Raw genomic sequence first — 144,179 nt, forward strand, 5'->3', positions numbered from 1 at the left:
CTGAAAATAAGGCATCCCCCAGAAAATAAGACCTCCCCGATAATAAGACATCCCCCGAAAATAAGGCATCCCCGATAATAAAACATCCCCCGAAAATAAGGACTCCTCTTTAATAAAGCCACCCCAGAATATAAGGCCCTTGAAGCTACGGTACCGTAAAGCGTCTGACTCCTCTGGACCCTACAGGCGCCGCCACACAGCTCACTGATTGGCCGCAGCGCAGGCGGTGCGAGGTCTCTTTAAATCAGAGAGACCGTGCTGCCACCAGGACAAGCTGCCGCCTTCTTCCGCCCGCTGGTCGCTCTGTCCTGACGGAGTCTGGCTGACTCACAACTTGGCTGGCACGGACACACAGGGGTGACAGGTGGGAGGGGGGGAAATATATGATGGAAGGTGGGGGATGTCTGGTGAAGGTGGGCGGGGGGGAGAGACTAAATACAGTAATCCACTGTCCACTGGCACAGGGGAGGGGGATCATTTAAAATGACATAGGGGGATCAGAGGGGGGAATCAAAATGACACAGTAGGATCAGAAGGGGGTACTAAAATGGTACTGTAATCCCCCCCTCTGATTCTCCTGTGCCATTTTGATTCCCCCTTCAGAACCCCCTGTGTCATTTTAAGTGACCCCCCTCCCCACCCTGATACCCCTGTGCCATTCTTCTTCATGGAAAAATAAGACATCCCTGAAAATAAGACCTAGCAAATCTTTGGGATCAAAAATTAATATAAGACACTGTCTTATTTTCAGGGAAACAGGGTATATGCACTAAGCTAATGAGTTTCTCCATCCACTATGGTCCTCTGTGTTGGCCAGTGCCCCCTTCTAACATTAAACAATGGATATGTATTTGCAAATGGAGCAGCCATTTTTTCCACTACTATTGACCAGGTTGTGACACTCAAATTGACAGTATGTGAATTTGTGAATATATGGCGGCATTATTATCATTGGTGTTAATGTTAACATTACGATGATTATCATTAAGGGTATAAATTATTATACTTATGGTATTGTTTATATTATGATGAACATCAATATTAGTATATATCATTATACTCATGGTATTTTAGTCTACTTTATATTACCAATAGTGGTTCGAATTTTATATGTTATTTTATGTGTGGTCATGTATGTATACATCATGTGTATATGTGCTATTATGTATTCTCTCATATACACATGTATATATTTATACTATTATTTAATTTCCGTCCTCATTTATGATTTATGATATATCTCTATACATGCGTAGACAATATTAATCTCTCCCAACCACGTATTTTTTGACTTTTGTGTGTGCACAGATTTTTATGTATACATTTATCTTTAATATAATAACTATGTGTGTATACATTCTATTTACTTCTGTACAAAAAAAAACCCCTCCAAATTTGTGATTTTTTTTAGACTTGAAAAAGGAGTGTACTGACTCCGAAACGCGTTGTCACTCATCAATAAAGACCCTTTATTTATCTACTGAGGTCGTATCTTTGCGCCAGAAGGTATCATTTGGTGTACTATTTTAGTGCACAAAACTTTTCCCATTGAATTTTTTTTACTATGCAATGTAAAAAAGTCACCCATTCTTAATCTGTTTTCATGCACCACTTGTGATAAACACTTCTGAGCAAGCTGCGCTAAATAGCTTGCAATTGTTTGGCCGCTGCAGATCTCATGTCTAACATGTGCGCAGCCTAAAAATATCTGTGACATACAGTGTACTTTTTCCATAGACGATGTCTGCTGCGGACAGTTACATTACCTGTGCTACATCTCCTTTATAACTTTTGCCCATCCTAAATATAAGTGACATTAATTCAGTGTAATTTTTTATTAGGGGGTGGTGACAGCGACATTACTTACGCTATACCTCCCGTTTATCGTGTGCACATCCTAAAAATATGTGACATTCTGTGTACTTTATTTGCGCATACACTTACAAAACCTGCGCTACTGTACATATGACATACTTGCAAGCATATATACCATTTAATATGTGGAAGGCAGTAAGGGACGGGAAAAGTGTCCGTGTTGCTGATGGTGCACGCAGAGGCCGTGGTCCTGGGCACTGTGAAACTGTGCCTGCTGCCAGAGCACAAGAAACACACTCATCCACGATACCTAGCTTCATGTCCCAGTTTTCAGGCGGTGCAGGACACCACCCTCGAAGTCAGATCAGTGCGACCAAGTGGTCGATTGGATTGCAGCAGATAATGCTTCCAGTCGGTTAAGCACCACTCTGTCTTCCACAAAGTCCAGTCTCAGTAGCCAAGAGTCTGGTCAACAGAATCCTCACCCTGATACTCCTTCCACCCGCCATGAAGAGTATTGGCAAACAAGTGATCCCACACTCGGATATACCAAGGAGCTCTTTTCATCGCCATTCCTTAATTTGGGCCTCTTGCCAAGCCCGCTTGTAGAGGGACATGAGACTATCTTGTGCCCTGATTCCCAAACTCTGGAGCATCCACAGTCAGAAGAAGATGACGGTGGGGAACGGCAATTAGTGTTTCACAAGGTGGATGATGGTGATGAGACACAGTTGCCAGTAAGTCAACCGCAATTACAGGGAGTGCAGAATTATTAGGCAAATGAGTATTTTGACCACATCATCCTCTTTATGCATGTTGTCTTACTCCAAGCTGTATAGGCTCGAAAGCCTACTACCAATTAAGCATATTAGGTGATGTGCATCTCTGTAATGAGAAGGGGTGTGGTCTAATGACATCAACACCCTATATCAGGTGTGCATAATTATTAGGCAACTTCCTTTCCTTTGGCAAAATGGGTCAAAAGAAGGACTTGACAGGCTCAGAAAAGTCAAAAATAGTGACATATCTTGCAGAGGGATGCAGCACTCTTAAAATTGCAAAGCTTCTGAAGCGTGATCATCGAACAATCAAGCGTTTTATTCAAAATAGTCAACAGGGTCGCAAGAAGCGTGTGGAAAAACCAAGGTGCAAAATAACTGCCCATGAACTGAGAAAAGTCAAGCGTGCAGCTGCCAAGATGCCACTTGCCACCAGTTTGGCCATATTTTAGAGCTGCAACATCACTGGAGTGCCCAAAAGCACAAGGTGTGCAATACTCAGAGACATGGCCAAGGTAAGAAAGGCTGAAAGACGACCACCACTGAACAAGACACACAAGCTGAAACGTCAAGACTGGGCCAAGAAAAATCTCAAGACTGATTTTTCTAAGGTTTTATGGACTGATGAAATGAGAGTGAGTCTTGATGGGCCAGATGGATGGGCCCGTGGCTGGATTGGTAAAGGGCAGAGAGCTCCAGTCCGACTCAGACGCCAGCAAGGTGGAGGTGGAGTACTGGTTTGGGCTGGTATCATCAAAGATGAGCTTGTGGGGCCTTTTCGGGTTGAGGATGGAGTCAAGCTCAACTCCTAGTCCTACTGCCAGTTTCTGGAAGACACCTTCTTCAAGCAGTGGTACAGGAAGAAGTCTGCATCCTTCAAGAAAAACATGATTTTCATGCAGGACAATGCTCCATCACACGCGTCCAAGTACTCCACAGCGTGGCTGGCAAGAAAGGATATAAAAGAAGAAAATCTAATGACATTGCCTCCTTGTTCACCTGATCTGAACCCCATTGAGAACCTGTGGTCCATCATCAAATGTGAGATTTACAAGGAGGGAAAACAGTACACCTCTCTGAACAGTGTCTGGGAGGCTGTGGTTGCTGCTGCACGCAATGTTGATGGTGAACAGATCAAAACACTGACAGAATCCATGGATGGCAGGCTTTTGAGTGTCCTTGCAATGAAAGGTGGCTATATTGGTCACTGATTTGTTTTTGTTTTGTTTTTGAATGTCAGAAATGTATATTTGTGAATGTTGAGATGTTATATTGGTTTCACTGGTAAAAATAAATAATTGAAATGGGTATATATTTGTTTTTTGTTAAGTTGCCTAATAATTATGCACAGTAATAGTCACCTGCACACACAGATATCCCCCTAAAATAGCTTAAACTAAAAACAAACTTAAAACTACTTCCAAAAATATTCAGCTTTGATATTAATGAGTTTTTTGGGTTCATTGAGAACATGGTTGTTGTTCAATAATAAAATTAATCCTCAAAAATACAACTTGCCTAATAATTCTGCACTCCCTGTAGTGTCTCAAGAGGTTCATGATGAGGATGAGACACAGTTGTCAATAACTGAGGTTGTTGTTAGGTCAACAATTCAGGAGGATGACCAGAGTGAGGAAGTGGAAGAGGAGGTGCTGGCCGATGAAGTCACTGACCCAACCTGGGAAGGTGGCAAGCCAAGCGAGGACAGCAGTACAGTGGGGGAGGGATCTACAGCACCGCAACAGGCTGGAAGAGGCAGTCGGGTGGCAAAAGGGAGAAGGTGGGCCACACCAAACAGGCCTGCAACTGTTCCCCAGAGTACCCCCTTGCGGCAATCTCCCATTCCAAGGGGTAGGTGTTCTGCAGTCTGGCACTTTTTTTGAGGAAAGTGCGGACGATAAAAGAATTGTCATTTGCAATCTGTGCAGTACCAAAAGGAGCAGGGGCGTGAACACTAGCAACCTCACCACCACTAGCATGATCCGCCACATGGCATAAAAGCACCCTAATAGGTGGGCCGAAATGCCTGGGTGCACAACCAGTGTCTACGAGTCACACCACTGCCTCATCTTCCCCTGAGTTACGTGCTGGCCAATCCCCCGTACAAGACGCAGGCCTGGATGCCTCCTGCCATGCACCTAGACCTTGGCAGGCACCATCAGCTAGCACATCCACTTCTGTATCCCAGGGCAGCCTACAGATGTCTATATCCCAGGCCTTTGAACGAATGCGCAAATACCCAGACACCCACCCACCCACAGACCATAGCAATAAATGCGAACCTTTCAAAATTGCTGGACCTGGAAATTTTGCCATTTAGGCTTGTGGACACTGAGGCTTTCTGCAGCCTGATGGTACTCTGTCCATAGCTGCCAATATTTTTCACAGTGTGCAGTCCCAGCCTAACACCAGCATGTGCCCGTAACATCACCCGTGCCCTGACCAACGCAGTTATTGGGAAGGTCCACTTAATGACTGATAGATGGACAATCGCTTTTGGCCATGGACCCTACATTTCCCTGACAGCACACTGGGTGAACGTTGAGGAGGCAGGGAGCGAGTCGTACACTGTGATGGCACAGGTGCAACTGACACCAAGGATTGCGAACTATACTTCCATACGGGTTTCCGCCACCACCTACGTTAGTGGCTGCAATTTCCCCTTCTCCTCCTCCACCACTTCCACCTCTGAATTATCATCTTGCAGCACCAGTCAGCTATCAGTCAGTAGCTGGAAGCAGTGTTGCACGGCAGTGGGGAAGTGGCAACAGGATGTGCTTAAACTGATATGCTTAGGTGACAAACAGCACACCACCGCAGAGCTGTGGCAGGGGATAAGGGACCATACTGAGCTAGGGTTCTTGCCACTCAACCTACCACCAGGCATGGTTGTGTCTGATAATGGCCGTAACTTGGTGGCGGCTTTGGCGCTCGGCAAGCTCACACACATACCATGCCTAGCCCACGTGTTCAACTTAGTGGTTCAGCGGTTTCTCAAAACCTACCCCTATTTTCCTGAGCTACTGGTCAAGGTGTGCCGCTTGTGTGCCAATTTCCGTAATTCATCGACAGGAGTCATCCTCCTGATGAGGACAGCGAAGTCTTGTCTGTTGGAACTCTGGCACACATGGCTGACTTTATGTTAGGCTGCCTTTCCCGTGAGCCTTGCGTTATACGCATTTTGGCCAACACCAATTATTGGTTGTTCACCCTTCTTGACCCCCACAACAAAGAGAACTTCTCATCTCTCATTTCTGTGGTGAAGAGGACGAGCAAAATGGTGCAATACCATAAGGTCCTTGTGGAAAAATTGTTCCAAAAATTTACAGCTTACAACGCTGGCTGCAGAGTACGTAGAGTAGTTCCTTGACCAACCCAGGATGGGAGACAAGGGGAACATACAGCAGTTCCAACAGAGGCAGGGCAACACTCTCCAAGGCCTGTAACAGTTTTATGACACCCCGCCAGCACTTCAACCTGATGCGCGGCCTAGTGTCACAAGGAGAGAAAGATTTTCGAAGATGGTGAAGGAGTACATAGCAGACCGTGTCAGCGTCCTCAGTGATCCCTGTGTGCCTTACAACTATTGGGTGTTCAAGCTGGACATGTGGCACGAACTGTCGCTCTACGCCTTGGAGGTGCTGGCCTGCCCCGCTGCCAGCGTTTTGTCAGAGCGTGTATTTTGCGCTGCTGGGGGCATAATAACTGATAAGCGCATCCGCCTGTCAACTGAAAATGCTGACAGGTTGACTCTTATCAAAATGAACAAGGCCTGGATTGATAATGACTTCTCTACTCCACCAGAGGAAGGCGGCTGAACATAAAGGCACTCTAAATGTGGCTTTTATGGTGTATTGAATACACTGTATTCCCATGCACCCCTTCCACCACAAAAAAGGGTAAATGGTTCAATCTTCCTTTTCTTGTTCCCCTCCTCCTCCATCATATCAACATGCTTTTTAGGCTGCCCTCACTTCTAATGTTTTAGAGGGTCACCCGCAGGCCCTTAACCTTAATGTTTTAGATGGTCAGCTCGGCAGCAGGCCCTCGCCCACAAAATATTTTAGATGGTCAGCTCGGCAGCAGGCCCTCGCCCACAACATTTTTTAGATGGTCAGCTCAGCAGCAAGCCCTCGCCCATAATTTTTTCCATGGTAAGATCAGCCGCAGGCCCTCGCCCCTAATGTTTTAGATGGTCAGCTCAGCAGCAGGCCCTCGCCCCTAATGTTTTAAATGGTCAGCTTAGCAGCAGGCCCTCGCCCCTAATGTTTTAGATGGTCAGCTCAGCAGCAGGCCCTCTCCCATAATGTTTTAGATGGCCAGCTCAGCAGCAGGCCCTCACCCATAATGTTTTATATGGTCAGCTCAGCAGCAGGCACTCTCCCCTAATGTTTTAGAGGGTCAGCTCAGGAGCAGGCCCTCACCCCTAATGTTTTAGATGGTCAGACCAGCAGCAAGCCCTCGCCCCTAATGTGTTAGAGGGTCACCAGCAGGCCCTTGCTCCTCATGTTTTTGAGGGTCACCAGCAGGCCCTTGCTCCTAATGTTTTTGAGGGTCACCAGCAGGCCATCAATCATAATTTTTCAAGGGTGTGTATGATGCCCTCTTTTATTTGTAATAAAGGGTGTATTGGAGTGCTGGTTCCTTGTAATTTTTGACAGCCCTTTCCCTTTGTGCATAGGCTTTATGAGTGTAGGAGTCCCAATACCTGAACAATTTTACCACAATGTGAATGAGGCCCTCCTTTATGTGATTTACAGGTTGTATCAGATTGCCTCTTTCTTGTAATTTTTGGCAGCACTTGCACTTTATATACAAGTAAATATACAGGAAAGAATGTTTCCTAAAATTTTTTTAGCTTCGGTTTGGTGTGTATTATTGTCAGTATGTAAAAGTGGCGTACTACTCGGACAACATCTTTCCCAGCAGCGACCTGGGAGTCCAAGATGCATCCAGACATCCTGCTGTTCCCGAACCATTTCAGTGGTGCTTCCATCAATTTCTGACCTTTTACTATGAACCAGGCACCCTCCCCTCTTCAGAGCAGGGGGTGCCTGGTTTAATGCTCGGGTTCTCCCATTGACTTGTATTGTGCTCGGGTGCTCGGTAGGGAACCCAAGCATCCCGAGGTGTTCTACTCGAGCACCAGAGCACTTTGGTGCTTGACCAACACTAGTGCAGAATCAATAGCAAAAATGGAAATATTTTTCTCTAATGCACTCGGTAACGGACGAACTGAGTATCAATCAGGTTCACCTCTGCCCCGCTGTCGATAAACACCTCAATCACCACAGTTTTTTACTTTAGTGCCACCTCAGCAGTCAGGAAAAATCAGGTACTACCAGTCAAAGATAAATGCACATTTTCTGACTCTCCTCTCACCCCTCCAAGAGTCAGATGGGAATTAAATGTCCCCTTTTTTTTACGCTGAATGTATGGAAATACTCCGATAAAATTTCCCTCCTGTCTGCAGAAAAAACATACTCCCTTCTTACGACCAGTACGTCTAAAAGTGGATCCAGGAGTAGCTCCCCCTAACTGCATGGGTTCATCCTTAAACTCAGAAGTATCTTCACCCAAAGTGTCAGAGGAGGACAATACATCAAGTGATATATGTACTGAGAGTGGGGGCCCCTAGATCTCTCTCTAGGGTGTCTATCAATATGTATGTCAAGAGATATAGCAGCCTCCAGTGACACAGGAGATTCATGAAAGGCCAAAGCGTCCTTCAGCCTCCCTGATAACCCCTGACAAAACTGGCTACAGAGAGCTGGATCATTCCACTCAGTATTCGTAGCCCACCTACTAAACTCAGAGCAATAAATCTCAGCAGAACGATCTCCCTGATGAAGGCAACACAGCTTGGTTTCGGCCAGGGATGTCTAATCTGGATTGTCATAACTAAGACCTAAAGCTTCGAAAAATTAATCCACCGACCGGATCTCAGTTTCTCTGGTCGGTGGATTAATTTTTCGAAGCTTTGGGTCTAATCTATGACGATCGGGATCGGACATCCATGGCCTAAACCAAGCTGTGTTGCCTTCGTCAGGGAATTCGTTCAGCAGAGAAAAAGCCCATGAATGCGCATCCCCTTAAACAATGAAATAACCACACCAACTCACTGTTTCTCATCCCCGGATGAGTGTGGACATAGCCTAAAATACAGTTTACATGCCTCCCTAAACAAAATTAAATTATCATGTCCCCCAGAGAATCTGTTCGGGAGGGCTCCAGATAGGCCTGGTCACCACCACCACCACCACCAGGACCCACAGCCTGTGGTCTCTGAATCTGTGAGATGGTCGTGCGGATGTCAGCTACTTCCAAAGACAGCCCTTGCTACTGTCCTTCCAGTACAGCAATTGGATCCATCGTTGCACTTAAACAAACAAAATAAAATACCGGTTTTGGTGGTTTATAATGTCACACTCTACCGTGGGAGGGAAACCCCACACCGAACATAGGAGGGAAAGAGGAAAGGAAATAAGGCCTGGAAACTAGGGAAGGAAGATGGACACCTCCTAGGGAAAACCCTAATCAAAGCCCTTACTGACTACTAGTATGAACAGACCCCAGAGGTAGGTGAGTTCATTCACAGGAATACCTAAAGTCCTATCTAGCCCTAAAGGACTCTGGTACAAATAACAGGAATGAGACAACCTGTTCCTCCAAAAGGAAGGATGAACAAGAGTGTCCCTGAGGCCTAATACAAAACAACAAGAAAATACAACACACAGAAAAGCCAAAATACAAAGGGAAAGGTAACTGTAACGGTCACGTACACACACACACACACACGGGGGGAGGATAGTGACCACTGCGCTCCACCCTCACCCCTGGCCCTGCCTACTTGCCTCACGAGTCCTGATGACATGGGACAACTGGACGGCAGTCCCTAACTTAGGATACGTGCGGGAAGGACAGACAAGACAAATAACAGATAGTGAATGGACCGGGTCAAAACCAGTACAGAGGGATAAGCAAAGAAAGGTCAGGAGAAGCCGGGGTCATAAATACCAGGAGAGTCGAGAAGTACCAAAGGAGTCCGCAAAGAATAGTCAGGTGGAAGCCGAGGTCAATATACCAGGAAGGATGCGCAGTACAGGAGGAGCAGGCAAGGATCGTCAGGGAACAGGATCAGGTAAGTACACAGGTATCCAACAACTGCCAGGAACCTAAATTAACAGGCAACCTGTGGCCAGCAGGCTGCCTGTATTTATAGTGGGGAGTGAGGGTCATGTGACGTGGCCAGCGTCACATGACCGACAGACCAACCAGTCGAGCACCGAGTGATCAGCTCGGCGCTCAAGGCAGACCTAGGAGCAGGGAGCCTCCCAGCTAGCAAAGCCGCCCTGGGAATGACGTCAAACACAGATCCTCGCTCCCGAAGCTAAGCAGCAGGTCTGCGGCTGATGGGAGACCGAGTGCACCTTCGGCACCCCGTTACAGTACCCCCCCTTTTACGAGGGGCCACCGGACCCAAGACTTCAGGCGATGGCCTTTCAGGGTGTTCTAAATAAAATTTTCGAACAAGTCTAGGAGCATGAACCTCCCTGGCAGGTACCCAAGATCACTCTTCAGGTCCATACCCCTTCCAGTGAATCAGGTACTGTTAGGAATTACGCACCTTCATGACATCCACTATTTTAGACACCACATACTCGACAGCATCATTAACAAGAACCGGCAGAGGCGAGGCTTTCGATGGTACTACCGGTTCAAAATATTTTTTACGTTGAGATTTATGGAACACATTATGAATGTGGAATGACTCGGGCAGCTCCAACCTAAATGATTCCGGGTTAATCACCTCCGTGATCTTATATGGTCCAATAAAACGAGGAGCAAACTTTTTAGAATCTACCTTAAGAGAGAGATTCTTGGAGGACAACCATACCTTATCCCCAACCTGAAAATTCACCCCCCTTGAACGTCTCCCATCGGCCTTGAGTTTCTGAGAACTTTGAGCATTTTCTAAGTTCGATTGAACCCGCCCCCAAACTGTGCACAGTTCAGAGGAGAGCCTAATCGCCTCAGGGTTAGAGGAGGAGACGGGTGACCCAGAATGAAAACGGGGATGGAAACCATGGTTACAAAAGAAAGGTGAAACCCCAGCAGAAGAATTGACACGGTTATTCAAAGCAAATTCAGCCAATGGAAGAAATTTCACCCATAATTGCTGGTCATCAGCAACATACAACCTCAAGAATTGTTCCACAGACTGATTAAGGCGTTCAGTCTGCCCATTACTCTCAGGGTGGTAGGCAAAGGAAAAAGACAATGAAATTTGAAATTTTTGACAGAAGGCCCTCCAGAATTTGGACACAAACTGCACACCCCTGTCAGAAACAATATTTTCTGGGATACCATGCAATCGAACAATTTCTTTCACAAAAATAGATGCCAGAGTTTTGGCATTCGGGAGTTTAGACAGGGGAATGAAATGGACCATCTTGCTATCGACCACTACCCAAACTACAGTCTTACCCTCCGCCGGCGGTAGCTCAGTTATAAAGTCCATCGAGATATGGGACCAGGGTCTACTGGGAATGGGTAGGGGTCGTAGGTTACCAGCAGGGCGAGTCCTAGGTGTCCTCAGGTTAGTGAGGCTAGCAGGACCTTGTGAAAGGACTGCTCCTGCGCCATCCTCAAACGCATCCACCTCCACAATAAAAGGTCTCTCCTGATCAGGCTGGATCAGAATGGGAGCGCTACTGAATGCCTTTTTTAATTTTTCAAATGAAGAAATGGCCTCAGTAGACCAATTCTCCAAATCCGCCCCTTTCTTTGTAAGGTCGGTCAACGGTTTAGCAATTACGGAAAAATTCATAATAAATTTACGATAGTAATTGGCGAAACCTAAGAACCGTTGCAAGGCCTTTAAGGATGAAGGTCCTACCCATTCCTTAATTGCTAGTACCTTACCAGGATCCATCTTGAAGGCGTGAGGAGTCAGAACATGCCCTAGAAACAGAATCTCCTGTACACCAAAGACACATTTCTCTTGCTTAGCGGATAGCTGATTCTCCCTTAACACCTCTAATACTTGTTTAACATGAGACACATGGGATTCGAAGTCAGGAGAGAATATCAAAATGTCGTCAAGATAGACAATAACAAATTTACCTAAGAACTCCCTAAGAATGTCATTCATGAAGTTTTGGAACACAGCTGGGGCATTGCTGAGTCCAAAAGGCATCACCTGATATTCAAAGTGTCCTGCCGGAGTATTGAACGCCGTCTTCCATTCGTCTCCCTCCTTGATTCGGATGAGATTGTATGCCCCTTTCAGGTCAATCTTGGAAAACCAGGTTGCCCTCAGAACCTGGTTAAATAAATCCGGAATCAATGGGAGGGAATATCTATTCTGGACAGTGATTTTATTTAATCTCCGGTAATCGATACATGGCCTAAGACCACCATCTTTTTTTTTAACGAAGAAAAAACCCGCCCCCATAGGAGAGACAGAAGGTCTAATATGCCCTTTACCAAGGCTCTCCTTAATATAATCTTCCATGGCCTTGCGTTCGGGCTTAGAAAGATTATAAATTCGCTCCTTAGGAAACTTGGCCCCCTCTACTAGCTCTATAGTAAGTACAATCATAAGGTCTATGGGGGGTAGAACCTCCGGGGTTAGTGATGAGAATACATCAGAATATTCCCTAACAACAGTGGGTAAAGGATCAGACTTTACTGAGACCCCAGCCTGTACCACGGACAAGCACGAGTCACACTTAGGCCCCTATCTCACCAACTCCCCCTTGGACCAATCTATAGTGGGGTTATGTAGTCAAAGCCAAGGCAACCCTAGTACCACCTCAGCCGGTAGGTTCTCCAGGACTAAAAGGGAACATCTCTCTGAGTGGCACACACCCACTGTTAGAGAAATCTCTGAGGTACATAAGCTCACCGTACCACCAATAAGAGGAGTAGCATCAATAGTCATGACATGGATAGGAGTTGGTAAGGCAAACATAGGAATACCCAATCTTACAGCGTACTCAGAGTCAATAAAGCTGGCCGCTGAGCCAGAATCAATAAAGGCCTTACCCGGCCATTTATCTACCCCCAGAAAAATCGTAATGGGTACCAAAAGCTTACATTTAGAAAAATCAGGGTGTACCTGGTCTTTAGGTTGCCTTGCCTTAGGAGACTTAACAGAGAGGACCTTCTTAGGACACTGGTTGATCCAATGGTCAGGATCTCCACAGTAAAAGCATTCTCCACGTGTGCGGCGAAGATTCCCTCGGGTCATGCCAACCTGCATGGGTTCCTCGGTGGAGACCTCAGCATTGTCTCTGGGATAGGCCTCGGTCTGGACCACCATCTGGGAAGAGAACTGTTGTTCCTGTCGTCTCTCTCTAACCCGTCGATCAAGTCGGACAACAAGGGTCATCATCTCCTCTAAGGTCTCTGGAAGTTGATAACTGACCAGAAGATCCTTTAACCACCTCCGGACCGCCTAACGCAGATTCGCGTTCCGGAGGTGGCAGCTCTGCGCAGAGTCATGCATATACGCGTCATCTCGCGAGACCCGAGATTTCGCTCCAAGTCGGCCCGCGCATGCGCATCGCGGGCCGGCAAAAGTTAAAGAACAAGTTCGTCACCAGCCTGCCAGCAACGATCATTGGCTGGCAGGCTGGCGATTTTCAAAAAATCCAATCACAAGTCATATAACAGATCATATTAGTAAATATGATCTGTTATATGGCTTCTCTGCTCCTCTGCTCGTCCTTTTCGTCGGTTGGATCCAGCAGAGGAGCAGACTGAACTGTGAGTACACCAAACACTTCACTGTAGCCCCAGATCACCCCCCTGCACCCCAATTAACCCTTTGATCACCCCTTTGATCGCCCCTGTCAATCACTAGTGAAAGGAAAAAAAGTGATCAGTGTAAACTGTCACTTTTTTTTTTCACTAGTATTGGCTGTTAGGTTTTAGGGATAGTTTAGGCCCCTTGGTTAGGTAGTTTAGCGTGAGTTAGCGCCCAGCCCACCGCACCGCAGTCACTTATTCGCTGTTTAGCGTATCGCTAATCAGCATTTGTACTTTTATAGTATCTGTAAGTGATCAAAACTGATCACGGTCAGATCTATAATAGTATTAGTGTCACCTTAGCTCGCCCTCCACCCAAAACGCAGTGTTTGCCCGATCAGGCCTGATCGGTCGCCCACACGTGCGTTCACCCACGCCCACCCCACCGCAGTGACAAAAAATATATATTTTGATATTTTTTATCAACCGCAGCGGCCTCCGGTACTTCGCTAGCCTCCCCTTTGTTAGACAGGCTTGCTTTTTTTCTTGGGTAGTCTCAGGGAATACCCCTAAATTTAGTAGTCCAAAATGTCAAACAGGGGGTATTCTTCTGAAGAGGCCTACAGGATTCTGACCCAGTCGGATGAGGAGTGGGAACCCTCACCTGACGAATCTAGCGGGTCAGAATATGAACCTGTGGAAAGCAGTGGCTCTCTGACCCAAAGTTCGGACGAGGAGGTTGAGGTCCCTGGCAGCACCAGGAGTACCCGGCCCCGTGTCGCTAGACCCAAGGTTACGCAGGATCCGCTTCAAGAGCAGCAGAGTGGGGCTGTCGCTGCCGGATCACGTGGTGAGGCATACACCAGCAGCGCAGCCCTTCCTGGACCTAGTACCAGCACTGCCGTACAACATGGTGACGTGGCGAGCACCAGAAGGGCAGTTGAAGCTGATATGGTGGCACGTGCACTAGTTACCCCGTCGCAGCCACCGCACAGACAGGCCCGTAGAGCCCCTAGAGTCCCTGAGGTGCTGGCAAACCCTGATTGGCAGTCACCAACTTCAGCCGCACCATTAGTTCCCCCTTTCACCGCCCAGTCTGGAGTTCGGGTTGAGACGGCTCAAATCGGTTCGGCCCTGGGATTTTTTGAGCTGTTCTTGACTGCGGAGCTCTTGGACTTAGTCGTGGCGGAGACAAACCGGTATGCCACACAATTTATATCCTCCAACCCGGGAAGCTATTATGCCCAGCCTTTCCGGTGGAAACCAGTCCAAGTTTCCGAACTTAAATTTTTTTTGGGCCTTCTCAACATGGGTCTAACTAAAAAGCATGAATTGCGGTCATATTGGTCCACGAACCCGATTCATCACATGCCCATGTTCTCTGCTGCTATGTCCAGGGCACGTTTTGAGACCATCCTGCGTTTCCTGCATTTTAGCGACAACACCACCTCCCGTCCCAGAGGCCACCCAGCTTTTGACCGGCTCCACAAAATTCGGCCCCTCATAGACCATTTCAACCAGAAATTTGCAGATTTGTATACCCCCGAGCAAAACATCTGCGTAGACGAGTCCCTAATACATTTTACCGGGCGCCTTGGCTTCAAACAATACATCCCAAGCAAGCGTGCCCGGTATGGGGTCAAATTGTATAAGCTCTGTGAAAGGGCCACAGGCTATACCCACAAATTTCGGATCTATGAGGGAAAAGATCAGACCCTGGAGCCGGTCGGTTGCCCTGACTACCTGGGGAGCAGTGGGAAGACAGTCTGGGACTTGGTGTCACCCTTATTCGGCAAGGGGTACCATCTTTATGTGGACAATTTCTACACAAGTGTGGCCCTCTTTAGGCATTTGTTTCTAGAACGGATTTGCGCCTGTGGCACCACGCAAACTAGTCGCGTGGGCTTCCCCCAATGGCTTGTAACCACCCGTCTTGCAAGGGGGGAGAGGGCTGCCTTGTGTAACGAAGAACTGCTCGCGGTGAAATGGAGAGACAAGCGTGACGTTTACATGCTCTCCTCCATTCACGCAGACACGACAATCCAAATTGAGCGAGCAACCCGTGTCATTGAAAAGCCCCTCTGTGTCCACGACTATAATGCGCTCATGGGAGGGGTGGACTTCAATGACCAGATGTTGTATCCGTATTTAGTTTCCCGCAGAACCAGACGCTGGTATAAGAAGGTGTCTGTATATTTAATTCAATTGGCGCTGTATAATTGTTTTGTTCTCTACAGTAAGGCTGGGAGAACACGATCCTTCCTCAAATTCCAGGAAGAGATCATCGAGAACCTCCTTTATCCAGGAGGTTCCGTGGCCCCATCCACCAGTGTAGTGAGCCGTCTACACGAGCGACATTTCCCCAGTGTCGTTCCTGGTACCTCAACCCAACCGTCACCCCGAAAAAGATGTCGTGTCTGTAGCAGGAGTGGAATAAGGCGTGACACGCGCTATTTCTGTCCTGACTGTTCTGACCACCCTGCCCTATGCTTTGGTGAGTGTTTCCGGAAGTACCACACACAGGTACACCTAGCATAGGGATTGCATCACACAGGACAGGCAAACAGGGCTTTTAGGGCCCTTACACTCACAGCTGCTGCAAACCTCTCCTTTCACCTGGGATAAAGTGCATAACGTACTTCTCCACATCTTTGGGCGATTTGCGCTTTGCACATTGTCCCATGGGGAAGGAGAGGTTTGTTCTATAAAGGTAAAAAAAACGAAACAAAAAAAAAAATACCGGTAAGTAAAAAGGTTAATGTTCAGTTAAAAAAAGTTTAATATGTTCTGTTCAAAAGTTAATAAATTTATTGCGTTGCGGCCTGGTTTTTTCTTTTTTGTTTTGTTTTTTTTACCTTCCAGGTGGACCAACCGATCGACTAGCTGCAGCACTGATGTGAATTCGGACAGAAGCATTGCACTGCTGTCAGATTACACGCAAGTCGGTGTATGCGGCGCTGCAAGACGAGATTTCTCCTCTGCAGTAAAAGATACGTTTGCCGAGGCATTTAAGCTGAGGAGGTGGCAGTGTTCATATACTTTGGCAAACACTTTGTATATATAAAAAAAAAAAATCCCGGCAATGATTTATTCATCCACATCGATTGATGTGAATGGAGAAATCTGGTTTGCCAGGGCATACGAGCTAAGTGGGTATGGATGTTGGGCGGAGCTCCTATGTCCTGGCAGACGCCTTTCCCCTCCTTTTTCTTTTTTTGGCAGAGATTTTTTCATCCACATTGATCGATGCGAATGAAGAAATCTGTGCCGTTCATTTTTTTCTTTCAGCCCAGAGGCTGAACGGAAAAAAAAAAATCTCATTACCCGTATGCTCAATATAAGGAGAATAGCAGAAACTCCTAATGCTGGGCATACATGTAATGATTGCGGAGACCCTCAAATGCCAGGGCAGTACAAACACCCCACAAATAACACCATTTTGGAAAGAAGACACCCCAAGGTATTCGCTGAGGGGCATATTGAGTCCATGAAAGATTGAAATTTTTGTCCCAAGTTAGCGGAAAGGGAGACTTTGTGAGAAAAAAATCTAAAAAATCAATTTCCGCTAACTTGTGCAAAAATTTTTTTTTCTATGAACTCGCCATGCCCCTCATTGAATACCTTGGGGTGTCTTCTTTCCAAAATAGGGTCACATGTGGGGTATTTATACTGCCCTGGAATTTTAGGGGCCCCAAAGCGTGAGAAGAAGTCTGGTATCCAAATGTCTAAAAATGCCCTCCTAAAAGGAATTTGGGCCCCTTTGCCCACCTAGGCTGCAAAAAAGTGTCACACATGTGGTATCTCCGTATTCAGGAGAAGTTGGGGAATGTGTTTTGGGGTGTCATTTTACATATACCCATGCTGGGTGAGATAAATATCTTGGTCAAATGCCAACTTTGTATAAAAAAAATGGGAAAAGTTGTCTTTTGCCAAGATATTTCTCTCACCCAGCATGGGTATATGTAAAATGACACCCCAAAACACATTCCCCAACTTCTCCTGAATACGGAGATACCACATGTGTGACACTTTTTTGCAGCCTAGGTGGGCAAAGGGGCCCATATTCCAAAGAGCACCTTTCGGATTTCACAGGTCATTTACCTACTTACCACACATTAGGGCCCCTGGAAAATGCCAGGGCAGTATAACTACCCCACAAGTGACCCCATTTTGGAAAGAAGACACCCCAAGGTATTCCGTGAGGGGCATGGCAAGTTCCTAGAATTTTTTTTTTTTTGTCACAAGTTAGTGGAAAATGATGATTTTTTATTTTTATTTTTTTCATACAAAGTCTCATATTCCACTAACTTGTGACAAAAAATAAAAACTTCCATGAACTCACTATGCCCATCAGCGAATACATTGGGGTCTCTTCTTTCCAAAATGGGGTCACTTGTGGGGTAGTTATACTGCCCTGGCATTCTAGGGGCCCAAATGTGTGGTAAGGAGTTTGAAATCAAATTCAGTAAAAAATGACCAGTGAAATCCGAAAGGTGCTCTTTGGAATATGGGCCCCTTTGCCCACCTAGGCTGCAAAAAAGTGTCACACATCTGGTATCTCCGTATTCAGGAGAAGTTGGGCAATGTGTTTTGGGGTGTCATTTTACATATACCCATGCTGGGTGAGAGAAATATCTTGGCAAAAGACAACTTTTCCCATTTTTTTTTATACAAAGTTGGCATTTGACCAAGATATTTATCTCACCCAGCATGGGTATATGTAAAAAGACACCCCAAAACACATTCCCCAACTTCTCCTGAATACGGAGATACCAGATGTGTGACACTTTTTTGCAGCCTAGGTGGGCAAAGGGGCCCATATTCCAAAGAGCACCTTTCGGATTTCACTGGTCATTTTTTACAGAATTTGATTTCAAACTCCTTACCACACATTTGGGCCCCTAGAATGCCAGGGCAGTATAACTACCCTACAAGTGACCCCATTTTGGAAAGAAGAGACCCCAAGGTATTCGCTGATGGGCATAGTGAGTTCATGGAAGTTTTTATTTTTTGTCACAAGTTAGTGGAATATGAGACTTTGTATGAAAAAAAAATCATAATTTTCCACTAACTTGTGACAAAAAATTCAAAATTCTAGGAACTTGCCATGCCCCTCACGGAATACCTTGGGGTGTCTTCTTTCCAAAATGGGGTCATTTGTGGGGTAGTTACACTGCCCTGGCATTCTAGGGGCCCAAATGTGTGGTAAGGAGTTTAAAATCAAATTCTGTAAAAAATGACCATTGAAATCCGAAAGGTGCTCTTTGGAATATGGGCCCCTTTGCCCACCTAGGCTGCAAAAAAGTGTCACACATGTGGTATCTCCGTATTCAGGAGAAGTTGGGCAATGTGTTTTGGGGTGTCATTTTACATATACCCATGCTGGGTGAGAGATAGACTGCCCGATCCCCTGAGGACGCCATATCTATGGCGAAACATGTTGGGGGGCAGCGCTAAGTTTTTAGGTCACAGTGGACAGGATTAGATAGTGCTAGCTAACAAGCGACGAGTCGGCAATCTAGCAAGTCGTTGCACTGCCAACGGAAGGCAGTAAAGCAAAGACTGTGCTGGCACCATATTAAAAAATCAAATGAATCCAAGTATTTAGACAGATAGTAGGCAGCAAGCGCAGCAAACCTAATACCATAAATCGCTACTATATAGAGCCGACCGATACAAACAACAAACAGCCTGCTGACAATGTAGCAAGTCAGCGCTACAACTCAGTAGATACAAAGTACCCGTTTCAGCAGACAAATAAATAGCCAGCTATATAAAGCTAAATTACTAATGCAAAAAACGACTGTCAGCAGACGCATTTATACAGCACAGCACTGTCAAAGTCCACTGATGAGAGTTTTAACTATTTAGGTAGGTTAGGTATTAGTTATCACTATTATTTAATTAAAATCTAATAAAAGTTAATTTTTATTAAATAAAAATCACTAATTCAAAAAAAGCGCACGTCAAGAGTAGGCAATCATTAGTCTCATGACTAAATGTAAAACACAATAAAAAGTGCCTCTACGTGTGCTGGGTATACATCAGTGTAATATTGAGTCCGTATGTCTCGGTACGTCCGTGACAGGTACGAACTTTGACAAGAGTGGCTCCATGACACAGTGTGTAGTGTTACATCAGCTATATTAGCAGCTTTGGTAGGAACAGCGATAAGAGTGGCCATATGACACAGTAGGTAGTTTTGTGGCAGCAGCATTAAAGCAGACAGGACAATTGCCACACAGTGTACACTCAGCTACTAGCATGGATTAACATAGCAATCAATGTGAACTCTCTCCCTATAGTCACTCTCTCTCAAGCATCCTTGCTGTCTCTCTCCCTCAAAAATTCTCTGTTCCTCCACAATTCTGTCCCTGCTCTGTCTCTCCCGCTCTAAAATTCTCTTACACTCTCAGATTTGATTCACTGATAAAACTGTCCTTACTGCAGCATCACACGTCTGTCCCTATGCAGTACACAGATCACTTAACATGGCCACGGCCGGGAGCAGCCTTTTAAAGAACTATGATGTCATAGGTGCTGCCAAACTGCTGATTAGCTGGCTGTACTGCATTGTGAACAAGTTCTATTTTTCAGCCTTTTGCCCTCCCCACCCACAAACACTGTGAATCACATATAGACACCATTTTATGAAAAATGGTTCCTTTACACAAGCCACGAGGAAGTTTGGATTTGTTACCAACCAAACTTTTCCTAAAGTTCATAACGAATTCCGTCTCCCATGGTTCAGTTCGCTCATCACCCTATCAAAATGAATCAGGCGTGGATCAGCACGGATTTCCAGACTCTGTTGACTGAAGCAACTGATTAGATCATTCTGCCAGTAAGCATCACACCATTACATCTGGCCATGTTCTGCTGCCACCATTCTGATGCTGAAACCTACCTGAGGACTCTACTGCCGTTCCTAAAAAGGGGCTTTGTGGCCTACTGATATATACAGGTCCAATGTTTGCAAGGATATGCTTGCCACTGTGCCTTGCTATCAAGCTGTCTTTAGTTTCTGCTACTGTCACGGCTGAGGATGGGGGAAATCCTCAGCCGTGTGGAGCCCGGTGATGTTACGGCTGCTTGGCCATGAAGACAGGATTAGGGAGCAGGTCACCTCCTAAGGCATCCCTAACCTGACCCTAGCTCCTAGCTGCATGGGCCAACCTTGATGGTAGGAGGGCCCATGCTCCGGAACCTAAAAGTCCCTGCTAGCCCTCAAGATGACCCTCACCTAGGAGCTGAGTAAGACAAGCCCACTCCTCCTAGACACGGAGGAGCAGGAGTCTCAACGGCCAAGCTGCAGGAAAAGGGGAGACATAAACAGCTCTATGGATATGGCAGGTGAACAAAGAGTTCCACCTACCTGCCACAGCCTTGCTGACTGGATCCCTGTGTTAGCAGGGTGCAGATCACAAGCGCATCCCTACACAGGGACCCAGATCCATAGCTGCACAAAATCACATATAAAACATCACACGGACATCACACATAACTGGAAATAACTAAAGCACAATATGGTTATGACATTAAGGTTTATGACCACAGGGGTGGCTCTTACTGGCAGGTAATAAATACATGAGGCTGCTCTCAGCTAAGCATGGCTGAAGCAACCTGAAGGCCTGCAAAAGCAGTGAGGCTTTATAGGCCAAGAAGCCACACCCCACAGTCGGACACACCCAGTGATCACACACACTAGGAAGGGGATTAACCCTTCCAACACCAGGGAAGGGAAAACACCACTTAAAGGGAACGTGCACACAATAACATAAAACACAGTGCACACATCCACACATCACACACAAAACCGCATGCGCAGCGTAGCGAGCTGCATGGCACAGCTCAGCCTGCTACGCTGCCACATACATACTGTTGCCAGCGGCAACCACAGGTGAGGCCAATACCACAGCCCTCACCTGTGATTGAACACCAATGAAAACCGCTGACAACCGCATGCGGTTCAGGAGTCACGGTCATAGCCATGGCCGTGACACTCCCACCCCTCAAAGCCCCCCCACCAAAAAAAGACACGTGAGGGACTCAGACAAGGGGATAGGAGAAGGGGACGTCCACTCTCAGTGCCGGTTCTAAAAAGGGGTCGCTGTCAGCTGCATCCTCTCCCGGCTCACACTAGCCAGTCCGACGAGGACTGCAGCCCGCACCAGCAACAAAGAGAAAAGAACCACTGAGAGATGGACGAGGGGACTCTCCACTCACGTCCCCACTCCAGTCGCTGCCAGCAGACACTCCTAACCAGCAAGCAGCCGGACCACCTACGGAGTGCTGCCAGCAAACGACCAGAGATGGGAACATGGAGAGGGACGAGGGATTCCCAACACGGACACGGAAGGAAAGGTGGCGGGGAATACGCCACCAACCGTGCCGTTAACGGAGAACCCCCAGGAACGCTCTCCCTCCGGAGAACGCGCATGCAGGCCACATGGATATGGCACTGCATGCTGCACCCTCTTTCGAAGGTGTGCAACTCGCACACCAAACAAACACCCTAGTGCTATAAAATCAGGGGGACGCCAAACGAGGCAACGGTGAAGGGAAGGCGGGGAAACGCCACTCACCGCGCCGTCAGAGGCGAAACCCCCAGAACGCTCTCCCTCCGAAGAGCGCGCATGTAACCCTTCCGCAGAGGGCGGTACATGCTTCACCCTCTTTCGAGGGATGCATACTCCCACCCCTCAAAGCCCCTCCCAACAAAAAAGGGGAAGGTTGGTGAGGCTTAGAAACGGGGGGAGGGGAAAGACAAACAAAAGGGGACACCAACACGGACAACGGTGAGCGAGGAATGGCGGGGAATGCCACTCACCGCGCCGTAAATGGTGAGCCCCATAACGCTCTCCCTCCGGAGAACGCGCATGCACCCCATCCGTAGACAGCAGTGCATGCTTTACCCTCTTTCGAGGGAGCGCCACGTAAGAAGCGACTGTGGTCATACTGTCACGGCTGAGGATGGGGGAAATCCTCAGCCGTGTGGAGCCCGGTGATGTTACGGCTGCTTGGCCATGAAGACAGGATTAGGGAGCAGGTCACCTCCTAAGGCATCCCTAACCTGACCCTAGCTCCTAGCTGCATGGGCCAACCTTGATGGTAGGAGGGCCCATGCTCCGGAACCTAAAAGTCCCTGCTAGCCCTCAAGATGACCCTCACCTAGGAGCTGAGTAAGACAAGCCCACTCCTCCTAGACACGGAGGAGCAGGAGTCTCAACGGCCAAGCTGCAGGAAAAGGGGAGACATAAACAGCTCTATGGATATGGCAGGTGAACAAGGAGTTCCACCTACCTGCCACAGCCTTGCTGACTGGATCCCTGTGTTAGCAGGGTGCAGATCACAAGCGCATCCCTACACAGGGACCCAGATCCATAGCTGCACAAAATCACATATAAAACATCACACGGACATCACACATAACTGGAAATAACTAAAGCACAATATGGTTATGACATTAAGGTTTATGACCACAGGGGTGGCTCTTACTGGCAGGTAATAAATACATGAGGCTGCTCTCAGCTAAGCATGGCTGAAGCAACCTGAAGGCCTGCAAAAGCAGTGAGGCTTTATAGGCCAAGAAGCCACACCCCACAGTCGGACACACCCAGTGATCACACACACTAGGAAGGGGATTAACCCTTCCAACACCAGGGAAGGGAAAACACCACTTAAAGGGAACGTGCACACAATAACATAAAACACAGTGCACACATCCACACATCACACACAAAACCGCATGCGCAGCGTAGCGAGCTGCATGGCACAGCTCAGCCTGCTACGCTGCCACATACATACTGTTGCCAGCGGCAACCACAGGTGAGGCCAATACCACAGCCCTCACCTGTGATTGAACACCAATGAAAACCGCTGACAACCGCATGCGGTTCAGGAGTCACGGTCATAGCCATGGCCGTGACAGCTACTACGATGATCAGCCACCATCTGGTTCTGTATTCCAGTTATACTGTTATACTGCTGCTGCCCCCTATACCACTATTGGGGCCGTTTGGGTGTGTTCACATCACCTTTTATTTTTCCGTGCTTCTGATCCATCAAAAGAACATAAAAATAAAAAATAAAGGATCCTTTACTTTGAGCATCCTGGACTTTTTTTTCCAGCTACAAAAAAAACCTGTAGATGGAAATGTCCAAATGGGCTGCCAATTGAGCATAAGGCCTGTTTCACACGTCCAGTGTTTGGTCAGTAATTTGCTTCAGTATTTGATCAGTATTTGCAAGAAAAAACTTCAGTAATTACGGACCAAACACTGACCGTGTGAAAGAGGCCGTATGGATGCTCATGATACAGGATTAGTGATGAGCGGGAGGTACCATATTCGATTTCGCGATATTTCGCGAATATTCAAATGAATATTCGTATTATTTTCGTCGAAATCGAATATTCGTAATTATTTTATTTTTCGCGAATAATATGCGATTAAATTAATCGTACGATTTATATATATTTTTTTCCTGTATAAGGCAACGTTCCAATGACTATGGCTAGGCTAATATGTGTATTTTACGAAATTTCTTAATATTGCTCTAACTTCGTCTTTTAGAATATTCGTAATATTCTAAAAGACGGAGTTAGAGCAATATTACGAATATTCTAAAAGACGAAGTTAGAGCAATATTAAGAAATTTCGTAAAATACACATATTAGCCTAGCCATAGTCATAGGAACTTTGCCTTATACAGGAAAAAAAAAAAAAAAAAAAATCGTATGATTAAATACATTTTTTTCAAATTTTTTGGAAAAAAAAAATACGAATATTCGATTTCGTGAATATTTGGAACTATATTCTAAATATTCGCGAAATCTCTAAATTGCGATATTCGAGAAAAAAATTCGAAATTCGAATATTCGCGCTCAACACTATACAGGAACCTTTTTTTTTTTTTGATTTTTCTAAACTTCTGACGGCCCAGAAGAATGGAAAAATAAACAGTAATGTAAACCCAGCCTGTGACTGTGGCCACTGTTTCTGTTGCTGATACCCTCCCCACTCTGTCATGGGGCCACTATAGTCACTATTCGTATCAATTTTGCTCCGTTTTATTTTAACCTATACTCCAATGGATATGAAAACTATGCGTTTACGCACTTTATCATGTGTATATGTGATTTACAGTGATTTGTGATGAATTAATTCATAACGAATCACATTTATTAACAAAATCCTGTGAACCAGCCATATTGATTTGTTCCAAAGTTCACACAACTCCAGCCTGTACGTTCGAAACGCGTAGCCATGTGGTCCGCTACCCTGGATTTTAATATTTTAAATAAAGAGGAATGGATTTTAGAAGCAATGGATTCTTTTTTTTCTTCACTGTTTGATGCCGCTGGCCAATGGTTTTCCTTGCTTCATATATGGAGGACTTCAGGAATTTCAAGTGGTACTAAAGTGGTGAGTGTGGTTATCTTCTTACCTTTAATAAGTGGACAAGATCAGCAGAGAAGAGGAGATCAGCAGCGAAGAGGAGATCAGCAGCGAAGAGGAGTATGCAGATAAAGGAGTGGAACTGAGGGAGGGGTGAATTCTGTTATCTAGTGGCTAATTTTACATTGCCAAGTTTTCCTGTTTCGCTCAGTCTTAAAATTCCCTCTAGAGATACAGGCTTTAATGTTAAGGAACATATCTGAGCAGGAGATCAGGTGGGTAAGATGGAAAGAGAGATAAGAATTTCCTTGCTGGGCGCAGGGGTTTGAGAGTGTTTTAGGAAGTGCAGGAAAATAGAGGTGATAGTTGTGGGAGGCAGAAACATTGTTTGCAGTGAATATTTTCTTAGTTACAATTCTGGTATAATTTAGGAAGTTTGCATTTTGGATGAAGACCAATGTTTCAGAAGAACTGAAGCCTTACATTTACACTACTATGATCACAACCAAGTGTAAACAATAGAGGAGGGGGTCGGAATAATCAGGGACTAATCAAAGAACAGCTGGATACAAGGGTGAATAGTCAGAGCAAATAGGTAATAAAAACATAGAAATGGAGACTGGAAAGCTGACATAACCAGTAAGGGCTCATGCACAAGAACATATTTTCTTTCCATGTCCGATCTATTTTTTTTGCGGACCGAATGCGGAACCATTCATTTCAATGGGTCCGCAAAAAAAACGGAAGTTACATCATGTGCATTCCGTTTCTGTATGTCTGTATTTCTGTTCTGCAAAAAAAAGAACATGTCCTATTATTGTGGACATTACGGACAAGGATAGGACAGTTCTATTAGGGGCCAGTTATTCCGTTCCGCAAAGTACGGAATGCACACAGACATCATCCATAGTTTTCGCGGATCAGTTTTTTGCTGATTGCAAAATACATATAGCTATGTGCATGAGCCCTAAATATGAGGCCTGGACACTTAGATTATAGGAAAGTTGTGTGAAGCTGTGATACCGAATGCTGACATTTCTGCCTGCAGGCAGAACTGCTTCAAGTCCTAATGTAAAAAACTTTATGTGAATCTAGCCATATTTTTGTCCTGCATGTGATGAACATTTTTTGCGGATCTATTTATTTTAATGGGGGCAAAAAAGATGCGGACAACACTGTGTGCTGCCTACATCCACAGCAGACAGTATTACCCATGATAGGATTAGATACACAGTTCAGGAAACAGGATCGCACATCATAGGATTAGATACACAGTTGAGCAGACAGTATCACACATGATAGGATTAGATGCATACAGTAGCTGAGCAGACTGTGTCACACATCGTAGGATTAGATACACAGCTCAGCGCACAGTATCACATATCATAGGATTAGATACACAGCTCAGCAGACAGTATCACACATGATAGGATTAAATACACAGCTCAAAAGACAGTATCACACATGATAGGATTAAATACACAGCTCAAAAGACAGTATCACACATGGTATGATTAGGTACACAGCTCAGCAGACAGTATCACGCATGATAGGATTAAATACACAGCTCAAAAGACAGTATCACACATGGTATGATTAGGTACAGAGCTGAGCAGACAGTATCACGCATGATAGGATTAGATACACAGCTTAGCAGACAGTATCACATATGATAGGATAAGATATATAGATAAGCAGACAGTATCACACATAATAGGATTATATCTATAGTTCAGCAGACAGAAATAGACTGGGAAACTGAAAGTTGTATATCTCATAAAGGAAACAGGTTCTTGGCAATAACCAAAGACAATTACTTTTCCCAACTGGTTCAGGACCCGACTAGAGGGACGGCCAAACTGGACTTAGTATTAACCAACAGACCTGACAGAACAACAGATGTGCAGGTTGGGGGACACCTGGGAAATAGTGACCAAAAGTAATAAGCTTCCAATTATTATTCAAATGAGTGTTTCTTCAGGGAGTAACAAAAATACTAAACTTAAGCTAAATTTAGCCAACTAAGAGAGGCCATATAGGCCTAACTAACTGGGACAAAGTCCTCAAGAGTAAAAAAACTGCTATAAAATGGGATATTTTTTAAACCATTATGAAATCAAATTGTGAGAGGTACATACCTTATAGGAACAAAAGGTTAAGGAACAAGTAGAAACCAATGTGGATAAATAGAACTGTAAAGAAAGCAATAAATGACAAAAAGAAAGCAATTAATTCACTAAAACAGGAGGGTAACGAGGAAGCACTGAAAAACTATAGAATATTCAAAAAACAAATAAAAGCAGCCAAACTAGAGACAGAGAGATTAATTGCCAAAGAGAGCAAAAGTAACCCTAAAATGTTCTTCAATTATATAAATGGTAAGAAGTATAAAACTGAAGGTGTCGGCCCTCTACAGAGTAATGAGGGGAGAGTTGCAGAGAGCGATGAGGAGAAAGCAAAGCTATTAAATATTTTTTTCTCCACTGTATTCACTGAATGCAGAATGTAAAAGTTAATTCCCCAATAAAAGTGCCCTGTCTGACCCATGAAAAAGTACAGCAGCGTCTTTAAAAGATTAAAATTGCCAGGACCAGATGGCATACACCCCCTTATCCTAAGAGAACTAAGTAATGTCATAGCCATACTCTGATATTTAAGGACTTTATACTGACGGAGTTTTCCACAGGATTGGCGCATAGCAAATGTGGTTCCAATATTCAAAAAAGCTCCAAAAACAGAGCCCGGAAACAATGGGCCTCTAAGTTTAAAAAACAGTTTGAAAGTTTTCTAAGAGATGCTATCTTGGATTATGTCAATGAAAATAAGCAAATAACGCCATATCAGCATGGCTTCATGAGGGATCGATCATGTCAAACTACTTTAATCAGTTTCTATGAGTAGGTAAGTTCTAGACTTGACAGTGGCGAATCAATGGATGTTGTATATCTGGACTTCATTTTCTATACTAACCTTTTATGTGTTACAGTGTCAAATGCTGACACTGTAACACATAAAAGGTTAGTATATAAAATGAGAATGCTCGGACTGGGAGAAAATGTCTGTATGTGGGTAAGTAACTGGCTCAGTAATAGAAAACAGAGGGTGGTTGTTAATGGTACACACTCAGATTGGGTCACTGTCACTAGTGGGGTACCACAGGGGTCCGTATTGGGCCCTATTCTCTTTAATATATATATATTGATGATCTTGTAGAAGGCTTGCACAGCAAAATATAAATTTTTGCAGATGACACTAAACTATGTAAAGTAATGAAAGAACCTGAAAAACCTTTAGGTCATATTTCCAGCCACCAAATACTTACTAGATGTGCACAAATAGTCCCACAACATGGACAGTGACATACCAAAGGGGGATCAATGGCAAAAATTCCCATAAAAAATATGTATTTTAATCAGGGGCCATTTTTAAGCATCCTAAAGGGAAACTCTCAAAAATATTCCCTGTTGGAGCCTAGAAGAAATATATTTTAGGCCACGGGAGTACGGGCCCCAAAAATTAGGCATTCACCTGACAGTAAAAGTGATTATGTGGCTGGAGGTACAATAGGTGGTCATCGGCAATTTTTTTTCCTGTAGGCCAGTACAGGCCCCAAAAATTAGGCATTCACCTGACAGGAAAGAACTAGTGATTATGTGTCTGGAGGTACATTAGGCGGTTACTGGATAAAAAATTTACTGTAGGCCACTGGAGTAGAGGACCCAAAAAGTAGGCATTCACCTGACAGAAAAGGCCTTTTATGCCGCTGTATATACATAAGACAAGGACCATTCTTTGTTCTGGGTTGTGGCGGATATGTGTGGGTTGGCATGAGGAAATTAAATTACACGTGGTCATCATAGGTGTTGAATTCCTCAGAGATCCATGCCTCATTCATTTTTAGAAATATGAGGTAGTCCTCACTGTCGTGAGCTAGGTGAGTGCGCTTATCGGTCACGATCCCCCCTGCTGTGCTGAACGTCCTTTTGGATGGGACACTCGACGAGGGGCATGCCAAGAGTTCCATGGCAAATTGTGCCAGCTCTGGCTTCTCAGAGCGTCCACATCGGAAGTTAACCCGATGTAGTCGGACACCTGTCGGTCTAGGCGTTCCCTGAGGCTGGATCCAGAGAGCGGCTCTCGATAGGTTGGCTGCAATGTTCTCATATCCAAAGTGACCAACACATCTTCAAACCGCCCTCTTCTTGCAGGCGCGGTAGGATTGGTACCCGCACCTGTTTCGCTGTGGGTGGAAATTCCTCTGCCAGCGCCCACAACAGCAGAATGCAGAATCTCTCACAGCAAGGCCTGGAAATGCTGCATTCTGACAGTCTCTGTGATGCTGGAAACATGTCCGCCATTTTGAGTTTGTACCGGGGGTCTAAGTACTTTGCCACCCAGTACTGGTCCTTGCCCTTTATGCTTTATATACGGGGTTCCCTCTTCAAACACTGGAGCATGAAGGCCCCCATTTGGACTAAATTGGAAGCGGTGTAGCGCCATGGCTCCCACTCATCACCCAGGAGAATGTCGTCCTCAGTCTCCTGCCCCCAGCCACGGAAAACACCAGGGATCTGGGAAAAGTTTAATGTCCCCCTCAAAGCCTGCTCTTCCTGCTCCTCCTCCTCTCCCTAGCCACCATCCTCCTCTGACTCCTCTTCAGACTCCTGCTGACTTGTCTCAGATGGAGTAGCACCCCCCTGGGAATTCATTCAGCATTGCGACTTCCTCATCTTCCCGCTCCTGCTCCTTGACGGCTTGATCAATGACACGACACAACGCATGCTCCAGAAAGAAGGCGTAAGGTATGATGTCACTGATGGCACCCTGGCTGTGACTGACCAGTTTGATGATCTCATCAAATGGCCGCAGAAGTCTGCATGCGTTGCGCATGAGCAGCCACTGGTGCGGTGAAAAGAAACCAAGCTCCCCAGAACCTGTCCTGCTGCAGAGTTCATACAGGTAGTCATTAACGGCACACTGCTGCTGGAGCAGCCTATCAAGCATATACAAGGTGGAGTTCCAGCGCGTCGGGCTGTCACAAATCAGACGTCTGACGGGCAGGTGGTGTCACCGCTGAATGTCATCAAGGCGAGCCATGGCCTTGTAAGATCTAAAATGACCAGAGATTTTCCTGGTCTGCCGCAAGACGTCCTAGACCCCGGGGTATTTGGCAATGAATTGCTGCACGACTAAGTTCAGGACGTGTGCCATGCATGGCACGTGTGTCATTTTGCCATGTTTCAGCGTGCTCAGCAGATTGGCACTGTTGTCGCACACCACATGTCTGTGGTCAAATGTATTTTGGCACCGACACTGTGTGCCAGAGATGTATTCACTTGCCGCTGAACTTGGCCATATAGCTCTGGGATGCCCTTCTGGGAGAAAAATTTCCTTCTGGGGACCTTCCATTGTGGTGTGCCAATGGCCACAAATTTTCTAAAGGCCTCCGAGTCCACCAGTTTATATGGCAGTAGTTGGTGGGCTTGCAGTTCCGAAAAGCCAGTGGTCAGCCGTTGGGCAGGAGGGCTATCCGGCGTCATCAACTTTTGGGCCATGGAAGCCTGCCTTCTGCCAGATGAACGCGACAACAGCACGGTGGAAGGTGGAGTGGAGGACAAATGGGAGGAGAGAAGAGAAGTAGAAGAGGCAGGATGTTGAGAACCGGGATTGTGGCTTTGTGGGTTCTGACAGCGTTGCTCCCACTGGGCTCGGTGATAGAAGGCCAGGTGCCTTCTTAAGGCGGTCATCCCTAGGTGAGTGTTGGGCTTACCGCGACTTATCCGTTGACAGCACAGGCTGCAGATGGCAACAGTAATGTCAGCAGCTGACACGTTAAAAAAGCCCACACTGCGGAGCCTGGGAGCGCCATAAGGGACCGTGCATGGTGGATGGCTCGCTCCAGACACATTTGCAGACTGCTTTTTGCCTCCTATGCACTGCAAGTTCTGCCTGCTTCTCCTACTTCTCCTCTCTATCTTCTGCTCCGTCTCTCCCTCTGAACTCCCCTCCTCTTCCTCTTTTGTGGGCACCCAGGTGACGTCCATCGACACGTCATCATCGTCACCTTCACCACCACTGACATTAGATCAGTAATTTTGTGGAAGCAGGTATATAGAACCCCTTAATCAATATTTTGTAGAAGCAGGTATATCGCACCCCTCAATCAGTATTTTGTGGAAAAAGGTATATAGAAACCCTGAATCAATATTTGGTGGAAGAAGGTATATCGCACCCCTTAATCAGTTTTTTGGGGACAACATGTATATCACACCCGTTGCAATTAGTTATTCCAATAGCATTTGTCCCTCTTTATAGCTGCAGTATCGCAGCAGAACCGCACACAATTGCTGCACAATACAAATGCACTATAATATACTTTCTATATTAGAAATTATATTATAAGTATATCACACCCCTCAGTATATCACACCTATCAATAGCACACCTATACCAGTCCTTAAAATGGCTTTTGTGGCCCTATTATCTAGCGTTTGGTGTCCCTAACAGGGAAGAAAAACAAACAAACCAGCACCTCCATAATAAGTAAATTTGAGAACACAATTGGATTAGTAGAACTACAGGTAACAGCACACTGCTAGTCAATTGCACAAAGATATAAGCAAACACTGGAAAAATAATAGCTGCTTGGTACTGCAAGTCCAGTTAGAAGCTCTTTGTGCATATAATTGATCAAACATATGTCGAGCCCATATACCAGATGACAAGGTGGCTTCTAATCAGATTTAAGCCCAGGAGAGGCATGTTAGAGTAGGCCCCATCTGATTAGAAGCCACCTTGTCGTCTGGTAGATGGGCTCGACATATGTTTGATCAATTATATGCACAAAGAGCTTCTGACTGCACTTGCAGTACCAAGCAGCTATTATTTTTTCAGTGTTTGCTTATATCTTTGTGCAATTGACTAGCAGTGTGCTGTTACTTGTAGTTCTACAAGTCTGTCCCTGCTCTACAAAGCAACCTCTCCCTATGCTGGCAAAACACAGAATGTAAAATGGCTGCCAGATCGGGTTCTGTGATAGGGTGGGGGTGTGTCCATGTGTTGAAACATCTCAATTGGCTGTCCTGTCCCACCTGATGGATGTGTCATGGGTTAAAGTCCGGCGCAATGCAAAAGAATATGGTGCATGCGAACATTGCCATATGTTCGCATGTTCAGCGAATCGCGAACGAGCAAAGTTCGCCACGAAACAACCGCTGGGCGAACCGCAAGGCCATCTCTATGTATACTGCTACAGAGGGATTTGGATAGATTAGAGGCTTGGGCAGAGAAGTGGCAGATGAGGTTTAACACTGACAAATGTAAGGTTATGCACATAGGAAGGAATAATGCAAGTCACCCGTACAGACTAAATGGTAAAACACTGGGTAACACTGACATGGAAAAGGACCTAGGAATTTTAGTGAACAGCAAACTAAGCTGTAAAAAAAAAAGTGTCAGACAGCTGCTGCCAAGGCCAATAAGTAGGTATGATTGAATCGACTTCGAATGAAACATCCAAAGTCGATTCACATAAAACTTCGGTCCAATACTGTACGGAGAGAGCGCTCTGTACAGTATTAGAATAATGAGCCGAAGTTATTACTTTGCGAAGTCTCACGTGACTTTGCGTAATAACTTCATAGATTAATTTTTACTGTAAAAAAAAGATTTCCCGAACTCGGGTTCAGTTCCAAGTTAATCTATGAAGACTTCACGAAGTAATAACTTCGGCTCATCTGAGCCAATACATTCCAATACTGTACGGAGCGCTCGCTCCATACAGTATTGGACCGAAGTTTTATGCGAATCGACTTCGGATGTTTCATCCGAAGTCGATTCGCTCATCCCTACCAATAAGATAATGGGTTGCATCAAAAGGGGCATAGATGCCAATGATGAGAACATAGTCCTTCCACTTTACAAATCACTAGTCAGACCACACATGGAGTACTGTGTACATTTCTGGGCTCCTGTGAACAAGGCAGACTTAGCAGAGCTGGAGATGGTTCAGAGGAGGGCAACTAAAGTAATAACTGGAATGGGTGGACTACAGTACCTTGAAGGATTTTCAAAATTAGGGTTATTCACTTTAGATTAAAGACGACTGAGGGGAGACCTAATTACTATGTATAAATATATCAGGGGTCAGTAGAAAGATCTCTCCCATCATCTATTTATCCACAGGACTGTGACAAGGGGACATCCTCTGCGTCTGGAGGAAAGAAGGTTTGTACACAAACATAGAAGAGGATTCTTTACGGTAAGAGCAGCGAGACTATGGAGCTCTCTGCCTGAGGAGGTGGTGATGGTGAGTACAATAAAGGAATTCAAGAGGGGTCTGGATGTATTTCTGGAGTGTAATAATATTACAGGCTGTAGCTACTAGAGAGGGGTCGTTGATCCAGGGAGTTATTCTGATTGCCTGATTGGTAGATGTCACCAAACTTAGCTGGGTCTCCCAGTGGTCTGCCAAATAATATCTCATACATGAGGCCAGCTTTTCTGTTCTCTAAACAGAAGAAAAAGCTGCTGGAGCAATAAGCTAAATGTGGAGCACTCACCGCCCAGTGGTTGTGATGTGTATCAAAGTCTATTACAGTTTAGTTAAGATATCGCGATATCATGTTGAATGGATGTCAGGACAAAATGCGTAGATGCATCTGTATGTGTGGAAGTAAAAAAGCTAAATTGTGACATCATACGAATAAAAGAATCCCACCTTAATCAATTGGATTCCTACAGAATACATTCATCCTTATTTTCTACATATATTGTTTTCCCATGTGAAAAATAGGAAAAGGGTGTATTTATTGGTGTTAAAAACGGCTTGGTTTTTCAATGTCATACTGTTGTTGCTGGCGAAAAGGGTAGATATGTCATAATAGTACACTTTATCAATAACGAGTTTTATACTAAAGCAAACTTATATGCTCCTAACAACCATCAACTTAGGTTTATCAAACGCTTCATAGATGTAGTCTCTGGAATTAAACAGGGTTCACTACAAATTGGTGGAGATTTTAATATCCCCCGGATATTAGAAGTTGTGTGTGCTCCTCCTCCTACCGGTTGCTGTTGCACATGGAGGTAACCAGGAGCAACACACTATATGTGCGGGGTCTGCGCTCCTGAACATAAATGCATAACGGCATAGGCAGGTTTAGCGTAGGACCCGTCTGAACTTATGAATGTTATGCTTACATCTATTATTATGGTGCATTATTTTCTGTGATTGTTACTGATAGCCGGGCCCCTGTTGCATCCGCTGGCATCCCTGTGTGCGGTGATGCCGGCGGATTAATCCTTTCAAATGCGGCGGTCAGCGCTGACTGCGGCACGTGCGGGTGTACAAAGGGAGGATCTCCCTCTGACTCCATCGCCCCCCAGTGCAGCGCTGGCAGGGGGTCGATGGTTGCTATGGCAGCCCCGATGCCTTACACAGAAGCTGCCAGCCTATGGAAGCCCAGGAGATCCAGTCTGAGAGCTAATTCTCCTAGGCAACTGTCAGCCTCTCACCGTGTGAGAGGCTGACAGTTCAGTTCAGTACAATACAGAATGTATTGTATTGTACTGAATTGAAACAGGGATCAAAACCCTGAAATGGTAAAGTCCCAAAGTGGGACAAATACAAATTGTAAAATAAAGTGAAAAAAAAGTGTTTTTTTTATAATATAATATTTTTTTCAATTTTGTTAGTTTGACCATTTTCCAAAATAAAGTAAAAAAAATTGTAAAAAATAGGGAAAAAATGAAAAGTAGACATATAATGTATCGCCGCGTGCGTATATACCGGCTCTATAAAAATATCACATGACCTAACCCCTCAGGTGAACACTGTCAAAAAAGTAAAATAAAAATTGTGCTAAAAAAACATTTTTTTGTCACCTTACATCACTAAATATGCAACACCAAGCGATCAAAAAGGCGTTTCCCCACCAAATTGGTATCAATCTAACCGTTACCTCATCCCTCAAAAAATGAGCCCCTACCTAAAACAATCGCCCAAAAAATACAAAAACTATGGCTCTCAGAATATGGAGACACTAAAACATGATTTTTTTTGTTTAACAAATGCTATTGTGTAAAACTTTAATAAATAAAAAAAAGTAGACATATTAGTTATCGCCGTGTCCGTAATAACCTGCTGTATAAAAATATTACATGACCTAACCCCTCAGATGAACACTGTAAAAAAAATTAAATAAAAACGGTGTTAAAAAAGCTATTTTTTTTTGTCACCTTACAACACAAAAAGTGTAATACCTAAAAATTACCAAAACCATTCCTCTTTCACATATTAAAGATATTTGGAATACAAATCTCAATGTACAGATATCAGACAATCAATGGGAAGAGGCCTTCACCTCAATTACCAAACTCACTAAATGTGTGGGTCATGTGGAAAGTTCTAGGAAAATATTATACAGGTGGTATCATACTCCTCATTCATCAATAAGATTTCCCATGATTTCCCCACAAGCTGCTGGAGATATATCTCTCAATGGGATCTTACCCTATGGTCCTGTGTATTTAAATTACTATCTAACCTATGTAAAATTACAATTCCGATGAAACCTGACATTGCCTTTATCTCTCCGCATTGTGTTTCGTGGTAACAAATCGATTTAACCTGAAATAGTGTAAAAATAAACAAATAAAATAATACTTACCAGATCTATTTGCTCGTGATTGGCCGGCCACCGCTATCTTGCTTGAAGATCTCGCACTAAGGCTATTTTCACACCTGCGTTTAGGTGCGGATCCGTCTGGTATCTGCACAGACTGATCCGCACCTATAATGCAAACGCTTGTATCCGTTCAGAACGGATCCGTTTGCATTACCATGAAAAAAAAAAAACAAACAAAAAAAAAAAAAAAATTTTTTTTTGTTCATGATAATGCAAAATTTAATAAAAACTGTTATTCAAAAAAAGATTACAATATGGAGGATCAACTAGCTGAAAAAACATAGGGCCAGATTTATCATTAGCTCAAGTCAGAATAATGGAGTGAAAAAGTCGCAAAAAAATGTGCAAACGCTAAAACTGTGCACAAATTTGTGACTTTTTTCTGCTCTGCACTATGCTCGCCAGTTTTCTGAAAGTGGGCGTGTTTTCTTATGTAAATGAATCTCTAGACAGATTTACTATTGGCACTATTTAAAAAGTCGCAAAAAAGTCACAAAAAAAAGGGCGCAATTTCACTCCAGTGAGGATCATGCTTATCTTATGAGACTTTTTAATAGAACATGCAACTTTTTCTTAAAAACGTAACTTTTTCGTAAAGATGTGCGACTTTTGCAAAGCTGCTTACTGACGGATAAACTGCTACCGTCAAACCACATTTATTACAGTCTTAAAGGGCCGATCATAAATCTGACTTGGCTAAAACTGACTTTAGCCATATGTGAAAGTGGAGTGAGCTGTCAGAGTAATGATAAATCTGGCCCATAGTTTGTTGCGTGTATAGAAAACGGTGGAGGAAATTTGTAGAAGACGTTAAAGAAGCCAGGAAATGCGCCATCACATGGACCATATTTTTTGGACAGAAAAAACTCATGAAAAATTAGCCTAAGGCCTCATATAATTTGCAGTCCCTAATGCACCGGCAACGTCCTTGCGGCGCCCGGGAATGATCGAGACCCTTTCAACTTTAATGGGTCCGCGATCCGTCCGCACCGCAAAAAAAAATACAACATGTTCTATTTTTTTGCAGTGCGGAGGCACGGACATAAACAACATGGAAGCACTCCGAAGTGCTTCTGTGGGGTTTCATGCCTCCATTCCGCACCGCAGCTCTGGATTGAGGACCCATTCAAGTGAATGGGTCCGCATCCGTAATGCGAGGAGCAAACGGCTGGTGCCCACATATTGTGGTCACGTGCTTTGAGGGCCGCAATACGGCCACGGCTGACCTGTTTGCACAGGCAGGCGAGATAACTTTTAATTTTGACTTTTGCTCTATTTTCACCAACCCTTTGACTGTTATCTGGGGAAAGAAAATTTCCATCTGAATGACTGGAGTAGTTGTCATTGTGAAGCTAATGTACAGGTGACAATCTCTCACTATTGTTGTGTGGATAATCACACGTCTCTGTGAATGTGGTAGAGGATACACAAGGCGCGGCCTCATCTACACATCCCGTTGTGGCAATGTTTGAATATTTGTGAAACTTTTTAAATTACATTTGTCTCAATGACATTAAGTTTATTTTTTATTTATTAGATAGATCACATAAATAAATGATGCAGCCTAGTTTGCTATATAAGTACAGAAAAATCTAAAAAACATCCTGCACAATGCAATAAATTAATATGCGAATGTACATTATTTAATGAAAAATCACAGTATCACAATAGATGCACACATTACATATGAACTAAGCCCACTTTCTGATATGATAAAATCTGAGACTCTCAGTTGATATATTTTGGTTAATGTTGAGCGAACCAAAGTCTCCAAAGTGGACTTAGATCCGAATTTCAGGATAAATTTGATTAGTCACAAAGCCGAATTCCCTCGTGTATCACGGTAACAAATCATTTTAACCTAAAATAGTGTAAAAAAAAAACTAAAAAATTATACTTAGACAGTATACCATACTGATCCATTTGCTCGCGATAGGCCAGCCGCCATCTTTCTTGAAAGTCTTGCACAAATTTTAATCTAAACAAATCTGTGCCTGCCTACCAGCGCCAAAGTGGTCTCAGTGAGGCAGGACCTACTTTAAACCTATCTGTGCCATTTGGCATCTACATTCAGGAGAGCATGACTGACTGAGACCACCTTGGCACTGGTAGGCGGGCACCGATGTGTTTCGATCAAAATTAGTGTTGAGCTAATCGAAGCTGATGAAGTGGATTTCTATCCGAAGTTCAGGAAAAGTTAAATTCTCCGTGAAGCCGAATTTCCTTGTGCTTTGTGGTAACAAATTAATTTTCCCTGAAATGCTGGTAAAAAAATAAATAAATCATACTTACCTTATCCATTTTAGTGATAAGAGACCACCGCAGTGATCTTGCTTAAAGATGGCTGACGTGATGATGTCATCAAGTGCTACAAGAGATTTTGTGCTGGATCTTCAAACAAAATGGCTGTGGTGGACTCTTTGTGATAAAATGGATGAGGTAAGTAAATTTTTTTTAAAACTGGAAAACACTAAAATGCTTTAATATTCTACTCAGATTCCATAATCAGCGATAAACGTGACATCTGTGGGGTTCAATGATGGGGGATAGCACCATCGCCCTTCCTTGTCATTGCATAGAAATACGGTTTGTAAAATTCCGCAAAGCAGCCAAATCAAATTCTAGAGAACTTCACTCATCTCTAATCAAAATATATTGGCTGAGAGTCTGAGATTTTATTGTATCAGAATGAGGACCATGAGTCCATATGTAAGGTTTGCCTCTATTGTGTTCTTTTCTGTGACTTTTTTATATAAGGACACAGCATTTTTTGCTTTACCAACTGAATATTTATATGAGATAACTTTTATACTGTATTAGTTTCCATAACTTCTATTACTCCTACATTTTTTGAAGGGACAGCTTAAAAAACAGCAATTCTGCAATTTTTTGGGGTTTGTTTTTATGTCGTGCACCGTGCTGTATTAGTGACAGAATTACTTTTTTCTGTTGGTCAGTTTGAAACAAAAGTAACAAACTTATATTGCTTTTTTTTTACATTTTTCTATATGCAAAATAATTTAAAAATTCTACTGCGCCTTTCAAAGACCTAATAACAATTTTTGTTTTTCTGTTGATAGAGCTGCATAAGGATTTGTTTTTGTACGACTTGCATTACTGCCATTCCGTGCTATATACCGTTTTTTATCATTTATAGAGCATTTTTGGATGGTGGAATTAACAGAAAACAGTATCTTGTTATTTTATTCAGATGGTTCACCACGTAGGAATAAAATGTGATAATTTTATTTTATAGTTTATTATGCATTAGCAACATCAATTATGTATAGTACCTTTCTTTCTTTTATCTTTAAAAAAATATATAGTTTTGGAACCAAAAAATATATATATTGTCATAGATAGTTTTTTCCACTTAGAGTCATTCATCCTCTAGATTAAATCTATAAAAAATAATGTCCTTTGCATAATAAAAGTCGTATAACCTGTTATACTGGATATAATATGGAGTATTTCATATATGTGATTTATAGATGGAGAGTCATGTGGATGCATCTCATCAGAATGTAAAATGCTCATTGTTTACACTGATTCGGATATGAAAAGGTCTCGGAGCATCCCAGGAACCTCTTACAGATGCTAAATAGGAGTGTGAACAATAGGTCTCTACCCTGCAAATACAATGTGTAAATGAAGGACCATCTCAGGATCCCAGAAAATGCTAAACTGGTTGATATGGAGGTGGTACTATTATTCTTCCATTGTATATGGTAATGAGGGAAGACAGATCTGATGATGAAATGTTTGATTGATTATGAAGGTGAACCTGGGCGTCTCCTGGGGGAAGAGGAGGAGCAGATAGCTATAGCCACCAAAGGGGTATAAAAGACCCAAGCATGGCTCGGAAAGCTAGAATTCAGCAAAGGAATTTACTTGGATCACTGACTTGCTTACGTGAAGACACTGACTGGAGATCAAGTCTTAAGTGTGTGGAGGGTCCATGTCTGGTAAGTATCTCTGAACTGACTGTAAATAGAAGGTATTATAAGATATTTCAATCTGTGTTGTGTTTGAGGAACAGTGGAACAGAAGTATTAACAGGTTTGTGCCTAGAATAATGCTGATAATGTGTCACGTTGTTTGGAGTACATTTCATCTACCAAAATGAGTGCAAAAAAATAATTATTTTGTGCCTTGCTCCAGTCAGTGTGTCATGTTGGCAGAATTGTCAAGACTCTTGACTTTTTTTCATGTTCTGGTTTTAGCCAATTCTTGTCTCAACTTATTAAAATTCTGCTTACAGATATTTGTTGCACATTATTCCAGCTCCAGTCTGCTATAAATGTAGCCATTTCTATCTTTACTTTGAAGTCTAGAGATGTTGGTTAACTTTATCAAATGTGTCACAAAATCCTCGGACCGCAAAACACTGAAAAAGCCATACGGTCGTGTGCAATGGGCCTAATGCTTTCCCAGCATCTGTATTAGATGTCCCTCTCCCTGCTCTGAACCAATAAGAGCTTTTGATCCTTTATGCAGGTTGTATTTAGTACAGTGAGGGGTGAGGTGTTATTATGGAGACATTTGGGAAAGCTGGAGTCTTGGGCAGAGAAATTGCAAGTGAAGTTTTATATGGAAATATAGAAGATTGTGAACTTGGTAGAAATGAAGTATTTCTACTATTATATTTTCACTAATAAGCTAATGGGTGAAGCTACCGAGTAAACATGACTTTAACAACTTATGACAGGCAGCTGCTTCCTATTCTGCATATGTTCCTTCCAACCCAAGCTCTGTATTGGATAGATACCAGTTTATCTAAATGGCTGCCATGTAAACGATATTTCTAGATGTCTGCTTTGCTTTTATGTCCCTCACCATACTTAGCTCTTCTCTATGGTCCTTAGAGACATATTCAGACATATAGGGGGAATAAAACATTTGCGGTGCGTTAAATGTCTCTTCACTGTTCACCATTCTAGGGGTCTCTCCATTCTAGGGGTTATTTTCCAAGTCTGTGTCTGAATCTGCACTTCTTGTCTATGTGCTCGTTAGTCTTGCTATTTAGTTCCTGAGTTCTGTCTATAAGAATTATTTAAATTATTAGCAGGCACACTTGCAATTGGAGTAACGTATTATTTATTAAACTGATTACATAAAATAAACCCACATATATAAAATATATAAATATATAGCAAGTTAATATTATATTGCGTACATAAAAGATCTAAAGCAGCACGAGAAATCAAATTAGCAGCATATAAAAGTAGAACTAGTTGTACTCCTCCAGTTTAATATCAGTATGAAAATTCAGATTAGCAGCATGAATCAATGAGTATAATTAGTTAACCAATATTAACCCGACAGAATAATGTCGAAAAAACAGACTCCCAAGGAGTCATAATAATCACCAAAAAATGAAACTGACTTTCGTATATATGAAAATCCAAAAAGACTTTATTGTAAATACATATAAACAGTACATACATGTATAATAAAAGGGGAAGCACAAGGCGGGACACACAGATGAGGAGCAGGACCCAAGGAGAGGCCGGGAGATCAGTGCACGAAAATAACAACAGGGAAAAAAGAATACTAGCTGAAAGAGCATACCTCAGAACCTCATAGCAGCAACGCCCCAAACAAAGTGCAAAGGAGGCGATTGTAGAGATTGAGGTTGAAATGAAAAGGACAAAATATAGACATACCCTGAATGGTGCAAAAATCTCTCGGCCGACTCCTGACCCAACGCCGTTTTGCTAGTAAACCTGGCTTCTTCCGGGGGAATCTTTGCACCATTCAGGGTATGTCTATATTTTGTCCTTTTCATTTCAACCTCAATCTCCACAATCGCCTCCTTTGCACTTTGTTTGGGGCGTTGCTGCTACTGGAGTATTTGGAGCATGCGTAATTATCACCATCTTTTTCACTATATCCACACCACTCTGCGGCACAGTGTCTGAGGAAGGCTTTACATAGCTGAAAACGTTTACACGTATTGCCGTATGTCCCTATGCTTCAATTTTGAAACAAAATAAAAGAAAAGCACAAAGAACATTACTTTTATCTGCTGTGATCTTTGTAGAAAAATATTACTTGGGGTGGGAACCCTATGCACAGCAGCAACTGACTGTTTGCGAAACAAATTTTTGATAAAAATTGTTTCTGTAAACTACAGAATCAGGGCAATAACTATTGAGTTTTTTGGCCTGTTAACCCTTGCTTTGTTAGTGGCAAAAAATTGATTGAAATGGAAAATCTGCTAAAAAAGTGAAATTCTGAAATTTCATCTCCATTTTCCATGAATTCTTGTGGAACACCTAAAGAGTTAACAAAGTTTGTAAAATTAGTTTTGAATACCTTGAGGGGTGTAGTTTCTAAAATGGGGTCATTTTTGGGTGTTTTCTATTATGTAAGTCTCACAAAGTGATTTCAGACCTGAACTGGTCCTTAAAAAGTGGGTTTTGGAAATTTTTAGAAAATGTCAAGATTTGCTTCTAAACTTCTAAGGCCCCTTTCACACGGGCGAGATTTCCGTGCGGGTGCAATGCGTGAGGTGAACGCATTGCACCAGCACTGAATCCGACCCATTCACTTCAATGGGGCTGTTCATATGAGCTTTGATTTTCACGCATCACTTGTGTGTTGCGTGAAAATCGCAGCATGCTCTATATTGTGCGTTTTTCACGCAACGCAGGCCCAATAGAAGTGAATGGGGCTGCTTGAAAATCGCTAGCATCCGCAAGCAAGTGCGGATGCAGTGCAATTTTCACACATGGTTGCTAGGTGACGATCGGGATTGGGACCCGATCTTTATTATTTTCCCTTATAACATTGTTATAAGGGAAAATAATAGCATTCTTAATACAGAATGCTAAGTAAATTAGAGAAGGAGGGTTTAAAAAAAAATTAAAAAATTATTAAACTCACCTCATCCACTTCTTCGCGCAGCCCGGCTCATCTTCTTTCTTATTCTTTGAGGACCTGGGAGGAGTGCAGTGACGTCACCAAAGGTCATTTTCCACCCAGATCCTCAAAGAAGAAGAAAGAAGACGAGTTGGGCAGCGCAAACAAGTGGATGAGGTGAGTTTAAATATTTTTTTTATTTTTTAACCCCTCCATCTCTAATTTACCTAGCATTCTGTATTAAGAATGCTATTATTTTCCCGAACTTCTGTGAAGAGTCTGGGTACCAAACATGCCGATTTTTCTCACACTCGTGCAAAACGCATTAAAACGCTTTGCACTTGCGGGGGAAAATTGTGCATTTTCCTGCAACGCACCCGCATGTTTTCCCGCAACACCAGTGTGAACCCAGCCTAAGCCTTCTAACGTCCCCAAAAAATAAAATGGCATTCACAAAATTCATTTCAATGGTTCCACAAAAAAAACGGAATGTACTCCGTATGCATTCCGTTTCCGTTTTTCCGTTGAAAGATAGAACATGTCCTTTATTGCCTGCAAATCACATTCCGTAGCTCAATTCAAATCATGGGTCCGCAAAAAAAGGAACACTATGGAAATGCATCTGTGTCTCTTCCGTATATGTTCCGTTTTTGCGGAACCATCTATTGAAAATTTTATGCCCAGCCCAATTTTTTCTATGTAATACTGTTTACTGTATATGTCATACGGAAAAACGGAACAGAAACTGAAACACAACAGAATCAAAAAAAGCGGAACTACGGATCCGTGAAAAACGGACCGCAAAACACTGAAAAAGCCATACGGTCGTGTGAAAGAGGCCTAATGCCTCTTTCACACGGGCGTCATGTTTTTTGGCCCGGATAAGATGCGGGTGCGATGCGGGAAAATGCACGATTTTTCAGCGCGAGTGCAAACATTGTAATGGGTTTTGCACGCACATGAGAAAAATAGGCAAGGTTTGGTACCCAGACCCGAACCCGGACTTCTTCACAGAAGTTCGGGTTTGGGTTAGGTGTCTGTCACCGCCAGATCTCTGAGAAGTTCTGTCAGACGTTCTTCAGTACCTCTTGCAAGATGTTCTTTTGTTTTGGTTTGTTTTGTCATCTCTCCTCCCTCTCCCAGCTGTCATCTATTAGCAGTGATCGCCTCCCTTTATATGCCCTACCATACTGCTTCACTTTGCGGTTTATACCACTTCCTGGATCGTGCTCACTGCTAGTTGCTGCAACTGCTGGTTCCTCAGATAAGTCTATTCCTTTATTTGTGTTTTCCTGTTGGCTTGATTCTAGGTGACCCTCACTCCCTCCGTATTGAGTGCAGGGAGCCGGTGGTCGTGTCCCCTCACTACTATAGGGTTTTCAGGTGTTACTCAGTCTAGGTACGGGGGCATATGGGCTCACCCATATGTTCCTTAGTTTGGGATCAAGTCAGTTGGATCTTTTTTTGTGACTTCTTGTTTTCTGCAACACCATCCGTGACAGTGTCGTGTAGATTTTATTATTTTCCCTTATAACATGGTTATAAGGTAAAATAATAGCATTCTTAATGCAATTGCGGATGCAGTGCGATTTTCACGCACGGTTGCTAGGAGACGACCGGGAAGGGAAAATAATAGCATTCTTAATACAGAATGCATAGTACAATAGGGCTGGAGGGGTTAATAAAAAATTATAATAATTTAACTCACCTTATCCACTTGTTCGCACAGCCCAGATTCTCTTCTGTCTTCATCTTTGCTGTGCAGTAGGAATAGGACCTTTGATGACGTCACTGCGCTCATCACATGGATCATGTGACGGACCATGTAATGAGTGCAGTGACGTCACCACAGGTCCTTTTCCTGTGTACAGCAAAGATGAAGACAGAAGAGAAGCCGAGCTGTGCGAACAAGTGGATTAAGGTGAGTTAAATGCAATAAGCCCCTTGAAAGTGACTTTTTTTGTTATTCCCCTACGGTATTCATCTTGGGGAAATTTTGACATTTTAATTTTATTTATTTTTTAAAAATTTTATGTGCATTTGTATATTTTATGCAGAAAAATAAACCCGGCTATACAAAATATAGCTAAAGCAAATACCTAGATTTTTTTAAATAAACAAATGTGTATATGTGTGTATATTTTACATATGCAAATTCCACTACACTATTGCTAAAACTAATAAATATAATAAATATATATTTTTTATTTAATTTTTTATGAACGAAAAAGGGGCAGGATGTTTGTATAGGTGTGTATGTATCCTAATTACTATTGCTAATACTAGCAACTATCGCTATATCTTTTAAATAATTTTATTAGTTTTTTTAATTATTTACTTATTTTTATTTTTATTATTATTATTTATTATTAAAGCGCCATTCATTCCATAGCGCTGTACATATGATAAGCGGTGCACATACATAATACAGACAATTGCACTAATCATAAACAAGACAAGTTACAAACTGGTACAGAAGGAGAGAGGGCCCTGCCCGTGAGGGCTTACAATCTACATGGTATGGGAGAAGGACACAGTAGGTGTGGGTTAAGTTAGTTATGGCGGTATAGAGGCAGCAGGGTCACTGGTTGTAGGCTTGTCTGAAGAGGTGGGTTTTCTGGTTTCTTTTGAAGGATTCCAATGTAGGTGAGAGTCTGATATGTTGGGGTAGCGAGTTCCAGAGTATGGGGGATGCAAAGGAGAAATCTTGGAGTCGATTGTGGGAAGAGGCGATAAGAGGAGAGGAGAGAAGGAGGTCTTGTGAGGATCGGAGAGTGCGTGTGGGGATGTATCGGGAAAGTAGCTCAGAGATGTAGGGAGGGGACAGGTTATGGACGGCCTTGTATTTATTTGTTAGTACTTTGAAGTGAATTCGCTGGGCAATAGGGAGCCAGTGAAGAGATTGGTAGAGGGGAGAGGCAGAGGAGTAATAGGGTGAGAGGTGGATTAGTCGGGCAGCAAAGTTGAGGATAGATTGGAGGGGTGCGAGAGTGCTAGATGAAAGGCCACAGAGGAGAATGTTGCAGTAGTCTAGGCGGGAGGTAATGAGGGCATGTACAAGAATTTTCGCAGATTCAAAGTTAAGGAAAGCACGGACGCGGGAGATGTTTTTGCGTTGGAGGCGTCAGGTGGTGGAAAGGGCTTGGATTTGCGGTCGGAAGGAAAGTGCAGAATCCAAGGTCACTCCAAGGCAGCGGACTTTGTTGACCGGGGAGAGTGTGCAGCCATTGATCATGATAGATAGGTCTGTTGGGGGGGTTGAACAAGATGGGGGAAAGATTATGAATTCTGTCTTATCCATGTTAAGTTTTAGAAAGTGAGAGGTGAAGAAGGATGATATAGAAGATAGACATTGTGGGATTCTTGATAGTAAGGTGGTGATGTCTGGACCAGAGAGGTAGATTTGTGTGTCGTCAGCGTAGGAGTGATACTGAAAGCCATGGGACTCTATGAGCTGTCCCAGGCCAAAAGTGTAGATATAGAAGAGCAGGGGTCCTAGGTCTGTCATAGGCCTTGCAGGACACCAACAGAGAGGGAATGAGACGAGGAGGTGGTGCGAGAGTGGGAGACACTAAACGTCCGGTCTGTGAGGTATGATGTGATCCAGAAGATTTATTTATTTAATTGTATATACATTTTTTTAAAGTGAATTAATCCCTTTCTGCCACAGTCAAGGCAGGAAGATGTTAAGGCCTTGTTCACACGGGCGAGTTTTCCGCGCGGGTGCAATGCGTTAGGTGAATGCATTGCACCCACACTGAATCCGGACCCATTGATTTTCTATGGGGCTGTGCACATGAGTGGTGATTTTCACGCATCACTTGTGCGTTGCGTGAAAATCGCAGCATGCTCTATATAGAGCGTTTTTCACGCAGAGTGCTAAAAGCATGTATTAGGCCTCTTTCACACAAACTTTTTTATTTTCCGTTTACAGGAATTTTTTTTGCGTTCCGTATACGGTGCGTATACGATCCGTATACGGAAGCATTCATTTCAATGGTTCCCGCAAAAAAACCGAATGTACTATGTATGCATCCATTTCCGTATTTCCGTTTTTCCAATCCGCTGAAAGAGAGGAACATTTCCTTTTATTGCCCGCAAATCACGTTCCGTGGCTTCATTCAAGTCAATGGGAAACGAAACACATACGGAAATGCATCTGTATGTCTTCCGTATCCGTTCCGTTTTTGCAGAACCATCTATTTAAAATTTTATGACCAGCCCAATTTGTAATTATTGTATACTGTATATGCCATACGGAAAAACAGAACGGATAAACAGAACAGAAGCGGAAACACAACGGAAACAAAAAACGGAACAACGGATCCGTGAAAAATGGACCGCAAAAGACTGAAAAAGCCATACGGTTGTGTGAAAGAGGCCTTATAAGCACACCGCTCCCGCTGGCCACGGCACATCTTCCTGTGACCAAAGCTGTCTAATGACAGTGCGTTAACAGTGATCTGCGGCGGCACGGGCCGCCGGCAGATCGCGATGTAGCCCGATGCTTTTATACGTCTAGTTACAGATAAAAGCCTACCGTTTTGACGTATAAAGTCATGCGGCGGTAGGAAAGTGGATAAAGTATCACTCAACATAAATAAGACACAAAGTGTTCTAATCTATAATGTTTGACCTACCTTTTACTCCTTGTCTGAAAGAGGGACTTCCATTAAATGTCGGAAAATTTGACAAAATGTTATATGTGGCCATATTTTTATGCCACAAAACTGGCGTAGAAAATGTCACAAATGTTCTCATATTGTTTGTAAAATTTTAAGATGTTTTCTCTGGTAAGAAATAACTTTGATAACTAGAAGAGGAAGACTCCAGTTCCTATGCACTGAAGACTCCTAACTGGCACATTGTACCAACAGCTAAATGCGCTAAATAAAATCTGGTAACAACCTTTCTTTAATCAGCGTTTTTACCTATTTTTAAAATAATGAGTAGTGTTTCTAATTTAGATATATTGTACTGATATAAAAATGTTGACTTCATGCTACTGAATAGTTCTTACACCTTGCACATAATGTGATTTAACATCTCATGTTATAAATGCGATTGCTCTTTTCTAGGTGAAGACTGGGTGAGAGGCTTCCATAGACGTCTAATTTTACCTCCCTCTTAGAAAAAAGGAGAAGATAATCAATAACAGATTGTCACTAGTAAAACTAGACATAAACTGGCTGAAATGTCTGCACGTTCTCAATGTGGGAAACATTTTGAAAATAAATCGTACCTTTATATGCAGAAGAGAATTCATAAGGATGAAAGGTCATTTCCATGTTCAGAATGTGAGAAAACTTTTATTACAAAAGTAGAACTTGTTGAACATCAGAGAATTCACTCAGGAGAGAAGCCATTTCCATGTCCAAAATGTGGAAGAGTTTTAAGCTTAAGAAACATATTGTGATACAATCTGGAAACTCACATAGGAGGGAAGCAAAATTGCTGTTCAAAATGTGGAAAACAATTTGACTAAAAAATCAACTCTTGTTCAACATCTCAGAATCCACGCAGGAGAGAAGCCATTTTCATGTGCAGAATGTGGAAATGTTTTTATGTAAAATCACATCTTGATCACATCAGAAAACTCACAGAGGTGAGAAGCCATATTCATGTCCTGAATGTGGAAAATGTTTTTATGTGAAATCACATCTTGATCAACATCAGAGAACTCACACAGGAGAGAAGCAATATTCATGTCCTGAATGTGGAAAATGTTTTAATCAGAAATCACATATTGATAAGCATCAGATAACTCACACAGGAGAGAAACCATTTTCATGTACTGAATGTGGAAAATGTTTTTATTATAAATCAAATCTTATTCAACATCAGAGAATTCACACAGGAGAAAAGCCATATTCATGTCCTGAATGTGATAAGTGTTTTATTGAGAAATCAAATCTTGTTCAACATCTCAGAATACACACAGGAGAGAAGCCATTTTCATGTGCAGAATGTGGGAAGTGTTTTAGTCACAAATCACTTCTTAATGTACATCTAAGAACTCACACAGGAGAGAAACCATTTTTATGTCCTGAATGTGGGAAACAGTTTACTATGAAATCACATATTAATATACATCTGAGAACTCACACAGGAGACAAGCCATATTCATGTCCTGAATGTGATAAGTGTTTTACTATGAAATCAAATCTTAATAGACATCAGAGAATTCACACAGGAGAGAAGCCATATTCATGTCCTGAATGTGATAAATGTTTTACTAGGAAATCAATTCTTATTAAACATCAGAAAACTCACACAGGAGAGAAGCCATATTTATGTCCTAAATGTGGAAAATGTTTTTATGTGAAATCACATCTTGATCGACATCAGAAAACTCACACAGGAGAGAAGCCATATTTATGTCCTGAATGTGGAAAATGTTTTTTATGTTAAATCATATCTTGATCGGCATCAGAGAACTCACACAGGAGAGAAGCAATATTCATGTCTTGAATGTGGAAAATGTTTTTATCAGAAATCACATCTTGATAAACATCAGAGAACTCACACAGGAGAGAAACCATTTTCATGCCCTGAATGTGAGAAGTGTTTTACTGAGAAATCAAGTCTTGTTAAACATCTGAGAATTCACACAGGAGAGAAGCCATATTCATGTTCTGAATGTGAAAAGTGTTTTACTGAGAAGTCAAGTCTTGTTAAACATCTCAGAATTCACACAGGAGAGAAGCCATATTTCATGTCCTGAATGTGATAAGTGTTTTACTGAGAAATCACATCTTGCTAAACATCAGAGAAGTCACACAGGATAGAAAACTTATTCATATCCTGAATGTGAGAGGTGTTTTACTGAGAAATCTAGTCTTACTAGACATCAGAGTATTCACAAAGTACAGTAGAGTAGCAAGTTTCATGTCCCGAATGTGAGAAATGTTTTAACCAGAAATGAAGTCTTGTGAAACATGAGAGAAATCACACAGGAGACTGATAAATAGAATGTGGGAAATGTTTTAGGCTATTGATACACAACGACATTTGTCGCACCCATGTCGCGCAACAATTTTTATAATGATAGTCTATGGTGTTGCACTGCGAACATGCAACATGGATTCCAGGTAATCTTCCATAAATAATAATTTATTTTTAAATTCCTTCACCTTGTCTAATTGTATCTTATTTTCTTATTCGGCCTGTTCCAGCATTTCTGGTAAGGAAAACAACAGCTATTCTATTATAGCTTTAGCGAAAGCAGAAATATCTAAAGTAGGGTGTAAATTGGTTTCTTTCGCCTCCATCTCCAGAGTGTCCAACACACAGGGCACATGATGAGAAGATCTCTTACTTCTGGTCTATTTCATAGACTCTCGCTGATGTTTTACTGGTTTAACTGTAACAAAAATACTAGTGTAAACATGTAATTAAAACTGCAGTTCACAAAAATTACACTAAAAATATATCGGTGAACCGACCATTAAGGTAGTTTCATCCACATTGTTTTTATCTAATTATTCATTTTCTAAAGCATGTTGTTGGTGTTTTGAAATTTCATGGCAAAAAATTACTTTTACCAATAACTTTTGCTACAAGATAATAAAAAAGGAGAACGTATACTACATTTTTGCGATGCTTTCCTAATTGTCACTGTGAGTTCATGGTATTGTTTCCAGAATGTACAGATGTGTCCACACTTAACTACTCACTTATCTCAACATACAGTACAGACCAAAAGTTTGGACACACCTTCTCATTCAAAGAGCTTTCTTAATTTTCATGACTATGAAAATTGTAGATTCACACTGAAGGCATCAAAACTATTAATTAACACATGTGGAATTATATACATAACAAACAAGTGTGAAACAACTGAAAATATGTCATATTCTAGATTCTTCAAAGTAGCCACCTTTTGCTTTGATTACTGCTTTGCACACTCTTGGTATTCTCTTGATGAGCTTCAAGAGGTGGTCCCCTGAAATGGTTTTCACTTCACAGGTGTGCCCTGTCAGGTTTAAATAAGTGGATTTCTTGCCTTATAAATGGGGTTGGGACCATCAGTGGCGTTGAGGAGAAGTCAGGTGGATACACAGCTGATAGTCCTACTGAATAGACTGTTAGAATTTGTATTATGGCAAGGAAAAAAGCAGCTAAGTAAAGAAAAATGAGTGGCTATCATTACTTTAAGAAATGAAGGTCAATCAGTCAGCCGAAAAAATTGGGAAAAATGTTGAAAGTAAGGGCTATTTGACCATAAAGGAGAGTGATGGGGTGCTGTGCCAGATGACCTGGCCTCCCACAGTCACCGGACCTGAACCCAATCGAGATGGTTTGGGGTGAGCTGGACCGCAGAGTGAAGGCAAAAGGGCCAACAAGTGCTAAGCATCTCTGGGAACTCCTTCAAGACTGTTGGAAGACCATTTCAGGGGACTACCTCTTGAAGCTCATCAAAAGAATGCCGAGAGTGTGCAAAGCAGTAATCAAAGCAAAAGGTGGCTACTTTGAAGAACCTAGAATATGACATATTTTCAGTTGTTTCACACTTGTTTGTTATGTATATAATTCCACATGTGTTAATTCATAGTTTTGATGCCTTCATAGTCATGAAAATAAAGAAAACTCTTTGAATGAGAAGGTGTGTCCAAACTTTTGGTCTGTACTGTATTATGATATGTTTGTCACAAAATGTCTTCCTCAACCAATTCCAGAATTGCAACTAAATTAGTTGAATTGCAATACAGCTGCTCAGACAGCAGGGAGCGCATTGTGTCACTAGCTAACAGTGTATACCTGAATATTGGATCAAGATATTGTCAAGTTTTATGAATTTACAACTGTAAAACTATGGTAGGCTTACATCACATTTTTGGTCTTATGTTTAATGTATCAAAAAATTACATATGTTAAATACAGTGGATATAGAAAGTCTACACACCCCTGTCAAAATGTCAGGTTTCTGTGCTGTAAAAAAATGAGACAAAGATAAATAATTTCAGAACTTTTTCCACCTTTAATGTGACTTAGAAACTGTACAACTCAATTGAAAAAAAAAGCTGAAATCTTTTAGGTGGAGGGAAGAAAACAAAAAACCTAAAATAATGTAGTTGCATAGGTGTGCACACCCTCTTATAACTGGGGATGTAGCTGTGTTCAGAATTAAGCAATCACATTCAAAATCATGTTAAATAGGAGTCAGCATACACTTGCCATCATTTAAAGTGCCTCTGATTAACCCCAAATAAAGTTCAGCTGCTCTAGTTGGTCTTACCTGAAATTTTCTTAGTTGCATCCCACAGCAAAAGCCATGGTCCACAGAGAGTTTCCAAAGCATCAGAGGGATCTCATAGTTAAAAGGTATCAGTCAGGATAAGGGTATTAAAGAATTTCTAAGACATTAGATATACCATGGAACACAGTGAAGACAGTCATCATCAAGTGGAGAAAATATGGCACAACAGTGACATTACCAAGAACGGGACATCCCTCCAAAATAGATGAAAAGACAAGAAGAAAACTGGTCTGGGAGGCTACTAAGAGGCCTACAGCAACAATAAAGGAGCTGCAGGAATATCTGACAAGTACTGGCTGTGTGGTACATGTGACAACAATCTCCCGTATTCTTCATATGTCTGCGCTATGGGGTAGATTGGCAAGACGAAAGCCTTTTCTTACAAAGAAAACATCCAAGCCAGGTTACATTTTGCAAAAACACATCTGAAGTCTCTTTCAGGCTTCTGCTAGAAAGCTGAACATAAAGAGGAACTTCATCTGTCAGCATGACAACGACCCAAAGCATACATCCAAATCAACAAAGGAATGGCTTCACCAGAAGAAGATTAAAGTTTTGGAATGGCGCAGCCAGAGCCCATATCCGAATCCGATTGAAAATCTGTGGGGTGATCTGAAGAGGGCTGTGCACAGGAGATGCCCTCACAATCTGACAGATGTGGAGTGTTTTTGCAAAGAAGAGTAAGAGAATGTGCCATGCTGATACTCATACCCAAAAAGATTGAGTGCTGTAATAAAATCAAAAGGTGCTTCAACAAAGTATTAGTTTAAGGGTGTGTACACTTATGCAACCATATTATTTTATTTTTATATTTTTCTTCCCTCTACATAAAAGATTTCAGTTTGTTTGTCAATTGAGTTGTACAGTATATAGGTTACATTAAAGGTGAAAAAAGTTCTAAAATAATTTATCTTTGTCTAATTTTTTTTTACATCACAGAAACCTGACATTTTGACAGGGGTGTGTAGACTTTTTATATCCACTGTATAAGGTGTGGAGTTTCGCTCTGGTAGATAGGGTAATTGGGCACAGTATAGAGGCAAAATCCAAGTTCTTATCTCAAAACATCAGTGTTTATTCACACTTGAGGCAATTGCACAAAACAGCACGTAATTTTGCAGTCTTGGTGGTAATTTACACACAATGGAAAGTTCATATAACAAAAGTCACCTTGCTGGCAGTTCTGCCTCCAGTAGTCCACAGCAGGCTTTAGGGGGCCTGTTTCCCTAGCGTGCAGCTCTCCACCCTCCAGCACAGTACAAAGCCTCAGATCACCAAAAACAGAGATATCTATGCTGAGCCCAGCTGCCTATTTAAGGAAAGCCAGGTGCTGCCAAAACCCAGAATGGCACTTAAACTGCGGTCTGGTATTTGACCTCACCTGGCTGGAAACCAGCCAAGCCGCACATGCTGGGAGGTAAATAACTGCCTTTCTAGACAAAACTTCTCATTGTGTCACATACCCCCCCCTTTGTTCAACCCTGAGGTGGACAAACACCACACAATGTACCCAGGACAGGGCATCTGTGTTTGCCTGCAACCGGCCTGCTCTGTTTTCTGGTGACCTGGGCATTTCTGTCTTTGGTTTGGCTTATCCACTTGAGAGATTTGTGGTCGGTCACCAAGCGGAACTTTCTCCCCAACAAATAGTAGCGGAGAGACTCGAGTGCCCACTTAATAGCCAGGCACTTTCTCTCCACTATACTGTACCTAGTTTCCGCTGGGGTGAGCTTGCGGCTTAGGAAGACAATGGGATGCTCCTCCTCATTGACTTCATAAGACAGTACAGCACGAGGCCTACTTCAGAGGCATCCGTTTGTACCACAAACTCCCTCTTGAAGACGGGCGTCACCAAAACCGATGACCCCCACAGGGCCGACTTTAAAGCGGCAAAAGCCTCTTCTGCCCGATTATCCCAGCAATCCATCACTGATTTTTGTATCTTCAAGAGTCCTGTAAAGGGCCCGGCTAGAGTAGCGAAGTGGGGAACAAACCTCATGTAATAGCCCACCATTCCCAGGAATGACTTTATTTGCCTAGTGGTGACAGATCAGGGCCAATTCCGTATCACCTTTTTTTTGTTCACTTGGGGTTTGAAGACTCCATGCCCAATGACATACCCCAGGTACTTAGTCTCTTCTAACCCTATCGCACATTTTTTTGGGTTAGCGGTTAGGCCAGCTTTCCGAAGGGAGTCCACTACAGCCTGCACTTTGGGTAGGTGACTTTCCCAGTCGGTACTGTGGATGACAACATAGTCCAGGTAAGCCGAAGCGTACCGACAATGTGGACGAAGCACAATGTCCATTAGTCACTGAAAAGTGGCGGGGGCACCATGGAGTCCAAAGGGTAAGACCTTATATTGATACAGCTCTTCAGGCGTGATGAAGGCTGTTTTCTCTTTGGCAGCCTCCATTAAGGGCATCTGCCAGTACCCTTTCGTGAGGTCCAAAACAGAAAAATACCGGGCTTGTCATAACCTCTCGATGAGCTCATCCACCCAGGGCATCGAATTTGGAAACCTCATTAAGTTTTCAAAAGTCGTTACAAAACCACAACGTCCTGTCTGGCTTGGGTATCAATACTAGGACTGGCCCATTCACTTTTTGACTCCTCAATGACGTCTAGCTGCAACATTAGCTGCATCTCCTCCGATATGGCTTGTCGCCGAGCCTCGGGTACCCAGTATGGTTTAATCAGACTTTTGCCTGAGGCTCAGTGACAATGTCATGCTGGATTATGGAAGTGCGTCCAAGGAGGTCCGAGAACACATCTGTGTTCCGACTAATGAACTCCCTGGCCTCCTGAGTCTGCTTAGAGAAGAGGCTGTCAGCAATTTTTACTGTGGCAGCCGTCCTCTCTTGCATCAGATAGAGGGGCCGGTACCTCTTCTCCTAGAAAACCCGGCCGCAGGCTGTCTTCTGTACAGGTTTCTCTATCTTTCCACGGTTTGAGTAAATTCACATGGTAAACCTGCTCTGGCTTTCGCTGCCCTGGCTGGTGTACCTTGTAGTTTACATCTCCAATTTTCTCAAATACCTCGTAGGGGCCCTGCCACCTAGCTAGGAACTTACTGTCCACGGACAGCACCAGAACCAAAACCTGATCACTCGGGTTTAAGATCCGGGCCCGAGCCTACCGATTATAGACCTGACTCTGGGCTCGCTGAGCTGCCTCCATATGCTCCCTAACAAGAGGCAACACTGTCTCTATCCGATCTTGCATCTGGGTAACGTACTCAATGACACTTTTATGTGGAGTGGGTTGTTGTTCCCACGCCTCTTTGGCCACGTCCAAGAGACCGCGAGGGTATCTGCCATATAGCAGTTCGAAGGGCGAGAACTACTCGGGAAAACATCTCCATTAACTACTTAGCTATGAGTTTGGCCGAGGTATGTCGCAGTGGCACTGCCTCCGGGTACCGAGTGGCGTAGTCTAGAACAGTGTTTCCCAACCAGTGTGCCTCCAGCTGTTGCAAAACTACACCTCCCAGCATGCCCGCACAGCCAAAGGCTGTCCGGGCATGCTGGGAGTTGTAATTTTGCAACAGCTGGAGACACACTGGTTGGGAAACACTGGTCTAGAATGACTAAGATGTGTTGATGCAAAATACAAGTTGTTAGCTCAAAATGTCAGTGTTTATTCACATTTGAAGCAATTGCACAAAACAGCACGTAACTTTGCAGTCTTGGTGTTAATTCACACACAAATGAAAGTTAATATAGCATAAGTCACCTTGCTGGCCGTTCTGCCTCCAGTAGTCCGCAGCAGGCTTCTGGGGGCCTGTTTCAGCCCTCCAGCAAGGCACAAAACCTTAGATCCCCAAAAAAACAGAGACATCTCTGCTGAGCGAAGATGCATATTTAAGAACAGCCAGATGCTGTCAAAACCGGGGGAGGCACTTAAACTCTGGTCCGGTATTTGACCTCACCTGGCTGGAAACCAACCCAGCCGCACATGCTGGGAGGAAAATACCTGCCTTGCCAGACACAACTCCTCACTGTGTCACAAAGGACACAGCATTTTTTGTTTTACCAACTGAATATTTTGATAAGATAATTTATATACTGTATTAGTTTCCAAAATTATATTACGTTTACATTTTTGAAGGGACAGCTTAAAAAAACAGCAATTCTAGCTTTTTGGGGAGTTTGTTTTTATGGTGTGCACCGTGCTGTATTCGTGACATAATGACTTTTTTCAGTGGGTCAGTTTGAAACAAAAGTAACAAACTAATATTGCTTTTTTACATTTTTCTACATGCAAAATAATTTTAAAATGATTTTGCGCCTTTTAAAGACCTCATAACATTTTATGTTTTTCTGTCGATAGAGCTACATAAGGACTTGTTTTTGTAGGACTTCCATAAGACTGCATTCACACGTCCGTGGTGTGTTGCGGACCCGCAAATTGCGGATCCGCAACACACCAGCCCGTCACCCCCATAGAAATACCTTTTCTTGTCCGCAAGCTGCGGACAAGAATAGGACATGCTCTATCTTTTTGCGGAGTTGCGGACTTAAAGATCGGGGCCGCGCACCGCAAATGCGGATGCGGACAGCACACTGTGTGCTGTCCGCATCCATTCCGTCCCATAGAGAATGAATGGGTCTGCACCCGTTCCGCAAAATTGCGGAACGGATGCGGACCCATTTTGCGGACGTGTGAATGGAGCCTTACTGCCATTTTGGACTATATGCATTTTTTTTATAGAGCATTTTTGGATGGTGGAATAAAAAAAAACGGTATCTTGGTATTTTACTCAGATGGTTCACCATGTAGGATCAAAATGTGATCATTTTGTTCTATAGTTCATTAATAGTACCTTTCTTTTTTTATCACACAAAAAATATGGTTTTGAAACAGATTTTTTTAAAAATATTTTTCCCAATTTTTTTTAATAGATTTTTTTTTAAAATAGATCATAAAATTGTATTAATGATTGTCTAATATATAAGCCTGGCACTATTAATAACAACAAATGCCAATTTAAAGTTGTCATAAATAGTTTATTCTACTTAGAGTCATTTCTCCTCTAAGTGAAATCTATAAAAAATAATGTCCTTTGCATAAAGAAAGTCATACAACCTGTTATATAGGATATAATATGGAGTATGTCATATATGTAAATTATAGATACAGAGTCATGTGGTTGTATGTCTGGATGGAATGTATCTCATCAGGATGTAAAATGCTCATTGTTTACACTGATTCTCATATGAAAAGGTCTCGGAGTATCCCAGGAATCTCTTACAGATGCTAAATAGGAGCGTGAACAAGAGGTCTCTACCCTGCAAATACAATGTGTAAATGAAGGAGGCCAGGACATGCTAATCTGGTTGATAAGGAGGTCACACCAATATTCTTCCATTGTAAATTGTAATGAGGAAAGCCAGATCTGACTATGAAAGGTTTAATTGATTATGAAGGTGGGGCCAGGTGTTTCTTGGGGGAAGAGGAGGAACAGATAGTTATAGCCACCAAAGGGGTATAAAAGACCCAAGCATGGCCCAGAAAGCTGGAATTCACTAAGGTAATTTACTTGGATCAATGACTTGCTGAGGAGAAGACACTGACTGGAGATCAAGTCCTGAGTGTGTGGAAGGTCTATGTCTGGTAAGTATCACTGAACTGACTGCAAGTGGAAGGAATTATAAAATATTCTAATCTGTGCTGTGTATGAGGAACAGTGGTTCAGATTTATTAACAGGTTTGTTAACTTTTTCAAATGTGTCACAAAATCCTCTGTACTCTCTTCTTGTTAGCAGTTACAACCACTTTGGTTTCATTTGTTTCTACTGCACAAATTTCTTTGTTTTATACACATTTATAATATGTAAATCTAGGTTTAAATATAGCTTTTTGTGGCAAAAACATCATCTCCAAGTGTAATCTGAAGGTCTGTAGAACATATCACATGTAGGACACAAAAGGTAATTTTATTAATTAGGTGGCATTTTTTTCTTGATTCTTTTTAAAAACTCAGCATGCTAAAAAAAAATAATTCAGGTATTTTTAAATCTCTTTCACTTTATGGAACCAAAATATGCCATAAAAGTGCAAGCAGTAAGGTCTTTTCAGATCTAATTGGAATGTTTTCCCATTTCTTCAAATCTAAAAAAATCAACAATTTTAAAATACCAATGGATAGTCGGAGGATACTCAGATCTCTAAAGAGATTGTATTAAAGGCTTGTCACTTTTCAGCAGATAGAGGTTAATTGCTGGGTTGTGTTTTTGATATCTGTTCTGCTATTTTGTCCCTCTCCATACTTAGCTGTTCTCCATGGTGCGTATAGACATATTGAGACATATAGGGGGAATTTATCATTTGCAGTGTTTTAAGTCTTCTCACTGTTCGCCATTGTGTACTGTGTGAGCTTGTTGCAGGATTTTTGGGTTGTTTATATAGGACCATGTTTCAGTTTGGAGGTGCAAATCCACCTCCATTGTTTGTGTACTGGCCTCTATGAGGAAGGACACATTCTTTTTTATGCAACTTGTCAAATGATTCTTAAATAAAGGATTCACAATTTTTATGGAACTGTGAAATACCTTTGTTGGGGGGAAAATGCTCTATTTTGACGTGTGTCTCTCCATTCTATTTCCATAGGGGTTATTTTCACAGTCTGTGTCTGTATCTGCTTCTCTTGTCTATGTACTCGTTAGTCTTGCTATTTAATTCTGTCTATGTGATGTTCTGTCTTGCATTTATGTGTTCCTGCCTAGTATGTTTGGGTTTCAGTCATCATTGCTATGTCTGCTTGATATTTTTGGTACATTCTGGTTTCAAAAGTTACTGCCATGTGTGCATTGTTTGGACGGGTCTTCTCTATATGTGTGGGTCCTTAAAGAGGTTGTCCGGGTTCAAAGCTGAACCGGGACATACCCAGAATTTCACCCAGGCAGCCCCCCTGACAGAAGCATCAGAGCATTTTATGCTCCGATGCTCTCCTTTGCCCTGTGCTGAATTGCGGTGAAATACCCTGCTCTCCTTAGGGCTGCCAGCTGGAGGTTTCTGCCCAGCAGTGAGCCCGGTGATGTCACCGGCACTTATTGGCGGGCTTTAGCGCTGCCTTAGCCTGTAAAGCCTATAAAAGATTTTACAATGTTCCTCATATTGTTTGTACAATTTTAGGATGTTTTCTCTGGTAAGAAAATCACCTTGATAACTAGAAGAGAAAGACTCCAGTCTCTATGCACTTGGAGACTTCTAACTGCATATTACCAACAGTTTAATGTGCTAAAAAAATTGGTAACAACCTTCCTTTAATTTGTGATTTGACCTATTTTTTAAATGAAGACTGGTGTTTCTAACTTTGATAGATTTTACTTATATAAAAACGTCTGACTTCATGGTATTTAAATATTTCTTAAACCTTTAAAGTTTATATGATTTAAAATGAAAAGAAAACACCTTATCTTACAAAAACGATTGTTTTTCTTCCAGGTGAAGATTGGATGAAATGCTTCCATAGAAGTCTAATTTTACCCTTTTATGAAGTAGAAGATAATCAAGCAAAGATTGTCAGTAGTAAAACTAGACATAAACTGGATGAAATGTCTGCGAGTTCTCAATGTGGGAAAATTTTTGAGAATAAATTGCACCTTTATATACACAAGGAAATTCACAAGGATAAAAGGCCATTTCCATGTTTAGAATGTGAGAACAATTTTAATACAAAAGCACATCTCGTTGAACATCAGAGAATTCACACAGGAGAGAAGCCGTTTCCATGTCCAGAATGTGGGAAGAGTTTTAAGCGTAAGAATCATATTGTGGTACATCTGAAAACTCATACAGGAGAGAAGCCAAATTGCTGTTCAAAATGTGGAAAAAAGTTTGCTCAAAAATCACATCTTGTTCAACATCTCAGAATCCACACAGGAGAGAAGCCATTTTCCTGTGCAGAATGTGGGAAGTGTTTTAGTCACAAATCATATCTTGATATACATCTGAGAACTCACACAGGAGAGAAGCCATACTCATGTCTTGAATGCGGAAAATGTTTTAATCAGAAACCACATCGTGATAAACATCAGAAAACTCACACAGGGGAGAAGCCATATTCATGTCCTGAATGTGGGAAATGTTTTAATCAAAAACCACATCTTGATACACATCAGAGAACTCACACAGGAGAGAAGCCATATTCATGTCCTGAATGTGAGAAGTGTTTTACTGAGAAAGCAATTCTTATTAAACATCAAAAAATTCACACAGGAGAGAAGCCATTTTCATGCCCTGAATGTGGGAAATGTTTTAATCAAAAACCACATCTTGATAAACATCAGAGAACTCACACAGGGGAGAAGCCATATTCATGTCCTGAATGTGAGAGACGTTTTAATCAGAAATCGCATCTTGACACACATCAGAGAACTCACACAGGAGAGAAGCCATATTTATGCTCTGAATGTAAAAAGTGTTTTACTGAGAAATCAAGTCTTGCTAGACATCAGAGAATGCACGTAGGAGAGAAGCCATTTTCCTGTCCTGAATGTGAAAAATGTTTTAGTTTGAAATCATATCTTAATAAACATCTGAGAATTCACACATGAAAAGGCCATATTAATGAACAGAATGTGGGAGGTGTTTTGATCGTAAAACAAATCTTGTGAATCATGTAAGAATTCCTAAGGGAGAATCAATTTGTGTCGAATGTCTAAAACCAAGGTACCAATCGGTACTGCAGCCATCTTTGTATTCCTGCTTTAAAATAGTTTTCAAGTTAAAAAATCGAATGCTGAAGTTATTCACCGAAAACTCACACTGGGGAGAAGCCATATTCATGTCCTGAATGTGGGAAATGTTTTAATCAAAAACCACATCTGTCTAAAACCAAGGTACCAATCGGTACTGCAGCCATCTTTGTATTCCTGCTTTAAAATAGTTTTCAAGTAAAAAAATCGAATGCTGAAGTTATTCACCGAAAACTCACACAGGGGAGAAGCCATATTCATGTCCTGAATGTGGGAAATGCTTTAATAAAAAAACACATCTTGAAACACATCAGAGAACTCACGAGACATTGTTGATAACTTATTTCAACTCATCTGAGCTTATACATTTGAATACTGTATGGAGACGAATCTCCTGACTGTATTCAAACGAAGTTTTGAACAAAGTGATTTTGGATCTAGGCTCCAAAAGTCACTTTGCTCTTCCCTATTAATAGCTTATGTTTAAGTTCCTTCACTTTGCCTAATTGTATCATATTTTGTTCTACACCATGTTCTTCTTGTCATTTCTTTTCCACCACTTCTGTCTAGGAAGGCAAGAACTATTTTATTATAGCTATAGTCAAAATGGAAATGTCTAAAAGAGAGATTATATTCGTCTCTCTTGCCTCCATCTCCAGCATGTCTACACATCGAGGCAACATAACCGGAAGATGGTCTAGTTCTGGTCTATTTCCCATAGATGTTCAGCTTTAACAGCAAAAAAAAAATTACTAGTTCAAAAACATTATAACTGCAAAAATGCACAAAAATGGCATTACAAATCGATCTGTGAACCAACCCTTAGGGTCCATTCACACGTCCGTATGTGTTTTGTGGATCCGCAAATTGCGGATCCGCAAAACACGGACACCGGCAATGTGCGTTCCGTATTTTGCGGACCGCATATCGCAGGCACTCTCATAGAAAATTCCTTTTCTTGTCCGCAATTGCGGACAAGAATAGTATATGTTCTATTTTTTTGCAGAACGGAAGTGCGGATCCGCAAATGCGGATGCGGACAGCACATTCCGGCCCCATTGAAAATTAATAGGTCCGCACCTGTTCCGCAAAATTGCAGAACGGATGCGGACCCATTTTGCGGACGTGTGAATGGACCCTTAAGATAATTTAATCCATAGTGTTTTCATGCAATTGTTCATTTTATAAAGCATTTGTATGTGTTTTTGACATTTTATGGCAAAAAGCACAGTTGCCAAATGTTTTCTTTAAGATAATAAAACATTATGAAGTATACTACATTTGCTGTGATGATTTCCCTGTATTTTTTTTCTTAGTCCATGGTATAATTTCCATCATTTCAACCGTCCTTCTAAACACTTCATATTGTATGCGGAAGTAAAAAAGCAAAATTGTGACTTTATAAGTAGATCCAAATTTATTTGCGGTAAATCATGTTAAAAAACTGCTATTTCCGGACTGCAGAGAGCCTTGATAGTGTTGTAGAACACTGTGTCTTGCAGTAACACACAGGGAGTCTTCTGTGGTAGTGAAATAATACTCTTAGAATCACTGCACACTTCACTTATTTGTATGGGGCCAAAACTTACCAAATAACTCAAGTATGAATTCAGCCTTACAGGTCGATGTTAACGTCAAGAAGAAGCACACTCCTTTTACACCGTCGTCAGCTGATTCCACATAGATGTCAACAGAACCTGTTCTATTTGATGCTTATACAAGTAGAGCCCCCTGACAAAGTGGAGAGGGTGTCAGCAATAAGTTTGTGTTGACATCACTGATTATTTTGCCCTTCCTCTGATTCGTCAGAACAATAACCCACAAAAAAGGATACTGTCTGTGGAACATACGCCTTCACTCGGTCAGCATTGATCAGTATTGCTAATGCCCAAAAAAACAGGAGTGGATCCAAAACAGAGATGAAAGGTGAATTGAATATTTGCATGTCTTCTGTGTTTTGTACCCACTCCTGGTTTTGACTACTTAATAATAAGCCAATTCTGATGGGACCATACAGGCTTTACAGCTACTACACAAACAGGAGCCGTTGTGCATCCTATTTTTCCTTCCTTCTGACAGATCAGAAGAAAGGTCAAATAGTGGCCCAAACATGAAGTGGGGAGGGTGGGATCAGCATGAGAAGTCCACAGAGTGGCCCTATGACATAGTCGTAAGGTGGAACCAGAATGAGGAGACCACAAAGTGGCCCAATGACAGAGACTGGAGGTGGCGGCAGCAGCAGCATCAGGAGGAGGCCAAAGAGAGTCACAATGACAGAGAGTAGAGGTGGTGGCAGCATCAGGAGATGACAGAGTGGCAAAGTGACATAGTGTGGAGATGGCAGCAGCAGCATGAGGAGACCACAGAGTGACAAGGTGACATACTGTGGAGATGGCAGCAGCATCAGGAGACCACAGAGTGGCACAATGACAGAGACTGGAGGTGGCGGCAGCAGCAGCATCAAGAGGAGGCCACAGAGTAGCACAATGACCGAGTGAGGAGATGGCAGCAGCATTAGGAAGCCACAGAGTATCACAATGACAGAGTGTGGAGGTGGCAGCATCAGGAAGAGGCCATAGAGTGGAACAATGAGAGAGTCTGGAGGTGGCAGCAGCATGAGGAAGCCACAGAGTGGCACAATGACAGAGTGTGGAGGTGGCAGCAACATTAATAGGCCATAGAGTGGCACAGTGACAGTCTGGAGGTGGAGGCAGCATCAGGAGGCCACAGAGTGGCACAGAGTCTGGAGGGGACGGCAGTAGCAGCATCAGGAGGATACCACAGAGTGGCAAGGTGAGATAGTGTGGAGATGGCAGCAGCATCAGGAGACTACAAAGTGACCCGGTGACAGAGTGGGGCGGTGGTTGGCAATACCAGTACCCGCTGATGGGTGAAAGAAGGAGCACTTGGCATCAGATGTGTGGCATCAGGTGGGTGGCAGCATCAGAGTAGTAGCTGAGGCAGGTAGCCAGAAGAAACCAGTCTCTTTTTTCAAGGTTTGGGTGAAGCGGCATGGATGATCTAATCAGATGCATCAGGCATTAGTGGGTTGAAATCCTGTCTGATCCACGCCTGATTTATCTTGACAAAGGTCGGTCTCTCCCTATTTTGGATGGACAGGCAAGTTCTTCTTGGGGTAACTATGACCCCCCGCACTAAACACCCGCTCTGATGCCACACTACTGGCCGGGCAGGACAGCTTCTCCAGGGCAAATTCGGCCAGTTGTGGCCACAAATCCAGTTTGGCTGCCCAGTAGTCCAGTGGTTCTTCAATGATGACTGGCAGGATGCTGTCAAAGTTCGCAACCACCTGCTGGTTCAGGTCCTGCTCCAGGTCTAGCTGCTGCTGCTGGTGAGTAGTTTCTTCACTATGCGGTAGAAGAAAGCTGCTCATCAGTGACTGTAGACTCAGGCTGCTACTAAAGGAGCTGGTACTGCTCCTGCCACCCCTCCCCAGCAGCCATGGCAGTAGAACGTGAGCGCAGAGGTCAGACTTGTGAGAGGATGGACGATGGTGCATATAGGCAGACTCAGAGGGATTCCCTGCCTCCATCTCCACTGCATACTGCCACAGTGTGTCTGGGTCCTCTGTCTTGTCTTCCTTATTGCCCTGAGGCTCCTCTGGCTGCTTCTCCTCTCCTGTCACCTGAGTAGAAAAATCCACCCATTTCGCTACACATTGCCTCTGCTCCAATGTCCTCCTCCCCCTCCTCCTCCTCTTCCAGTTCAGCCCCCACAGGGCTCATGTGGCTGTGAGATCTAAGCGCCACGTCTCCTGTCCCCTGACCAGCCATTGTAACCACCATCTGTTCCAGGACATGAAGCAGTAGAATGAGGTCGTTCATCACGTAGTCCTGGTTACTGACAAATAATGTGGCCTCCTCAAAGGGCCTGAGCAAACGGCAGGTGTCACGCATGAGCTGCCACTGTCTGACATCGAAGTTACACAGGGGAGTAATCTTGTCCGCTTGGATCATCAAGAAATCATTGATGGCCTTTCTCTGTTCGTATAGTCGGTCCAACATATGGAGGGTGGAATTCCAACGGGTGTAAACGTTGCATATCAGCCTATGTTGGGGGATACCGTTCTGCCGCTGCAGCTCAAGGAGGGTGTGCTTGGTGGCGTACGAGTGGCTGAAGTGCATGTAAAGTTTCCTGCCCATTTTTTGGATGTCTTGCTGATGGGTGGAAGACTTCAGGAACCGCTTTACAACCAGATTGAACACGTGTGCTATTGAGGGCGCATGGCTCAGTCTTCCTTGACGCAGCGCCGACACCATGTTCTTCCCGTTGTTGGCCACCATGGTTTCGATTTTAAGTTGTCGCAGAAAAAGCCAAGATTCGATTTCTTGATGAATCACACAGAGCAGTTGCTCCTCTGTATGACTGAGTTCGCCAAGCCAAACCAGCTGTAGAGCAGCATGACACCGCCATGTCCTGCACATGTGGTATGCTGGAGGGGCATTGTGATTTGTCCCTGCAGTGGAGGCTGAGGACATGGTGGAGGATGAGGCGGCAGAGGCGGACACTGTTGCAGGACCAACGGCGTGAGAACGTGGAGGCGGAAGCGGCGTCACCTGGATAAATTGCTGGTGTGACTCGGCAGGAACCACATTCACCTAGTGGGCCGTAAAGGACATGTATTGTCCTTGACTGTAGTTACAGCTCCACACGTCGGTGCTGCCGTGCACTTTGGCAGACACCGACAGGCTCAAAGACTGGCCCACCTTCTGTTCTACATGTGTGTGCAGGGCTGGTACTGCCTTTTCGCAAAGAAATGACATCTTGGGGCTCTCCACCTCGGCTTGGCACAAGCCATCAGTTCTCTGAAAGGTGCAGAGTCCACTACTTGGAAAGGAAGGAACTGCAGCACCAGCAACTTGGACAGGAGCACATTCAGCTTCTGCGCCGTTGTATGCGTGCACGCAATTGCTTCGGTGATCGATTGTTGACGTCCTTGCTGTATAGTGGAGCTGAGCCCACAGCGTATAGTACTTCTCTGGTTGAGGGAACAGAAAAGGACAGAGGCAGGTTGAGGACAAGTGAGGGAACAGTGCCTGCTCTCAGGCCATGCCAAGTAAGGGTTGTGTCTGATGAACCCTCCAACTATTGGCTGGGGGTGTCTGATGTCACTTGGGATGAAGTGGATGACCTAGTTAACTAATCAAGAACTGCTGGATTGTTGGATAAGACACGACCGCTTGATGACACCGGTAGCTCCGACCTCTCGCTGTGACTTCTGCTGCCATGCCCCCTTACTCTGCTGCGACCTGTGCCTACGCCAGAAACATTTAGGCCTCTGCCCCTCCTCTTTGCAGGGCTTGGCACTTCTCCGTCTGACATACTGTTTGCTAAAATAAATAAATAAAAAGGAAATTAAAACACCCCTAAAAACACTGAATATATTTTTCATTTTGTAATGAAATACATCACTAAAGGTTTTACCACATATAACTGCAATACTGAACGCTGAATATATTTTTAGTTTTGTACTGAAATACGTCACTAAAGGTTTTACCCCATATAACTGCAATACTGAACGCTGAATATATTTTTTGTATGGTACTGAAACATGTCACTAAAGGTTTTACCACATATAACTGCAGCGCTGAACGCTGAATATATTTTGTTTTTCTACTGAAATACGTCACTAAAGGTTTTACCACATATAAGTGCTGCAGCAGCGAATGAGAATGTATTTTTCTTTTTCTACTGATATATGTTGAAAAACCTTGAGTGACGTATAAGTGCTGCAGCAGCGAATGAGAATTTTCTACTGATATACGTCACTAAAGGTTTTTTAACATAGAAGTGTAGCAACGAATAGCGAATGTATTTCATTTTTCTAGTGATATACGGCAATAAAGGTTTTTCAACAAATAACTGCAGCGGATATATATTTTTTTTCTAATGATAAATGACACTAAAGGCTTTTGAACAGATAACTGCAGTGTTGAACGCAGAAGATATTTTTCTTTTTCCATGTACAAACCGGATTCCAAAAAAGTTGGGACACTAAACAAATTGTGAATAAAAACTGAATGCAATGATGTGGAGATGGCAAATGTCAATATTTTATTTGTAATAGAACGTAGATGACAGATCAAACGTTTAATCCGAGTAAATGTATCATTTTAAAGGAAAAATACGTTGATTCCAATTTTCACGGTGTCAACAAATCCCCAAAAAGTTTTGACAAGTAGCAATAAGAGGCTGGAAAAAGTAAATTTGAGCATAACGAAGAGCTGGAAGACCAATTAACACTAATTAGGTCAATTGGCAACATGATTGAGTATAAAAAGAGCTTCTCAGAGTGCAGTGTCTCTCAGAAGCCAAGATGGGTAGAGGATCACCAATACATCATCAACTGTGCATAACATCATCTGAAGATTCAGAGAATCTGGAACAATCTCTGTGCGTAAGGGTCAAGGCCGTAAAACCATACTGGATGCCTGTGATCTCCGGGCCCTTAAACGACACTGCACCACAAACAGGAATGCTACTGTAAAGGAAATCACAGAATGGGCTCAGGAAAACTTCCAGAAACCATTGTCAGTGAACACAATCCACCGTGCCATCCGCTGTTGCCAGCTGAAACTCTACAGTGCAAAGAAGAAGCCATTTCTAAGCAAGATCCACAAGCTCAGGCGTTTTCACTGAGCCAGGGATCATTTGAAATTGAGTGTGGCAAAATGGAAGACTGTTCTGTGGTCAGACGAGTCACGATTTAAAGTTCTTTTTGGAAATCTGGGACGCCATGTCATCCGGACCAAAGAGGACAAGGACAACCCAAGTTGTTATCAACGCTCAGTTCAGAAGCCTGCATCTCTGATGGTATGGGGTTGCATGAGTGCGTGTGGCATGGGCAGCTTGCATGTCTGGAAAGGCACCATCAATGCAGAAAAATATATTCAGGTTCTAGAACAACATATGCTCCCATCCAGACGTCATCTCTTTCAGGGAAGACCCTGCATTTTTCAACAAGATAATGCCAGACCACATTCTGCATCAATCACAACATCATGGCTGCGTAGGAGAAGGATCCGGGTACTGAAATGGCCAGTCTGCAGTCCAGATCTTTCACCTATAGAGAACATTTGGCGCATCATAAAGAGGAAGGTGCAACAAAGAAGGCCCAAGACGATTGAACAGTTAGAGGCCTGTATTAGACAAGAATGGGAGAGCATTCCTATTTCTAAACTTGAGAAACTGGTCTCCTCGGTCCCCAGACGTCTGTTGAGTGTTGTAAGAAGAAGGGGAGATGCCACACAGTGGTGAAAATGGCCTTGTCCCAACTTTTTGGGGATTTGTTGACACCATGAAATTCTGATTCAACATATTTTTCCCTTAAAATGGTACATTTTCTGTTTAAACTTTTGTTCCGTGATTTATGTTCTATTCTGAATAAAATATTAGAAGTTGGCACCTCCACATCATTGCATTCAGTTTTTATTCACGATTTGTATAGTGTCCCAACTTTTTTGGAATCCGGTTTGTATATATGCCACTAAAGGCTTTTGAACAGATAACTGCAGCGCTGAACGCAGAATAATGTTTCCCTGTACTTGTAAATCACTTTTTTTTCACAAACAGGTTTTTCCAATCACTCTCCATAGCGCCTTCTGTCGTCTCGACCTGCACTAAGATGCTGTGAAATGATTCCTCCCTATCCTTTTCCTACACCTTGAATAATGTTTCCCTACACTTGTAAATCGCTTTTTTTTTTTACAAACAGGTTTTTCCAATCACTCTCCCTAGCGTCTTCTGATGTCTCTGCCTGCACTCAGAACGCTGGAAAATGTCTGAATTCACGATGGCTGGGGCTATTTATAGGGCTGTGACATCACAGGGCTGACTGCTGTTGCATTATGGGTCATCTCCCCTTCCCAGAGTTCCTTGACCCATGTTCTCACACGTATAGCAGTACTAACAGCCATTTTAGGAAAAAATGTGATTCGCAACCACGAAGTGCGAGGAAATTAGCATTTGGTGCGAATCAAATTTCATTCATTCATCAGCTTTAATTCGCTCATTTCTAATCATAAGTATACAAGAAGAACACATTAGTCAATTGTATTCCTACAGAATTCATTCATCCTTATTTTTCACATATATTTTTTGCCCATGTGCAAAATAAGAAAAGGGTGTATTTATTGGTGTTAAAAATTGCTTGGTTTTTCAATGCCATACTGTTGTTGCTGACGAGGAAGGTAGATATGTCATAATAGTACACTCTATCAATAGCGAGTTGTATACTATAGCAAACTTATATGTACCTAACACCAATCAACTAAGGTTTATCAAACACTTCATAGATGTAGTCTCTTGAATTAAACTACTAATTGGTAGAGATTTGAATATACCTAGGATCCTAAGATGGATAAGAACTCTCCTCCTCACCAACCTATAAAAACAACCTTACAAGATCTTTTATTCCAAGAAGGTTTATATGATGTGTGGAGATCCCTACATGTTAACGAGAAAGACTTCACATTTTTCTCTAACACACATAACTCCTTATCCTGAATTGATTTGTTCTTCATAGACAGGTGGTTTCTACAAAAAATTCTCTCAGTGAATATCTTTATTATGACCATGCCACAGTCCATCTCTCTTTTCAAGAGCAATTGAATACTGCTTGGTCAACCCCCTGGAACCCAGACATATCCTCTTCTTCACCCAGACAGCCCCTCTGATATGAACATCGGAGCATTTGATGCACCAATGCTCTACCTTGCCCTGTGCTGAATCATTCAGTGCAAGGGAATTTTCTTGAGATCCGGTGACATACCGGGCTCTTCACGGATAATCACAGCCTAGGGCATCCCTAAAGGCCTCAGATACCTTAATTGAAGTTTTTCATGTTTAACATTAATAACATGACTTCAGGCACCACTTTGTGGAACACTCATAAAGCCTATATAAGGGGTCACTTCCCTTAAGAGGCAGCACATTATAAAAAAGAATAGAACAACACAAATAGATACCCTGCTGTCTTTAATAAATTAGTTTGAAGATGAGCATAAAAATACCTTAAGCCAGCCTATACTCTACAGATTGAAAAAAGCTAGATATCATCTCTAGATTCTTTTACAAAATAAATGAGTCAAAATGGAAATGTCTAAAAGAGAGATTATATTTGTCTCTTTTGCCTCCATCTCCAGCACGTCTACACACAGAGGATACATAACCGGAAGATGGTTCCGGTTATTATCCAAAAGTGCCAAACATCGGAGACAAGGCGCTTTATAGACTTGGTGGTGTTTTGAAATTTCAGGGCAAAAAATAACTTTTACCAAGAACTTTTGCTACAAGATAATAAAAAAGGAGAACGTATACTACATTTTTTGAGATGCTTTCCCTAATTGTCACTGTGAGTTCATGGTATTGTTTCTAGAATGTACAGATGTATCCACACTTAACTACTCACTTATCTCAACATATCATGATATGTTTGTCACATAATGTCTTCCTCAACCAATTCCAGAATTGTAACTAAATTAGTTAAATTGCAATACAGCTGCTCAGACAGCAGGGAGTGCATTGTGTCACTAGCTAACAGTGTATACCTAAATATTGGATCAAGATATTGTCAAGTTTTATGAATTTACAACTGTAAAATTATGGTAGGCTTACATCACATTTTTGGTCTTATGTTTAATGTATCAAAAAAATACATATGTTAATAGTGGATATAGAAAGTCTACACACCCCTGTCAAAACGTCAGGTTTCTGTGCTGTAAAAAAATGAGACAAAGATAAATCATTTCAGAACTTTTTCCACCTTTAATGTGACCTAAAAACTGTACAACTCAATTGAAAAAAAAGCTGAAATCTTTTAGGTGGAGGGAAGAAAACAAAACCCCTAAAATAATGTGGTTGCATAGGTGTGCACACCCTCTTATAACTGGGGGTGTAGCTATGTTCAGAATTAAGCAATCACATTCAAAATCATGTTAAATAGGAGTCAGCAGACACCTACCATCATTTAAAGTGCCTCTGATTAACCCCAAATAAAGTTCAGCTGCTCTAGTTGGTCTTTCCTGAAATTTTCTTAGTCACATCCCACAGCACAAAAGCTATGGTCCACATAGAGCTTCCAAAGCATCAGAGGGATCTCATTGTTAAAAGGTATCAGTCAGGAGAAGGGTATAAAAGAATTTCTAAGGCATTAGATATACCATGGAACACAGTGAAGACAGTCATCATCAAGTGGAGAAAATATGGCACAACAGTGACATTACCAAGAACGGGACATCCCTCCAAAATTGATGAAAAGACAAAAAAAAAACTGGTCTGGGAGGCTACTAAGAGGCCTACAGAAACAATAAAGGAGCTGCAGGAATATCTGGCAAGTACTGGCTGTGTGGTACATGTGACAACAATCTCCCGTATTCTTCATATGTCTGCGCTATGGGGTAGAGTGGCAAGACGAAAGCCTTTTCTTACAAAGAAAACATCCAAGCCAGGTTACATTCTGCAAAAACACATCTGAAGTCTCCTTCAGGCTTCTGCTAGAAAGCTGAACATGAAGAGGAACTTCATCTGTCAGCATGACAACGACCCAAATCAACAATGGAATGGCTTCACCAGAAGAAGATTAAAGTTTTGGAATGGCCCAGCCAGAGCCCAGATCCGAATCCGATTGAAAATCTGTGGGGTGATCTGAAGAGGGCTGTGCACAGGAGATGCCCTCACAATCTGACAGATGTGGAGTGTTTTTGCAAAGAAGAGTAAGCAAATCTTGCCAAGTCAAAATGTGCCATGCTGATAGACTCATACCCAAAAAGACTGAGTGCTATAATAAAATCAAAAGGTGCTTCAACAAAGTATTAGTTTAAGGGTGTGCACACTTATGCAACCATATTATTTTATTTTTATATTTTTTCTTCCCTCTACCTAAAATATTTCAGTTTGTTTTTCAATTGAGTTGTACATTATATAGGTTACATTAAAGGTTGAAAAAGTTCTAAAATGATTTATCTTTGTCTCATTTTTTTACATCACAGAAACCTGACATTTTGACAGGGGTGTGTAGACTTTTTATATCTACTGTATAAGGTGTGGGGTTTCGCTCTGGTAGATAGGGTAATTGGGCACAGTACAGAGGCAAAATACAAGTTCTTATCTCAAAACGTCAGTGTTCATTCACACTTGCTGGCAGTTCTGCCTCCAGTAGTCCACAGCAGGCTTTAGGGGGCCTGTTTCCCCAGCGTGCAGCTCTCCACCCTCCAGCACAGTACAAAGCCTCAGATCCCCAAAAACAGACATCTCTGCTGAGCCCAGCTGCCTATTTAAGGAAAGCCAGGTGCTGCCAAAACCCAGAACGGCACTTAAACTCCGGTCCGGTATTTGACCTCACCTGGCTGGAAACCAGCCCAGCCGCACATGCTGGGAGGAAAATACCTGCCTTTCTAGACAAAACTTCTCATTGTGTCACATACCCCCCCCTTTGTTCAACCCTGAGGTGGACAGATGCCAGACAATGTACCCAGGACAGGGCATCTGTGTTTGCCTGCAACCGGCCTGCTCTGTGTTCTACCAAGAACTTAAAGTTCTGCAGAGACAAAAACCATCTGGTGACCCGGGCATTCCTGTCTTTGGCTTGGCTTATCCACTTGAGAGTGGAGTGATCGGTCACCAAGCGGAACTTTCTCCCCAACAAATAGTAGCGGAGAGACTCGAGTGCCCACTTAATAGCCAGGCACTTTCTCTCCACTATACCGTACCTGGTTTCCGCTGGAGTGAGCTTGCGGCTTAGGAAGACAATGGGATGCTCCTCCTCATTGACTTCATAAGACAGTACAGCACGAGGCCTACTTCAGAGGCATCCGTTTGTACCACAAACTCCCTCTTGAAGTCGGGCGTCACCAAAACCGATGACCCCCACATGGCCGACTTTAAAGCGGCAAAAGCCTCTTCTGCCCGATCATCCCAGCGATCCATCACTGATTTTTGTATCTTCAAGAGTCCTGTCAAGTGCCCGGCTAGAGTAGCGAAGTGGGGAACAAACCTCATGTAATAGCCCACCATTCCCAGGAATGACTTTATTTGCCTATTGGTGACAGGTCAGGGCCAATTCCGTATCGCCTCTTTTTTGTTCACTTGGGGTTTGAAGACTCCATGCCCAATGACATACCCCAGGTACTTAGTCTCTTCTAACCCTATCGCACATTTTTTTGGGTTAGCGGTTAGGCCAGCTTTCCGAAGGGAGTCCACTACAGCCTGCACTTTGGGTAGGTGACTTTCCCAGTCGGTACTGTGGATGACAATATAATCCAGGTAAGCCGAAGCGTACCGACAATGTGGACGAAGCACAATGTCCATTAGTCACTGAAAAGTGGCGGGGGCACCGTGCAGACCAAAGGGTAAGACCTTATATTGATACAGCTCCTCAGGCGTGATGAAGGCTGTTTTCTCTTTGGCAGCCTCCATTAAGGGCATCTGCCAGTACCCTTTCGTGAGGTCAAAAACAGAAAAATACCGGGCTTGTCCTTACCTCTCGATGAGCTCATCCACCCAGGACATGGAATTTGGAAACCTCATTAAGTTTTCAAAAGTCATTACAAAACCGCAACGTCCTGTCCGGCTTGGATATCAATACTATAGGACTGGCACATTCACTTTTTGACTCCTCAATGACGACTAGCTGCAACATTAGCTGCATCTCCTCCGATATGGCTTGTCGTCTTGGGTACCCAGTATGGTTTAATCGGACTTTTGCCTGAGGCTCAGTGACAATGTCATGCTGGATTATGGAATTGCGTCCAGGGAGGTCCGAGAACACATCTGTGTTCCGACTAATGAACTCCCTGGCCTCCTGAGTCTGTTTAGAGGAGATGCTGTCAGCAATTTTTACTGTGGCAGCCGTCCTCTCTTGCATCAGACAGAGGGGCCGGTACCTCTTCTCCTAGAAAACCCGGCCGCAGGCTTTCTTCCGTACAGGTTTCCCTATCTTTCCACGGTTTGAGTAAATTCACATGGTAAACCTGCTCTGGCTTTCGCTGCCCTGGCTGGTGTACCTTGTAGTTTACATCTACCATTTTCTCAAATACCTCATAGGGGCCCTGCCACCTATCTAGGAACTTACTGTCCACGGTCGGCACCAGAACCAAAACCTGATCACTCGGGTTTAAGATCCGGGCCCGAACCTGCCGATTATAAACCCGACTCTGGGCTCGCTGAGCTGCCTCCATATGCTCTCTAACAAGAGGCAACACTGTCTCTATCCGATCTTTCATCTGGGTAGCGTACTCAATGACACTTTTATGTGGAGTGGGTTGTTGTTCCCACGCCTCTATGGCCACGTCCAAGAGACCGCGAGGGTATCTGCCATATAGCAGTTCGAAGGGCGAGAACTACTCGGGAAAACATCTCCATTAACTACTTAGCTATGAGTTTGGCCGAGGTATGTCGCAGTGGCACTGCCTCCGGGTACCGAGTGGCGTAGTCTAGAATGACTAAGATGTGTTGATGCAAAATAGAAGTTGTTAACTCAAAATGTCAGTGTTTATTCACATTTGAAGCAATTGCACAAAACAGAACGTAACTTTGCAGTCTTGGTGTTAATTCACACACAAATGAAAGTTCATATAACATAAGTCACCTTGCTGGCAGTTCTGCCTCCAGTAGTCCACAGCAGGCTTTAGGGGGACTGTTTCAGCCCTCCAGCAAGGCACAAAACCTTAGATCCCCAAAAAAACAGAGACATCTCTGCTGAGCGAAGCTGCATATTTAAGAACACCCAGGTGCTGCCAAAACCTGGACCGGCACTTAAACTCTGGTCCGGTATTTGACCTCACCTGGCTGGAAACCAACCCAGCCGCACATGCTGGGAGGAAAATACCTGTCTTGCCAGACACGACTCCTCACTGTGTCACAAAGGACACAGCTTTTTTTGTTTTACCAACTGAATATTTTGATAAGATAATTTATATACAGTATTAGTTTCCAAAATTCTATTACGTTTACATTTTTGAAGGGACAGCTCAAAAAACAGCAATTCTACCTTTTTGGGGAGTTTGTTTTTATGGTGTGCACCGTGCTGTATTAGTGACATAATGACTTTTTTCTGTGGGTCAGTTTGAAACAAAAGTAACAAACTAATATTGCTTTTTTACATTTTTCTACATGCATAATAATTTTAAAATTATTTTGCGCCTTTCAAAGACCTCATAACATTTTATGTTTTTCTGTCGATAGAGCTACATGAGGACTTAATTTTGTAGGACTTCCATTACTGCCATTTTGGATTATATGCATTTTTTTATAGAGCATTTTTGGATGGTGGAATAAAAAAAAAAACCTGTGTCTTGGTATTTTACTCAGATGGTTCACTATGTAGGATCAAAATGTGATAATTTTGTTCCATAGTTCATTAATAGTACCTTTCTTTTTTTATCACACAAAAAAAATGGTTTTGAAACTGATTTTTTTAAAAATATTTTTCCCAACTTTTTTTATTTAATAGATCATAAAATTGTATTAATTAATATAAACCTGGCACTATTAATAACAACACATACCAATTTAAAGTTGTCATAGATAGTTTATTCCACTTAGAGTCATTTCTCCTCTAAGTGAAATCTATAAAAAATAATGTCCTTTGCATAATGAAAGTCATACAACCTGTTATATAGGATATAATATGGAGTATGTCATATATGTAAATTATAGATAGAGAGTCATGTGGTTGTATGTATGTATGGGATGCATCTCATCAGGATTTAAAATGCTCATTGTTTACACTGATTCTAATATGAAAAGGTCTCGGAGTATCCCAGGAACCTCTTACAGATGCTAAATAGGAGTGTGAACAATAGGTCTCTACCCTGCAAATACAATGTGTAAATGAAGGAGGCCAGGACATGCTAATCTGGTTGATAAGGAGGTCACACCAATATTCTTCCATTGTATATTGTAATGAGGAAAGCCAGATCTGACGATGAAAGGTTTAATTGATTATGAAGGTGGGGCCGGGTGTTTCTTGGGGGAAGAGGAGGAGCAGATAGTTATAGCCACCAAAGGGGTATAAAAGACCCAAGCATGGCCCAGAAAGCTAGAATTCACTAAGGTAATTTACTTGGATCACTGACTTGCTGAGGAGAAGACACTGACTGGAGATCAAGTCCTGAGTGTGTGGAAGTGTGTGCAAATCCACCTCCATTGTTTGTGTACTGGCCTCTATGAGGAAGGACACATTCTTTTTTATGCAACTTGTTAAATGATTCTTAAATAAAGGATTCACAATTTTTATGGAACTGTGAAATACCTTTGTTGGGGGAAAATGCACTATTTTGACGTGTGTCTCTCCATTCTATTTCCATAGGGGTCATTTTCACAGTCTGTGTCTGTATCTGCTTCTCTTGTCTATGTACTCGTTAGTCTTGCTATTTAATGCTGTCTGTGTGATGTTCTGTCTTGCATTTATGTGTTCCTGCCTAGTATGTTTGGGTTTCAGTCATCATTGCTATGTCTGCTTGATATTTTTGGTACGTTCTGGTTTCAAAAGTTACTGCCATGTGTGCATTGTTTGGACGGGTCTTCTCTATATGTGTGGGTCCTTAACCCCTTAGGGACTCAGCCCTATTTCACCTTAAGGACTTGGCCATTTTTTGCAAATCTGACCAGTGTCACTTTAAGTGGTGATAACTTTAAAACGCTTTGACTTATCCAGGCCATCATGCTATTATTTTTTTTCGGCACATATTGTACTTCATGACACTGGTAAAAAGAAGTAAAAAAAAACAACTTTTTTATTTATAAAAAAATGCCAAATTTACCAAAAAGAAGTAAAAAATTGCAAATTTCCAAGTTTCAATTTCTCTACTTCTATAATACATAGTAATACCTACAAAAATAGTTATTACTTTACATTCCCCATATGTCTACTTCATGTTTGTATCGTTTTGGGAATGATATTTTATTTTTTGAGGATGTTACAAGGCTTAGAAGTTTAGAAGCAAATCTTGAAATTTTTCTGAAATTTTCAAAAACCCAATTTGTAGGGACCAGTTCAGATCTGAAGTCACTTTGCAAGGCTTACATAATAGAAACCACCTAAAAATGACCCCATTCTAGAAACTACACCCCTCAAGGTATTCAAAACTGATTTTACAAACGTCGTTAACCCTTTAGGTGTTCCACAAGAATTAATGGAAATTAGAGATACAATTTCAAAATTTCACTTTTTTGGCAGATTTTCCATTTTAATAATTTTTTTCCAGTTACAAAGCAAGGGTTAACAGCCAAAGCAAACTTAATATTTATGGCCCTGATTCTGTAGTTTACAGAAACACCCCATATGTGGTAGTAAACCGCTGTACGGGCACACGGCAGGGCGCAGAAGGAAAGGAATGCCATACGTTTTTTGAAAGGCAATTTTTGCTGGACTGTTTTTTTGATACCATGTCCCATTTGAAGCCCCCCTGATGCACCCCTAGAGTAGAAACTCCATAAAAGTGACCCCATCTAAGAAACTACACCCCTCAAGGTATTCAAAACTGATTTTACTAACTTTGTTAACCCTTTAGGTGTTCCACAAGAATTAATGGAAAATAGAGATACAATTTAAAAATGTAACTTTTTTGGCAGATTTTCCATTTTAATATTCTTTTCCCAGTTACAAAGCAAGGGTTAACAGCCAAACCAAACTCAATATTTATGGCCCCGATTCTGTAGTTTACATAAACACCCCATATGTGGTCGTAAACCGCTGTACTGGAACACGGCAGGGTGCAGAAGGAAAGGAGCGCCATATGGTTTTTGGAAGGCAGGTTTTGCTGGATTGTTTTTTTTTACACCATGTCCCATTTGAAGCCCCCCTGATGCACCCCTAGAGTAGAAACTCCATAAAAGTGACCCCATCTAAGAAACTAAACCCCTCAAGGTATTCAAAACTGATTTTACAAACGTCATTAACACTTTAGGTGTTCCACAAGAGTTATTGGCAAATGGAGATGAAATTTCAGAATTAAATTTTTTTGGCAAATTTTCCATTTTAATCCATTTTTCCCAGTAACAAAGCAAGGGTTAACAGCCAAACAAAACTCAATATTTATGGCCCGAATTCTGTAGTTTTCAGAAAAACCCCATATGTGGTCGTAAACCGCTGTACGGGCACACGACAGGGCGCAGAAGGAAAGGAATGCCATGCGGTTTTTGTAAGGCAGATTTTGATGGACTGTTTTTTTTGACACCATGTCCCATTTGAAGCCCCCCTGATGCACCCCTAGAGTAGAAACTCCATAAAAGTGACCCTATTTTAGAAACTACGGGATAGTGTGGCAGTTTTTTTGATACTAGTTTAGGGTACATATGATTTTTGGTTGCTCTATATTACACTTTTTGTGAGGCAAGGTAACAAGAAATAGCTGTTTTGGAACCGTTTTTATTTTTTGTTATTTACAACATTCATCTGACAGGTTAGATCATGTGATATTTTTATAGACCAGGTTGTCACGGATGCGGTGATACCTAATATGTATACATTTTTTTTTATTTATGTAAGTTTTACACAATGATTTCTTTTTTGAAACAAAAAAATCACGTTTTAGTGTTTCCATAGTCTGAGAGCCATAATTTTTTCAGTTTTTGGGCAATTACCTTGGGTAGAGTATGATTTTTGCGGGATGAGATGATGGTTTTATTGGCACTATTTTGGGGTGCGTGTGACTTTTTGATCGCTTGCTATTACACTTTTTGTGATGTAAGGTGACAAAAAATGGCTTTTTTTTACACCGTTTTTATTTTTATTTTTTTACGATATTCACCTGAAGGGTTAAATCATGTGATATTTTTATAGAGAAAGTTATTACGGATGCTGTGATACCTAATATAATATGTATACTTTTTTTTATTTATGTAAGTTTTACACAATTATTTCATTTTTGAAGCAAAAAAAAATCATTTTTTAGTGTTTCCATAGTCTGAGAGACATAATTTTTTCAGTTTTTGGGCGATTACTTTGGGTAGGGTATGATTTTTGCAGGATGAGATGACGGTTTTATTGGCACTATTTTGGGGTGCATATGACTTTTTGATCGCTTGCTATTATACTTTTTGTGATGTAAGGTGACAAAGAATGGTTTATTTAGCACAGTTTTTATTTTAAATTTTTTACGTGTGTTTATCTGAGGGGTTAGGTCATGCGATATTTTTATATAGCCGGTCGATACTGATGCGGCGATACCTAATATGTATACTTTTTTTTTATTTATGTAAGTTTTACACAATAATATCATTTTTGAAACAAAAAAAATGATGTTTTAGTGTCTCCATATACTGAGAGACATATATTTTTTTCAGTTTTTGGGCGATTATCTTAGGTAGGGTCTCATTTTTTGCGGGATGAGATGACGGTTTGATTGGCACTATTTTGGGGTGCATATGACTTTTTGATTGCTTGCTATTACACTTTTTGTGATGTAAGGTGACAAAAAATGGTTTATTTAGCACAGTTTTTTAAAAAAAATTTACGGTGTTTATCTGAGGGGTTAGATCATGTGATATTTTTATAGAGCCGGTCGATACGGACGCGGCGATACCTAATATGTATACTTTTTTTTAATTTATGTAAGTTTTACACAATAATATCATTTTTGAAACAAAAAAAATTATGTTTTAGTGTCTATATATTCTGAGCCATAGTTTTTTTATTTTTTGGGCGATTGTCTCAGCTAGGGGCTTATTTTTTGCGGGATTGGTACTATTTTGGTGGGCAAACGCCTTTTTGATCGCTTGCTGTTGTACTTTTTGTGATGTAAGGTGACAAAAAAATTGTTTATTTAGCACAGTTTTTATTTTTTATTTTTTACGGTGTTGATCTGAGGGGTTAGGTCATGTGATATGTTTATAGAGCCGTTCGATATGGACGCGGCGATACCTAATATGTATACTTTTTTTTTCCAATTTTTTTTAACCACTACAGGACCGCCATTGCGTCTTTGCGGCGGTCCTGTTATTCCGAGTGGACGCGTCGGCGCGTCATCTCGCGAGATGCGAGATTTCGGGCAAAGCCGGCCAGCGCATGCGCATCGCGGGCCGGCAAAAGTTAAAAGACAAGTTCGTCATCAGCCTGCCAGCCAATGATCGTCGCTGGCAGGCTGATGATTTTCAAAAAAACAAATCAGAAGCCAGTTAACACATTATAGTTATAAATATAATGTGTTAAATGGCTTCTGTGCTCCTGCTGGTCCTTTTCGTCGGTTGGTCCCAGCAGAGGAGCACACATCACAGTGAGTACACCCAACACTACACTTAGCCCCCAGATCACCCTCCATCACCCCAATTAACCCCTTGATCGCCCCTGTCAATCACCTAGTGAAAGGGAAAAAAGTGATCAGTGTAAACTGTCACTTTTTTTCCCCACTGGTATTGACTGTTAGGTTTTAGGATAGTTTAGGCCCCTTAGTTAGGTAGTTAGCGATCGTTTAGCGCCCAGCCCACCGCACCGCAGTTACTGATTCGCTGATTAGCGTATCGCTAATCAGCATTGGTACTTTTATAGTATCTGTAAGTGATCAGAACTGATCACAGTCAGATCTATAATAGTATTAGTGTCACCTTAGCTCGCCCTCCACCCAAAACGCAGTGTTTGCCCGATCAGGCCTGATCGGTCGCCCCACACGTGCGTTCACCCACACCCGCCCTGCCGCAGTGACAAAAAATTATTAATTTTTTTTATCACTGCACAATCACTTTAGAAGCGCTGTGGCGATAAAAAAAAAATCAGTTTTGATATTTTTATCAATCGCAGCGGCCTTCCATTTGTAAGACAGGCTTGCTTTTTTTTCTTGGGTAGTCTCAGGGAATACCCCCTAAATTTAGTTGACCAAATGGCAAACAAGGGGTATTCTTCTAAAGAGGCCTACAGGATTCTGACCCAGTCGGATGACGAATCCAGCGGGTCAGAATATGAACCTGTAGAAAGCAGTGTCAGTCTGACCCAAAGTTCGGACGAGGAGGTTGAGGTCCCTGATACCACCAGGCGTACCCGGCCCCGTGTTGCTACACCACAGGTTGCGCAGTATCCGCTTCAAGGGCAGCAGAGTGGGGATGGCGCTGTCGGATTACGTGGTGAGGCATACACCAGCAGAGCAGCCCATCCTTAACCTAGTACCAGCACTGCCGTACAACATGGTGAAGTGGCAAGCACCAGAAGGGCAGTTGAAGCTGGTACGGTGGCACGTGCATTAGTTCCCCCGTCGCAGCCACCGCACAGACAGGCCCGTAGAGCCCCTAGAGTCCCTGAGGTGCTGGCAAACCCTGATTGGCAGCCCCCAACTTCAGCCGCACCTGTAGTTCCCCCTTTCACTGCCCAGTCTGGAGTTCGGGTTGAGACAGCTCAGATCGGTTCGGCACTGGGGTTTTTTGAGCTGTTCTTGACTGCGGAGCTCTTGGACTTAGTTGTGGCAGAAACAAACCGATATGCCACTCAATTTATAGCCGCCAACCCGGGAAGCTATTATGCCCAGTCTTTCCGGTGTAAACCCGTCCAAGTTTCCGAATGTAAAATTTTTCTGGGCCTTCTCCTCAACATGGGCTTAACCAAAAAGCATGAATTGTCGTCATATTGGTCCACGAACCCAATTCATCACATGCTCGTGTTCTCTGCTGCCATGTCCAGGACATGATTTGAGGCCATCCTGCGTTTCCTGCACTTTAGCGACAACAGCACCTCTCGTCCCAGAGGCCACTCAGCTTTTGACCAGCTCCACAAAATTCGGCCCCTCATAGACCACTTCAACAACAAATTTGTATACCCCTGAGCAAAACATCTGCGTAGACGAGTCCCTTATACATTTTACCGGGCGCCTTGGCTTCAAACAATACATCCCAAGCAAGCGCGCCCGATATGGGGTCAAATTGTATAAGCTCTGTGAAAGGGCCACAGACTATACCCACAAATTTCGGATCTATGAGGGCAAAGATCAGACCCTGGAGCCGGTCGGTTGCCCTGACTACCTGGGGAGCAGTGGGAAGACAGTCTGGGACTTGGTGTCACCCTTATTTGGCAAAGGGTACCATCTTTATGTGGACAATTTCTACACAAGTGTGCCTCTCTTCAGGCATTTGTTTCTAGAACAGATTGCCTGCTGTGGCACCGCGCGACCTAGTCGCCGGGGCTTCCCCCAATGGCTTGTTACCACCCGTCTTGCAAGGGGGGAGAGGGCTGCCTTGTGTAACCAAGAACTGCTCGCGGTGAAATGGAGAGACAAGCGTGACGTTTACATGCTCTCCTCCATTCACGCAGACACGACAATCCAAATTGAACGAGCAACCAGTGTCATTGAAAAGCCCCTCTGTGTCCATGACTATAATTCGCTCATGGGAGGGGTGATCTTCAATGACCAGATGTTGGCTCCTTATCTACTTACCCGCAGGACCAGACGCTGGTATAAGAAGGTGTCTGTATATTTAATTCAATTGGCTGTATATAATAGTTTTGTTCTCTACAGTAAGGCTGGGAGAACAAGATCCTTCCTCAAATTTCAGGAATTTCAGGCTATCCACCAGTGTAGTGAGCCGTCTACACGAGCGACATTCCCCCAGTGTCGTTGCTGGTACCTCAAACCGACCGCCACCCCGAAAAAAATGTCGAGTCTGTAGCAGGAGTGGAATAAGGCGTGACACCCGCTATTTCTGTCCTGACTGCCCTGACCACCCTGCCCTATGCTTAGGGGAGTGTTTCTGGAAGTACGACACACAGGTACACTTAGCATAGGGATTGCGTTTCACAGGACAGGCACACAGGGCTATTAGGGCCCTTTCACTCACAGCTGCTGCAAACCTCTCCTTTCACCTGGGACAAAGTGCATAATGTACTTCACCACATCTTTGGGCGATTTGCGCTTTGCTCATTGTCCCATGGGGAAGGAAAGGTTTGTCCTATAAAGGTAAAAAAATCAATAAAAAAAATCACCGGTAAGCAAAAAAGTTAACGTTCTGTTCAAAAAGTTAAATAAAGTTTATATGTTCCGTTCAAATGTTATTATAAAGTTAATAAATTTATTGCGTTGCGGCATGGTTTTTTTTTTTTTTTTTACCTTCTAGGTGGACCAACCGATGAACCAGCTGCAGCACTGATGTGCATTCTGACAGAAGCATTGCGCTGCTGTCAGATTACACAAAAGTCGGTGTATGCGGCGCTGCAAGACGAGATTTCTCCTCTGCAGTAAAAGATCTGTTTGCCGAGGCATATGAGCTGAGGGGGCGGCGGTGTTCATATGCTTTGGCAAACACTTTGTATATAAAAAAAATAAATAAAAAATCCCGGCAATGATTTATTCATCCACATCGATTGATGTGAATGGAGAAATCGGGTTTTCCAGGGCATACGGGCTAAGTGGGTTTGGATGTTGGGCGGAGCTCCTATGTCCTGGCAGACGCCTTTCCCCTCCTTTTTTTTTTTTGGCAAAGATTTTTTCATCCACATTGATCAATGCGAATAAAGAAATCTGTGCCGTTCATTTTTTCTTTCAGCCCAGAGACTGAACGGAAAAAAATATATATCATTACCCGTATGTTCAATATAAGGAGAATAGCAGAAACTCCTAATGCTGGCCATACATGTAATGATTGCGGAGACCCTCAAATGCCAGGGCAGTACAAACACCCCACAAATGACCCCATTTTGGAAAGAAGACACCCCAAGGTATTCGCTGAGGGGCATATTGAGTCCATGAAAGATTGAAATTTTTGTCCCAAGTTAGCGGAAAGGGACACTTTGTGAGAAAAAAATAAATAAAATCTATTTCCGCTAACTTGTGCAAAAAAAAAAAATCTTCTATGAACTCGCCATGCCCCTTATTGAATACCTTGGGGTGTCTTCTTTCCAAAATGGGGTCATATGTGGGGTATTTATACTGCCCTGGCATTTTAGGGGCCTTAAAGCGTGAGAAGAAGTCTGGGCATCTAGGCTGCAAAAAAGTGTCACTTATGTGGTATCGCCGTACTCAGGAGAAGTTGGGCAATGTGTTTTGGGGTGTCATTTTACATATACCCATGCTGGGTGAGATAAATATCTCGGTCAAATGCCAACTTTGTATAAAAAAATGGGAAAAGTTGTCTTTTGCCGAGATATTTCTCTCACCCAGCATGGGTATATGTAAAAAGACACCCGAAAACACATTGCCCAACTTCTCCTGAGTACGGCGATACCACATGTGTGACACTTTTTTGCAGCCTAGGTGGGCAAAGGGGCCCACATTCCAAAGAGCACCTTCAGGATTTCACAGGGCATTTTTTACACATTTTGATTTCAAACTACTTCTCACGCATTAGGGCGCCTAAAATGCGCCTATCACTACCCCACAAGTGACCGCATTTTGGAAAGAAGACACCCCAAGGTATTTCGTGATGGGCATAGTGAGTTCATGGAAGTTTTTATTTTTTGTCACAAGTTAGTGGAATATGAGACTTTGTAAGGGAAAAAAAATAAAAAATCATCATTTTCCGCTAACTTGTGACAAAAAATAAAAAGTTCTATAAACTCACTACAGGGAGTGCAGAATTATTAGGCAAATTAGTATTTTGACCACATCATCCTCTTTATGCATGTTGTCTTACTCCAAGCTGTATAGGCTCGTAAGTCTACTACCAATTAAGCATATTAGGTGATGTGCATCTCTGTTATGAGAAGGGGTGTGGTCTAATGACATCAACACCCTATATCAGGTGTGCATAATTATTAGGCAACTTCCTTTCCTTTGGCAAAATGGGTCAAAAGAAGGACTTGACAGGCTCAGAAAAGTCAAAAATAGTGAGATATCTTGCAGAGGGATGCAGCACTCTTAAAATTGCAAAGCTTCTGAAGCGTGATCATCGAACAATCAAGCGTTTCATTCAAAATAGTCAACAGGGTCGCAAGAAGCGTGTGGAAAAACCAAGGTGCAAAATAACTGCCCATGAACTGAGAAAAGTCAAGCATGCAGCTGCCAAGATGCCACTTGCCACCAGTTTGGCCATATTTCAGAGCTGCAACATCACTGGAGTGCCCAAAAGCACAAGGTGTGCAATACTCAGAGACATGGCCAAGGTAAGAAAGGCTGAAAGACGACCACCACTGAACAAGACACACAAGCTGAAACGTCAAGACTGGGCCAAGAAATATCTCAAGACTGATTTTTCTAAGGTTTTATGGACTGATGAAATGAGAGTGAGTCTTGATGGGCCAGATGGATGGGCCCGTGGCTGGATTGGTAAAGGGCAGAGAGCTCCAGTCCGACTCAGACGCCAGCAAGGTGGAGGTGGAGTACTGGTTTGGGCTGGTATCATCAAAGATGATCAATGCAAATAAAGAAATCTGTGCCGTTCATTTTTTCTTTCAGCCCAGAGACTGAACGGAAAAAAATATATATCATTACCCGTATGTTCAATATAAGGAGAATAGCAGAAACTCCTAATGCTGGCCATACATGTAATGATTGCGGAGACCCTCAAATGCCAGGGCAGTACAAACACCCCACAAATGACCCCATTTTGGAAAGAAGACACCCCAAGGTATTCGCTGAGGGGCATATTGAGTCCATGAAAGATTGAAATTTTTGTCCCAAGTTAGCGGAAAGGGACACTTTGTGAGAAAAAAATAAATAAAATCTATTTCCGCTAACTTGTGCAAAAAAAAAAATCTTCTATGAACTCGCCATGCCCCTTATTGAATACCTTGGGGTGTCTTCTTTCCAAAATGGGGTCACATGTGGGGTATTTATACTGCCCTGGCATTTTAGGGGCCCTAAAGTGTGAGAAGAAGTCTGGGATCCAAATGTCTAAAAATGCCCTCCTAAAAGGAATTTGGGCCCCTTTGCGCATCTAGGCTGCAAAAAAGTGTCACACATGTGGTATCGCCGTACTCAGGAGAAGTTGGGCAATGTGTTTTGGGGTGTCATTTTACATATACCCATGCTGGGTGAGATAAATATCTCGGTCAAATGCAGAGAGCTCCAGTCCGACTCAGACGCCAGCAAGGTGGAGGTGGAGTACTGGTTTGGGCTGGTATCATCAAAGATGAGCTTGTGGGGCCTTTTCGGGTTGAGGATGGAGTCAAGCTCAACTCCCAGTCCTACTGCCAGTTTCTGGAAGACACCTTCTTCAAGCAGTGGTACAGGAAGAAGTCTGCATCCTTCAAGAAAAACATGATTTTCATGCAGGACAATGCTCCATCACACGCGTCCAAGTACTCCACAGCGTGGCTGGCAAGAAAGGGTATAAAAGAAGAAAATCTAATGACATGGCCTCCTTGTTCACCTGATCTGAACCCCATTGAGAACCTGTGGTCCATCATCAAATGTGAGATTTACAAGGAGGGAAAACAGTACACCTCTCTGAACAGTGTCTGGGAGGCTGTGGTTGCTGCTGCACGCAATGTTGATGGTGAACAGATCAAAACACTGACAGAATCCATGGATGGCAGGCTTTTGAGTGTCCTTGCAAAGAAAGGTGGCTATATTGGTCACTGATTTGTTTTTGTTTTGTTTTTGAATGTCAGAAATGTATATTTGTGAATGTTGAGATGTTATATTGGTTTCACTGGTAAAAATAAATAATTTGAATGGGTATATATTTGTTTTTTGTTAAGTTGCCTAATAATTATGCACAGTAATAGTCACCTGCACACACTGATATCCCCCTAAAATAGCTAAAACTAAAAACAAACTAAAAACTACTTCCAAAAATATTCAGCTTTGATATTAATGAGTTTTTTGGGTTCATTGAGAACATGGTTGTTGTTCAATAATAAAATGAATCCTCAAAAATACAACTTGCCTAATAATTCTGCACTCCCTGTATGCCCATCAGCGAATACTTTAGGGTGTCTACTTTCCGAAATGGGGTCATTTGTGGGGTTTTTCTACTGTCTGGGCATTGTCGAACCTCAGGAAACATGAAAGGTGCTCAGAAAGTCAGAGCTGCTTCAAAAAGCAGAAATTCACATTTTTGTACCATAGTTTGTAAACGCTATAACTTTTACCCAAACCATTTTTTTTTTTTACCCAAACATTTTTTTTTAAATCAAAGACATGTAGAACAATACATTTTGAGAAAAATTTAAACAGAAATGTAGTTTTATTTGAAAAATTTTACAACTGAAAGTGAAAAATGTCATTTTTTTGCAAAAAAATCGTTAAATTTCGATTAATAACAAAAAAAGTAAAAATGTCAGCAGCAATGAAATACCACCAAATGAAAGCTCTATTAGTGAGAAGAAAAGGAGGTAAAATTCATTTGGGTGGTAAGTTGCATGACCGAGCAATAATAGTGTAGTGCAGAATTGTAAAAAGTGGTCTGGTCATTAAGTGTCTTTAAGCTAGGGGAGCTGAGGTGGTTAACTTTATGTGGGGAAAATAACGTTTTTGTTCATTTTTACTTGAAACTTTAAATTTTTTTGGGGGAAAACTTTATTTTTTCAACTTTTTTTAACTTTATTTTTTGTCCCACTTTGGGACTTCAACTTTTGGGGGTCTAATTCCCTTTACAATGTATTGGAATGCTTTGGCTGTATGAGTAATACAGTGTGTATTACTCATACAGCTTTAGGCCTGTGAGATCCATGGGGCTGGATCTCACAGGCTCGTGAGCCCCAGGAGCTGGATCTTCCATGCCAACGGGTCCCCCCTACAGCCACATAGGGACCCGATGGCACCGCCGCAAACCGCAGGTAAAGCCGCAAACCGCAGGTCTGAATTGACAGCGGGCATCCTGTCACAATTAACCCCCGCCGTGCCGCAATCTACTTTTAAACTTAGGACGTACCGGTATGTCCTGAGTCCTTAACCCTTAAGGACGCAGGGCGTACCGGTACGCGCTATTTCCCGAGTCCTTAAGGACTCAGGGCGTACCGGTACGTCCTAACTTTAAATGCAGATTCCGGCGCCGCGGGGGTTAATGGGAACGGGATGCCAGCTGAAATCATTCAGCCGGCATCCTGTCACAACGCCAGGGGAGGTCATGTGACCCCCCCTATCGGCGATCGCCGCAAACCGCAGGTCAATTCAGACCTGCGGTTTGCTGCGCTTTTTGCAGTTTCTGATCCCCGCGGTCCCTGACTAGTGTCCCTCAAACATAGATTTTACACCACCCCTGCACCCCTGCACCCCTGCATGATTTTTTCCCGGCGGGTGGTGCAGGGGGGGGGGAGTTGCGGGCGGTGCGGGCAAATTTGTTGGCGTCTAGTGGTTATACCAGGGTGTCAGCACATTGCTGACACCCTGGTATAAACGGCTGACATCTGTGCAGATGTCAGCCGTTTAACCCTTTCCATACCGCGGTCCGTACGGACCGCTGTATGGAAAAAGTTAACAGTAAGAGGGAGCTCCCTCCCTCTCCCATCGAGGGGCTGCAGTGCCTTTGCAGCCCCCCGATGGAGAGGGAGAGAGCCCCCAGACAGCCCCCCGACAGCCCCGTCCTTACCTTTCCCCGTCTGCGAAGTTCTGACCAGTACTGAGCAGACGGGGAAGGTTCCGTCTCAGGCATCCTGCTGTCCATGATGCTGAACAGATCTGTGCTAAAGGCAGAGATCTGTTCAGACAAAGTGTAAGTAAAATACAGTACAGTACACTATATATTGTACTGTACTGTATTATACAGACATCAGACCCACTGGATCTTCAAGAACCTAAAAAAAAAGTGAAAAAAAGTGAAAAAAAAGCAAAAATCAAAAAACACATTTATCACTGATTAAAAATGAAAAAAATTAAATTCCCTACACATGTTTGGTATCGCCGCGTCCGTAACAACCTGATCTATAAAACGGTCATGTTTCTTTCCCCGCACGGTGAACGCCATAAAAATAAAAAAATAAAAACTATTATGAAATTGAAATTTTGCCCACCTTACTTCCCAAAAAAGGTAATAAAAGTGATCAAAAAAGTCGCATGTACGCCAAAATAGTACCAATCAAACAGTCATCTCATCCCGCAAAAATCATACCCTACCCAAGATACTCGCCCAAAAACTGAAAAAACTATGGCTCTCAGACTATGGAAACACTAAAACATGATTTTTTTTGTTTCAAAAATGAAATCATTGTGTAAAACTTAAATAAATAACTAAAAAGTATACATATTAGGTATCGCCGCGTCCGTATAGACCGGCTCTATAAAAATATCACATTACCTAACCCCTCAGGTGACCACCGTAAAAAAATTAAAATAAAAACGGTGTAAAAAAAGCCATTTTTTGTCATCTTACGTCACAAAAAGTGTAATAGCAAGCGATCAAAAAGTCATATGCACCCCAAAATCAAACGCCAATCAAACTGTCATCTCATCCCGCAAAAAATGAGACCCTACTTAAGATAATCGCCCAAAAACTGAAAAAACTATGTCTCTTAGACTATGGAGACACTAAAACATTTTTTTTTGTTTTAAAAATGAAATCATTGTGTAAAACTTACATAAATAAAAAAAATTGTATACATATTAGGTATCGCCGTGTCAGTGACAACCTGCTCTATAAAATTACCACATGATCTAACCTGTCAGATGAATGTTGTAAATAACAAAAAAAAAACGTGCCAAAAAATCTATTTCTTGTTACCTTGCCGCACAAAAAAGTGTAATATAGAGCAACCAAAAATCATATGTACCCTAAACTAGTACCAACAAAACTGCCACCCTATCCCGTAGTTTCTAAAATGAGGTCACTTTTTTGGAGTTTCTACTCTGGGGGTGCATCAGGGGGGCTTCAAATGGGACATGGTGTAAAAAAAAACTGTCCAGCAAAATCTGCCTTCCAAAAACCATATGGCATTCCTTTCCTTCTGCGACCTGCCGCGTGCCCGTACAGTGGTTTACGACCACATATGGGGTGTTTCTGTAAACTACAGAATCAGGGCCATAAATAATGAGTTTTGTTTGGCTGTTAACCCTTGCTTTGTAATTGGAAAAAAAATATTAAAATGGAAAATCTGCCAGAAAAGTGAAATTTTGAAATTGTATCTCTATTTTCCATTAAATCTTGTGCAACACCTAAAGGGTTAACAACGTTTGTAAAATCAGTTTTGAATACCTTGAGGGGTGTAGTTTCTTAGATGGGGTCACTTTTATGGAGTTTCTACTCTAGGGGTGCATCAGGGGGGCTTCAAATGGGACATGGTGTCAAAAAACAAGTCCAGCAAAATCTGGCTTCCAAAAACCATACGGTGCACCTTTCCCTCTACGCCCTACTGTGTGCCCGTACAGTAGTTTACGGCCAAATATGGGGTGTTTCTGTAAACGACAGAGTCAGGGCAATAAAGATACAGTCTTGTTTGGCTGTTAACCCTTTGCTTTGTTACTGGAAAAAATGGGTTAAAATGGAAAATTAGGCAAAAAAATTAAATTCTCAAATTTCATCCCCATTTGCCAATAACTCTTGTGCAACACCTAAAGGGTTAACGAAGTTTGTAAAATCAGTTTTGAATACCTTGAGGGGTGTAGTTTATAGAATGGGGTCATTTTTGGGCGGTTTCTATTATGTAAGCCTCGCAAAGTGACTTCAGACCTGTAGTGGTCCCTAAAAATTGGTTTTTTGTACATTTCTGAAAAATTTCAAGATTTGCTTCTAAACTTCTAAGCCTTGTAACATCCCCAAAAAATAAAATATCATTCCCAAAATGCTACAAACATGAAGTAGACATATGGGGAATGTAATGTAATCACAATTTTTGGGGGTATTACTATGTATTACAGAAGTAGAGAAACTGAAACTTTAAAATTTGCAAATTTTTCAAAATTTTTGGTAAATATGGTATTTTTTTATGTAAAAAAAATTTCTTTTTTGACCCAATTTTAGCAGTGTCATGAAGTACAATATGTGATGAAAAAACAATCTCAGAACAGCCTGAGTAAGTCAAAGCGTTTTAAAGTTATCAGCACTTAAAGTGACACTGGTCAGATTTGCAGAAAATGGGCAAGTCCCTAAGGTGAAATAGGGCTGAGTCCTTAAGGGGTTAAGGACTCGGGAAATAGGGCGTACCGGTATGTCCTAAGTCCTTAAGGGGTTAAAGGGGTTGTCCGGGTTCAGAGCTGAACCTGGACATACCCAGAATTTCACCCAGGCAGCCCCCCTGACAGAAGCATGAGAGCATTTTATGCTCCGATGCTCTCCTTTGCCCTGTGCTGAATTGTGAAGGGCAAAGGCATTTTGTGGAGTTCTGGTGACATACCCTGCTCTCCTTAGGGCTGCCAGCTGGAGGTTTCTGCCCAGCAGTGAGCCCGGTTACGTCACCGGCACTTATTGGCGGGCTTTAGCGCTGCCTTAGCCTGTAAAGCCTATAAAAGATTTTACAAATGTTCCTCATATTGTTTGTACAATTTTAAGATGTTTTCTCTGGTAAGAGAATCACCTTGATAACTAGAAGAGAAAGACTCCAGTCTCTATGCACTTGGAGACTTCTAACTGGTATATTACCAACAGTTTAATGTGCTAAAAAAAAAAATTGTAACAACCTTCCTTTAATTTGTGATTTTACCAATTTTTTTTTTATGAAGACTGGTGTTTCTAACTTTGATAGATTTTACTTATATAAAAACGTCTAACTTCATGGTATTTAAATATTTCTTAAACCTTTAAAGTTTATATGATTTACTATGAAAAGAAAACACCTTATCTTATAAAAACGATTGTTTTTTTCCAGGTGAAAATTGGATGAAATGCTTCCATAGAAGTCTAATTTTACATCCCTCTTATGAAGTAGAAGATAATCAAGCAAAGATTGTCAGTAGTAAAACTAGACATAAACTGGATGAAATGAGTTCTCAATGTGGGAAAATTTTTGAGAATAAATTGCACCTTTATATACACAGGGAAATTCACAAGGATAAAAGGCCATTTCCATGTTTAGAATGTGAGAACAATTTTAATACAAAAGCACATCTCGTTGAACATCAGAGAATTCACACAGGAGAGAAGCCGTTTCCATGTCCAGAATGTGGGAAGAGTTTTAAGCGTAAGAATCATATTGTGGTACATCTGAAAACTCATACAGGAGAGAAGCCAAATTGCTGTTCAAAATGTGGAAAAAAGTTTGCTCAAAAATTACATCTTGTTCAACATCTCAGAATCCACACAGGAGAGAAGCCATTTTCATGTGCAGAATGTGGGAAGTGTTTTAGTCACAAATCATATCTTGATATACATCTGAGAACTCACACAGGTGAGAAGCCATACTCATGTCTTGAATGCGGAAAATGTTTTAATCAGAAACCACATCGTGATAAACATCAGAAAACTCACACAGGGGAGAAGCCATATTAATGTCCTGAATGTGGGAAATGTTTTAATCAAAAACCACATCTTGATAAACATCAGAGAACTCACATAAGGCAGTATATTTAAGAAGATCATTGACTTATTAACCCCAATCTTGCCACTGCCATGTTTTAAACATGAATGGGGGTCACTTATTTTTAATGTCAGACTGGGCACATGCTTTTGGAGTGTGCTACATGTGCCTCACATTAATAGCAAGTGACTGTACCTTCTCAAATAATGGGCAATGTGGGGTTAATATGAGTTACAAAATATAGGCCACTTATTATTAATGTGAGGCACATGGAATGATGTAAGTCAAAATTCATAAGACTGTGTCGATAACATTAATAGCAAGTGACTGTTCATGTAACTCATGCTTTAACCCCATGTTGCCCATTATTAACACACCTTTTGATTAAAATATTTTTTTCCCTATTTTCACCCTCTAAAACCTAGGTGCGTCTTATGGGCCGGTGCTTCTTATAGGGCGAAAAATACGGTAAATATAAAGGAAATTAAAACACCCCAAAAAACTGCAAATATATTTTTCATTTGCCACTAATACACAGCAAAAAGGGCTTTAGAATATATAACTGCACCGCTGAACGGCAAATAGGTCCTTATTTTTTTTCATTTATACACTACACAAAAGGCTTTTGAACATATAACTGCACCGCTGAACGGCAAATATATTTTTCTTTTGCCACTAATACACGGCAAAATAGTCTCTAGAATATATAACTGCACCGCTGAACGGCAAATAGGCCAAAATTAATTTTACCTTATACACTCCACAAAAGGCTTTTCAACACATAACTGCACCGCTGTACGGCAAATAGGCCCTTATTTTTTCCACTTATACACTACACAAAAGGCTTTTCTACATATAACTGCACCGCTGAATGACAAATATATTTTTCATTTGCCACTAATACACGGCAAAAAGGGCTTTAGAATATATAACTGCACTGCTAAACGGCAAATAGGACCTTATCGTTTTCCACTTATACACTCCACAAAAGACTTTTCAACATATAACTACACCGCTGAACGGCAAATATATTTTTATTTTGCCACTAATACACAGCAAAAAAGGCTTTACAACATATAACTGCACGGCACAATGGCAAATAAGACGTACTATAGAAATATTTCCTTGTAATAAACCCTGTTAATGGCTGTATCAAACATCACTTGCACCTAGGGTTGAGCGAACCCGAACTGTAGGATTGTTGGACCCCGGACCCGAACCCGAACTTTTCAATAAAAGTTTGGGTTCGGTGTTCTGCGAGGTAATGGCGCTTTTTGAAAGGCTGAAGAGCAGCCAATCAACAAGCGTTTAACTTATGTGCCCTTAGAAGCCATCACAGCCATGCCTTCTAATGGCAAGGCTGTGATTGGCCAGTGCAGCATGTGACCCAGCCTCTATATAAGCTGGAGCCACGTAGCGCTGCACGTCACTCTGCTCTTATTAGTGTAGGGATAGGATGCTGCTGCTGTGAGGGAGAGAATAGGAAATAATCTTTTATCAGAAGTGCTTGATAACTCAGCGATCTACAGCAATTTTGTTTTGTGGGTGCAGTGCACAATTTTTTTACCCTGACCTGAGCTCAGTGACACAGAAAAATAACTTTTATCTGTCTGTTAGTTAGGTGGGCATTGGCGGCCATTTTATGCAAGTTCAATGAACCAGCACAGCATATGTGCATTTGTGACAGTCAAATACAAGCTTGAAATACTGCAATTATATTCTTGGTTTAAAAAAACACCAATTTGTGTCAATACCCTACATCTGGGGCCTTTGCAGCATTTGTCAGTGTGAAATACAAGCTTGAATTACTGCAGTAATATTCTGGTTTAAAAAAAACACCCATTTTTGGCAATACCCTACCTCTGGGGCCTTTGCAGCATTTGTCAGTCTGAAATAAAAGCTTGAAATACTGCAATAATTTTCTGGGTTTAAAAAAACACACATTTTTGGCAATACCATACATCTGGGGCCTTTGCTGCATTTTTCAGTGTGAGATACAAGCTTGAAATACTGCAATAATATTCTGAATTTAAAAAAACACAAATTTTTAGCAATACCCTACATCTGGGGCCTTTGCAGCATTTGTCAGTGTGAAATGCAAGTTTGAAATACTGCAATAATATTCTGGGTTTAAAAAAACACACATTTTTGGCAATACCCTACATCTGGGGCCTTTGCAGCATTTGTCAGTGTGAAATGCAAGCTTGAAATACTGCAATAATATTCTAGGTTTTAAAAAACACACATTTTTGGCAATACCCTACATCTTGGGCCTTTGCAGCATTTGTCAGTGTGAAATACAAGCTTGATATACTGCAATAATATTCTGGGTTTAAAAAAAACACCCATTTTTGGCAATACCCTACATCTGGGGCCTATGCTGCATTTGTCAGTGTGAAATACAAGCGTTAGATACTGCTGTTATATTCTGTTATTAAAAAAATACCCATTTTAGGCAAGATACTATATTTGCGGCCTATGCTGCATTTGTCACAGTGAAATACAAGCGTTAGATACTGCTGTTATATTCCGTTATTAAAATAACACCATTTTGGACAAGATACTATATTTGCGGCCTATGCTGCATTTGTCACAGTGAACTACAAGAGTTAGATACTGCTGTTATAGTCTGTTATAAAAAAAAACACCCATTTTGGGCAAGATACAAAATTTGCGGCCTTTGCTGCATTTGTCACAGTGAAATAAAACCAGTCAATACTGCAGTTACATTGTTGGTTGACAAATAAAAAAAAATTGTGACCGTGAAGTAATTGTATAAAATTTGCCTGTCAAACTGTTGTGTGACCTCAAGAAATTTTTCCTCTTTATGACACCGGCACTGCCTTACTCTCAGTGAACTTAATTGTTGACTATTGGCGGTTACATTTTTTGCCTGACATAAACCATCTGTTAGTTTGGTGGGTGAACGCAAAGAATGAGGAGAGAGTCAAATAAGGGACGTGGTCCAGGTCGTGGTGCTGCTGGTGGAGCTCTTGTTGCAGGGAGAGCACGTGGTCGATCTGTGCCAGCTGCACGCACAAGTGAAACACCTTCCTCAGGTGCGAGTAGGCGACAGACCTTCAGCGTTATTTGGTCGGGCCTAATGCGGCTCTACAAATGGTGAGGCCGGAACAAGTACAGGCGATAGTAGATTGGGTTGCTGACAGTGCCTCCAGTTTTTTCACATTGTCTCCAACCCAGTCTCCTGCTGAAAGATCAGATTTGGCACCTGCAGCCGATGTCCATCAGTCTTTCACCTCACCCCTTTGCAAATCAGCCAAGCAGTCTGAGCCCCAAGTCATGCAGCAGTCTTTTCTGCTTTTTAATGACTCTGCTAGCAGGGTTTCCCAGGGCCATCCACATAGCCCTGCCCCAGAAGTGGAAGAGATTGAGTGCACTGATGCCCAACCACTTATGTTTCAAGATGAGTACATGGGAGGACCACCGCAGCACATCTCGGATGATGGCGAAACACAGGTGCCAACTGCTGTGGTTTTCAAAAGTGTGCAGACCGACAAGGAGGGCAGAGTTGAAGACTGGGTGGAAGATGATGTGGAGGACGATGAGGTCCTCGACCCCACATGGAATTAAGGTCATGCGAGTGACCAGTGTAGTTCGGAGGAAGAGGCGGTGGTCGCACAGAGTCACCAGCACAGCAGAAGAGGGAGCATGGTGCAAAAGCGGATCGGCCGTCCCCTAGACAGTACACCTGCTACTGCCCACCGCGGCAAGGGACTGAGCACACCAAGGCCAGCTCCAAGGAGTTCCCTGGCGTACCAGTTATTCAGACAATGTGCTGACGACAAGACACGAGTGGTTTGCACGCTGTGCAATCAGAGCCTGAAGCGAGGCATAAACTTTCTAAACCTGAGCACAACCTGCATGACCGGGCATCTCAGTGCAAAGCAGGAGCTGCAGTGGAGTAGACACCTCAAAAATCAAGAAAGGTCTCTGGCTCCTCCTGCTTCCTCTTCTGCTGCAGTCTCGGCCTCTTCATCCACCTCTGGAGTGACAGTGGCACCTGCCACCCTGCAAACAGACGATCTGCCAGCAACGCCAACACTTGGTTCACCAAGCATCTCCACAATGTCCCATGGAAGCGTTCAGCTCTCTATCTTTAAACACTGGAGCAGAAGAGGAAGCACCCCTCTACCCACCCGCAATCCCTGGCCCTGAATGCCAACATTTCAAAATGACTGGCCTTTGAAATGCTGTCATTCTCTCTGGTGGAGACTGAGAGTTTTAAAAGCCTTATGGTGTTGGCTGTCCCACAGTACTTCGTGCCCAGCCACCACTACTTTTCCAGGTGAGCCATCCCTTCCCTGAACAACCAAGTGGGGGAAAAAATCAGGTGTGCCCTGCGCAACATAATCTGTGGCAAGGTCCACCTAACTACGAATACGGGGACATTATATAGGGACGTTATATCTCCTTAACAGCACACTGGGTAAATGCAGTGGCGGCGGGGTCTGAGGCGGATAGCAGTTTGGCGCATGTCCTTCCACCACCGAGGATTGCAGGGTGCTTCAGTTTGCCTCCTGTTGCCTTCTCCTCCTATTCCGCTTCCTCATCCTCTACCGCCTCCTCATTCGGTCAGCGTAACACCTTCACCACAAACTTCAGCACAGCCATGGGTAAACGACAGCAGGCAGTTTTAAAACGTATCTGTTTGGGGGACAAACCCCACACCGTGGGGGGGGCTGTGGACGGGCATGGAACAACAGACCGAATAGAGGTTGGTGCCAGTGAGCCTCAAGCCCGGCCTGGTGGTGTGCGATAATGGGCGAAATCTCGTAGCAGCTCTGGGACTAGCCGGTTTGACGCACATCCCTTGCCTGGCGCATGTGTTGAATTTGGTGGTGCAGAGTTTCCTTAAAAATTACCCCGATATGTCAGAGCTGCTGCATAAAGTGCGGGCCGTCTGCGCGCTTTCGGCGTTCTCACCCTGCTGCTGCTCGCCTGTTAGCGCTGCAGCGTAACTTCGGCCTTCCCACTCACTGCCTCATATGCGACGTGCCCACAAGGTGGAACTCCACCTTGCACATGCTGGCAGTGATAGTGGAGTTTCAGCTGCAGCACGCACGGGTGAGTCGCTCTGCGGAACAGCACCACTTCACCACCAATGAGTGGGCCTCCATGCGAGACATGTGTGCCTTGTTGTGCTGTTTCGAGTACTCCACCAACATGGCCAGTGCCGATGACGCCGTTTTCAGTGTTACTATCCCACTTCTATGCCTCCTTGAAAAAACGCTTCGGGCGATGATGGTAGAGGATGTGGCAGAGGAGGAGGAGGAGGAAGAGGGATAATTTCATAGTGTTTCAGGCCAGTCATTTCAAAAGTGGTTGCAAGGGTGGATTCCTGCACCCACAAACGCCAGGTAAACAGTTCTGGAGGATGACGAGGTGGAGGATAAGGAGATGGAGGAGGAGGAACCGTGTTCACAGCAGGGTGGCACCCAAACCAGCTCATGTCCATCACTGGTGCGTGGCTGGGGGGATACAGAGGACACAGACGATACACCTCCCACAGAGGACAGCTTGTCGTTGCCTCTGGGCAGCCTGGCACACATGAGTGATTACATGCTGCAGTGTCTCTGCAACGACCGCCGAGTTGGCCACATTCTAACTTGTGCTGATTACTGGGTGGCCACGCTTCTGGATCCCTATTACAAGGACAACGTACCGTTCTTAATTCCATCACTGGAGCGTGATCGTAAGATGCGCGAGTACAAGCGCACCCTGGTAGATGCGCTGCTGGTGGCATTCCCACCTGACAGCGGGGGCACAGTGGAAGCACAAGGCGAAGGCAGAGGAGGAGGAGTAAGAGGTTGCCAACGCAGCTGGGGCACCGCCAGCACATAAGAAGGCAGGGTTACCATGGCCAAAATGTGGAAAAGCTTTGTCATCACGCCACAACAACCAGCACCACCAGCTGATATGGAATGTCTTAGCAGGAGGCAGCATTTCACCAACATGGTGGAGCAGTATGTGTGCACACGCCTACACGTACTGAATGATCGGTCTGCCCCCTTCAACTTCTGGGTCTCCAAATTGGGCACATGGCCTGAGCTTGCCCTTTACGCCTTGGAGGTGCTGGCCTGCCCTGCAGCCAGTGTATTGTCTGAACGTGTGTTTAGCACAGCAGGGGGCATCTTCACAGACAATAGCCGCCGCCTGTCCACAGCCAATGTGGACAAGCTTACGTTCATTAAAATGAACCAGGCATAGATCCCACAGGACTTGTCCGTACCTTGTGCAGAATAGACATGTATACCGTCCTTACCTAGCCATTGTTATACTCCAGCGCACTTTCTCATTGTTGTATTTTTGATATTTCCCACTGTTTTGGGGTGTACCTTAATTTTAAAAAATAAATAAAAATTAAGACCAAAAACCAGTGTTGGCTACCTCGTCCTCCTCCACCACCGCTTCCACCTACACCGCTACGTCCACAGCTTCCTCAACCTCCTACTCCATATGGACCTCCAACTCATACACCAAGATTATTATTTTTTTATTTGTACGTATTTTATTTAATTTTATGTAATTTCACTAATTTGTATTTTAAATTTTCTGGTGAAATTCACCAATTTTTGGCTGTGATATACCCCTGCTCTACCTAGTAGACAGGTAAACAAATTTCATTAATTTGTCTGTTACATTTTTGGGGGAAATTCACAAATTTTTGGCTGTGATATAACCCTGCTCTACCTAGTAGACAGGTAAATACATTTCACTAATTCGTCTGTTACATTGTTGTGTGACAAATGCTCATCTTTTGCACTATAAAGTACATTTGCGGCCTTCACTGCATTTATGACAGTAAGAATCAGGTGAGGCCAGAACAAGTACAGACTATAGTAGATTGAGGGACTGACAGTGCCTACAGTGCATTGTCTACCACCCAGTCCCCTGCTGAAAGATCAGAGTTGGCACCTACAGCCCATGGCCATCTGTCTTTCAACTCACCCCCTTGCAAATTAGGCAAGCAGTCTGAGCCCCAAGTCATGCAGCAGTCTCTTCTGCTTTTTGATGACACTGCTAGCAGGGTTTCCGTGGGCCATACACATAGCCCTGCACCAGAAGTGGAAGAGATTGAGTGCACTGATGCCCAACCACTTATGTTTCAGGATGAGGACATTGGAAGACCACCGCAGCACGTCTCTGATGATGACAAAACATAGGTGCCAACTGCTGCGGATTTATGCAGTATGCAAACCAACAAGGAGGGAAGGGGTAAAGAGTGGGTGGAAGATGATGTGGAGGATGATGATATACTAGACCCCACAAGGAATCAAGGTCATGCGAGTGACCTGTCTAGTTCGGAGGAAGAAGCGGTGGTCGCACAGAGGCACCAGCACAGCAAAAGAGGGAGCAGGGTGCAAAAACGTCTGTTACATTCTTGGGTGACATTTTACCATTTATGTTGTGAATAAACCCCTGCTCTGCATAGGTGACAGAGACATACATTTCAAAAAATCGTCTGTTACATTGTCAGGTGACATTTTACCAATTTTGCCGAATACATTTTACCATTTTTGCCGTGAATAAACCCCTGCTCTGCATAGGTGACAGGGACCGAAATTTTTAAAAATCATCTGTTCCATTGGTGGGTAACATTAACCCATTTTTGGCGATAAAAAAACCCTGCTCTGCATAGGTGACAGGGAATTAAATTTAAAAAATGTGTCTTTAATTGACGCGCGCCACCTCCTTTCATTCGATCGTTCCATTTTAACAACTTGTCCCACATTTCCGCTCGATCACATTTCAGCCATTGACCTCCCTTGGATGTGGTATCTCTTTCTCACGCTCCCTCTCCTGCGTGGAACCCTGATTTGCTGCTAACCGTGATCAACATGGTAGGCGCAGAAAAGAACATCGAAAGTTGATAGAGATGATATCCAAATAAATCGTGTACGGGGATGTGCGATCAGGCAGAAGTTATCTAGAGTCATCAAAGCGGCAGAAGGTCTCCTGTCTAACGATTCCAAATCCAAAATAAACCAGTGACATTCCCTTTAATTTTTTATTAATCATTGCAATAATAGGGCATCTTATGAGTCCTGTATTGTTATTTATCGTCACTACCTCCCTGAGTCGGGAGTGGGTAATTGACGCACGCCACCTCAACTTTAACAACTTTCCGCATTTCCGCTCGATCACATTGCAGCCATTGACCTGTCTTGGATGTGGTATCCCTTTCTCACGCTCCCTCTCCGGCGTGGAGCCCTGATTCGCCGCTAACCGTGATCAACATGGTAGACGCAGAAAAGATATCAAATTGGATCGTGGACATGGGGACGTGTGACATGGTGGGGCAGTATGTGGGTCCGCCCCCTTCAACTTCAGGGTCTCCAAATTGGGAACATGGCCTGAGCTTGCCCTTTACGTCTTGGAGGTGCTGGCCTGCCCTGCAGCCAGTGTATTGTCTGAACATTTGTTTAGCACGGCTGGAGGGGGTTATCACAGGTTATATTTCCCAATGTTTTGGGGTGTACCCTAATTTAAACAAAAAAAAAGTGTAGGCTACCTGCTACTCCTCCACCGCCGCTTCCACTTACACCGCCACATCCACCGCCTCCATATGGACCTCATCCTCCAAGATCAAGATTTTTATTGTTTATTTTTATGTATTTTATGTTAATCGAAGTCATTTCCCTATCCACACTTGTTTGCAGAGCACTTGCCATGCTCTTAACCACATTTTGCTGCCATTTTCAGTCCTCTTGCCCTTTCCATGACTTTTTTAGAGCAATTTTAGTACTCCGAAGTTCGGGTCCCCATTGACTTCAATGGGGATCGGGTTCGGGGTCAAGTTCGGGTCAAGTTCGGGTCCCGAACTCTAACTTTTTTGTGAAGTTTGGCCGAACCCGTCAAACCCCAAACATCCAGGTGTCTGCTCAACTCTACTTGCACCCTAATAACAAGAATGGTTTGCTGGAATTACAGAGCTGTATAATGGCAATTTGGATCCCCAGTCAGTGCAGCAAGGTGTAATAGGATTGTTACCTCCCCTACTGAACCTTGTTATACATAAATGCTGTGGAATGGTTCCTCCCTATCATTTCCCTACAACTTGAATAATCTTTCCCTGAACTTGTAAATTGTTTTTTAAGCACAATGAACTCTTTCCTAGCACCTGCTGACATCTCTTCCTGCACTAAGTACACTGGAAAATGGCTGAATCCAAGATGGCTGAGGCTATTTATAGGGCTGTGACATCACAGGGCTGGCTGCTGATTGGCTGCATGCATGGCATTATGGGTGATCCCGCCTTCAAAGAGTTCCTTGCTCCATGTCCTCACACGTGCAGCAGCCATTTTAGGAAAAAAAATTTGGAAAAAATGTGATTCGATGTGAATCGAACAATTCCTGAAATTCAAATCGAATTCCAGTTCGTCAGCTTCAATTCGCTCATCTCTAATTATCGCCCTGTAGCATTGACCTCAACTGTGATAAAGTGTTTTGAAAAGGCTGGTTAGAGACTTTATCATCTCTCCACTTCCTGTGAATCTGGATCCACTACAATTTGCTTACCAAACTAAACATTCTCTAGACAATGCTATTATCTATTGCACACAGTACTGTGTCATCTTGACACTAAGAAAGGAAATTATGTTAGAATACTGTTTGTGGGCTATAGCTCTGCTTTAAACACCATAATTCCCTCTGTACTGGCTACTAATTTGGGGAATCTAGGTCTAAACTGATCACTATGTCATTGGATCACTAACTTTCTGTCAGATAGATCTTAAATAGTTTGTGTAGGCAAACATGTTTCATCCCTCCTCATCTTGAATATTGATGTCCCACAAGTCTGTGTCCTGAGTCCATTGCTCTACTCATTATATACTTCTGATTATGTGGCCACCTCCAGTTCCTCTACAATTATTAAGTTTGCTGATGACACTGTTGTGGTAGGATTGATCTCCGATAACAACGAGACTGCCTATCTGGAATAGATCAATCACTTGGTAACCTGGTGCCGAGATAACCATCTCAGTCTGAATGTCAGCAAAGAAAACGAGGTGGGGGTGGATTTCAGCAAGAAGCGGAAGATGATCTATCACCTCATAAGGATTAATGGGAAAAGCAAGGTGCTAAAGATGTCTACTCCGCAAACTCTGCAGAGATTTGTCATGGTCAGGAGAAGTTATCATGGCAGCCTGGGCCTGATGAAGAAGAAAAGATGGAAAGTTAACTTCTCCAATTAGAGGAGATGTCAACTTGAGTCACTGGATTGAATTGTATTCTAGTACATTAGCCTATGTGCTAAGAGTAAATAGACATTTTTTTGGTCTCCTAACAACGTTCAATTTGACAATCTGCGGATATCCATCAGCAACAAGTTCTTGTGGAGAAAAAAAAAAAAAAAAGAGTATCCTGACAAGAAACATTACAGCCTGGTTTGCAAGAAACAGGACAGGTGTGCACTTCATAGGGTGGTGCACTCAGCGAATAATATGCACTTACCTTCCTGATTTGCAGCTTATTTATAATGAGAGGTGCTTGACCATGACTATGAAGGTAGTGAAAGACCACAGACACCCAAATAATGGTCTTCTGCGGTCTGGGAAACGTTTCTTCATGCAGACCGTTTGGATGCTGAGTCAGAACATCATAGATGAACAGATAAATAAATAAATGTGCGTCCTGTGTATGTTTGGTGTATGATCAATGTTTTTAATGCAAACTTTCTTTTTTTTATATTGTAATGGTGTCAAGTTAGTGATGTGGGAGGGAACACCACACCAACAACAGGAGGGAAGGGAAAAGGAACTAGACCTCAAAGCTAGGGAAAGGGAAACGGTCACCACCTGTAGAAACCCTAATCCTAGCCCTGATTCCATATAAACAGACCTTGATGGTAGGAATTTTTCATACACCGCAACCCAGGAGCCTGGAAGCCCTGAATAGCCCTAGGAATAATGTAAGAGCTTGAGACGACCTGTTCCTTCCAGATGCATAAAAAAGCTTTTCCCTGAGGCCTAGTAAACAAAGACAGAGGGGAAACAACAAAATACCAAGGTGAAGTAACTCTTAACTTCTATAGTAAATGGTCGAGCAGGAACTCAAAAGAGGACCACACACCAGCACTTCCAATACCAGACTGAGGCTATCAACTGCATAGCATGATGGGTGAGGCCAGACTAAATAGAGGAGGTGGAATGACCACTAAGCTACACCTGAGGCAAGAGGTGTGGTCATTACCAGCAACAACACTGAAACAAATAAAACCAAAGAGGCTGTCATATCACATCACGTGCAGCCAGTCTCTTAGATCTTCTGACACCTGTCACGAGAGAGACCATGACAAATGGAATTTCGTTTAGGCATTACACTGCACGTTATATTATGTATTGCACTGTGCGTGACAAATAAACTTGAAACTTGAGATAAATGCGCCTATATATTAGACCACCTATTGAGACTGATTTTGACACACAGTAAGTCTATGAATAGCAGAACAGATTAAGTATGAATGGTGAAGCAGGTGAACAAGATGCCTAGGGCAATCACACTCAGCCTGTACTGTCCCTGCAGTCTCCCTTTTCTCTCCCTATGCTCACCCTACAGTGTCTAAAAACTCTCTATACACTGTCCGTGCACTTTCCCAATTGAATATTCTACAAGTAAAAGCTTTCTAAAACACTATCCCTAGCGCTTGCCACATCTGACCCTATAATCTGTTCACAGTGAAATGGTGGAGACTGCACGGGATAAGGCTTTTATAGGGCTGTGATATTACAGGGTATGGCTATCTGAGGATTGGCTGGCATGGTATTATGGGTTTTCTCTCGTTGCCGAGCTTCTTACTTTCACTTGGTAATGTATTGCCAACATTTTAGGAAAATAATGATTTGTTACCACGAAGGAAAGGAACAAAGGATTTGCAAGGAAATTCGGATTTGTTGCAAATACATTTTTTCCTAAACTTCGGATTGAATTCCAATTCGGATGCTTTGATTCACTCAACACTAATCGAAAGGCACCACGACACCATCGCATCACAAAGCCAAGAGAGAGATTGATTGTTCCCTTCTGTAGACTGTAAACTCTTAGGAACCGCGGAGTTCAGTTCTGTATATTTTGAGTTCTAGAAGCAGGGGTGAGTGTGGATTGGTTGGGGATACTTTTGTAGATTGCGAGCTCTAGGAGCAGAGAGTGGGGGGGGTGAGAAATAAAAACATAATATAAACATAGAAACAGAAAACAATTCTCATAACTGTTATTATCTGTGTATGTTTTAATACCTGTTGTGTGATCCTATATATTTTCATGCCATTCTGTGATTGTACGTGCCATTCCATCTGGGCCTGCATTTGGAATACGCATTGCCCTTGGAGGAAATCAGTTTATCACCTGAATGTTAAAATAAAAATGGCCCTTTGCAAGTGGTAGTGAAGATGGTTCCTGGAAATGCAGACACTCAGACCAAATGCAACCTTTCCAGCGGGGTCTAGAAGCTTTTCAAATCCAGTACTAGAAGGTGAAAAAATCTATCATAAGCAATAACTCATCTGTGGTACAACTCACGTATCAATAATTGTAATCATTGCATTCCGTGTGATAGGAGCATCATAGGGAGTCCAAACGTCGCTCCCCTGACAGTCAGCATTCCCACATAACCAGTATCTCACTTTCTGGGACAACCACATTAGTCATGTGTGGTATCAGAACAATCGGTCTAATAATATATACTGTACATTATTGAAACATGTCGGGATCCGAATATCCATTAGTGTGGACGGGAAGCCATGTTTTAATAATATATCATGTCTGCCAGCTGAGTAAGAGAGGTGGAGCATGCTTAGGTAATGGGGGTCATCCTTGAAGGCTGGGACAGAAAAGGAGGGAGACACCTCTCAGCTCCACCCTCTGCAGAATGGGGACAAAAATGAACTATTGGGAACATTTCTTTGACACAATTGGGGATCCGATCAACATTGGGTTGTGTTCCACTTTCCTCCTGTCCCTGGAAAAAACAGAAAGGACTCTGACCACACAATTTGTTGAGAAAGAAGCTTTCTGCTTTTTATCCTTCTATTTTTATACTGTTTTGTGCAAGTTTATGTATGTCTTATTTCTTGCAACCTTTGTAACTAAGTACTGTACCTTTTTAGTACATTAAAGCAGATCTTAAATGGTTTTGCCTTGTGCCATGTACAAACCCAGTAACCTCCATTTGAGTGCGGTTTGCGATACCATGTATTTGCTCTAAGTGTGGCCTGTGCTACTGTGAGCCTGCTTGCGAGTGGGGTGCTGTGGGGTTTTCTATGAGCCCTAAATTAATTGGTGTATTAATTTAAATGTCATAGATGGTGGCAGCGTGTTGGGGTGCATGGAAGGCTGTGTCGAGGTGTGATCTAGGCTCAATCTGAGACCTGTGTGTAGGGGCACGAGAGATTGTGTGCGTAAAATAGATTGACCCTTGGCAGTTGCACCTGGGTCACGTGACAGGTTGGTTCCCGTACATGACAAGGGGACTTTTCTGTAGGTTGTAATCTTCTAATAAAAAGTATAAAATCAATGGCTTCTGTTTTGCATATTCTTTGTGATGGTTAAAATCACTCTCGCCACTGTCGTCTGATATAGTTAACCCTCAGATATAAGGCTCTGCTCAGTCTGCATCTGCATCAGCCACCCAGGCACATGGCATGTTGATGAAGACATACACAACACAGTATACTGGATAGCTAAGTATGGAATAGTGCAGGCTTCTGCTCTACCCCATGTAGTGAGAAATCAGAAACCTCATTAAAACAACGACGGCCAAAAGAACATTGAGTGTCTATTGCTATAATGGGGGACTATATGCCATAGATTGTATGTATAGCTTATATGTGTTTGAAGTATCATACATTTACAAACACATATGCTTCAGGGTTGTCAGAGCCCCCATCAGTTGCTGCCCCTGCTACTAGACTGGTGAAAGTGAGTCCCAACATCATGTCAAAACTGAGGCCACGCATGTGCTTCACAGGAAGTTAGCGCCAGATCAACAGGCTTGGTAAAGGGAGGAGCACAGCACCAGTTTGCCTCCTGAGGCCTATCTGTCACCACACCTGGAGCCAGAGCATCTCTATTCCTCTGCTCTTGTCATATCATCTGGACTGAGGGGGCCTTCAACCTGTGTGCAAGAACCCAGAGCATCTTCAATTCCTCATGTTGCCACAGAAGGTCACCAACTCTCCACTGCTAGCTAAAGAATTGCTGCTATAGCTTCGACACATCATGTCAAAACTGAGGCCACGCATGTGCTTCCCAGGAAGTTAGCGCCAGATCAACAGGCTTGGTAAAGGGAGGAGCACAGCACCAGTTTGCCTCCTGAGGCCTATCTGTCACCACACCTGGAGCCAGAGCATCTCTATTCCTCTGCTCTTGTCATATCATCTGGACTGAGGGGGCCTTCAACCTGTGTGCAAGAACCCAGAGCATCTTCAATTCCTCATGTTGCCACAGAAGGTCACCAACTCTCCACTGCTAGCTAAAGAATTGCTGCTATAGCTTCGACACCAGAGGGTCCTATTAATGATCTGGGTTATCCTAATGAGATGAAGAAGCCAGGAGCCTAAAAGTGCTAGGAGGGCAAGACAATTGGGACTGTTTTGAGCCCTGCACAGCCATCCTCCTGCCTTTTGTCTACAGAGAATTCCTCTGTTATTGACTTCCAAGTTGCACCACTTGTGCTACCCCTACCCTTTCTTAGGTCATTGCCAACATCCTAACTGTGAGGGTTTTGCATTGATTAAAGTATTCTGACCAAAGGTAGAGAATCAAATGTACCTGAGTTCCCTGTGCCGTCCAGTTGTTTTCAAAGGACTCTTGTTGGCAAAGCCGCAGGTTGTGCAACATTCTTAAGAATGTACCTGCCACAAGAACTCAAATGCACCTGAGCGGTGGCGTGTCTGCAGTTTGTGTTACCAGGACTCTTGGCAAGACCTGCAGACCCAGGGTTTGTTGCCTTTAGCCTGCAGATTCCAGGGCTCAAATGTAGCTAAGCTTTGTAGAGAGGGAACCTTGTTAATTAGTTTAGTTAGTTAGACCACCATCTTGTCACACCAAGGACTCTTGCTATTATTATCCCCCTGGTAGTTTGAATGTTAACCTGGACATTGTAAATGTGTAAGCACTTATGCTCTTAACCACCTCCCGTCTGCCTGTTGACTATAAATGTCCGGGAGGTGGATCTCTATCTCTGAATGTACGTTTCTGAACGTTCATTCAGAGATGGGAGCTGCACGCTAATCGTGCAGCTGCAGAGCGGGTTGCTCGCTGTCAGTGACAGCAGGGCAACCCAGAGAGAAGGCAGGGACAGTTCCCAGGTGTCGCTGCCTTCTAGATCGCTGTATGCGCTTCCTGTCCCGGCTCGGTGGTCATGTAACCGCCGGGGCTGGGAGAGTGCAGGAACTGTCGGGTCTTCTACAGACCTCGATCAGCCCTGCATTGAGGCTGTACAGCGTTACATAGTGCTGTACAGCCTCTCTGGGGGGTGTATTTCCCCTGTAACTGGGGCTACTATGTCTGCTCCAGTTACAGGAGAAATCAATAGTGTTAAAAGTGTTAAAATAAAAAAAATAAAAAAAGCTTTCACAAGTAAGGAATAAAAAAATAACTTAAAATAGAAAAAAATAGACATATTTGGTATTGCCGCATCCTTAACGGTCGGCTCTATGAATATATCACATGATCCATCCTGTCTCATAAACACCCTAAAAAAAATTATAAACTGTGTCAAAAAAGCTATTTTTGTCACCTTACATCACAAAAAGTGCAACACCAAGTGATCAAAAACGCATATGTCCCAAAAAATTGTACCAATTAAACTGTCACCTCATCCTGCAAAAAATGTGTCCCTACATAAGAAAATCGCTCAAAAAATAAAAATAAACTATAGCTCTCAGAACATGGACACATTAAAACATCATTTTTTGTTTAAAAAATGCTATTATTGTGTTAAAGTGAAATAAATTTTAAAAAGTATACATATTAGATATTGTCGCGTCCGTAACAACCAGCTCTATAAAAAGATCACATGACCTAACCCCTCAGGTGAACACCGTAAAAAAAAAATAATGCCAAAAAAATGCAATTTTTTGTCACCTAACATCACATAAAGTGCAACACCAAGCGATCAAAAAGGCATATGACCCCCAAAATAGTACCAATCAAACTGTCACCTAACCCCACAAAAAATGAGAGCCTAATTAAGACAATCAGTCAAAAAAAAAAAATATATGGCTCTCAGACTATGGAGACACTAAAACATCTGTCACGGATGTAGTAGGGGAGAACCCCAAAAGACAACAAGATGGAAGGGGGAAGAGACTAGGCCTCACCTCTAGGGAAGGAAAAGGGTCACCACCTATAAAACCCTGCTCCTGGCCCTAACTCCTATACGTATGGGCACCTCTTGATGGTAGAGATGCCCATACACAGGAACCTAGAAAACCCTGGTGACAATCAGATGCCCTAAAGGTAATGAAAGGGCAGAGACAACCCGTTCCTTCCCTGGTGAAGGAACCAGCGTCTCACTGAGGCCTAGTAAACAAACAGGGGGAGGGGGGATACGAAAACACAACAAGCGGAACACTTAACTTCTGAGGATGATGGATGAACAGGACTTCAACAAGAACCACACTCCAGCTCTTTCAAAACCAAATGAAGCTATCCGTAGAAAGGAGTGATAGGTAAAGTCAGACTAAATAGGGATAGGTAAAGGTCACATGATTCACACCTGACCAGGAAGTGTGAACATACCAGCAACACACAGACAAAGTGAAACCAAAATAGGCTATCAGATCACTAATTTGCAGATAATCTTTCAGACCTTCTAAGACCTGTCACAGGTGTGACAACATCATTTTTTTTTGTTTAAAAAATGCTATTATTGTGCAAAACTTAAATGAATAAGAAAAAGTATACATATTAGGTATCGCCACGTCCTTAATGATCTGCTCCATAAAATTGTCCCATGACCTAACCCCTCAGATGAACGCTGTAAAAATAAATAAATAAAAACTGTGCTAAAACAACCAATTTTGTGGTCACCTTGCCCCATAAAGTGTTATAATGAATGATCAAAAAATCATATGTACCCAAAAATGGTACCAATAAAAAAGTAAACTCTTCCTCCAAAGAGCCCCTGCACAAGACGATCGGCATAAAAATAAAAAATAAATGGCTTTCAGAGACACAAAAACATAATTTTTTACCTGCTCTATAAAAATAGCACATGATCTACCCTGTCAGATGAATGTTGTAAAAATTGAAAAAATAAAACACTGCCAAAACCTTGCCTCACAAAAAACTTAATATAGAGCAATTAAAAATCATATGCACCCCAAAATAGTACCAATAAAACTGGCACCTTATCACCTTATCCCCCTCCTAAAATTTTGGGCAAATTTGGGATTATTTCATAAATAAAGGTAAAATATATTGACTCAAATTTATGACTATCATGAAGTACAATGTGTCACGAGAAAACAATCTCTGAATGGCTTGGATACGTAAAAGCGCTCCAACGTTATTACCACATAAAGTGACATATGTCAGATTTGCAAAATTAGGCCTGGTCAGGAAGGGGGCAAATGGCTCGGATATGAAGTGGTTAAACTTTATTCTCCACAGCATTGAGAAGGAGGGAAATAACTTGATCTGTGTCTTTGGGCATCTGTTGACAGGCTACCAGTAGAGCACTACAAGCATACGGTTATATAGACTCTGCAGCAAGGTTACATCCATCCCCACAGGCACATTTAAAAGTCTGTATTTTATAATTGGACACTGTCATGTAGAGGGACGACCCTGTCACATAACTCAGATACAACTGCCAAGGGTTGATCTATTCCACACACTCAATCTCGCACACCCCTACACACAGGTCATAGATTGAAGATAAATCTGCCCCCCCCTCCCACACACACACACAGCCTTTTATGCACCCCAATTATCAGATCTGGCTTCCCTCATTACCATATACAATAGAAGAATAATGGTGCCTCCTCCTCATCAACCAGTTGAGCATTTTCTGGCCTCCTGAGATGGTCCTTCATTTACACATTGTATTTGCAGGGTAGAGACCTATTGTTCACACTCCTATTTAGCATCTGTGAGAGATTCCTGGGACACTCCGAGGTCTTTTCATGTGGAAATTGGTGTAAACAATAAGCATTTTAAATCCTGAGTGACTAGCCATCATAATATGCAAGAGATTGTAACCACACTGGTAGATGGGCCCGACACGTATGGGCGCTAAGAGCGCCCATTATTCATGTATACTCATTTATAGTCGGTATTGTACCACTTTTATCTAGAATGACCCCCATTTCTTAGCTCTATTGTTTGTATATATAATGGTGTGCAGCCATTTTGTTTTTTCTAATTATGTTTGCTTCATGGATATGCACCTGGGATCCTGAAGGCTTTAGTCTAAATTTTCTTGCAATATATTGGGGGTGGCACCCCTTTTAGACTGGACACGCCCATCTACCTGGGACTTCTGAGCAGAGCATGTTTGTAGCTGGTTCCTGCACTGCCCTGAATATTGTAGGCTTAAGTAAGTCCAAAGTGAATCAGTTTCTTTAGTGATAGGGACCCCTCTGCGGAAGCCACCTTGACTCCTGGTAGATGGGTCCGACAGGTATGTGCGCTAAGAGCTTCCATTGCTCATGTATACTCATTTATAGTCAGTATTGTACCACTTTTATCTAGAATGACCCCCATTTCTTAGCTCTATTGTTTGTATATATAATGGTGTGCAGCCATTTTGTTTTTTTGTAACCACACTGGTTATTCACAAGACTTTAGAACTGGATGTCACCTATAGAAGTTATCTTTTCCAAGTTCTAATAGTGTCTCTTGGTTCTGCTAAGAAATGCATTAGCCAGAACTGCATAACAACTGTATGGTCTGAAAAAAAACTTACATGATGCAACATGTAAAGGTGGTTATGTATGCTTCATTGACCAGAATAAACGTTTGTCTCTTTAGATTTAACAATAAAGGATTGCTTTTGACGACCAATGGTAGAATGTTATTGTTTGAAAAAAAGTTTAATATTTTTACCAATAGCCTGAAAATAGATCCTTCATTCAAAGAAAGGTTGTTCATAAATAAATAAAAGAATATTCCCAGGAAGATCTTTTGTCTGTCACCCGGCTTCATTGAACATGTATGTCCAGTTTGAACAACTGTAATGACCAACGTGGACTAAAATGTGTATTGCCATTAGTGTTGAGCAAATCGAAGTGAAAGAAATTGAATTCAATACAAAATTCAGGAAAACTTCAATGTGCCCACAAATCCGAATTTCCTTGCAATTCGTGGGTTCACAACACTGCATTTTCATCCTACTTACTGTAATACAATACTTTATCAGTCTGTTAATTGTGTCGGTGACATAAAGGCAATTTCTGCCAATACTGCATTTTCATCTGTCTTACTTTTAAAAGAAAGTTAACCAGTCTCTTTAATGTGTCGGTGACATAAAGGTATTTTAGAGCTTCAGAACACTGCATTTTCATCCGTCTTACTGTTATAAAAGCGTTAACCAGTTTGTTAATTGTGTCGGTGACATAAAAGCAATTTGGGGGTTCACAACACCGTATTTTCTTCCTTCTTAGGGTACATTCACACAACCGTGTGAAGCCCGTCGCCGTATTGCGGACCGCATTTGCAGGCACCGTTCTGTGGCCATTCCAATGAGTCCGCAAATCCGGAGATGCGGTCTAATGAATAGGTTCATCTGCCGCGCAATCCATACTTAATCTGTTCTGTTCTACCTAGATTTATTGTGCATTACTCAGCAACAACGGAACCTTTATATCGTTCAACTGCTGCGCCATTTATACTTCATCGATTCTGTTATATATAGACTTACTGTATTACTTAGTTACTTATATTACTTTTACATTTTTTAATTACTGTATTACTTAGTAACATATTGCTTTACATTTTTTAAAGGGACAGCTTCAAAAACAGCAATTCTACCATTTTTTTTGAGGGTTGGTTGTTTTCACTGTGTCCACCGTCCTTGTGACATAATGACTTTTTTCTGTGGGTAGGTTGAAATAAAAGTAACAGATTTATATAGTGTTTTTTTGTTGTTTTTTTTTTCACATTTTTCTATATGCAAAATAATTAATAAAAAATTCTATTGCTCCTTTCAAAGACCTTATAACATATTTTTGTTTTTCTGTAGATACAGCTGCATATGGACTTGTTTTTGAAGGACGAGTTACAACTTCCATTACTGCCAGTTTGGGATACAAAAAAACTTTTTAACACTATATATTACATTTTTGGGTGATGGAATTAAAAAAAAAAACAGTATTTTGTTCAGACGGTTCACCGTGCCAGTTTAAAAGTGTAATCAATTTATTCTATGGTTCACTATGTATTAACAATATGAATTATGTATAGTACTTTTCTTTCTTTTTTTTACAAAAAAATAAAAAAGGTATATTTTTCCAAACTCTTTTTTTTTTAAATAGAACTAACATATCAGCCTGACACCCTTAAGAACAACAAATACCCATATACAGTTGTCATAGATAATTTATTCCACTTAAAGTCATTCTTCCTCAACATGAGATCTGTAAGAAATAATGTCCTTTGCATAATGAAAGTCTCATAATCTGTTCTACTGGATATAATATGGAGCATTTCATATATGTGAATTATAGATGGGGAGTCATGTGGTTGTATGTCTGGATGAAATGTATAACATCAGGATGTAAAATGCTCATTGTTTACACTGATTTTCACATAAAAAGGTCTCGGAGTATCCCAGGAATCTCTTACAGATGCTAAATAGGAGTGTGAACAATAGGTCTCTACCCTGCAAATACAATGTGTAAATGAAGGACCATGTTAGGAGGCCAGAAAATGCTAAACTGGTTGTTGAGGAGGAGGTGGCCCCATTGTAAGCCACATGTGATGATAAAAGGTTTCATTGATTATGGAGGTGGGGCTGGGCGTCTCCTGGGAGGAGAGGAGGAGCAGATAGCTATAGCCACCAAAGGGGAATAAAAGACACAAGCATGGCTCAGAAAGCTAGAATTCACCAAGGGAATTTACTTGGATTACTGACCTGCTGAGGAGAAGACACTGAGTTGAGATCAAGTCCTGAGTGTGTGGAGGGTCCATCTCTGGTAAGTGTCACTGAACTGACTATAAGTGGAAGGAATTATAAAATATTGTAATCTTTGCTGTATATAAACAGAAGTATTAATAGGTTTATGTCTAAAATGTGGCTGATAATGTGTCAGGTTTGTTGGAGCACATGAAGTGCACCTCATTTACCAACATTTGTGCCTTGCTCCAGTTACCGCTTTTTTTTTGTCCTGTTCTTGTTTTAGTTAATTCTTGTCTCCATTTATAATAATTCTAGTTGCAGATATTTGGTGCACATTATTCCAGCTCCAGCCTGCTGTAAACATAGCCATTTCTATCTTAATTTTGAAGTCAGAAGATGTTGATTGACACTTTCAAATGTGTCACAAAATCCTCTGCAGACTCGTCTTGCAAAATGGCCAACTCTTAATCTAGAAATTTCAGGATATTCTTGAATTTTTTTGAATGAGGCTTTCCATAACTACTACAAACAAGAGGGACAGCCCTGTCAAGTGCAATTTTGGATATGGAATGTATCAGACAGCGTAGGGTTTGTGGGTTGTAGTAGTGTGAAGAAACAGATGACATAAATGCAGGGGACAATGGAACACCTACAGAAAAATCTCATCCACTATATCTAATGCTTTCCCAACATCTGTTCCAATCAAAACTAGTGGTGTCTTATGTTTCTCTGTGCAATAGACGGAGTGAATGACACATGTAGTATTAGATGTCCTCTCCCTGCTCTGAACCAATAGGAGTGTCTGATAATTTAGGCAGGTTGTATTTAATACCTGAGAAGTATTGCGTTATTATAGAGACATTTGGGAAAGCTGGAGTCTTAGGCAGAGAAATTGCAACTGAAGTCTAATAAGGAAAATAAAGAAGAATATGAACTTGGTAAAATAAAACATATTACAACTATTATATTTTCACTAATAAGCCACTGGGTGACGCTCCTATTATACATTGGAGATATTGGTGACAAGTAAACAGGACTTTACCAACCGATGTCAAGCAGCTGCTGCCAATACTGCTCCTGGTCTATCAAACCCAAGCTTTGTATTAGATAGATACCAGTTTATCTAAATGGCTGCCTTCTAAACTATATTTCAAGATGTCTGTATTGCTATTACGTCTCTGACCATGCTTAGCTGTTTTCAATGGTGCTTATGGACATATTGAGACATATAGGAGGAATTTATCATTTGCGTTGTGTTACACGTCTGTTCACTGTTTGTAATTGTATTCCATATGAGCTTATTAAAGGACTTTGGTTGTTTATTTAGGGTCATATTTCAGTTTGGCAGCGCAAATCCACCTCCTTTGTTTGTGTACTGGCCTCTATGAGGAAGGACACATACTTTTCTATTTAACTTTTTAAATGATTCTTAAATAAAGGATTCACAATTTTTGTGGAACTGTGAATCACTTTTGTTAGGGGTGAATTGCTCTATTGTGATGTGACTCTCTCCATTCTAGTTCCGTAGGGGTGTACCTGAATCTGCTCCACTTGTTTAGGTGCTTGTTGAGTCGTTAGTCTTGCTGTTTAGGCACTGAGTTCGGTGTATGATGTTCTGTCTTATATTTATCTGTTCCTGCCTAATATGTTTGGGTTCCAGTCTTCATTGCTATGTCTGCTAGCTATTTTTTGTATGTTCGGGTTTCAGAAGTTACTGCCATGTGTGCATTGTTTGGATGGGTCTTCTCTATATGTCTGGTTCCTTAACCCTTTCAGGGCCGGAGTATTTTTATTTATTTTTTTGCTTTTTCATTTTGCACTCCCTGCCTTCCCATAACTTTTTTATTTGTCTGTTCACATAGCCATATGAGGGCATGGTTTTTGCGGGTTAAGTTGTACTTTCCAATGCCACCATTTAATATTGCATATGATGTAGTAGGAGGCGGAAAAAAAAATTCCAAATGGAGTGAAATAGCAAAAAAAATTCCACCAAAGTTTTACAGGTTTTTTATTTACGACATTCGATGTGCGATAAAACTAACCAGTTACTTTTATTCTATAGGTCAGTACTAATCCGGCGATACCTTATATGTATAGTTTTTCTTGCGTTTTGATAGTGATAAAAAAAAATAAAAGTGGGGGAAAAAAAATCAGTTTTATTTTTTTGCCGCCATATTTTGACCCCTTTAACTTTTTTGTAATTATATGTATGGAGCTGTATGGGGGCTAATTTTTTGCGGGCTGATCTGATATTTTCATTAATACCATTCTGGGGTGTGTATGACTTTTTGATCACTTTTTATTTTATTTTTTGTAGAAAATAAAGCGACCAAAAAAACGGCGAATCCAATGCATTGCATTGAAGTCTATGATGATTTCACTATTTTTTCTATGGAGCCCTATTACAGGCAAGGCTCCATAGGAAATACTATGCAGCAGCCTCCTGTCATTCATAAAGACAGGGGCTGCTGCGTACATGCTACGGCTCCTCCGATTGCCACACGGGGGAGCCGGAGCCCATCGAAAGCTTTCGCTTTTGGTTTTCAGCACGCTCAGATGCCGTGGTCAGGATTAAATGTCCGCTATCGGCATTATTGTCGGTTGCGGTCATTAGACACGGGTGTCTTCTATAAGAAGCAGACGGCCACCCGTGGCTATGGCGCCACAGCGGGCAGTAGCGGGTGACATCTTTAAAGACACACCCGATCACGTACATGTATGTCATCGGGTGTGAAGGGGTTAAAGTCTTGATCCAAGTCTGAATCAATTCCAAGTCCATGTCTCTGTAAGTCTGGGTTGTATAAGTCTTGACTCAAGTCTGAACAAGTATAAAGTCCATGCCTCTGTATGTCTGGTTTCCAAAAAACTTGATCTAAGTCTGAACAAGTTCCAAATCCATATCTCTGTTTGTTTGGCTTGTAGAAGTCTTGTTCCAAGTCTAAACCAGTTCCAAGTCTATATCTGGATAACTCTGGGTTTTAGAAATCTTGATCAAAGTTTGAACAAGTTCCAAGTCCAAGTCTCTATAAGTTTTGGTTGCAGAAGTCTTGATCCAAGTAAACACATTCAAAGTCAATGTCTTTGTTTTTCTGGGTTCTAGAAGTCTAGATCCAAATATGAGCAAGTTCCGAGTCCACATCTTTGTTTCTCCTGTCCTGTAGGTCAACTGACTTCAATCTGGATTTCAGTCTTGTTATGTTTTCCAATTTACACAGTGGTTCTAAATATTCTGTAACACTGTGGTTTTACTGTCAGTTTTAAATCTCTCCTAACTTTGTGAGATTGCACCAAATTTATGAAATGACTCACAGAAATAATATATTTGACTCAAGTTCAATTTGATGTATGACTATCTAAGTAAATGTACATTGGGGGTTGCCTGACATGGAGATAGGACATTGTTGTGACCTTTTTAAGTATCACTGAACAGAAATAAGTTTCTAATCTGTAATTCTGACCTACCTTTCACTCCACTCCTGAAAGTGGAGACATTCATCAAATGTCTGAAAATTTGACCAAATGTTGTATTTGAATCTTTTTTTGCCCCACAAAAATTGTGTAGAAGATTTTACAAATATTCCTCATGTTGTTTGTACAATTTCAAGAAAATCACTTTGATAACTAGAAGAGAAAGGATCCAGTTTATAGTCACTTGGAGAATTCTAACTGGCACATTTTACTAACAGTTTAATGTGCTTAATAAAATCTAGTAACATCCTTTCTTTAATCAGCGATTTTACCTATTTTTAAATGATGACTAGTGTTTCTAACTGATTTTAAAAACAGTTGACTTCATGTTACTGAGATAGTTCTTACACCTTTACACTTTATATGATTTACAATGAAAAGAAAACATCTCATCTTAGTTTTTTTTTTCTAGATGAGAGGCTTCCATAGATGTCTAATTTTACCCCCTTCAACGAAGTAGAAGATAATCAAGCACAGAGTGTCATTTATAGCACTGGACATAAACTGAGTGAAATGTCTGCAAGTTCTCAATGTGGGAAACATTTCAAAAATAAATTGTATCTTTATATGCAGAATAAAATTCACAAGGATAAAAGACCATTTCCATGTTCAAAATGTGAGAAAACTTTTAATACGAAAGCACATCTTGTTGAACATCTGAAAATTCACACAGGAGAGAAGCCGTTTCCACGTATAGAATGTGAGAAGACTTTTGAAAATAAGAATCATAATGTGAGGACTCACACAGGAAAAAAGACAAATTGCTGTTCAAAATGTGGAAAAACTTTTGCTGAAAAAGCATACCTTGTTAAACATCTCAGAATCCACACAGGAGAAAAGCCATTTTCATGTCCTGAATGTGAGAAGTGTTTCGCTGACAAATCAAATCTTTTAAAACACAAGAGAACTCACACAGGAGAGAAGCCATATTCATGTTCTAAATGTGGGAAGTGCTTTTATCAGAAACCACATCTTAATAAACATCAGAGAACACACACAGGAGAGAAGCCATATTCATGTCCTGAATGTGGGAAACGTTTTTATCAGAAATCACATCTTGATGGACATCAAAGAATTCACACAGGAGATAAGCCATATTCATGTCCTGAATGTGAGAAGTGTTTTACTGAGAAATCGAGTCTTATTATACATCAAAAAACTCACACAGGAGAGAAGCCAATTTCATGTCCTGAATGTGAGAAATGTTTTAATCAGAAATCAAAACTTGATATACATCTGAGAAATCACACAGGAGAGAAGCCATATTCATGTCCTGAATGTGAGAAGTGTTTTACTGTGAAATCAAGTCTTATTATACATCAAAAAACACACACAGGAGAGAAGCCATTTTCATGTCCTGAATGTGGAAAATGTTTTTGTCTGAAATCACATCTTGATGGACATCTGAGAACTCACACAGGAGAGAAGCCAATTTCATGTCCTGAATGTGAGAAATGTTTTAATCAGAAATCAAAACTTGATATACATCTGAGAACTCACACAGGAGAGAAGCCATATTCATGTCCTGAATGTGAGAAGCGTTTTACTGCAAAATCAAGTCTTATTAAACATCAAAAAACTCACACAGGAGAGAAGCCATTTTCATGTCCCGAATGTGAGAATTGTTTTACTCAGAAATCACATCTTGATGTACATCTGAGAATTCACACAGGAGAGAAGCCATATTCATGTCCTGAATGTGAGAAGCGTTTTACTGCAAAATCAAGTCTTATTAAACATCAAAAAACTCACACAGGAGAGAAGCCATTTTCATGTCCCGAATGTGAGAATTGTTTTACTCAGAAATCACATCTTGATGTACATCTGAGAATTCACACAGGAGAGAAGCCATTTTCATGTCCCAAATGTGAGAAATGTTTTAACCAGAAATCATTTCTTGTAAAACATCAGAGAATTCACACAGGAGAGAGGCCATATTGATGAACAGAATGTGGGAAATATTTTAATCGTAAAACAAATCTTGTGAATCATTTAAGAATTCAAAATAGAGAATCAATATGTCTAAAAAAATAACCATATATCAAATGGCACAGGAGAAAACGTACCTAGGTGACAATACATTCAAATGTTCTATCCCGTAGGAAATATGGCAGGCATGTATCTTCATTGTAGGATCTCCTACCCCAGGCTGTGTTCTGATCATCTTCTTTTTATTTCAACTTCTTATTTGCTTTATTGACTTTCTGCATATTTATATATAAGGATTCCAATTCATCCTCCATAGACAATAATTTATGTTTAAATTCCTCCACCTTGTCAAATTGTATCTTATTTTCTTATTCGGCCTGTTCCACCATTTTTGATAAGGAAGGCAACAGGTCTTCTATTAATAGCATTAGCCAAAGAGGTAATATCTAAAGGAGGGTTTATATTGGTTTCTTTCACCTCCATCTGCAGAACGTCCACACATTCAGGGCATATAACCAGCAGATCGGCCGAGTTCTGGTCTCTTTCAGCTGATGTTTTAACTGCTTTAAAAGGGTTGTCCGGGTTCAGAGTTGAACCCGGACATATCCCCATTTTCACCCAGGAAGCCCCCCTGACAATAGCATCGGAGCAGTTCATGTTTCGATGCTCTCACTTGCAATGCATTGGATTACGCAAAGTAAGAGCTTTTTTGTTTATACTATTACACTGCTAGGCTGAGGCTTCCGCCTAGCATTGTTGAAGAAAGCCTCCACCTAGCTTCCCCCATAAAGAGCCCGGTACGTCACTGGATCTCCAGAAAAAGCTTTTGCCTAGCCCAATTCAGGGCAGGGCAAATGAGAGTCAAATGCTCCGATAATCATATCAGGGGGGCTGCCTGGGTTAAAATGGGGATATGTCAGGGTTCAGCTCTAAACCCGGAAAACCTCTTTAACAGTAACAAAACTTACTATTGCAAAAATGTAATAATAGATAAATAGACAATCACTCTATGACTTGAAACACTCCAGTCATAGGGTAATATAGGATGAAGGGAACCTTTAATTTATAAAAAAGGAGTCAGTCCTAGACTCCAAAACGCATCTGGTGAACTATCAATGTACCCGCAAGTTCTAATTTGGAAGAAACATGGTTTAAACCACCCAGTCTGAAGCGCTTCACCTGCCGGCACTTGCTTTCACCGTGCGTGTCAACAAAGCCCACCAGCCAGGACGTAAATACTGCATCACCAGGCGGCATGCCAACTCTGCTAGCACCAGGTGGGATGCTGACAGCGGGACTTGGACAAATGACCAGACTCACAAGGATAGTGGGTTGCCAGAGCGACGAGACAGGTAATTGCGGTCAGGGTACAAATGCCAGGTGGGACGCAATTGTAGGAATATATCAGTAACGTAGGTGTATTTCCCCTGGGAACGTAGTGTATTCATAAAATGTCCACAGGAATCCTGATAATGTTGGAATAAAAAGTCTCTTATGGTATTTCCTTTTAAAGTCGAGGTAAACTTTAAATCGGTATTTGGCTTACCGTCTGGTGTCTGCTGTCTCCCTGTTGCTTGAGTGGAGCTTTAAATGTCTGCCGGCTTATTTGATCGCTCCTTCCAACAAGCTGGTTCAAATTTCGCGGGAGTTCCAAAGATCGCGGGAGTTGACACTCTGTTCCGCAATTTCCTTCGGTACAACTTTTCAACGATAAAAGTAGTTGTTCCTTTACTGTAAAAAAAATTTCTTTCTCTGTATGGCCATACAGTTTTATCTTTAGTTGCGATAAAACGTATCCGTCCTCCATTAACTTTCAATGGTGTTCAAGACGGATCCGTTTTGGCTATGTTAAAGATAATACAAATGGATCTGTTCCAAACAGTTCAAAACGGATCAGTTCAGCCCCAATGTATTCTGAATGGATAAGGAATCAACTCAGAATGCATCGGCTTGGCTCCATTCCACCTCCATTCCGCTCTGGATGCGGACCCAAACGGATCCGTCCTGACTTACAATGTAGGTCAATGGGGACGAATCCGTTTTCACTGACACAATATGGTGCAATTGAAAACGGATCGGTCCCCCAATGACTTTCAATGTAAGTCAGGACGGATCCGTTTTGACTTTGACTTTAAAAAAAAAAGATTAATGCAAACGGATCCGTGCATTATAGGTGCGGATCCATCTGTGCAGATACCAGACGGATCCGCACCTAATGCAGGTGTGAAAGTAGCCTTATCTATTCATTCCTAATTTTGTCTGACAGGGTGAGTCAGTTAGACACTGAGCACCTTACACATGAGAGCAGACAGGTGAGCAGTTTGATCCTTTACTATAAAAATGTAATAAAACTGCAAAAGTTCTCAAAAATGGCATTAAAATCTATCTGTGAAGCCACCCTTAGGTATTTCATCCATAGTGTTTTTAGCTAATTATTTATTTTCTAAAGCATTTTGTTTGTGTTTTGACATTTTATTGCAAAAAAGCCAAACGTTTGATACAAGATAATAAAAAAGGATGGTGTATACTACATTTTTTGTGATGCTTTCCTTGATTTCCGAGTTCCTACACCATATGACCTCCCCTATTCCCCAAATAGCAATAGATAGGCGGTTAGCTCTGTGTGGCAGCTTTCTTAAATAATTTAGATGTGGGCATGTCTCTTCTACCAAACCATAACTACTCTATGCATTTTGTCTTATGTAACAGTGCAGCCATGTAACACTATGGATTATAGTACAGTATCACAGTATCATATCACGTGACTATAATTTACAGTATTGCAGCATATGACTACAATATAGTATACAAGTAGATAGCCCGTCCCAAGACGGTAACTGTAATAGAAAATGCATCCACTTCAGGGCATAGTTTAGGGCAATGTCTGCAATCTCTATGTAGAAATGTCCATGATCACCAAAAGTACTTATTGGAATTAGAAATAATAGTTATAATCAGGGACGTAACGATCGCGCTCGCAGAGGGTGCGACTGTGACCAGGCTCAGAGGGGGGTAGGGGTCCTGCTGCACTCACATGTAATTGGAGCACTCTGACGGGGCCCGGCATGAGGTACAGTGACAATGCCGGGCCCCATCAGAGCGCTCTTCAAACATGTACAGTATAATATGTGCCCCGAGCGCAGAGGCAAGGGTGGGGACGTGCGCACTCACCCGACAGTTCTTGTCACTGCCGGGCTGTTGTCACCTTATTAAAGCAGAGAGTGCTCTCCGCTCCCTGCTTTACTTTTCTTCTGAGCTCTGGCGCTCCTCCTGCTGGCCGCACATGGCGCTGCTGGCTGTGGGAGGAGCACTGAAGGCCAGGGAATCGGCCTCTAGCACAGCCAGCATCGTGATTTGAGTGTGGGAGCGCGTCATCAGGGAAGAAGGTAAGTATGTGTTTGTTTTTTTTATAAAGCTGCAGTCTGGAGGCAAAAGGGGGCCACAACTAGAGTGAGGGGGCACAAAAGTGAGCATCTTTACTGAGGGAGCACCTAATCTGGAAAAATTACTGTGAGAGGGCACATATGTGGGCATAATTACTGTGAGGGGGCACATATGTGGGCATAACTACTGTGAGGGGGCACATATGTGGGCATACCTACTGTGAGGGGGCACATATGTGGTAATAGCTACTGTGAGGGGGCAGATATGTGGGCATAACTACTATGAGGGTGGACATATGAAGGCATAACTACTGTGAGGGGACACATAATCTGACATTACTGTATATAGTGTCATAATCTGATATATATAATGAGGAACAGAAGTATTTGAACACCCTGCGATTTCTCCCACTTAGAAATCATGGAGGGGTCTGAAATTCACATTGTAGATGCATTCCCACTCTGAGAGACAGAATAAAAAAAAAAAAAAGGAAATCCCATTGTATGATTTTTAAAGAATGTATTTGTCTTGCAATGCTGAACATAAGTATTTGAACACCTGAGAAAATCAGTGTTAATATTTGGTACAGACGCCTTTGTTTGCAATTCCAGAGGTCAAACGTTTCCTGTAGTTCTTGACCAGGTTTGCACACACTGCAACAGGGATGTTGGCCCACTCCTCCCCACAGATCTCCTCTAGATCTGTCAGGCTTCGTGGCTGTAGCTGAGAAAAATGGAGTTTCAGCTCCCTCCAAGGATGTTCTATTGGATTTAGGTCTGGAGACTGGCTAGGCCACTCCAGAACCTTGATATGCTTCTTACGGAGCCACTGCTTGGTTATCCTGGCTGTGTGCTTCTGGTCGTTGTCATGTTGGAAGACCCAGCCACGACCCATCTTCAATGCTCTGACTGAGGGGAGGAGGTTGTTACTCAAAATCTCACAATAAATGGCCCCATTCATCTTCTCCTTAATACAGTGCAGTCGCGCCCTGTCCCCTTTGCAGAAAAGCACCCCCAAAGCATGATGTTACCACCCTCATGCTTTACAGTAGGGATCGTGTTGTTGGGATGCAACTCATCCTTCTTTTTCCTCCAAGCACGACGAGTGAAGTTTAGACCAAAAAGTTCTACTTTTGTCTCATCTGACCACATTACTTTCTCCCGTGCCTCCTCTGGATCATCCAGATAGTCATTGGCAAACTTCAGACGGGCCTGGACATGTGATGACTTGAGCAGGGGAACCTTCCGTGCAATGCATGATTTGAAACCATGACAGGGTAGAGTTCTACCGACAGTGACCTCTGAAACTGTGGTCCCAGCTCTCCTCATGTCATTGACCCACTCCTCCCTTGTATTTCTGGGCTGATTCCTCACCTTTCTTATCATCAGTGATACCCCATGAGGTGAGATCTTGCCTGGAGCCCCAGTCCAAGGGAGACTGACAGTTGTCTTTATCCTCTTCCATTTTATAACAATTGCTCCAACAGTTATTCTATTTTCACCAAGCTGCTTGGCAATTTCCCTGTAGCCCTTTCCAGTCTTGTGGAGGTCCACAATTTTGTCTCTGATGTCTTTTGACAGCTCTTTGGTCTTGCCCATGGTAGTAGTTGACGTCTAAATGACTGTGGGGTGGACAGGGGTCTTTAAAGAGCTCAGACAGGTGCTACTAAGTTAGATTAATGAGTGGAGTAGAGGTGGAGTTTTTAAAGGCACAGTAACAGGTCTTTGAGAGGCAGAATTCTTGCTGTTTCTCAGGTGTTCAAATGCCTATGTTCAGCAGTGCAAGATAAATAAATTATTTAAAAATCATACAATGTGATTTCCAGATTTTTTTATATTTTTTTATTGTCTCTCAGAGTGGGAATGCACCTACAATGTGAATTTCAGACCCCTTCATAAGGGAGAACTTGCAAAATCGCAGGGTGTTGAAATACTTCTGTTCCTCACTGTATATATATATATATATATATATATATATATATAAATATATATATATACCCAAAGCACTGCTATGCACACACCAAACAAACACAGCTTTGCTATATACACATCTCTCTCTCTCTCTCTGAAGTTTCCTCTGGATTTATTCCCTTTTCTTTTATTTTCATCTGGTTCAGACACCGTGATGATTTCTCCCGACCACAACTCAATATAACAGCAGCAAACACTGTGCCTCTGAATACAGTCATGTCTTATACTTTCAAATATAGCAAGATGGTGGGGCTCACACTTCACAATGGTGACCGATTGGTGCTCTATTAGGTTGGGAACCCAAAAACCTAGTCCTTGAATATTCAGTGAATAAAAATAAAATATTTATAATTTCAGAGGCAAAGTATGAGACATAAAAAGAAAATATTTATAGGCACACCACCTTCTAGGAAATGTATGTCAGTACACCTTTTATGGTAAAATTATATAATTTTACCATAAAAGGTGTACTGACATACATTTCCTAGAAGGTGGTGTGCCTATAATTATTTTCTTTTTATGTCTCATACTTTGCCTCTGAAATTAAAGCACCATACACATAGGGCTCCTAATGCTAGTATCCCCTTATATAGTGCCACACACCCTGTGTCGCATGGATGTAGCAACTTATTCACAAAAATTTACTATTGAGCAGTTCAGGGACAGATTATTCATGGTGTAGGGATATAATAGGGAGGCTTTAGCCACACTATAGGGAGAGAGCAGGGACAAATGGACTGTGTAAAGCCTTGGTAATAGCGGCTATTCTATTACACCTTGCTGCACTAAAAGGGGTTACAAAAGGTGATTTAAGTAATCCTTGATTTTGTTATTGGGGTGAAACTGTGGTCTGATTCTACAGAATGTGTGGGGCTCACGTTCTTTTATATATCATTAACTCCATTAATCCTTGATTCTGTAATTGGGGTGAAATTGCAGCCTTATACTACACATTTTAGGGTGCTCAAGTTCTATTATTCATAAATATATCCGTCAATCCCTAATTGTAGAATTGGTGTGAAATTGCGGCCTGATACTCCAAGTTTTCGGGTGTTTAATTTTTTTTCTTTATAAGTACATCCATTCATCCTTGATTCTGAGGTAAAATTGCGGCTATTACAGATTTTAGGGTGCTCAAATTCTGTTCCACGTACATATCTGTTAATCCCAAATTGTGAAGTTGGTGTGAAATCGCTGCCTGATAGTACAAATTTTGGGGTATCTACTTTTTTTTATATATACTGTATATAAGTACATCCATTCATCACTGTTTCAGGGGTGAAATTAAGGTCTGACACTATTGCGCTTTTAACCTTACAGTTGCAGTACAATATATCCGACAGACAGGTGACAGGTCCTTATAAGGGAACAGGCAGTGGCCAAAATATTTCTGGAGCTGGCTATGGAGGTATGTGGTTGCTTGGCTGTAAGTTGTATCTTAACACCTCTCAGACCGTGTTCACACACCGTTGGTAGTCTAGTGGTAGGAACCCATGCCACGCTGAGATAGCTTTGACGGTGGTGCAAAAGGGCTCTGATGTGTTCCTTACAGGAATACATTGGCTAAAGTCTCAGTTCTTAACATCAGCTTGAGGGATTAGCCAGTGTTGTCAGTTGCATATTATTGTGGTGCACCTTTCACTGTGATTTATTTATTTATATTTGCATCCACACATTATCCCATCTTGTGTAGGATGCCCTTGTGGTGCATATGGTCTGCTGCCGACATCCTCCAATGTATGCATTTTTGCTGGGGATTGCTGTTAGCAACGGAGGAATTGCTCCTGCGGTTATAAACACGCCACAGTGTTTGGGGTTTTTGAGCATTTCCTCCCGTTTAGGCCACTTTATTCCAGTTATTTTTCTAAATCATCTCAGCTGACATCAGACACCCCCAGGAAGGAGCCAGTGGGTTTCTCTTACAAAACGCTAAGTTGGCAAGGCCCGGGAATACCCCCACCTGTCCTGAACCTGCCTCTTTCATGTTCTGTTCCTTCTGCTTGGGAAGATTTGTATGCTGTCAACTTGGCTCTGCTTTTCAGCGAGGATGAGCTTCTAGAGGACAGTCAGCAGCCAAGCTGTGGAGAAGAGATCCGCTGCTTCCTCCGGTATGCGGGCAAGTAGTGACTAGCGATGAGCGACTTGAAGCTGACAAAGTGGAATTCAATCCAAATTTCAGGACATGATTCGCACCGAATACAAATTTCCTCACGCTTCGTGGTAACAAATTGCATTTTTTCCTAAAATGGCTGCTGCACATGTGAGGACATGCAGCAAGGAACTCTGGGAAGGCAGGATCACCCATAATGCCATTCATGCAGCCAATCAGCAGCCAGCCAACCCTGTGATGTCACAGCCCTATAAATAGCTTCAGCCATCTTGGATTCTGCCATTTTTCAGTGTACTTAGTGCAGGGAGAGACACCAGCAGGCGCTAGGGACAGTGCTAGGGAAGAGTTCATTGTGCTGAAAAAATGATTTAAAAGTTCAGGGAAAGATTATTCAAGGTGTAAAGAAAAGATAGGGAGGATATATTTGCCATTCAGCGGTGCAGTTATATGTTGTAAGGCCCTTTTTGCTGTGTATTAGTGGCAAAAGAAAAATATATTTGACTTTTTTGGGGGCGTTTAGTGGCAAAAGAAAAATATATTTGCCTTTTTTGGGGTGTTTTAATTTCCTATTTATTAATTTAATCTAACAGTATGTCAAACAGAAGTGCTAGGCCTTGCACAGGGGAGTGGCAGAGGCCTCAATGTTTCTGGCGCAGGCACAGGTCGCAGCAGAGTAAGGGGGCGTGGCAGTAGGAGTCTAAGTGAGAGGCCGGAGCGCCTGGTGTCATCTAGCGGCCGTGTCTTGACCAGCAACCCAGCAGTTCTTGAATGGTTGACTCGGTCAACCACTTCATCCCAAGTGTGAAGTTTGTGGGTTCGTCAGACACAACCCTTAGTTGGCATGGCCCAGGAGCAGGCCCTGTTCCCCCACCTGTCCTCAACTTGCCTCTATCCTTTTCTGTTCTCTCAGCCAGAGACGTATTGTATGCTGTAGGCTCAGCTCCACTTTACAGTGAGGACGAGCTACTAGAGGACAGTCAGCAGCTACTGGCCAGCCAAGATGTGGAGGAAACATCCGTCGCTTCCTCCGCTAGGCGGCAAGTAGTGATGAGGAGAGTGGCGTAGGAGCTGGTGTTGCGATCGGTCAGGCTCCTGACCCAGAGACTGTTGAGGAGGAAATCAGTGGAGTGCAGACAGTACTCGATGATGATAAATCCAATTACACTTGGGAGCCGTGTGAAGAAGGGGCTTCATCATCATGAGGAGAAGAGGGTGGTAGTTTGCTCATGAGGCAGCGGCTGAGCCGTCAAGGTGGTAGTAAAGTGGGAGGGCGGGAGACAAACGCGCCTGGGGTAGACCACCTGCTTCGCAGCAGCCTACCTGCACAGAAAGAAGTGGTGCACAGGTTCAGGGAAGCAGCAGCGGTAGCAGTCAGTCAGTGCGAAGTGTGCGGTAAAATCACCTACTGGCAGTTTTTTGTTAAGCTGCTGGAGGAGGTGAACAAGGCCATATGTTGAATCTGTGGGCAGAAGGTGAAGTGTGGCCAGCGTCAACATATGCAGCGTCACCATAAAGTGGCCTGGGAAAACTGTGGCTCCGATGTGGTGGCCCAGCCTGTCGCAGCAACCCAACCGCTGCATCACCCAGTGGCACGCCGCACCTGATTTCAGGCAGTCAAGGCTCCACCTCCTCAGCCAAAGGGAGCTGTCTGTCCTTCCCATCATCTGCTGGTCCTGATGCTCCTGCTCCTCCTAGTCAGTCATTCTGTCAGCAATTGATCAATGAAGCGATTGCCAAGAGAAAACAGTATGCGTGCACTCATCCAATGGCGCAGAAGCTGAATGTGCTCCTGTCCAAGTTGTTGGTGCTGCAGTCCCTCCCTTTCCAAGTGGTGGACTCTGCACCTTTCAGAGAACTGATGGCTTGTGCAGAGCCGCGGTGGAGAGTCCCAAGCCGTTATTTCTTTGCCAAAAAGGCAGTACCTGCACACACATGTAGAATAGAAGGTGGGCAGTGCCGACGTGTGGAGCTGTAACAGCGGTCAGGGACAATACATGTCCTTTACAGCCCACTGGGTGAATGTGGCTGCTGCACATCCACACCAGCAACTTGGCCAGGTGATGCTGCTTCTGCCTCTACGTTCTCATGTCGTTGGCCCTGCAACAATGTCCATCTCTGCCTCCTCATCCTCCACCATGTCCTCAGCCTCCACTGCAGGGACAAGTCACAGTGCCCCTCCAGCATACCACATGTGCAGGGCATGGCAGTGTGATGCTGTTCTGCACTTCATTTGCCTGGGTGAACGGAGTCACAAAGGGGAGGAACTGCTCCGTGTGATGCATCAAGAAATCAAATCCTGGCTAAAAATTGGAACCATGGTGACCGATAACAGGAAGAACATGGTGTTGGTGCTGTGTCAAGGAGGGCTAAGCCATGCGCCCTGCATGGCACACATGTTCAATCTGGTTGTCAAGCAGTTCCTGAAGTCTTCCACCCTTCTGAAAGTCATCCTAAAAAAGGCCAGGAAACTTTGCATGCACTTCAGCCACTTTTACACCGCAAAGCACACCCTGCTTGAGCTGCAGTGGCAGAACGGTATCCCCCAACATTGGCTGATGTGCGACGTTTCCACACGTTGGAATTTCACCCTCCATTTGGACAGACTATTTGAACAGAAAAAGGCCAGAAACGATTTCTTGATGATCCAAGTGAACAGAAGTACTCCCCTGTGTAACTTCAATGTGAGCCAGTGGCAGCTAATGTGGGACACCTGCCGTTTGCTCAGGCCCTTTGAGGAGGCCATGTTATTTGTCAGTCACTAGGACTACGGGATGAACACCATCATTCCACTGCTTCATGTACTGGAACAGATGCTGGTAAATATGGGTGGTCAGGGGACTAGAGACGTGGAACCTTGATCTCACATCCACATGAGCACTGTGGGGACTGAACTGGAGGAGGGCATTGGCGCACAGGCATTGTGTAGCGAAATGGGTGTTTTTTCTACTCAGTTGACAGGAGAGGAGGAGCAGGAGCAGCCGGAAGAGCTATAGGGCGAAGAGAAAGACGAGGCAGAGGACCCAGACACACCATGGCCGTATGCAGTGGAGATGGCGGCAGGGAGCCCCTCTGAGTCACTTGCACAAATGGCCCAATGCATGTTCACTTGCTTGTGCAGTGACAGCCGAATTGTCACCATTTGGCAGAGGGATGACCTCTGGCTCTCCACCTTGTTGGACTCTTTTAAACCCGCTGAGAGAGAGACAAACTGAACTACTACAGAGGCCTCCTATGTAGTCAGTTGGCCGTGGCCTATCTGCGCCATCGTTCATCCTCTCGCAGGTCTGACCAGGGAGGGGGGGGGCCCTCTGTGCTGTGTGCATTGCATGTTCACTAAGTGTGATAGGAACTGCATGTGTCTTGTTTCTGACTGACTTGAGAGCAGGATATCCACATACAGGTGAAACTTGAAAAATTTGAATATTGTGCAAAAGTTCATTTATTTCAGTAATGCAACTGAAATACTGAGACAATATAAAGGCTCAGGAACCCTTTGCAGGTGTTATGGATTAATTAGCTGACTAGAGTGTGACACTTTGAGCCTAGAATATTGAGCCTTTTCACAATATTCTAATTTTTTGAGATTGCAAATTTGGGGTTTCATAAGCTGTAAGCCATAATCATTCAAATTATAACAAATAAAGGCTTGAAATATCTCACTTGCATGTAATGAGTCTATATCATATATTAGTTTCACCTTTTAAGTTACATTACTGAAATAAATGAATTTTGCACAATATTCAAATTTTTCGAGTTTCACCTGTATGTGTAAGGCTACTTTCACACTTGTGGTCGCAGGGTCTGGCAGGCTATTCCAGTGGGGGAACAGCCTACCATGCACGAGAGGAGGCTGGACAAAAACTACAGCGGACTTTCGGCGGCACGGTGGGATAGCGTTAGCATGGATGAGGCAGGCTGTTTACACGCCGGAACATCCTGGACCCTGCTACAGCAAGTGTGAAAGTAGCCTAAAATCTGCCACATGTATGTGTAATGACCGACGTCACGCACAGGGAGGAAAAAAGGGAAAGCCCTGCCCAAGGGAGAGGGTGGCACCTGACTGCCCTGACGTCCCTAGACGGGTTCCTCACCCGTGCGGCGATCACGTGCCTAAGCCCTGGCTTTCCCTAAAATGAGCCCTAGATAGTGAACGGGCCGGTGGGATCGCTAGTCCGCACCACTATCACTAAGAGGGAAACACCAGGGAGAGGACAGACGAAACAGACACACATACACCCAGGTGGGCGATCACAATAGACCACAAAGGTCCAACAGGGATCCGGAGGGTAGCGTTCTGGACCAACTACCAGAGAACGCAGCAACACAGCTCCAGAAGGTCAGAATAGATGTCCAGGCAGGAAGTTCTATCTCTGGCAACCAGAGAAGTGTGAGAGAGGAATATAAGGAGGTTTGGGAGTGCTGGACAAGGAACAGCTGAGGAGAAGGAGCTACGGATCCCTGAGTGAGCCAAAAGGGTTTGCAAAGCAAACCCAGAAAGCTACCATAAGGAAAACAGCCCTATCTTAAATAGAGCGTGCAGCCAACCGCTGCGACTTCCTGACCCCGGGTATAACGGAGTCAGCCGTGGTTCTCGATACCCTCGTGACAGTACCCCCCTCTCTACGAGGGGCCTCCGGACACTCATGACCAGGTCTCTCAGGATGAGAGGCATGAAAAACCCGAACTAGCCTGTCGGAGTTTACCTCAGACGCAGGAACCCACATTCTTTCCTCGGGACCGTAACCTCTCCAATGCACCAGATATTGAAGAGAGCGGCGGACCCGACGAGAATTAACAATTTTGGATATCTGAAATTCTAGATTACCATCCACGACAACAGGAGTGGGTGGCAGCGGTGACGGTTCTAGAGGTGGAACATATTGGAACATATAACGACTTATGAAAAACATTATGAATTTTAAAAGTCTGAGGTAACTCCAGGCGAAAAGCCACGGGGTTGATGATGGCTACAATTTTGTAAGGGCCAATAAACCTAGGACCCAGTTTCAAGGGAACCTTCAATTTAATATTCCTAGTAGACAACCACACATAGTCATTCACTCCTAGGTCCGGACCTGGCGACCGTCTCTTATCAGCCATGCATTTGTATTTACCTCCCATATTTTTCAAGTTAGCTTGCACCTTCTGCCATACCGATGAAAGAGATGACGAAAACCGTTCCTCTTCGGGAACCCCAGAAGACCCCCCCTCTTTGAAAGTACAGAATTGGGGATGAAAACCATATGCACCAAGAAATGGTGACTTGCCAGTGGATTCCTGACGACGATTATTTATGGCAAACTCAGCTAACGGTAAATATGATGACCACAACTCTTGGTTTTCAGACACAAAACATCTTAGATATGTCTCAAGGTTTTGGTTGGTACGCTCAGTCTGTCCATTCGACTGAGGAAGGAAAGCTGAGGAAAAGGACAAGTGTACCCCCAAACGGGAACAAAAAGCTTTCCAAAATTTAGAAATAAACTGGGTACCCCGATCCGAAACAACATCGGAGGGGACCCCATGAAGCTTCACGATTTCACTGACGAATACCTGAGCAAGAGTCTTAGCATTAGGTAGTGCGGGTAACGCAATGAAGTGTACCATTTTGCTAAACCTGTCCACTACTACCAAAATAACTGTTTTACCCGCAGACAAAGGTAAGTCAGTGATAAAATCCATTGACAGATGTGTCCAAGGTCTATTGGGAATGACGAGTGGTAATAGAGACCCTGCAGGACGTGTATGTGAAACTTTTGCGCGCGCACAGGTAGAACAAGAAGACACAAAATCCAATACATCCTGACGCAACCTTGGCCACCAAAAACGACGAGACAATAGCTCCAAGGTTGCTTTACTACCCGGGTGCCCAGCAAGTGTCGAATTATGATGTTCCTTTAATAATTCGAAACGTAGGTTCAACGGTACAAACAATTTCTCTGAGGGGCAAGAGACCGGGGCGTCCCCCTGGGCCTCTAACACCTTCCCCTCCAAAACAGAGTGTACCGCAGAAACAACCACTCTTTTTTGAAGAATGGGCACCGGATCACTCACATTACCCCCTCCAGGGAAACAACGAGATAGTGCATCAGCCTTGGTGTTCTTTGCCCGGGACGATAGGTAATCACAAAGTTAAACCTGGTAAAAAATACCGACCACCTAGCCTGTCTAGGGGTGAGACGCTTAGCTGATTCGAGGTACAGAAGATTTTTGTGGTCCGTAATCACAGTGACGGGGTGGACTGCCCCCTCTAAGAAGTGACGCCACTCCTCAAACACAAGTTTAATATCTAATAGTTCCCTATTGCCAATATCGTAGTTCTTTTCTGCTGCAGATAGTTTTTTAGAAAAGAAAGCACAAGGACGCCATTTGCCAGGAGACGGACCCTGAGACAGCACCGCCCCCACTCACACCTCTGACGCATCGACTTCAACAATAAAAGGCTGAGAGACATCAGGTTGGACTAGTACAGGTGCTGAGGTAAACCTCTCTTTTAGAGAGGAAAAAGCAATTTTAGCGGCGTCAGACCATTTAGAAAAATCAGTCCCCTTCCTAGTCATGTCAGTAAGCGGTTTTACAATAAGTGAATAATTTTTAATGAATTTCCTATAGAAATTCGCGAAGCCCAAGAACCGTTGTAGTGCTTTGAGATTCTCAGGAAGATCCCAATCTAAAATTGCCTGGACCTTCCTAGGATCCATACGGAAACCTGAAGCAGATAAAAAATAACCTAGGAATTGTATCTCCTGAACGGCGAAGACACATTTTTCAATTTTAGCATATAATTCATTCGTCCGTAGGACCTGCAGTACTTGTCTGACATGCACCTCATGTGTTTTCAGATCAGACGAATAAATTAAAATATCATCTAGGTATATTACCACAAACCTGCCGATTAGATGACTAAAAATGTCATTAGCGAAATGTTGAAAGACGGCAGGAGCATTGGTCAGACCGAAAGGCATAACGAGATTTTCATAATGCCCCTCGGGGGTGTTAAACGCTGTCTTCCACTCATCCCCCTCCTTAATAAGAATCAGATTGTAGGCCCCCCTAAGATCAAGTTTGGAGAACCACCTAGCACCCGCAATCTGGTTAAACAGGTCAGGAATGAGAGGAAGAGGTTATGGGTCTCGGATGGTTATCCGATTTAATTCGCGAAAATCTAAGCAAGGACGCAGGCCCCCATCTTTCTTTTTAACGAAGAAAAACCCTGCAGCCACGGGTGAAGAAGAGGGTCTGATGTGTCCCTTAGCCAAGCTCTCGGAGATATAATCTTTCATGGCTTGTCTCTCTGGACCCGAAAGATTATATAACCTGGTCTTGGGTAATTTTGCGCCGGAAATACGGTTAACAGGGCAATCATAAGGACGATGAGGTGGTAACTTCTGACAACCCTTTTCAGAAAAAACATCCTCAAAATCCGAAATAAATGTAGGTAGGGTAGTTATGGAGGCGACTAAGCAATTGCTATTTAAGCAATTTTCTCTGCACTGCTCACTCCACTCCAATATCTCCCTGGCCTGCCAATCCACTACTGGATTGTGCGCTACCAACCAGGGAAGACCCAGCACTACCGGAGTGGGAAGCCCCTCCAGAAAATAACCTGAAAGCATCTCGTGATGGTGGTCCCCTACCCGAAGGTGTAAATTATGAACAATGTGGGTGAGGTTTCTCTGAGACAGGGGAACAGAATCAATAGCAAATATGGGAATGGGTCTCTGTAACGTACAGAGAGACAAACCGAAAGTGCGGGCAAAATGGGCATCTATCAAATTTATCCCTGCTCCACTGTCTAGAAAGAAAGAAATAGTCTCCGTCTTATCACCAAAAATAATAACCGCTGGCAACACAAATTGCGATGTACGTATGGAGGAAACGTATACCCCCCGACTGACATCCTCCACACAGCCTGGGGTTAGTAGTTTTTCCGACGGTCTTTTGTTTCTGAGGAAAGAAGGACAGACATTAATGAAATGACCCCTCTCCCCACAAAAAAAACAAACCCCACGCCTACGGCGAGCCTCAGGAGGACTGACCTGACGAGTAGTTCCTCCTAGCTGCATAGGCTTGTCTAAGTCCGTACAGACTAACTGCTGCTTGGGAGGGGTTACCAATTGCTCAGGTTTTTTCAACCTGTCCCTAAGTCGTCTCTCTATACGGATAGAAAGGGACATAAACGCATCAAGGGAAAAGGGGGTCTCATATAATGCAAGCGCATCCTTAACCCTTTCGGATAACCCAGAGCAGAACTGACTCCTGAGAGCCGGGTCGTTCCATTAGGTATCCGTAGCCCACCTACGGAATTCAGAGCAATACTCCTCTACCAGCCGCTCTCCTTGTAAGAGTCTCCGTAATCTTGATTCAGCCAGTGCGACTCGGTCAGGGTCGTCATATATGAGACCCAAGGCCCCGAAAAACTCATCCACTGACCGAAGAGCCTGGAAATCAGTGGGTAAAGAGAACGCCCAGGACTGCGGGTCCCCCTGCAGCAGGGAAATAACAACCCCCACCCGCTGATCTTCATTACCAGAGGAGTAAGGGCGCAGTTTAAAATATAACTTACAGGCCTCACGGAATGTCAAAAACTTGTCCCTTCCCCCAGAAAATCTGTCAGGGAGAGGGACCTTGGGTTCCGCAACAACCTGGTTACCAGTAGCAACCGCTGGGCTTGCGGTCAGTTGCAATCGCTGCTGTTGCTGGAGGACCGACGCCTTCATTCCTGCCACCTCAAAAGACAGGCCATGAAATTGTTTGGACAGAGCAGCAATTTGATCCATACTGGATTCCTACGCAAAATAAGGGCCAGAGATAATGTAATGACCGACGTCACGCACAGGAAGGAAAAAAGGGAAAGCCCTGCCCAAGGGAGAGGGAAAGGTGGTGACCCCTAACTCACCTTGCGGCTGGCACCTGACTGCCCTGACGTCCCTAGACGGGTTCCTCACCCGTGCGGCGATCACGTGCCTAAACCCTGGCTTTCCCTAAAATGAGCCCTAGATAGTGAACGGGCCGGTGGGATCACTAGTCCGCACCACTATCACTAAGAGGGAAACACCAGGGAGAGGACAGACGAAACAGACAAACACATACACCCAGGTGGGCGATCACAGTAGACCACAAAGGTCCAACAGGGATCCGGAGGGTAGCGTTCTGGACCAACTACCAGAGAACGCAGCAACACAGCTCCAGAAGGTCAGAATAGATGTCCAGGCAGGAAGTTCTATCTCTGGCAACCAGAGAAGTGTGAGAGAGGAATATAAGGAGGTTTGGGAGTGCTGGACAAGGAACAGCTGAGGAGAAGGAGCTACGGATCCCTGAGTGAGCCAAAAGGGTTTGCAAAGCAAACCCAGAAAGCTACCATAAGGAAAACAGCCCTATCTTAAATAGAGCGTGCAGCCAACCGCTGCGACTTCCTGACCCCGGGTATAACGGAGTCAGGCGTGGTTCTCGATACCCTCGTGACAGTATGTTTGTGCATTTTACTGTGAGTGTCTACCATCATACTTCATCTTCAATGCTTCTGTTATCACTGTAAGGGCTCATGAACACGATTGTTGGATGTTTTGCAGTCCGCAAAGTGCGGATCTGCAAAACATGGATATAGGGTGTGTGCATTCCACATTATGCGGAACAGAACAGCCGTATTTTTTTTTTTTATCTCTTTATTTCACATAATAAAACCATACATAACAGATATAGATATAACATTATTTAATAGCATTTTTTTCCCCACTCCTACCCATAATAGCCCCCACCCCGCCATCCAAAATTATAGTAAAAAGAGAAAAAAAAAAAAAAGGAAAAGAAAAGGAATATCTGTCTATTTAACTAATTCTATCAACTCCTTCTTTTACCGGTCTCCATCCTATTCTCCCCGTCCATAGCATCCCCCCACCCCCTTTATATCAACCATCTCTCTCACTGCTTATCAAACAGGACCCTTTTTTTTATATTATATTGTATCTCTCACATACTATTGCAATTTTTGTATAATTCTCCCATTCTTTAAATGTAGGGGCTCTTTTATCCACCCAATGTTTAAAGGATAACTGTCATATTTTTTTTTATTTGCTAGTTTTTTAGAGCTAGGCATGTATACCTGAGTTAGTCTGTCAATGATTGCTGAAAGATCTGTAATTACCTTATAATAGCAGCTTTCTTTAATGTCTTGCTATGGCTCATCTGTCTCCGGCTAGGAAGATAGAGGGGCGGTCCTTCACACTGCATGCCTGCATTAGGCTTCAGAGTGAGGAGGCGTGTCTCTCAGTAATTCAATCTGATTGGCTGGCAGGAAGCTGGTGGCTACAGCAATTGTGTATGGGAAGTAAGGGAAGGCAGTTTTGGCCTCAGAGAACTGGCAGAGGAGACATTTTGAGAAGATCCTCGTATTGTAGGATTCAAGACAGCCATAACTAAGGGCAAAACTCAAGGAAAACGGTGGTATGTGAAGAAACTAAAGATTGCTTTATGCATAATGCTGCTGCATCAGTAACATATGCTAAAATTTATTATTTTAATGAAAATATGACAGTTATCCTTTAATTATGCATCTCCTTGCCTGGAATAACAGTTTGATCGCAATTTCCTGATATCTCATATTCCTGATTTCTCCTGTATCCCCCAGGATACACCCTTCAATGGTCCTTGGTATTTTCACCGGGTAATAACTCTCTATTTGTGAGATCACCTTATCCCAGAAATCTTGTACATAAGTACAATTCCATAATAAATGCAAGTCATCTACCCCTACAAATCCACATTTGTGACATTTGAACTCCCCGTATTTGTAATATTTCATTAACTTTTTTGGGGAATAATATAAGCGGTGTACTACATAGAACTGAGTCGATCTATGGGAGGGGTTCCTTGTGGCCCTTCTTATTACCCCGATTATCTGACCCCATCTCTCCTCGTCCATAGGTGCCACTACTCCCTCCCATTTATGCTTCCCGTTCAATATTCCTGCTTTTTTAGACCTTTGCAGTGATAAAATTATTATATACTGTAGAGATCATCCTCTTTTCCGTTGTCAAATTTGTAATCTTTATTAATGGTTGAGGAAGTCTCTTTATATGCTTCCCCTTTCCTATCTTTGCTCTTAATGCGTGTCTCAGTTGAAAGTAATAGAAAATCTCCTTATTATCGATTCTGTATCTTTTTTAACTTCTTGAAACTCTATTATGTCGCCGTTCTTCCATATCAGTCCTAGTCTATTAATCCCATAAATCAACCAGATTTCACTTTCAATAGTTCCTAGTTCTTCTAGATTAGGATTATTCCATAACAGGGTATCTTCATGTAGATTAGTGTCTTGCCATAAGGTTTATACTTCTGTCCAGATTTTGAACATTAATTTAATAGTCAGGGATTTCAGGAAATGCTGTTGTAGATGGATACTCGCGTCTAAAACATGACAAATGCTGTACTTTAATAGATTTTTATCAATAATAGCTATATTAGATCTATGCATTTGGGTTCTGCCCTATGCCAGTAAGTTCTTTATTTGACCAGCTATAAAATATAAGAACTTTTTGGGAATCTCTATTGGGGAATTCCAGAAAATGTAATTCATCATTGCTAATAGCCACATTTTAATCAGGGAAATTCTGTCTGTCATTGAAATTGGCATCTTTTTCCATATATTAATCTTTTTTTTTTTTTACTTTACTTTATCTATTAATGGTGTGACATAGGTTGGAAGTTAGGTGAATCACTAAATATTTTATGCTCTCCCCTTCTTTTTTAATCTCCAAGGGTCCAGGTATAAAATAACCCATTGGATCTAATTGGATACAGGCTGATCTATTCCAGTTTATTTTGAGACCTGCGACTCTTCCATAGCCCTCAAATGTTTCAAATATTCTCCTTAGTGAGTTATGAGACCCCACAAATAGCATTAGATCGTCTGCATACATTGAGATGTTTTCCTCGTGGTTCCCGAACGTAAACCCTATTATATTTTGGTTCTGTCTTAATGATGAAGCAAGAGGTTCCAGTACTATAACAAAAAGAAGAGGGGACAGGGGACAACCCTGCCTGACCTCTCTTTCAATTGTAAAGGAATCAGTTCATCATTTACAATTATCCTTGCTCTTAATTCCGTATATAGAAGTTTGATCCAGGTTATAAAGTTATTGCCAAAGCCCAGTTTTTTTTTTTAGTGTAGCTATAAGGAATGGCCATTCTACAGTTTCAAAAGCTTTTGAAGCATCAATTGACACAAATATACGCTCACCCCTATTGTTTGTTTTAATCTGCATGTTCATAAAACATCTCATAATTTTCTCGGACGTAGTTTTACCTGGCATGAAGCCAGTTTGATCTTCGTGTATGAGCGTTGTAATGACTCTCTCTAGTCTAGCTGCTAACACCTTCGCTAAGATTTTATTATCCATGTTGATCAAAGAGATTGGGTGATAGGAGTCTATTAGCTTTGGATCTTTCTCAGGTTTCAAAATGAGAGTTATTAATGCTTCACCCAAAGTTGCAGGTAGAATTTTACTTTCCCTTGAATCATTCCACATATTTACTAATTTAGGAGTGAGTATCTTTTTATATGTGTCATATACTTCAAAAGGGATTCCATACGATCCAGGAGATTTATTTTTAGCAATGTTTTTTAATACCTTAATGGTTTCTGCAAAATTTATTTCTTTTTCCAGGCTTTCGGTTCTTATGTTAAATGTTTCATATCAATACTATCAAGAAACACCTCTATTTCTCCTTTACCGGGTTCTAACCTGCTTTTATATATTACTTTAAAGTGTTCTCTGAGAATCAGCTTTTTCTCAATTTGTTTTTCAACTTTCTGCCCAGATTTATTTAGCAGACTTTGGATGTGATTAATATCCCGTTGTGCAGATATAATAGACGCTAATCTTTTACCCGGTGTATGTCCCTGGGTATAGTATTCCTTTACATAATTTAGTTTCTGTTGCTAAGCTAACAGGAACAAATCATCCCTATACTTTGTTTCTCACTCCATTTGTGGTAGATCTGTTGGGTTCTCAATATATTCAATTTCATACTTTATCACCTACTGTTCTTGTTTTTGCAATGCATTTGATTTTTTACAGATAGCTATGTGTTTCATAAATATCCCTCCCATAAAAGCCTTACCAGCCTCCCACACCATATTATTGCTTGCAGTGCCTTCATTTTTTTTAAGTATTCCTTGATCTCATTTTGAATCTTATTGTGATTTCCATTTATATATATATCCATCCTAATTTAATATTAATCCTTACATCTCTCCTCTCCCTCCTATCCCTAATACTTACTACTGGGTTAGCAGTTAAATCAGCTTTCCGAAGGGAGTCCACTACAGTCTGCACTTTGGGTAGGTAACTTTCACAGTCGGTACTGTGAATGACAATATCGTCCAGGTAAGCTGAAGAGTACTGACAATGTGGACAAAGCACAATGTCCATTAGTTGCTGAAAAGTGGCGGGGGCGCCATGCAGACCAAAGGTAAGACCTTATATTGATACAGCCCCTCAGGTGTGATGAAGGCAGTTTTCTCTTTGGCAGTCTCCGTTAAGGGCACCTGCTAGTACCCTTTCGTGAGGTCCAAAACAGAAAAATACCGGGCTTGTCCTAACCTCTAGATGAGCTCATCCACCCGGGGCATGGGATATGCATCGAACTTGTTAAGTTTTCGAAAGTCATTAGAAAACCACAACGTCCCATCCGGCTTGGGTATCAATACTATAGAACTGCCTCACTCACTTTTTGACTCCTCAATGACGTCTAGCTGCAACATTAGCTGCACCTCCTCCGATATGGCTTGTCGCCGAGCCTCGGGTACCCGGTATGGTTTTAATTGGACTTTTGCCTGAGGCTCAGTGACAATGTCATGCTGGATTATGGAAGTGCGTCCAGGGAGGTCCGAGAACACATCCGTGTTCTGACTAATAAACTCCCTGGCCTCTTGTTTTTAGAGGTGAGGCTGTCAGCAATTTTTACTGTGGCAGCCGTCTCTCTTGCATCAGACAGAAGGGCCGGTACTTCTTCTCCTAGAAAACCTGGCCGCGGGCTGTCTTCTGTACGGGTTTATATATCTTTCCACTGTTTGAGTAAATTCACATGGTAAACCTGCTCCGGCATTCGGCGCCCTGACTGGTATACCTTGTAGTTTACATCTCCAATTTTCTCGAGTACCTCGTAGGGCCCCTGTCACATGCTCCCTAACAAGAGGCAACACTGTCTCTATCCGATCTTGCATCTGGGTAATGGACTCAATGACCGCGAGAATGTCTGCCATATAGCAGTTTGAAGCGCGAGAACCCAGTAGAGGGCTGGGGTACCTCTCGCACTGCAAACATGAGATAGGGCAGAAGGAGGTCCCAGTCCTACCCATCTTTAGCCCCCACCCTTTTCAACATATTTTTTAATGTTTGGTTAAACCGTTCAACCAGACTGTCTGTTTGTGGATGTTAAACAGATGCCCGTAGCTGCTTTATGTGCAGCAGCTTACAGAGTTCCTTCATCACCTTGGACATAAAAAGGGTCCCTTGGTTGGTCAGAACCTCTTTAGGTAGTCCTACTTAGTAAAACATCTCCATTAATTCCTTAGCTATGAGTTTGGCCAAGATATGTCGCAGTTAGAGTTGAGCGAACCCGAACTGGTTGTGCGGCACCCGGACCCGAACCCGACAATTTACGCAAAAGTTCGGGTTCGGGTTCGGTGTTCGGCGATTTTTATGGCGCTTTTTGAAAGGCTGCACAGCAGCCAATCAATATGCATCATACTACTTGCCCCAAAAGGCCATCACAGCCATGCCTACTATTGACATGGCTGTGATTGGCCAACTGCAGCATGTGACCCAGCCTCTATTTAAGCTGGAGTCACGTAGCGCCGCCTATCACTCTGCTCAGATTAGTGTAGGGAGAGGCTGCAGCTGCTGTGAGGGAGAGATCGGGGAGAAATCTTATCAAGAACTGTTTTTTTTTACTCAGCGATCTACAGCAAATGTGTTTTGTGGGTGCAGTGCACAATTCTTTTAAGCCTGCCCTGAGCCAACTACTGCTGAAAACTAACTTTTTTTTACTTCAGTTTGTCAATATCAATACATAATCGGCAGCCATTTTATGCAACGATAGTGCACCAGCACAGGCTATCTGCATGTCTACAAGTCCAGAAATACAGCTTTTTGATTACTGGGGTGAAAAAAGTCTCTGATATACTGCACATCTGGGATTACACATGCATAAGTGATTATCACATTTAGGCCAGAAATACGGCTTTGTGCTTACTGGGGGGAAAAAAGCCTCTGATATACTGCACATCTGGGATTACATGTGCATAAGTGATTGTCACATTTAGGCCAGAAATACGGCTTTGGCATACTGGGCTGAAAAAACCCTCTGATATACTGCACATCTGGGATTACACGTGCATAAGTGATTGTCACATTTAGGCCAGAAATACTGCTTTGGAATACTGGGGTGAAAAAAGCCTCTGATATACTGCACATCTGGGATTACACAGGCATAAGTGATTGTCACATTTAGGCCAGAAATACGGCTTTGTGCTTACTGGGGTGAAAAAAGCCTCTGATATACTGCACATCTGGGATTACACATGCATAAGTGATTGTCACATTTATGGTTCAATTTGTTTTTATTGAAAACCATATACATTTGAAAACATGCAGTATGAGCTAGTTACATTTGAGTATATGTCTTTTGTGGGTATTACAATAGTACATATCAAGTCAGTACAAAAAGAGTCATCAAACATCAATATTAGACGGATGAGGTAGAACAGGTGGAGACAAGACAAGGGATCCGGGGGGAAGGGTAAGGAGGGAGGGGGGGGGAATGAGATTGAATTGGCAATCTATATAAGCTATGACTGCAGTCAGACTGGATGGAATATTTTAAGTGGTAGATCCTGAGGACAACCAACCCGAGAAACCTGCTGATGCACGGAACTGGTACCAGGCCTCCCATTGTTTAGAGTGAGCGACTCCAAGACCTTGATCTTCGGCTCCCAGCTCCTCTAGACGTGCTAGAGAGTCCAAAGCATTAACCCAAGTGATCCTAAGGGGACTATCTGGTGATCTCCACGCTCTGGGAATTATTTGACGCATTGCTATAACAAAATATCTAAGAATGCCCTTCTTGACTATCCCAATTCTGCCCGGGTAAACTGAAAGGAGAGCTATCTGGGGCGACATAGGGATATGGATTTTGTACAAATATTCGTGTAGCTTGAAGATGTCATTCCATAGTGTTGCTACTCCCGTACACTCCCACCAGATGTGTAGCATAGTGCCTCTATCTTTCGAACACCTCCAACACGTGTCTGGAACCAAAGGATAAAACTGGTTAAGTTTAACCGGGGTCCTATACCATCTAGACCAAATCTTATAATTAAGTTCCTGAATCCTGCAGGAAATTGAAGATTTATGAGTGAAAAGGAGAGATCTTTTCCATTGATCAGGTGTGAGAGGATATCCCAACTCAGATTCCCATGAAAGCATAATTTTCTTGGTTGGGGAAGGGAACTCTTCTGTGTCATCCCCGATCACTCCCGAGTTCAGAATGGCATATATAAGAGATATAGAATGCCCAGGAGCAGAGGAAGTTAGGCATAGTTTCTCAAAATCAGTCACTGAGGATTGAAGTTGCATACCGGGTGCCAGAGATCCAGTGAAACTGCGTAATTGTAGGTAGTGAAACCATCGCCCTGGTGAGTCAGGTATAATATGGCCTAGGTCTTTAAGATCTTTTAACCCTCTAACTGAGTATATATCTTTGACTCTAATCTGAGGTCTGGCATGTAAGCTGAGGGCTGGTAGAGCTAACAGTGCGGCTGGCATCAACGGATGACCAGATATGTTTGTGAGAGGGCCAGGGATCGTAACCATTCGAGTTGTAGAGGCGAACCTGATCCAAATGTGTACTAGAGAAGATAGAAAAGGTGATAACCTTTGAATGGGCATTTGAGTCAGTGTACTTGTCGGATACCAGAAAACGCCTGGGATAAGACCAGGGGCTAGAGTGTGTTCTAGTTCAACCCAAAGTTTTCCCTCAAGATTATGGGTAAGATCAATCACGCAGTTGGCGACCGCTGCTCTGTAATATGATAGGAAGTTAGGCAAGCCTGTGCCTCCGTGTTCCTTGGACTTGATCATGAGATTGTAGCTCAACCTGGCTTTGGATCTACCCCATATAAAACGAGAAGTGAGTTTCCTTAAACGTGTGAAGTAAGAGGCTGGGATCCGACAGGGAATTGTCTGGAATAAATAAAGAAGTCTGGGTAGAACGTCCATTTTTAAGGTGTTTATTCTGCCAAACCATGAAACATTTAAAGCTGACCAAGTTTGTAAGTTATTTTCAATGGTGTGGAGTATAGGGAGGAAGTTGAGTTTAAACAAGTGGGAAGTGTCAGAAGAGATGTAAGTTCCCAGGTGTTTAAGCTTACTTGAGGCCCATTTAAAAGCGAATGAATCTCTGAGTGTAGTGACATCTCGAGAAGGGAGAGAAATATTTAAAAGTTCAGACTTCTGGACATTGACCTTGAAGTTGGATAACTTCCCAAAAATCTGAAATTCCTTTAGTACTGAGGGAAGGCCGATTCTAGGGTTTGTTAGGTACATCAAGAGATCGTCTGCAAACAGTGATAGTTTATGTTCTATATTGCCAATGTGAAGGCCTTTGATTGCGTCATTGGCTCTCAAGGCATTCGCTAGAGATTCCATAACAAGAATATAAAGAAACGGAGAGAGAGGACATCCCTGCCGTGTTCCATTTGAGATAGGGAAGGAATCCGACAGGACACCATTGACACGAACCCGCGCGGTAGGGCCAGAATACAAGGCCATGATTCTATTTATCATCTTAGGACCAATCCCAATATGAATCAGGGTTCTTTCTAGGAAGTGCCAACTGACCCTGTCGAATGCCTTCTCCGCATCTACTGAAAGAAGGCACATGGGAATCTTTAGTTGTTTAGCTTTAGATATCAGGCTTATGGATTTGATGGTGTTGTCACGGGCCTCTCGTCCTGGGACAAATCCCACTTGTTCTCTATGGGTACATTTTGGTATGTGGGGATGTAATCTTAAGGCCAGAATTTTAGCAAATAATTTCAGGTCGATATTAAGAAGGGAAATGGGCCTATAATTGGAGCAAAGGGAATGGTCCTTGTCTGGTTTGGGGATGACTGTAATATGGGCCTGTAAGGTTTGAGATGGAAAGGGGCATGTGGCTGATATAGAATTAAATGCATCTAGGAGAATGGGGGCCAGATCCTCTGTGAAGAATTTATAGAAACGTGCAGATAACCCATCAGGGCCGGGGCTCTTCCCATTTTTGAGGTCCTTAATGACATGCAAGAGTTCTGATGAAGAAAAATCCTCCTCCATACCAGTAGATGCATCATTCGGTAAATTCGGGGGGCCAAATTGGGATAGATAATTTTGTATGTTTTGGGATGACGATCTCGGGCCGGATGTATGTGTGGGATCTAAATTGTATAGGTCTGAGTAATATGACCGGAACTCACTAGCAATTTCAAGCGGTGCATGTATCTGACCCCTCGAGCCTATGTTCAAAGAGGGTATATGTGTGAGCGGAATACGTGGATGTAAAGCTTTCGCCAACCATTTCCCACATTTGTCACCGAACTCGTAGTAACCTCGTTTAATCTTATCTCTCATGCAAAGAGATTTTTGATCTAGAATTTTTAATATCTGT

At 42.6% G+C, this 144,179-nt stretch overlaps 1 protein-coding gene and 1 long non-coding RNA gene across 2 annotated transcripts; both read left to right on the forward strand.

The window, feature by feature from the left end:
* The first annotated feature begins 39,290 nt into the window (after positions 1-39,290).
* LOC120993594 (gastrula zinc finger protein XlCGF71.1-like) lies at positions 39,291-111,817 on the forward strand. The gene is made up of 3 exons (XM_040422069.1): positions 39,291-39,401; positions 47,893-48,520; positions 111,735-111,817. The coding sequence occupies exons 1-3, from the start codon at positions 39,291-39,293 to the stop codon at positions 111,815-111,817; spliced, it is 822 nt and encodes a 273-aa protein (XP_040278003.1).
* A 14,916-nt stretch (positions 111,818-126,733) lies between these two features.
* LOC120993183 lies at positions 126,734-140,363 on the forward strand. Its single transcript, XR_005777156.1, has 3 exons — positions 126,734-126,849; positions 137,375-137,377; positions 140,352-140,363. It is a non-coding gene; the product is annotated as an uncharacterized LOC120993183 (long non-coding RNA).
* Positions 140,364-144,179: the final 3,816 nt, after the last annotated feature.

This window comes from Bufo bufo, chromosome 3, assembly GCF_905171765.1.
Source record: "Bufo bufo chromosome 3, aBufBuf1.1, whole genome shotgun sequence".
NCBI classification, from domain to species: domain Eukaryota; kingdom Metazoa; phylum Chordata; class Amphibia; order Anura; family Bufonidae; genus Bufo; species Bufo bufo.

What these genes read in the sequence shown, in the direction of transcription:
- LOC120993594 (XM_040422069.1), top strand. Translation starts at nt 39,291, where the DNA reads ATGGCTCGGAAAGCTAGAATTCAGCAAAGGAATTTACTTGGATCACTG. An exon ending in GTGTGGAGGGTCCATGTCTG is followed by an intron (nt 39,402 to 47,892) that starts GTAAGTATCTCT and finishes TGATCACATCAG; the next exon opens with AAAACTCACAGAGGTGAGAA. An exon ending in GCCATATTCATGTCCTGAAT is followed by an intron (nt 48,521 to 111,734) that starts GTGATAAATGTT and finishes GTTTTTCTGTAG; the next exon opens with ATACAGCTGCATATGGACTT.